The sequence below is a fragment of the Melospiza melodia genome, chromosome 1, assembly GCF_035770615.1.
Source record: "Melospiza melodia melodia isolate bMelMel2 chromosome 1, bMelMel2.pri, whole genome shotgun sequence".
Classification (NCBI taxonomy): Eukaryota; Metazoa; Chordata; class Aves; order Passeriformes; family Passerellidae; genus Melospiza; species Melospiza melodia.
Genome location: NC_086194.1, coordinates 33,137,211 through 33,263,026, shown reverse-complemented (window position 1 = coordinate 33,263,026; position 125,816 = coordinate 33,137,211). Strand labels below are relative to the sequence as shown.

At 40.1% G+C, this 125,816-nt stretch overlaps 2 protein-coding genes and 1 long non-coding RNA gene across 7 annotated transcripts; 2 read left to right on the top strand and 1 right to left on the bottom strand.

Annotated features, from left to right (window-relative positions):
• The first annotated feature begins 4,165 nt into the window (after positions 1 to 4,165).
• On the top strand, positions 4,166 to 30,195 carry GSDME (gasdermin E). 3 transcript variants are annotated; one of them, XM_063153322.1, is made up of 11 exons: positions 4,166 to 4,346; positions 6,166 to 6,277; positions 8,562 to 8,759; positions 9,912 to 10,104; positions 17,650 to 17,821; positions 18,815 to 18,935; positions 23,708 to 23,896; positions 25,506 to 25,633; positions 25,750 to 25,936; positions 27,303 to 27,376; positions 28,582 to 30,195. In XM_063153322.1, the coding sequence occupies exons 2-11, from the start codon at positions 6,187 to 6,189 to the stop codon at positions 28,810 to 28,812; spliced, it is 1,584 nt and encodes a 527-aa protein (XP_063009392.1). In that variant the 5' UTR covers positions 4,166 to 4,346; positions 6,166 to 6,186; the 3' UTR covers positions 28,813 to 30,195. The 3 variants fall into 3 exon arrangements, with proteins under 3 accessions (XP_063009392.1, XP_063009402.1, XP_063009411.1); XM_063153332.1 differs by lacking the exon at positions 4,166 to 4,346 and adding an exon at positions 4,642 to 4,698; XM_063153341.1 differs by lacking the exon at positions 4,166 to 4,346 and adding an exon at positions 4,672 to 4,698 and having other exon boundaries at positions 8,529 to 8,759.
• A 691-nt stretch (positions 30,196 to 30,886) lies between these two features.
• Positions 30,887 to 89,754, bottom strand: PALS2 (protein associated with LIN7 2, MAGUK p55 family member). Of its 3 annotated transcripts, none has more exons than XM_063153293.1 (12): positions 89,662 to 89,754; positions 61,747 to 61,865; positions 56,984 to 57,136; positions 48,688 to 48,840; positions 47,951 to 48,178; positions 46,651 to 46,782; positions 44,593 to 44,692; positions 44,010 to 44,078; positions 43,310 to 43,471; positions 40,597 to 40,799; positions 40,040 to 40,168; positions 30,887 to 37,761 (listed from the first exon to the last, which is right to left on the bottom strand). In XM_063153293.1, exons 2-12 carry the CDS (start codon positions 61,861 to 61,863, stop codon positions 37,585 to 37,587), a joined length of 1,623 nt encoding a protein of 540 aa, XP_063009363.1. In that variant the 5' UTR covers positions 61,864 to 61,865; positions 89,662 to 89,754; the 3' UTR covers positions 30,887 to 37,584. The 3 variants fall into 3 exon arrangements, with proteins under 3 accessions (XP_063009363.1, XP_063009357.1, XP_063009371.1); XM_063153287.1 differs by having other exon boundaries at positions 61,747 to 61,868; positions 89,662 to 89,737; XM_063153301.1 differs by lacking the exon at positions 89,662 to 89,754 and adding an exon at positions 89,442 to 89,460.
• Positions 32,126 to 47,955, top strand: LOC134416567 (uncharacterized). The gene is made up of 3 exons (XR_010027304.1): positions 32,126 to 32,254; positions 44,642 to 44,798; positions 47,297 to 47,955. It is a non-coding gene; the product is annotated as an uncharacterized LOC134416567 (long non-coding RNA).
• Positions 89,755 to 125,816: the final 36,062 nt, after the last annotated feature.

The following is a 125,816-nucleotide window of genomic DNA, read 5'->3' as shown; positions in this document are numbered from 1 at the left end:
GATCTGAAAATTTAACAGTAGAATAATTATGAATGGAAGTGCAATTTATTAAAACAACGTATATTATGTAAGCATTCACAATCAGTTGCCTAGCTGCCCATAGTAGTAGGCACTGTCCAACTCTGTATGGTGCCCTGTGCTGCTGCACAGTTAGATTTCAGAGCAGTGCCAGAAACCCTGACAGAGTGCTTACAGTCTGAAAACTGTACATGTGCAGAGATGAAGGACTTCATTTTTTGGAGGCATGGTGACAGGTATTCTCTGTTTGCAATGTTTTATTGAAAAACAAAATTCTAGTAATTTTTATTTAAATACAGTTTGTCATTTTGACTTTGTCACTCCTGTTCCAACTGGCCAAGAATTAAACATGTAGAAAAGAGAAAAAAATTAAGAAGCTTGAGGAAGAAGCTAAATTTTATATTTTATTACTGATACATTTTCTAGGCTTTTGAAGTTTAGTGTAGTCTAATACTTTTAAAATAACTGTTTATATAGGACATACATGAAAGTTGTTTGGGGCTCCTACACAATAGTTTGAAAGCCATTCTTTTTGGCTAATTTATGAGCAAGTTTTACTACTAAATAGCTTGAACAATACAGCAGCCAGATGGTATTTGATAAAACATTAATGAAACCAGATGGTTTCTAATAAATTATTATGGAAGGCTTTTGAGATGTGTAAGAAATGTTATCTATTCCTAAGTCTTCATTTATCACTGTTGTAAAAGAAATAAAGTTCTGTGTCTGCCATCTAATCTACAATTTAAAGTTAGAAGCAACAAGTTTATACAAATTCATGCAAATTTTTCTCCATAATATTATTGAAGACATCACAGAATCATTGCATGGTTGGACAGAGTGACAGAGGGGAGCCCTGTGCCACAACCTGTGCACTACAGAAAGGTGTGGCACTACTTCCCCCCATGCCAACATGAGTGCTGAAGGCAGAGCTCTGACTGAGCTACAGCAAACAAGTTGTACTGAACACATCTGTCTCCTGCATCTCACCATGGCACTCTCCAGTGGTCCTTCCAAGGGACTGGAAGGTCCAGAAGTGAACTCAGTTTTCCTCATATTGGTCTGTAAAGGTAGCAGAGTTGAACCTGGCAATACAAGATAGTCTCTCAAGAGTGGCCAAAGTGATCTCACAGCAAAATCTTCAGATGGGTAAAGATGTCACCCTCCCATCATCAAGAGCAGAATGCACAGAAGCTCACAGGAACGGGTAGGGGAGCACAGCAGAACGGTTCTCTGGCTGTTCTGAACTCACACAGCCCCTCCTGGCTCACTGCACCCTCCCACTCATCCCCCCTTCTCAGGACACGGGCCCTTGCTAAGCCTGTGACTTGCTGCTGGCACGGTGGCAGGGCTGTGACAGCCGTAACAGCAGGAGAGGGAGAAAGCTGTTGTGTGCAACAGGAAATGTTTCAGAGGACACAATGATAGAGGCAAAAAGTACAGAGCATCCCAGCGAAACAGGACATGAATTTCAATGTAGAAGAAAAATGCGGCTGGTTAGTTGATTTGAAAGAAATGCAGAAACAAACAAAAACTGTTGCTCAGATCTTTTATTCTTACAAAAGGAAGTGGAGAAAAAAAAAGAAATTAATTCTTTTGCTGGTGATTTGGCTTATGTTGCTGGACACCTTTTAAAAGATTTGCTACCCCAAATATCCTTCTCTTGTAAATAGAAGCCCAAAATAGCTTCACATTTTCTTCCTACTTCCTCCACTAAGGTCAGATGAGCCTTCTCCAGCCAACATGAGGGTTTTTATAAAGGCCTAGCATGCAGCGGCAGAGAGCTCTGGATGACCTCTGGACACCTCGATATACAGGCACAATTTTAGTGAGTGCTTTCTAGCCAGGCTGGATGCAGCCTGATGGCTACAAGGTATTATTGGCCATTAGTACTGCTGTTCATGCTGTGAAAGCATTTTTTAAAGTTTTTAAGATAGAGTTAATTCAAAAAAGCCATTTAAGAAGTTCTCCCTTGCAACTAAATTTGGACAGACATCATAATGTCAATGGTTGAAAAAAATAAGGCCAGATTATGCCATCACACAAAAACAATTAAATTAATACCAAATGCATATAGGATGCAAAAACCTTTTCCGTTTCTGGCAGGAATAACCATTCTGCAATGCTGACATCTTGTGGTGGCATGCTCAGTGACTTTTTTAAGTGTCCTACCTGAGGAATTTCACACAGCCATACTCAAAAAGCATACAGCTATTTTGCTGGGGTCTTTTTTCCCTTTCAGATTACTATCTTTTGTGTTATTACTCACTTAGTATGTGCATTACTCATTTTTAAAGTTGTGGCTGTGAAGCCACTTGCCTCACTTCACTTGTTTAAGAGGTAGCCAGAACTTGCCCCATACCAAGAGCAGTTTGTTCCAGAGGGAAAAGTTTCTGGTTTTCTCCCCTCTGCTCCTCTCCAAGATGATGTTCTCAGGCAGGAGCAATGCAGAAGGATCGTCTAGGACAGCAGTGATGCACTTGATGCTTCAGCTCAGGAGATGGAGTCTGTGGCTGACAGACCACGCTGAGATTGTGTATTCCTCTGACTCAACATTCTCCCTGCTGGCATCCCAGCTGGTCATGGAGTAACCACGGGCTGGGAATTTTGACTGTGCAGCGCACCTGAAGAGCATTTCCATGAAGACTGAATGTTCCGTCCTAAATGTCTCTCATTTGCAAGCCCAAAGTTAATTGCTGCATAGCCCCAAAACTGTTTGCTAACAACCTGTGTTTCTGTTTCTTCTAGTCAATGAGACACATCTGAAAATTACCCTATATCAGCTGGTGCCATTCAGATGGATAGAAGATTTCTGTTGAAGACTTTTTCTTAAAAACATTTAAATATTCCTGGTGTGGATACTCTCTATTTGGTGTGCATGCAACTGCTGGTAGTGTCCTTAAAATTACCAGCAAGTTTCACTAGTTTTATTTAAATCCCACCTCCCCAGTGGATATTTCCATAGCAATGTGGTTCAGTGCAACTTCCTCCCTTATTTCTCAAAATATGCTTTAGCAGGCTCTTGCATTTGAAATGATCACACATTGCCACTCCCTGGAAAAACACATGATCGCTTATGAAACGTGTGCTATTACTGGCCAGATTATTACTGGAGCTAGCAATTCTGCAGCTCAGTGCTGATCCTAAAAAAGAGATCTCCCGAGGATGTGTGGGTACTTTTTTCTCAGGCAGGGACTCTAAGAATGGAGCTTTATAATACAATTTCATTAGTTCATAAAATTTAAACTATCACAAGTACAGGTACTTAGTTCCGTTCTGGCTACTTGTTCAAATTTCTGTAAGCAGGTGCAACCCCAGAATGAAGACGTTTTATCATTGAATCAATAAGGATGTCACCTGGGGAAATCAGGAAGGGGTGATGGATTAAAATCAGCTGAAAATCATTGGAAGGTTTGGATGCTGCACGTAGCTAAACAGAAGAAATGGATCTACTTTACCTATGTGCATCTACTGCTCTCTTTCACCCAGGACTGTTCATTTAAAAACATTAAGCTTTCACCTTCCTTTTTTTCCGAAGTCAGGGCGTTAGTCCATTACAGTCTGGTGATGTGACATTTGTGACCTTACCCCCAGCCTCAAATGCTCCCTGTTCAAACCACAAGAGAAGTACCCAGCCTGCAGCATGGTTCACTCGAAAAAGATTTATTTGGTATTTATTATAGTGAAAAAAACTATTCTTTGGGTTTTTGCAGACTCATCTGTTTCTTACTGGATCATTCCTTTGGCATCATGAACAACCAAGTTTTTTCATTGTAGTGTTTTGAGACGGCCGAGATACTGTGACAGCACTCAGGATTTCATACCGTGGTTCACCAACCTGCCCCAGGCTCCACTGACCACACTTCTCATTTTCCACACTGCTGCCGTTCAAGGTCCCCGGACTGGGGACCTTGACTTGGGAGCTCCCGTTCGGTGCACGGTGGCTTCACAAGGCCCGCAGTGCCAACCCAGAGCTGCAAACTCGCAGCCAAAATCGTGGCAGCGCTGGTGCTTCCAGCGGACTTGGCACCGGCCCCGTGCACTGCTGAGCACGGGAGACCCGAGCCGGGCTTGAGAGGCTGTCACAAAGATGTCCTTATCGCTCGTGTCCTAGAACATCGCTGTCACGCAATTAACTGGAGGGAAGGACACCTGCCAGTGCTATCTGCCAGGGTGCAGCCATACAAAACCGTCTGTCCCATCCCAGTGGGAATTTTCCACTTACAGGGCTGCCCCACACGACACGTGCCGCAGGGGGCCTGTGCCGGGCCACCGCCCCACGCAGAGGGACACCTGCAGCGCTCCGTTCCAACCCTCCCGGCAGAACGGTCAGCGCCCGAGGGAGCTCGGGCAGATGGGCGGGATGGCGAGGGAGGCAGAAGCCGCCCCCAAGGCTCGCAGAGGATCGCCCTGCGCCGGGCGGCGGCTCCGCGCCTCAACATGGCGGAGGCGCCCCGGGCGCGGCTCCGACCCGCCCGCACGGCCCGGGCACCCGGGCGGGGCCTGCGCTCCCCCCGCCGCGCCCTCCCGGCACGGAGCCCCCGCTGCTGCGGGACCTGCTCGCTGAGCTTCGGCCGCGGGCCCTCGCCAGGGGCGCGGCGGGCTCGTCACGCCCCGCGGGCGGAGTGCGCCGCATCCCCAGTAGCGGCGGCGGCGGCGGCGGCGAGCGCCGGGAATGCCGTGAGTACGGGAGCGGGCCCGGGGCGGCGGCGCGGCCCAGCCCGGCCCTGCCCCCCTCCCCCGGCCGCTGCCACTCCGCCCTTCCGCGGCGTACGAGCAGCGGCTGCGGCCTCCGTGCCGCGCCCCTTTGTCCGCCCGCCCCGCAGGAAGCCGCATGGCCGTGGTGCCCGTGCGGGGCTCCGAGCGGTGGCACGGCGGGGCCGTGCTCCCCTGCCCGGGCCGCTCCCGGAGAGGCGGGCGGGACCCAGCGCGGGGCCCTCACTCAGCCGTGGCAGCCCGCAGGACGGCGCCCACGGCCAGGGAAAGGCGGGTGCCACATCCCTGCGGGGTGCCCGAGGCTGCGGCACCGGTGTGTGCAGGCACGTGCTGCAGAGCCCTCGAGGAACAAACAGAGGGCTTCAGCCAGGGCTAAAACATTTTGGAGGTGTTTTTGGGGACTACGTACGTTCAAAACCTGTAATGCATTGTGTGGGCAGCCCTGCGAGGCTTTGTGTATTAGCTCTTAAGGGGTGTTTTGTTTTTTTTTTTTTCTTTTTAATTTTAATTTTCTAGAGAGGAGGTGAAAGTAACTCTGATGTTCTTTAATAAAACATGTAACGTGCATGTCGTCACTTCCATGCCCCCGTTCCCTTCCGATACGGACTCATACTCCTGTAGGATTCCAGGGCCATTACCACTCCTACACAGTGGTTAATGCCTAACAGCCCTTCTAAAGCTAAGGCTTTAGTCTTAAAAAAGCTTCCTCTTCGGCTTTCAGACATTGCATTTCCTTACAACTTGGGTCTTAGGTTAAATGCAAAAAAAATAATTGTGTTTTATGTGAAAGATACAGAATGTAAGAAATATCAGGCAACTGTTTGCTTGCTTTTGTACTGACAAAGGCAAATAGCAATTGCTCATTAAATGTCGCTTAGGATTTAATGTCCCACTATACTGAGTTAGGGAGCTGTAAAGCAAAGCAGGGATGAGATTTGTTTAGGTAAATGGTGAAATAGGTTTCATTGTCTTCACTTGTTCTCATTCTTGCCATTAAATAATCCTCCTGTAGTCCAGGTTCAGGCTAATTTTAGATTTTTTGGTAGGCAAGGAAGGTACTACTTCTTTTCTCTTTCATGCCTAGCTATCTGCAAGAGTGAATTCACTCTGACAGGCATTTCCTACCGGCTTGATACTTTCCCTTTTATTTCTGTCAAACCAAGCGCAGCTCTATTAAAATTTGCAGGGGAAGAAACTCCCAAGGCAGAGCTTTCTTTAAGCTGGGTCTGTAACTGCTCCCTGGCCATTGGCTCAGGATGCCACTGAGCCTTGTGGCTGTGTTAAACCCCTGATGTTTGGGGGCATAATTGCTCTGTGTCTTTGGTCTGGGAAGTAGTGAGGCAAGGTATTTGGGGACATTGTCAAATTTGTGTGGAAGGTGCTATATCCAAAGATAAACAGGAATTTGGATAGAATATTCTTGATTTGCAGGTACATCTGCACCAGCAAAATATGCTCCCTGCAAAGACATTACCAGCACAGCAAAGTGTGGGAGACACTGCCATCATTTTAAGCGTGAAAACTGCCCCATCTCTCCTGCCTGGTGAGTCTTGCTAGTCCTCAGAAGCACTCTGTCCTCTTCCCTGGCTGTTCCTTTTGCTAGTCAGGAGTGGTGATGGGGAATGAAGGCAAAACACTGTGAACTGGAAGTTTTACAGACCAGTGCAGTGGTTCGTCTCATGAGATTTAGTGAGTTTGTGAGAATGCCAAATATTAGGACCTGGTTTTGCAATTTGTTTTATTACACCACCAATATACTCAGAAATTGGTGGCCTTTTTAATTTTTTTTCCCCCAGAGACTATGCCCATGTGAGCTGGCTATGTAGCCAGGGGATCAGGGTGAGTGAGCTGTCCTGACAAATACAAAAATGTTTGTAGAAGGTTTTGCTGGGCAAAGGCAGCTAATGCAGGCAGTCAGAATTTTTTTGGTGTTCCCCTACATAACAAATCAGTCACTGTCTGGCTGTTTGCAAAATACAGACTCCTGCAAAAGAAGTCCTGTGGATGAAGAAAGCTAGTTTTCGTTTGAAGCTTTATTTGTTTTTTTTTTTTCCTTTTTTGCTGCAGTGGATCTGCACTGCATTATTCTGTTAAAAGTGTTCTCATTGAGATTAAAACCAGGGAGATTAAGGAGGAGACATAAGAATGTAAAAAATCAGTCTGAGTTCAGTTTAAGAGAGGGTCAGAGAGCAAGAAGTCACTGGAAATACTCCCAGTGCCCACAGCTGAGGTTGTGCTGCAGGGTTTGCTGCAGTTGCAGTGAAAGCTCCAGATGACTCCTCAGTAAAATGCTGTGTGACTTAGACATTGCTCAAATCCTTTTGATGCAGGTGTTGTTGGAAAACACCTTTTATTTGTAACACAGACTAGGCTATAGATGATTCATGAGGAGGTCAGGACCTCATCATGAATTGGTAAATACTGTGTGGAATATCTGAAATGGGACTTGGGAAAAACTAATGAAAAGGTTAAGTTTGCTTCTGCAAAAAGGCATTTTTTGCCAATAATAAAAGAGGGAGCCTGTGGTCCAAGCACTAATAATCTGTATTCAGGTTTTTGTGTTCTGTCAGTAATCCTGAGTGCTCACTGCAATATCAGTTTTTGTTTGAAGTCTGTCCTGCCTTACTCTAGTCTGTGTTTGTAAATGAGAAATCCAAGATGTGTGTGGAGCAAGACAGGTAATTAATAATGGAAGTGTGAATACCCAGCTGAGATGTCTTATGATCTTAGTTGAACTTTCCAGTCAGTGTCAGCTGGGGGACTTAAAGGAAGGCTGCTGGATTTAAAAAAAAAAAACTGATTTAATTCTGGAGATACCATTAACTCAGATAACACAGAGTTGAAAAACTAGAAAGACTCTTTAAAAATATCAAATATTAATTTATTAGAATTGTTTATTTGGCACCTGTGAATGGTTGTTTTTACCATTTATTCTGTGTCTTCAGCCAGTCTCCCTTACTGGAAGACATTCCATGTAAATACAGTAAAATACATTCCCAGGGATAAGGAAAACCTTACCTTATAAGAGATGCTGATAATTTTTAATTAAAATCATTGCAAAGCAACAGTAAGATAATGTATGTAGTTGTGTAGGGGATATGTATAACAGTTGTGAATAACAGTTGCAAATAATGTATGTTCAATTTAGCTGTAGTTATGCAAATGAAAAAATAGAAAATTGGAAGACATTGAAGGTAAAAAAGAGTTCATAAATAAAAAAATTAATTGGAACTTTCCAGGGGTGTAGTTCAGAAACAAAATTTAGTAACAAAGATGCCAGCTCACGTATTTGGTGCTTTTTATAGAACAGTTGTTATTATCCATCCTTGTGTTTACTCCCTATTAAAAAGATCAAGATAATTTGTGTGAGTAATACCTAATTGCCTCGTGTGGAGTAAGTTTTATGTTAGGTAATAAAAGAAGGATCCTGTGGGGAGGCAGAAATCCTCTGCCATTGCCCCAGTGCTCTCCTCATCACAGCTGGTCTCTACAGGGTGCTTATTAGTAGATGCTTTTTCACAGAATTTCAGGTAAGCTGTGTAAGTTTTTCCTCCCTGACAGATTAGTAACCTGTGAATGTTCCTCTTAACTAGAATTCTTTTATTAGTTACTGAGAAAACTTGCACTGGGACAAGTAATTGGAACTCCTTCCCAGCTTGGAGTTGAGAAGATAGAGTGAAAACACCATGGTATTCCTTTGTTAATACCAGTTCTGTGAAGGACTTGTTAAAAGGACAATGTAAATATTTATAATTTCCAACTGTAGTTGTTTGAAAACAGATGCATTCTTTCAGGCTTTAACTGATTTCCCACGATGTTTGCAAAAGCAACGAAGAATTTTGTGAGAGAAACTGACAGTGGAGGTGACCTGATCCCTGTCTCCCACTTGAACGCCTCAGACAAGCTGCAGCTTTTGAGCTTAGTTACGAAGAGGAGGAAGTTCTGGTGCTGGCAGAAGCCCAAGTATCATTTCTTGACAGTCACCCTGAGTGATGTGCTTACTGAAGACAAACCAATAAAACCAGGTAAAGCCATACTTGGGCAGCACTATTACTGCAGATAAAAACAGTACAATCCCTAACCTGTTCTGTTATTATTCTCAATTATGTTATTAGAGGGCTCCTTTCAGAGGAATGTTCTGAAGGAATCCTCCATCCATGGGAATGAGATGAATGGATCTTTTCTCACTTGACCATTTATGTAACTAAAACTGGTAGTAATAAATGTTGGTTAAAAAAGGAAGAAAGTTTTGCCTGGGTAGAGTTATTAAATTAAGTGCTGAATGTTGTCAGGCTGTATAGTCCTACTGTTTAATAACAGTAGCTGTCTTGCAGCTACAAGAATATCCCTAGAATATTATAGGGGCTTGTATGTGATAGTAGTGTGAAACTGTACTGTAGTAGTGTGAAACTGTACTGGTCAAAAGCAGTGAATATACAGTGTCTGGTTGGTGTTAGTAGCCCAGGGAATGCTTCTAGGACAGGCCAGGTGAGTTTTACCACCCATTCTGTTTGTCTTGCACAGACTGTTAAAAAAGGTTGACCTTTGTACTTTTTTCTTCATCCAACTATAGCAATCCCACACATGTTTTAAGATTAATGAGAAGGAATCCCAAATTCTGGACATGTCATAATTCCATACAGTAAAATAGATAAGTGCCTAACCTAAGATCTTAATTGTAGCTGGCTTGGAAATGTAGCTGATTCTGAGTCAACTCTCTGGTTTTTAGGTATATAAAATTCAGAGTTGTTTTAAACCAGTTAGATTTTTCCATTGGTTTTCAGTGAGCTTTGGGAGAGCCCTATGATGAGATGTGTCAAAATAATGCCACAATACTAGCACTGTTGTACAAGCAGGTCTACTTTGTAGTTTTCTTTGTAGCTGAAATAAATTTAAATCATTCTTTATAAATATTTCATAGTGTTTGAGTTCAGCACTTCAGTCACCTTATGTTTTCCTAAAATGGCAAAATACTAAAGATAGTAGGGCAGAGATGATGAAAACATGAAGAGAGCAGATACAAGAGTTGCAGAATTGTAAATTTTTTTATTTACCTCTTCATACTGTTCCTTGCCTTTGCTAACTTGTCATATTTTGTGTAAGTGTCTGTTCCTCCAATCACTTAAGGACAGTTTCAGCACTTCTCTTCACAGAAATTACTGTTATTGCTTTCCTAGTGATTGTGGAGTCTGACTTTGCAAAATATATGGGGAAGTTTGAAGATTTTGTTCAAGGAAGTATTGAAACATCATTTGTGAAGTTCAGCCTGGGAGCTGGAGGGAAAGGTTACGTGGAAAACCAGTCCTCATTTGGAAACCTGAGGAAGCAGGAGGTTGACTTGCAGCAGCTCATGAAAGATGTCAAGGACAGGTATGTTCCTAATGTGGGTGTTGTAGTGGCCAGGAGAGATTACTGAGCTGAAAAGACTTGGACCAGCTGTGGTCACTCACCAATAAATTTTGTGGTGTTGCCAGAGTTTGAAAATTATTTTTATTGTAAGCTTTCATATTCATGACAAATAATATTTACAAAAGTGAAATTCTCCATATTTTGAAATCTTGTTAGTCAGACTTTTCCCTTTCTTGTTTTAAAAACATCTCTCTGTTATTTCATTTTACATTTTTGCATGAATTACCAGCTGGGACAAGAGCCAAATCCTCCCTTCTTTGGGGGACTGTACTGAGGTAACAATCTGGAAAAAAAAAGAATTAGTTCTCTGTGTTACTGGGGCATTGAATATGGAAATTGAATTCAGAACTGCAAATGTTCTTGTAAGCAGGCTTTTTAATTTCGTGTGTGTGAGTGACCATGTTAGAAAATGAGATTATTAGAAGTTAAAGTAATAGCAAAGGTGAGCAAGCATAATCAAGGTACATTCTACTAGCTGAACAAAATATAGATATGTTGCTTCCTGTTATACACTCTATTAACTGAGGGGAACCATGTTCTTTGTTTTCCAAGATATGTAACATTTCCTCACTTCCTGTCCTACTCTGAAATGGAATCTATTTAATGTTGCAATGGAGTGTCATGGACCAAAGCCTGTTTGGCAGCCAGCTGACAAGTCAGGGGTCTGCTCTCTATTGCAGGTCAAGGCTCAGTGGGAGATGAAGGTGCTTTATTTGTGACAGCATTGTACTCTACATCTGTGGCAGGGGCTGTAATGAATTTAAATAGCCTTTGCTGATGCTCTGAAGATAAAGATGATAGGTTTTTGCTATCAGTGCAGAAGTTGTCAGAAGCAATGTAAATTTGCTTTAGATACACTGATGTTCTAGAAATAATCAATTCTCCATTTTCATGGGAACAAATGGCTGGTGTGCCTCTTATTGTGAGCATTCACAAGTCAACAAATTTATTCTAATAAGGCACCTTGCTCTCTTTGTACTAAGTGCCTTATTAAGAGCGGAAAATACCGGGCCAAATGTGTGTACCAAGCCTGTAAAATTAATCTGCATCTAATACCAAGACAATAGTATCAGTCAAGATTTAGAGTCTTGTTTGTAGCACTAGGTAGAGTCCTATGGAGAAACAAACTACAGTAACTTTTATTTAGGATCAGTAAGCTTTTACTTGAAGTTACCTACTCTGTGCACAAAAAGAATCCTCCCACAGCAAATCAGCACATCTTGGAGTTACAATCCTTTATGTAACTAAATACTCAGAAATATATTACCTTCTTTTGAGTGTTGAAAATCAGTAGCTGTACACTGATCTATGTGTGAAGTTGATGTGTGTGCCACTTCATGTGAGGCCGTAGGTCTTAGTTCATAAAAAATATGCTCATAGCTTATTAAAGCTTATGATGCACAGTGTATAATTGAAACTGAGTCAGTCTGCCTTCTGCCAGGTCACTGAAAATGATGAGGATAGCAGAATTTTTATTTTTTTTGCCAGTGTAATGCAGAGGCTCACTGAAAATTGTTGGCAATGCCTTGTAGATGAAATTCTACTTACTTGTTCCTAAATATTCTATGATTTATGATTGATTGTGTCCAAGCTTCAAACTTTCATCTCGTTCATAAGTATTATGTGAAATTCAGGAATGCTGATGCCTACAAGTTAGTGCTTTTTGGATGCAAAACATAACAGTACTTATAAGAGCATGTTTACCTGTCAGGCCTTGTGAAATGTGAGGCAGCAAACTGTTCTTGATGTCATTTAACAGCACATGGTGCTTGTGCTTGTTTGATCAATCATTGTTTCATTTAATATTTCTACATATATAACCTAATTAAGTTGCATTTTGAAAATGTTCTTCTATTAGGCTGATTAAGTCAAAGCTGCCTATTAGTAGCAATAAACTCTAAAAAGTCAAAGCTGATGAACCTTTTAAAATAAGTTACGTGAGTCTTCAGAGTTGAGCAGGCTGAAAGTGCTCAGTAGCAGCAAATCAGTTTCCTGTCACTTCTTAGGTGAACCTTCTGAAGGAGAATCCTACTGATCTTTTAATTAGATTCCAGATGCTGCATTAGCTCCTTTTTCTGAAAAAGGGTGGAAGCTGAAGGATGTGGGCTGGGATGCTTCCTGATTTGCAGAAGCAGTGACATTGTAAATGCAGAACACAATAATTAACATAATATGCAATATCTAAAGTACAGTTAAACAATAGTTTTAGGTACACAAACTTGGCATATTTGCCTTTACATTATTTTTGATTCTCTATTACATAGTGCTTGCTGGTTCACAGAGCACTGTAACATGCTGATACCTGATTTGGGGCAGAGTCCTGTGCCTTTAGCTCAATTGATTTGTTATGGATTTAAGATATTTATATTCCATCTTCTATTTTAAGGCTTTCAGTACTGTCTGCCATCAGGTCCTCTTAGAGAAGTTGATGAAGTATGGGCTGGATGAGCCACTTTTCAGTGGTGCCCAGAGACTCAGCAGAAAGCAGTAGGCACAATCTGAGACACAGGAGGCTCTGTCTGAACACGAGGAGACTCTTTTTCACTGAGGGGGTGGCTGAGCACAGGTTGCCTGAGGAGGCTGTGGAGTTCCCCACCTTGGAGACATGATCCTAGGCAGACTGCTCCAGGTGGCCCTGCTAAGGCAGGAAGTTAGGCCAGATGACTGTCCAACCTCAACCATTCTGTGTTCTTCCCTCCAGTAAAAAGGATTATGAGGATATTATCATCTCTGTACTTCTCATATATTAACAGATTTGCTTGTTTGTTTTATACCATTTCACTAGAAGTCATGGAAGGTGATTGAATGAGAAGTTCTGAGAGGACAGGGCTAGCAGTCAGGCAGTTTACATCCACTGCAGAAAAAAATGCCTGTCACATTTCCATCATTTTGTGTGAGCGATTCCTAACTCTGTGATTAGCGTGTTAGGAAAAGAGTTGTGTTTTTAACAGCATGCTCTGGCATGCCTGAAAGATACTTTCATACTGTTGCATATTGCATTTTAGTTGAATTAGTGAAACTGCATGGTATTGTCCATCCAGAGACAAAAATAAATATCTACTCTTAATCTGAGTACAGTGGAAATTCAGACCATTTTGTGATTTATTGTTTAAAACTCCTTGAGCATTTATGAGTAAGATGAGGAAACCATTCAGTTTCCTACCTAAGCTGCTACATGAGATAATATGAAGTCACAAAGTGTTGTGAGACAGGATTGAATAAAAGCAATTGTGTGTGCCTGTGATTTAAAAAATAAGGAGCATGTTAAATAGAAAATAGAGAAACTACCTTGCAGTCTGAGATGTCGCTGTTATTCTTAGGGAAGATGTTCTGTGAAGTACATGTCAGGTTATTCTGTAGGGAAAATAGTGAAATGCTATCAATAAGCTGACTATTGCAGATGCTGTGTTCTGTAAGAAGTAGGTCAGAGAGGTTATATTTGAAGTGGATTAACAAAAGAAATATGCATCTGTGCTTGGTAGAAAATGGCAGAGTGAGATTTTACTCTCTGACACTCATCTCTATTAGAGCAGGAACAAAGCTGGGTGAAGGCTCTCACTTGCAACAAGCACTGTTTGTATGGAAGAATCAGACTGCTGCACATTATAAATGAAGTGGAAAAGAAGCTGTGAGCAGGAACTGCCTGTGTCTCTGCAGCTGGGAGAGGAGGTGTATTGAGGTGACATTGCCCAGTACAGGACTGAAAAGGTTTTTTTTACTTGTAAGTAGTTTGGACCAGTGAAAATTTGTGCAGAGAGGCAGCAGTGCTGATTTCAATGTGAGGATGGAGAGTACTCACAACAATACCCAATTCCTACAATACTCTTGGTATTTGGAGGAAATTGCCAAGTTCCTTGCTTTGAGGATTTGTGGGTGGGTTACTGAGACGGTTAGACAGGAGTTGATGGAAAATGTTCTATGGCCTCTCCTTTGTGGGAAATCACGTCAAGCTCCATGCCTAAAGGAAAGACCCTCAGTCTCAGCAGTGGGGTTTGGAGCAGGCTCGTGCTCTCTACTTTAACTGTGAGAGCCTGCTATGTTGCCAGGTGTTGTCTGTTTTTTCTTGCCTTTATTTGGTTTCTGCTTTTCTCTTTTCTGACTCCAGTCGGCAACAAATTGCCTTTGTGTCTCTATTGTCTACTACTTTCCTAGTGTGAAAAGAAAAATCCTCAATGAAGGTGAAAGAAGTCTTTGCATTATAGGAGAATAGAAGTGTTTAATCTAGTTAAACATTGAGTGAGACCAAAACGCAAAGAAATTATTTTATTTACATGTTTGACCTGTAAAGCTTCCAGCATAGTAAATCATTGATCACAGGAAGATTGTTTAGGCAGAACAAATAATCAAGCAAATCCCCTAATTTGTATTTTTAAAATAATTTTTATTTATACAGACTTGTACTCTGTGTGTTGATAATGGGACTTGGCAGACCAACATCTCATTATATATTCTGTAGTGTTATTTGTGAGTGCTTCAGCTCAGCTCCTTGGGGTGGGAATGGCAATGGTGATGTAGTACAGATGGCTCAGGGTTGGTGGGGGCTCTTGTATAGTAGAGTGTGAAAGAGATGGTAGGAGCCATGGTTGTAGAATAGAAATAAAAGCTCTGAAACATGACCTGTAAAATAAAAAAAATCAATGCAATTTTTGTGCCTTGCATGCATATATTCTCAGGGATTTAACTTGGCCATCTTGTGTTACTCAGATATTTTCTTATATTCAGTGTTATGCTGGCAAATAAGTTCAGTTCTTGCATATACAGTCATAAACTCAGCAGCCATTGCCCTGCAATACTTGAGGCCCTGCTCTGATTATCAAACTTTAACCCTGTTGTGGATTGCTCTTGATGACTGTTTTCAGTGATAATTTAGATAAGATACTTGCTTACCTCGTGTCATCTCCTGTTTGAGTTGCTGAGGAGAGCAGAATATTTTGCCTTCAACAGGCTGTGCCCCAGTACTAACTCATGATGTGCCCACATGCAACCCCAGAGCTCTGTTTTATGATGCAGAGTTCAGTGCCAGAAGTTTAGAGGAGAGCACTTAACTGTGCTGTCCTCAAAGAGAAGGTTTCTGTTGCTGTGGGCAAGGCTGTGTGTTTGAAAGCTCTGAATTTGGAGCTCACTGAACTTACTGGGCAGAGGAGAACATTTCTGACAGCTTTACAATGGGACACATCCCACTGAAGTCATTTGAGCCTTGGGGCTGTGGCAGTGGCTGGCACACATTCAGCTCTGTGCAGGGGATCCCAGGTCACCTCTGGGCACTGCCTGGGGAGTGCTGCTGCAGCAGGTAGCTCTGTGTGTCCCTGTGTGTCCCTGTCACTCCACAGCCCTCAGTGCTGCAGCAGCTCCTCCAGCGTTGCCTCCAGGATTTGTTCACTGCCCCTCTCTGCAATTTAACATCTTCTGACTCTGCTGCTGCTTCTGCACCAGAGTGTGACAGGGTCTGAGCCAGCCCTGCCTCAGGCAGAATACTGTAGAAGCAGGTGGAAGAAAAAGTCTCTTGAATTTGTTTGGTAATTCATTTGCATAGGTCATATTCTGTAGGTTTCTTCAATTAACACTTACTCAGAAATAGCAAATCTTTATTTAATAGGTGTTTTTCTACCTTTGTTTGAGGGGCTTTTTTTCCTGTAAATTTTGGAGATATCCAGCAAGTTTGTCATCCTCTTAAACAGTCAAAAAATACACGTGAAAGCAAATGACAAATCATTTTTGTGCTTCTTCACTGTTATTTCCCCCCCTGTGGCTCCCTAGGTCAAATGTTAAAACTGCAAGTTCTTAGTGCATTCATTTATATTTTCAGGATGTTTAGCACACCACTTTAGAAACATAAATAATTATTGTGAAGTGTATGATAGGCTTGATAGACTGTAACTAATGGCTCTGGTTTGGCAGACACTTCTGAGAATGGTGAGGTTTGTGGTTGCTTGATGTTTCTTGAATTTTTGCTTAATCCAAAGGTTCATTGCATTCCAAGCATAAAGCATGACTTTGCACCAAATGAAAAAAGGTTATATTAATAATCTCAGGAATGTTTGGGGCTGCTGCATTGCTTCAGAGATATTTTGTTTCCCTTGTCTAAACAATCAACTTTAAGGTTTTCAGACAGTTCATTCCAACTGATTGAACTTTCATATAAGCATGCAACTCTCCAAAGATCAAAAATTGCCTGAGGATATTTTTAATTCAATAAAAACCGCAGCTGACTTCAGACTTATACAGACTGCATAAATTCAGAGCTCCAGAATCTAATAAATCTAAAACTTTTTAATTAAAAGTGGAGATATCTCGATTTAAATGAATTGGTGTCAGACATGTCTTTCTGTCACATTTTTGGGAAATTGCCATTTAGCTCCATGAATAGCCATTTAGAATAAAAGGGAGGAGAAAAGACTGAATAATTTGAGTCGGGGATAGCAGTCCTTTAATCTTCCAATAGTTTTTCTATACCTGTTCATAAAAAATATAACATCTCATCTGAGGACCTCCAGTGAATATTTTGCAAAAGTATAATATAATTGATACATTTTAATCAATTAAATACAATTAAGAAATTGCTTTAACTGTTACCAGAAAGTCTGTTAACACCCCAGAAGAGAAGGTAGTAGATTTTGTAACATTTTCTTAGAAAATAAACCTCCTGTAATGTTTTTGGAGATCACTTTCTGTCTTCTGCTCATTCTAAGAAGAACCTAACGTTAGAATCATTTCCAGCAGCATTTAAACAGATGCTGAATTGTGCTGTGGAGTAGGGATGGTTTATTAAGTTGGTGCCTGGGCTAGGGTTTTGAGCCCCCCCCAAGTTAGTTTTTCTTTCAACTGTGGCAGTCCTGGTCACCAATTTTGAATTTTGTGTCTATACCAATAAATAACACAGGATTTTGAAGCAGGTGAATAATCCCCAGTCTCAAAATCAATGAAATCTTCTGTTTTCTCATTCAGCCCTTTGAAATATTTGGTCAGTGGTGCTGATCCCACTCAGCCTGTTTGGGGTTTAGGTGAGCACTGAAGCAGATCCACAGCAAGCAGTGGGGGTTGGCAGTGAGGGATTGCTGTCCTTGTGTCCCCCAGCCAGCACCCCCTGCCATGGCCATGGCAATGTCAGTGTGAGCTCACAGTAGGAGAGGATTCAGTCCAGTGTCCAAGAGCTTGACTGGTTGGTTTTGTATTACCCAGGAAACTCAAAGTTGCCTTTGCTTCCCTCTTGCTTTTTTCTTTGCTTAGAAAGTATCTGGACAACTTCCATTTTTGCTGAGAGTAGGGAATCAAGAATTCAGTATATATTCAGTATGTATGTGAGGATTTACTGTGGAAAACAGATATTTACTGCTGCCAAATAACAGAAGAGGACATCGTAATTTTGAGGAGGTTGCTCGTACAGAAACCATTGTCATTTTTGCAATAAAACCTTCTTCAAGCAATTAAGAAAATGTGGTTGGTTTTGTTTTTTGGGGCTTTTTTTCACAATTATGGTATTGTTAATGGTGTATTTTTTGTTTTCAGAACAATAGATCTAAACAGTAGTTTGCTGCAACAAGTAATAGAAAGAAAACGTGAAGTGTTGTGCATCTTGAGAGAAAAGATAATCACAACTCAGAGGTGTACAATATCTGAACATATCCAGACGGAAGAGAAAGTCAGTGGTGTGGTGGGATGCACTGCAAAAACAATAAAGGTAAAAGTTCCTAAAAATCTGCAGAGATCAGAACATTTGCACATTATCTGAGAAGAAATTGTTTCTCCAAATGGAATTCAGAGTATTTTTCGTGCTTTCCTAATGTGCTGAACAAACTGCAGTGCTTCATTGTGAAAATTCTGTATGGTAAAATGTTTTTTCCATTGCCTTTCTGGCAAAAGGTGCCATATTTTTGTATGAGCCTGGAATGTAGTTTCCATCAATACTATCAACTGGGATTCTGTTTCTCTGTAGATTCCTGCCTACAGCAGAACATGAAGCAAACCTAAAACTATTCATTGCAATTGAATAGCAAAATGCATTGCTGAATCACATTTATTTGAAAAGCCAAGTAATCATTCATCACAAATGGTTGCAGTGTCTACTGAGTTTTCATATTTATTGGGAAACTATTTGTTTTTGATCATGGGAGTGGAGATTAACTGCATTATGAGGCTATCTGAAAAATTGCCTGTGAATTGAGAAGGAATTACTGAAGTCAAAACATGCTCATTCACTGCAAGTTGTTGTTTTTTTTTTTTTAAGCTGGAAATCACTTGTGTGTACACTGTGTCTCCAGTCGCAGGAATCTGGGAATTGCAGTGTAACAGCCCCCTTTGCAAGTGCCACCTTCCTGGTGCCAGCCTCCAGCTGGGCAAAAGAAATGTCACAGTGGAATTGGGCAAGGCAGGACACTCAAGTGGGTGCCCAGTTCCCATTGACATGGGGCTTCATGTGTGACAAAAGCTACACCTGGAGCTCAACTTTGTGCTAGGACAGGGTAGCTAAGAGTGTGAGAGCTGCTCTTGGCACTGTGTTTCTACCTCATTCTTCATCTAGTTCCTCTCTTAGATGCCTGATGGAGGGTGTAACACTTTGATGAGACATCATGAAGAATAAAGGATATTCTCCCTCTGTATTTTTCACCTTAATTACATGTTTAAGCTATGCAGTAGCTGAATCAGATAAATGGTGAATAAATCTGTCTTGTAGGTTTCAGTAAGTGAGAATGGAAGTCTGATGAAGGATTCTAGCGTGATCCTTGAAATTCCTCCTGCAACCACCATTGCCTATGGTGTAATTGAACTGTTTATAAAGCACAATGGCCAGTTTGGTAAGTGAAAAACTCTTTTTTTTGTGGCACACAGTTCAACTGTGGACAAAGCTGTTTGTCAGACAGTGATTTTTGTGTTTCCCTGTGTGTGAAGGTGATTATGTTGTGTGGTGTCCTTTGCCTTGATAGTTATTTGTGCTAGAGATGCAGATTTAGTAAGTTGAAAACTTTGATATAGTAATGCTTTTTCAGTGGCTTGAATACATTGTAAACTCAGAGTGACTTAGGTTTCAGGGAACCACAGGAGATTGTGTAGCTTGAGCTCTGCTTAAGGCAAGGCCAATTTTTGAACTCTGATCTAAGTTCAGTTAGATCAGATTGCTCATATCCTTATCTATTGTAAAATTTTGATTTATCTTCAGAGATATCATCACTCCTCTGGGCAGCCTGTTCCCATGTTTGACCACTGTGGTAGTGAAGTTGTTTTCCTCAGTATCTGCTGTTTGCTAGTTAGCTCCAGTCTGTGAATGTGGGCCTTGTTCTCAAGAGTCCAAAACTGGACATAGCACTCTGAATGCACTTCCCCAAATTGAAAACTCAGTTCCATCAATCCACCAGCTACAGTCTTGTCAGTACAGCCCAGTATGCAGCTGTTCTGGTTTAGGGCAAATTTGGGAGCAAACTTCAATAACTGCAAGGGCAAGCTACTGATCCTCTCGGATTTATTGTCCATGTCTTTCACTGCAATTTGCTTCCAGCCAGCTGGCCCTTGGCCTGGGCTATTCCCTGTGCTTGTTGCAGAGAGTGACCTGACTGTAAATCAGATATCAACCAGGAGTGTTTAGACAACAGTCATGTTAAGAATAGAATCCTACATTTGGGACTGAAATTTAAACTTCTCTGACTTACACTTTCATTTAAAGATTGCCCTCAGAGTGGTTGCAGAAATGCCCTTGTACTGTTGTCTGGTCATGCTTTACTTATGTCAAGTCGAATATTTTTCAGGTTAAAAAAATGTTGAAATTGGCTTTGGGGGGAGTTGTATCTCTGCTCTGCACAATCACTTGGGTTTTCTTTCTTGTCTATCCTCATTTAAACTCATGGACCTAAAGGAGGTTTCAGAGGATGTTATGCAAGGAGGAATAAAATCAGATAGAGGTGGAAGATGGGAAGGACTGATGTGGAGAGAAACAGGAGATACACTGAAGAAATAATTGGAGTAGAGTTGAGATTTGAATCTGGGATGTGCTTTACTCGGATGAGAAATGCTGAAGATTAACTCTCCATCAAACTCCTTCTGATATAAAGAAAGTCTGTAGGCTCAAGAATAGAAGTAAATATTATGTAACCTGTAAAAAGTTTCTGAAAAGTGGAATTGCTCTGATGTAGCCTGAACACAGAGATAGTAGCAGAGGATGTTGACGTCATGGTTATAATGGAGCTGTAATTCAGAGTAATGAGGTGCAATTAAGGCTGTCTGACTGCATAGGTATATAACTGATAGCCTACTTAGATTTTTTTCTACATGAAATTATGATGTCCTGCTAGCTAAGAATACATAGGTCTTGTTAATGATGTGTATTTCTCTGCTCTTTTTCCTCTTCTGCTGCTTTTTTCACTTTTTTTTTTGTATTTAATATTAACGTCTTTTAAGCTTCAAGACCAGTTTGTTTCATGTTTTATCTTAAACAATCTATGTCCTGCCTCTTTTCTTTTTTAATTTGTGCTATTTTCCCTTGCCTGAATGACATTGAGAAGGTAAAGGAGAGGAACTGACAACAAAATTATGGCTTTGCCAGCGAGAGTAAGCATGGTGGAGCCTAAACTTCAACTTGTTAATGTCTGAGCAGCAGGGATCAGTGTCTGTTTATGGGAATAGAAAAAGCCTTTGAAGTTAAATCCAAGAAGTAATGTAGTCCTTTCTCATGAGACTGAAAGTGACCAATAGCAGGTGTAACCTAATGGGATTCTCTTCACAGATAATTATGGAGTAAGATGCTTGCAAGCTTTTTATTGTTTCTGTTTCTTTTCCACTGCCAGTACCTGAGTTATTCTGTTAAGAAGAATGGTATATATTTCTTCTAAATGTTTTGACTAGTGCAACTAGACATATTTGGATATTTTTATAAATAAAATAAATTAAAAAAAATAAGAAGGATCTTAACTTTTCTGATCCATTTACCATTGTGCTTTCCTGTAATCATTCTCTTTGATTTCTACAGGCTAATTTTTCACTCCATGTAAAAGCTGTTTCTCCTTAAGGCTTTGCAGTTTTGTGTCTCTAAAGTTGTGCTGAAGTACCTCTTGTTCATGCTTTACAAATCGGGGGATATAAAAGCACCCAGCTGATTTGTTTTGTTCTGTTCATGGCTATATGTGTGTGGTTTGCTTTTTCTTAAATGTCTGTAAATTAAGCAGTCCCAATATATCCACTTTTCCACATAAAGGAGTCTCTTTGATTGTTTTTGTTGATCATCTCTGGTTTTCTTGCATTTTTGTTAACATTTCTGAGTAACTAACAAGCTCGAACTGCACTGTTCTATGTTTGTCATTGATGAATGTAATAGAATTCAATACAGAATTTATTAACAATCCTCTTAATACAGAATTTTGAGACCTGTGTTTTCCTGTGAATTGAGTCCTGCTACAAGATTAAACAACATCATCTGAAAAGTTCTATTTCCCTTATTAGCATCATTTTGCTTCAGGAGGGGAGGCAGTGTATTAGCAGAGTTTTCCTCCTCAGGGTTCATGTGAAAGCCTTGTTCTTTTCAATGACAGTAACATGAATGAGTTGGCCTTGTGGTGCCTCAGCTGCTGTCCAGAGTTTTGTTGCTTTGGGAAGTTCTCAGCTTGTGTTAATCACTTTCTGCTCCTCTGTAGCTCCTTCTCCGTGAAGGGTTATGCAAGCATAAAGGTCTGTCATCTTTCTTTCTCTATGGCAGGGATTTCTTTGTCTGCTTTCCCTTTGAAAAAGCTTTTTGCTGATGGAGTGCTCTCCATGCTTTCTCATCTGCTTTGAATGTCCTTAATTTAGTAAGACAGACTCTTACAACTGCAGAAAGGTTATATTTAGGTTTTGTTCCTGGTACATCTGAGCACTGTGCTTGATTAGTTACATTTTTTTCGCTTTGCTGTCAGGTATTACTTTAAAATTCAGTTTCTCTTGCTAGCCTGCCTGTGTTCTCCTCAGACCCACTGCAGAGTGCCATAGGTACACATTCAAATCTTGCATTTGAGCCAATAAAAAATTATCAGAATCTGCACAAGGCTTTGACTGTATTCTGCGTCTTTAGGGCATGGTGTTGGACACATGAGCCCAGAATTTGATACTCCAGATTTCTCAGCATAACTCTTACAAAGGCTCCTTGTACCTTCCAGGAAGCCCTTAACTTCTGGCTGGGGGCACTGGGATGGCAGGATAAGGACAGTCCTGTGTGGGTGAGTTTGCCAGTGCTTGTCACAAAGATGAGGCGGGAAGGGTAATCCAACCAGGGTGTGTTATTTCCTCTGTGATGTTACTGAAGAGAGACAGTTATTGCAGAGTGATTCTGTGAAACATCCCTGGGTGAAGTCCTTTAGAGACTCTCAGAAGTCTCCTGTTGTCCACTCACCTGGAGGACTTGAGAATGGACCCGTGGCTTGGCTGGGAAAGAGGAGTCTGTCGGTGCCATGACCAACAGAAGCTCTGTGAAGGACTCTCAAGAGTTTTTACAAATCTCAGAGAGTACTTTCATGTGTCACCTTCATGAGTGGATCCCCTTGCCTGCATTTCAGCATGTCTTAGAGGTAGAAAAAGTACAGAGTGGGGAATGAGAAGCTGGAGAGCAGTGCCATGGAAGGCAAGGTGAATCTGACTCAGCAGTGCCCTGGCAGCCACGAGGGCCAACCCTGTCCTGGGGTGCATGAGACACAGAATCCCCAGCTGGGCAAGGGAGGGGATTGTCCACTCTGCTCTGAGCTGGGGCAGCCTCACCTCGAGTGCTGGGGGCAGTTTTGGGCCCACAATGTAAGAAAATTCTTAGAGAGTACCCAAGGAGTGCAGCGAGGATGGTGAAAGGCCTTGAGGGGAAGCTGTGTGAGGAGCAGCTGAGGACACTTGGGCTGATCAGCCTGGAGAAGAGGAGACTGAGGGGAGACCTCACTGCAGTTACAACTTCCTTGTGAGGGGAGAGGGGGGCAGATGCTGATCTCTTCTCTGTGGTGACCAGCAACAAGAAATGGTCTGAAGCTGGCTCAGGGAAGGTTTAGGTTGGATATCAGGAAAAGGTTCTTTACCCAGAGAGTGTTTGGCCACTGGAATAGGCTCCCCAGAGAAGTGGTCAGCACAAACCTGACAGAGTTCAAAAAGCATTTGAACAGCACTCTCAGGCACATGGTGTGACTCTTGGGGATGGTGCTGTGTGGGACCAGGAGCTGGATGTGATGATCTTTGAGGGCCCCTTCCAACTCAGCTTATTCTGTGATTGTGTGAAAACATCAAGAATTCCTACCTGCGTCTCCTCTCTGCAGCGTTCTGGTTTCCAGTGTCAGCAGGAAGTGTTCATGTTATTTTCTGTCTACATTAATTTAGTTCACAGGAGCTGGTGTCATGTTCTCTAGGAGGCAGCTGCACCACAGGTCTTGTCTGTACACACTGTACCAAACATCAGGGCTGCAGGAATGCTCAATAATTCACATGCACAGCAACCACGGGCATTCTCTCCATCTGGAAGAGACAAGACACGGAGAAATGACATGCGAGAACACTAGCAAAGACAAGCTATCATCTCATTCAGTAATTGCTCATCTATTTTATTAATTATTGTTTTTGATTGAATTTCTAATTACAGAGTTCTGTCTGCTAGATGAACAGCAAGGAGGTTTTGAAAAAGAAAGCACAGAAGGCTCAGCTTCTCCCCATTCAGTTCAATTCAGAGATGCTTCGTTCCTCTATCAGCCAGATGCTGTTGATAATGAGGTGTACTCTGGAGCTAAAAACCTCGTTCCCAGTGATGCTTCTATAACTATATTGAAACAAGGTATTACCAGAAATGCTTTGCATGCTTATATTACAGTGCATTAAATAACCTGATAGGCAGAAATAATCTGGTACAATAGTAAGTAAGAAATCTTGTTAGTTCATTTTAATAGCTCTTTTCAGGAACTCTTGGGAGAATGCACTGAAAGGATATAAAAAAATCAGTTTGCAGTGAGTGTATGCAGTGGACTCTTTCTGTGAAGATTCTGAATCCATCTGTCATAAATATCATCTTACAAAGTCAGATGGCCCTTTTGCATTCCAGATAACCTCTGCAAGTTTAGTGATGATGCATTCTTTCATTCAGAAGGGGTCACTGAAAATAGTTTCTCATTATTTGAAAAATACGCTCAGTAAAGCATCTCAGTTACAGGTTAAGTCTCAGAAATAGACATCTCCCTTGCCTTCACTTAGCCTCATTATTTTCTGAGAAGCTTTGTAACTGAGAAAATCAAAATGTGGTTTACAGGGAGATTTGCAAATTGGTATAATGGCCCAGGTACAAGTTTTTATTGTAGGAATGTGGAAAGAAGAGGCAGGAATGTTACTGGTGGAATGGAATGGAAGAAGGGAAAACCAGTCAAGGTTTCAGAACACACTGTGCTTTTCCTCAGTTCTTGGTGGAGTTCTTACAGCTGGTTCTCCTGATGAATATCACCCTCTCGTCTCTAAGTTTCCCCCTTGATAAATAAACAATATGTAAAAAACACTTGTGAAAGAATGGTATGCCACTGTTCTATTTTTTGTTTTAGTTTGACAGATCTATTTGCTTTTCTTGCTTAAAAGGCTCGGAGATTTCTTTAAATAATTTAACCTCCCCTGTCTCTTGGAAAATGAAAAAGCTAAAAAAAATTGTTTTTACTAAAGAATTTGGAAGTACATTTCATTTTCTGTTATTTGTATAGACAAATTCATACCATTGCATCAGATAAACAAAATATCTGCCTGTGGCTGGGCTTTTTTTTCCCCAGTGAAGTAATTTTTTAGTTATAAAGGACATCTTTAAACAGAGCGTGTTTCTTGACTGGAGTGACATGAAGGAAAATTTCTTTTAAACAAATTTGAGAACACTTGTATGCCCACATTTTTGGAATGTGGAAAAAAAGAGCCATTCCAGCCTTCCAGTTGGCATTATTGATTTGAAAACTTCTTTTTTTTTAGCAACATGGTAATTTTATGTCATAGAAGATTTAATTTCAGTATCATAGTTGAATTGTGAGAAAATGAATGCAGAGCATTCCCTTGTACTTAATGAGTACTCTTCATTCTGTCTTACAAATGAACATTCTTCAAAGTGGAAGACCTAAGATGTAGTTAGTTTGTTAACATTAAAGTATTGAATTTCAAAATATTAGAAATACTATACACCAAAATGTTGATTCTTGGTAGCTGTTCTTCTTTCTTAATGTTTGCATTGAGGTTTCATCAGGTCCTTAGGAAATAAAATCAGATCTGTTCAAACCTTGCATTTTAACTTGTGCTGGTGGAAATCAGGATGTCAAGGTGTGGTGACAAATGAGCTTGTAAAACACGTAGCAAAATGTTATCTGGTTTTACTGGCATTTGTGTAGAAATACTTAGTTTTATTTTCCACTGCTTTCTTGGGAAAGATCTGTCACGGTTGAAGACCCAGTTCCAGCCCTTTGTGAAGCTTCCTGAAGACAAGCAAAGAGCTTTATATAAAACCCTTTGTGAACTCTTGCTCCATGAGGAAATGGTGACTGCCCTGGGGGACATGGTAAGATGAAGAACCTTTGAATTTCTTCCTAAAAGTAATTTCAGAATAGTACTGGCATTCCCCTTTGCTTGGATTTTTCTCTTTTCAAGAAGTTTTGCTTATTCTTTTGCTTTCAGTTCGATGATATCTGCACAGGAGACAAGCCAGATCTGGAGGAGTTAAAACTTGAAGAACAAAGAGACCTCCTTGACTTCTTGCAGCTCTTAGGGTGCAGTTTAAAGAGTGAGCTGTTGTTGCAGAAATGTCAGCCTCAGGATGAAGAACTTTTCTCAGCTGCTCACCTTCTTATCAGTGCTATATCTGGTATGTTGCAAAAAGCCCTTTTAAAAATTTTATTTTCCTTTTAGAAGCTCCCTCCATGTTAAAGCTTTTATGGCTTTCTTTGAGCAGTTGGTGAGCTGCATGAACATAAATTTTTCTGATCCCTTTTTATGAGTTTGGTATACTATGCTTAGCATTCCTGGCTGTGAATTAAATGCAGCCCTCAGTCACTGACAGATTTTGTGTGTAAATTACACATTCCCCCAAGACTGCTCAACTTTGCTTCTGCTGAGTGTGAGCATTTGCAGTTTGGCAAGCTAATTTTTGTACTTATTGCATTCCAGAGTCCTTCCTGCCTAAAGGCTGAGAATTACAAATTAGGTGTTGTCTCCTGTGTAACAGTGTATATGGTTCAAGTGCAAACTAAATTTAGCAAAAACGAGTTTAACACAGAGACACTGCAATTAGAGGGCTCTGTTGCAGCTGCTGAAACAAGAGATTAAACATAAATGTCAAACAAATGCCATCCTCACAATCTAGTTGGCACCACAGTGTTAATTAAAAGCTACCTGCAAAGTCCAAGACAGACAACCCTGGATTTTTCTCTTCTGTCTTGTATGTAAAGAATTCCCTGACATTAAGATAACGAAGGAAAGTCCAATGTAAATTGTGGCACCATGCAGCAGAATGTCAGTGTGCATCCATAGATGCACAGGAGCCAGGTGGGAGAGCTTAACTCATTTGTGGAGAGAGAAAAGAAATAGAAAACAGAAACCTGCTGATGTGGTATCAATTGTCAGATGCCATTAACAGCAGGGCACAGTTAATTGAGTGTGTTGCATTATTACCTGACTTTGGACATAATGTCTGCTGCTAAAGTCCAGACATAAATGTAGCTGGATCTAGATTCAAAAGCTGTTTTATGCTTGTTGCTTGTGGTAGGAATTACAGCCTCTTTGTTCCAGAGTTGAAGGGCACCACAGGGATCAGCTAGTCCATCAGTCCATCTCCCAAGGCAGTCTCAGCTCTGCCATTCCTCTCAAGTTGGGCATGGCAGAAGTTAGCATCACCTATGGATTTGGGAGCATAGGTTCTTGGTTTATTCAAGGCCTAAGTCATTCATCCAGACTCCAGACTCAGAGTTAAACACTGAGGAGATACTTAGGGAGAGGCATGGTGTTGGGGAGGAAACCTCCTTTCCTACAAATGCCTGTTCTCAAGGACAGAGATAGTCAGACCCTCTGCCCATCCCATTTTGTTCTGCTGGCAGGAAGGGGCTGGATCAGCCCCTTGCAAACATCCAGCTGAGGAGGAGCTGTTAGCTCCCTGATGAAGCTCCAGTTCCAGCAGCCAGCCTGGTGCAGGGCTCACTGGAAATGACCTTTGCCTGTGCATGTGTCCTCCACAGAGCTGCCTGATGACACCCTTGCCCTGCTGCGTGCCTGCTGCGATCTTCAGCTTGTTCCAGCCTTGTGTTGTTTGGTGAGTAATGGACATGAGATGTGCTCGTGGGCACAGCAGCAGGAGTGGCTGTGTCCTCTGCCATATTTCTCCCCAGTAAAGGAAGAGATGGCAAGCTCCAGTGGGAATTTCAGCTGTAGGCAGTGCTTAGCCAAGGTCAGAATCTGACGTGGCAAATGCAGCACGTAATTTACTGCACGTGGATATCTAACTTCTGATCATTGCTGTATTTGGGAGATTTCATGGTTTAGTAGCAAAAGAAAATTGTGACTTAAGCTCTGTTTTTCTTATAGTCCCACTGTTTTAAAGTCTCAGTAGCAGTAAATCATCTCTCCTTGGGAAACAAATTTCGCTTTGATAGCAACAGTGCTTGAGCCTTGGCAAACCCTGAAGTCTCAAAACTCTGAGGCCATTTATTGTAACTGCAGAAGGAATGGTGCAGGGCATTGGAGTAATGGAGCACCTCTCCTGTGAGGAAAGAGTAAGAGAATTGTATTTGTTTAGCCTGGAGAAGAGAAGGCTTCAGGGTGACCTAATTGCAACCTCCCAGTACCTGAAGGAAACTTACAAAAAAAATGGAGAGAGACTTTTTACTAGAGCATGTAGTGACAAGACAAGAAGGACTGAAGGAGGGTATGTTTAGATGGGAAGAAGCTCTTTACTATGAAAGTGGTGAGGCACTGGAACAGATTGCCCAGAGAAGTTGAGGATGCCCCAGCCCTGGAAGTGTTAAAGGCCAGGTTGGATGGGGCTTTGAATAATCTGGTCTAGTGAAAATTGTCCTTGCCTGTGGCAGGGGGATTTGAACTCAATGATCTTTTAAGGTCCCTTCCAACCCAAAACGTTTTCTAGGATTCTGTGATTTTTCTAAGCTTTTTAAAGTCACTTAGAAAAACAGTAGTAAAATCCTTTAAATATGTAGGAGCAGGGGGAGTTCTTTTGTTTGCTCAGAGTGATAGGTAAGTGTGATATGCAGTGAGAGAAGTGGAACTCAGGGAATGACACAGTAGGAGAGATGTTTCCCCTTAAATTGTGCCATGGAGCTTTGGTTGTGGATCAGTACGTCGTACTTGTCAGGGCTAATAGCAAAGGAAATCTTGACCTTTTGCTGCTGCCTTGTCAGCTCTCCTGTGGTTTTATATGAAACTGAGCTGTGCAGTGGCAGGAACAGCAGTGCCTGGAAAATGTTTTAATGTCTCTGTCTTTTGCTGTCTCTCTGAATGCAGCCTAACGTCGCTTCAGCCGATGGCACTGTGGCGCTGAGCAGTCCTTTGGTGGCCACTCTGGCTGACAGAGGAAGATTTGAGGTCGTGCAAAGGCTGTTTGCTTCATCAAACATTAATCTGGAGATGACAGAGTCTTCTGTAAGAGCTGTAACCATGAAAGAACCGAGATTCTTCCCACTTGTTCTTTATGTTGCACTGTATGGATTTCATGCTTTAGGTGGGAATGTATAGGAGCTGTACTGAGTATTCAGTTTTTGCTGTAGCCTGTTGCTTCTTTTGTAGCTCTGTGATTTTGGTGTGTTTGGGATCAGCAGTAGAGCTGTTCTTTTGGTACTTAAGGCAGCACAGCCAGGAATTAGGGTGACCAGGGACTCTGCAGTCTCAGTGGAAAGTACATAAATAAGGGATGAAGGGGAGAAATTAAAAAAGAGAGCCATGGGAGAGAAGCTGAACATAGCTGCTCTGGTAGGTGTCAGATCTGCAGGGCAGTGAAAGCCTGATTGCTTGCATTAATATGCATGGGAGAAAGCAGCTAAGTACAAACTGCTTTTTGTAAGCAAGCAAACAGGCAGACCCTGGAAACCCAGGGTTCTGCAATGCAGCAACTGCTTTTCTCCTTAAGCCTGGGTGTGCAGAATGCCTTCACTCTGGAGCAAGTGCAATGGAGGGCTCTCGAAAGGTACTCGATTAGATTCTCTTAATTATTGTTTGACTTTTATGGATATGAACTGCACACTGCAGGAAATAACAAACCCTCTTTTTCAACCACCAAGACCCACTTCAGGGATTCATACCTCTGTACAGCATTCTGTTTTCTGGTATGTTTTTACTTGTGTTAGCAAGTTTCAGCTGCATTCTGAACTTTGGCATGGCAATGCCTTCTGGTGTGTGCACATGAAGGGTCCCTGCTGCACACCACAGAAATCATCCTTTTACCATATGACATTTTCAATGCAGATATTTTGCTTGTTTCTTTGACTAACAGAAAAGTATTAGTAAAGCACTGTGTGCTTGAACTATTTTGCCTGTTTTTTCATCATAATCTTTTATAATCATGGATGGTACAGAAATGCAGCAGAGATCACTGTAAATGTGGGTTTGAGAAGATGTTCCAAGTAGGTGGAGTATCAGTTGAGATGGCTGAGAGACAAACAAGCAGACACCTGTGTGGGGGTGATCAGTAACCAGGCCCTGCAGCGTAGCTGGTGGGTAGGAGTTCTGCTCACTTTCCTGCTCTATTCCCTCATGGCCTTGAGCAGATTGTCTAAGAAGCCTCTAAAAAGTCTTCAGTTCAGCTTTCCTTGAGGACATGGACCTTGCAGGAAAGCACCACGGTGCCTCTCCACTGCCTGGGAGCTCAGGGTAGCTCTGCACGCTGGGCCGTGGGCGTTTCTGCAGTTCATCTGTTCAGTGAAGCTGTTCATGGTGCTGCCTGAACTTTGTGCTGGCATAGAAGGAAAGATCCTTGAGGAGATGAAGCATGGAACTCTGCTTCTGGGAGCTGTGTGTAAGTGGGACAGTTGTCTTTTACCTGTCACTACTAAAAGTCACCTCTGTAATGAGTTTATGAAAACTTTCTATTAAATGCTATAGAAAAAACAATAGAATAACTTACACATGTCATTTCCATTGTTTTTCTTTTGGGGACTACATCTTTGACAAACAAGCAACTCCAGGCTGGCCTCACATGGAAAATGCTTTTCAAGCTTAGATGTGGTCTTCCCTAGCAAAGGAGGGGGTAAAAGACCCTTAGGGTGCTTCAGAGGAGGCTGAAGCTGGTCTGATGAAGGGTGTGATTTCACACCCTGATTTAACCTCCCCAAAGTCCTGCTTCCCTTTGCCTTGCCCAGGAGGAAGGTTGGAGAATCCCTACCTTTGCAATGCAGGAGGTCAGCAGCCTTTCAAGGAGTATGTGCTGCCTGCAGAGGCCAGCAGGCTCTGCCTTGCTGCCAGTCCCCAGCACCTGCCTCCTTCCAGCTGCCCAAATCCCTCCCTGGGCTTTGTCCACTGGCCCATTCCAGTGTGGGCCCAGGAGATGGACTCCCTCTGAGCTGCACTGCTCAGAAAATCACGTGCCCAGGTTCAGCAATGACGACATTCCCAGGGTCTCCCTGTGCATGGAGTGGGGATTTGGCACATTCATGAACAGGGAGATAAACAAGAGTAACTGAAAAGCTGCTTTTATGTAAGTGGAGCACCAAAATCCAAAGATAAAAGGCAGATTCAAAGACTGGTCCTTGATACCTTACGTGGCTTAAATGCAGACTATGACAAAAAAAAAAAAATCAGAGAAAAACCCAATTACATTTTTTCAATATTAAATCTTTATTATATACAAAAATATTTTGTTGGGAATTAACAGAATTTCATCATTTGTACATTAACATTTTTATGTTTGGCTGTGTTTATTGTGAAAATATTAGCTGTGAAAAAGACAAGGTGGGGGAGGGTCTTAGAAAACAAGTCACAATTTAAAAACATCCCACATAGTAGCTGACTTTATCAGTATGAAGTCACAATGCTAACAAGTCCCATATCCTAGGCCTGCTCTACAGTACTGTATTCAAACAATTAAGTACTAAATAATTTCCAGGTTTATATTAAAAAACTCAGCTAATTCAGGTTAAGGTTTTTCTTGTAGGAAGTTTTCAGCTAAAGAAACTAATTTTTACAGGAGAGCAGTTTTGGAAGTTTTACAAATTCAAATCCAGGTCAATTTAATATACTGTAGAAATAAAAAAAAAAAAAAAAAAAAACCACAAAACAGAAAACCATGAGAGCTTCCAACTGGCAAAACCAGTTGTGAGAAAAGCAAGGTAAGGAAATGCCTGGTGACAGAGCACTAATACACATTTAAACCCAAACACAACCAAGATCCTACAGTTCTTAGCCTGGTGTGAGGGTGGAGAGCAGCAACTTTCTTGTGTTTTAAGCCCCACAGAAGCAGTTCCCCTCCCTACACCACAGTGCACAAATGTTACACATGGGCAACACAGGGGTAGTGGGGAAGGGATGCTCAACATGCATTTTCCTAGGGAGAAACAATATATTTAAAGAGTTATCTCCACACATAATTGTGTACAAGACCTAAACCCACAAAAATCAGTCAAAACCTTTTTTTGCCTGCACAAAGCAGCAATGTTCATTTTGCTTTATGCTATGGATCATGTGAGAAGTCAGGTAACAGAGAGATGGGATTTTTGGAAGAGGCTCTGCTGTACTCAGGTAAATGTTGGCTGCTTGTGGAGTAACCAACAGTTGGCTCAGCCACGGGAACAACCAGAATTGCATGGAAAAGTGTTAGCATGGAGCTACTGACATGAAAAGGAAGAGGCTAAATGGGAGAAAGTGTTTCCAGGACTACTTTAACTCTGTTACCTGACCACTGTCCTAGCAGCAAAAGGAACTCCATACCCAATGAGCAAAAGAAACAGTTCCAAATACCAAGAAAAAAAATTACTTCAAGTGTCACTTATTCTATAAAATATAAATATTGCTGAACCCCTGCTAATAAATTCCATTTGTAGGTGAAGCTACATCACAGCCGTCACCAAGCTGGGGTTTGTTTTTAGGCCTGTACCAGTAAATCCCAGCTACAGTACCAGCAAATGAACTGAGAATTCAGCAGCTGACAATGTAACTGTGGAACAGGATCCCACTGCAGAGAACTCAGGTAATTCAGTAGACACTGCCTGAATTGTTTGCAGCATTTACCTCGAAGTTTTATTTATATATGTATATATATGGGTGTTTGTGTGTGTGGGCACAAGCACGCTTTTAATATGATCAGAACCCAAAGCTGCCTGTAAAAATAACCAAAACTGATTATTTTACAAGTGTTTTCTATTTTTATTTTTAGGATCTGTCTTGGGCCAAAAACCAGTAAGTTATACAAGTCCTAAATACTGATGTTTTTGTTAACTATTTCCTCTGTAAGACACAAGTTGAGAATCCCAGACAATTTCCACTAGCAAGCCTGTTAAACATATGTGAAAACTAAGAAGTACAGGCCAAAAAAGAAGAAACCCAGGGAAAACAAAAGGAAGGGCCAGGACTTCACTTCAGCACTGTCAGTCACAACAGTCCACCAGAGAAAGTAAATTAAAGTAGCCTTAAGGATAGAACCCCTTTCAGTGGCCCAGGAGAAGTTTTTATTGCAGGGAGAGGAGGGTGCTGGGAGCTGAGGGGTTTTTAAGGCAAGAGGCCCAGCAGACTGCGAGTCTTTGATCCAGTACCCACCACACAGACACCAATAAAATCATCTCACCACTTCTGCAAAGTAGCATCATGAATTTTGGCAATAACCATGTGGTACTTGAACTCTTTGGACTTTGGGTGAGGCAGGGAACCCCGCATGAAGCACAGAGCCTGTACAGATGTGCAGGACATGGGACAGAGCCCAGCTGTTGGTTATCCCAGAGCTGCCCCCACAGGCACAACGGGCAGCGGGGCAGCTGCTGCAGGAGGCACTGTCCATGCACTGGGACACGGCCTCAAGGTTCAGTGGAAGCAGAGAAGCAACAACCTCCAGGAAGCCTGGCTGGGAAACCATGGGAGAGGTGAAGGGAGTTTATGTTCACAAGATAGGCTCATGTGTAAGCACAGGTAAGAACCCAGTTCCCAATCTCTGGAGCGCTCTGCTTGATCGCTCTCTGCTGGTCCTTGAGCATTGCAGAGGCCCACTGGGCTCAAGGGGGTACCTAGCCAGGGATTTTCTGTGTTTCAAAGAGAAAGAAGTTTCCTATTTCTTAGCTGAATCACCCTCTTCAAAAAACAAACCCAAACCCAGGTGACTTCCTGAGCGCTGAGCTGCAGGCAATTTGTAAGCAAGTCACTTAGGTAGGATTTTAGAAGATGCAGCGAGTAGAGAGGATGAAAGAAAACGACGTCACAGTTTGAGCTCAGCCAAGATGTGACTGTTTATATAAACAGAAATTCAAAAGCGATGAGCTGATCTGCCATCCTGCTCCACAAAGCTTTTGTACAACTAAGTACACAGAGCTGCCCTGAGCCGAGAACACGGCACAAGTCACAGATACTGCCTTGGCTATGAACTTGATTTTCCTTGCCTACGAAGATCTGTGATTCTGCTCCATGTTTATCTTTGTTGCAAAGGTTTGCAGAACATTTTGAAAGACCTTTATAAATCTATGCAAGATGATGTATTCCATTATAATTATCCCACTAAACTTGGACTGCATCTTGATGCAGAACCTAAAGCAGACCTGCTATAACACTTGGAGACAGCAAGGTCATCACCTGGGTACACAATGCACCACAGTATTTACAGGAGAGTTGAGACTGGTGCACACTTAAGTGAATTTTTGGTGAATTCAGGGAAATAACTTACAGGTCTTGGCATACCGACTGTACTTCTATGTATAACTTTTCATTCACGGGGCAACTACAGTGTTTCTTCTATAAGTCTCTATATGTACAGAATTTTACAGCACCTCATGCACTGTCCAAAACAGATAGAAATTACAGATAAATATAGTTTTTTTTTTAGATTGAAATATCTGTATATTTAGAAAAATATACATTAGTAAACACAATAAACCAGGTAGAGAAGTGTACCAGTTCTAAAGTCTCACATGCAGGTAACATTTCTGGATTAAGTCGTGGTAGCTTAGTAATGTGATAACCAACATGAGCATTTTTTGTTTTACCATCCACATACATATACACAGACAACTATTTGATAATTTACTTTTCCTAAACTACTTAAATATTTATCTTGTGATACATACCACATATCTTAAACATTTAGCAGCATCTTCACCTCGCTCAGACACACCTATTGTACTCTTTAACAGTCAATGTAATGTTTTCCTGTTAGAATCTGGAAAATGAATGTTTAGTACAGAATGAGATAACATGAAATCCCAGTTATTTTAACTCCTCCAAAAAGCTCCAAACAGGTGTTTTATGAAATGTTTTTGCTTGCTCAAAATGAGCCTCTCATAGTGTCTTCTCCCCTAATTGTACAATGTACAACAGCTGATGCAGCACACCCTGGCAGGCAGGGACCATCACAGCTGTGGACGTGACTGAAACAACACCAGCATTTCAAGAATCTCCAAGAACATTCCTTTTAAAAAATAGTAACTGTTTTTCTCATTCCAGTCATTCTACCAGGTGGGGACAAACTAAGCAAAGTATCTGATGAAAATCTGACTATGCCAAAACCCAAAACTACCACAAAGAAACAAAGCAATCTCCCTCCCCCTTTCACCATTAAACAATCCAATGCGAGCACTCAAGCTTTAACACACAGATGCGCAGGGTGTGGTGTTTGGGTTTGGGTTGTTTTCCCCCCCCAACCTGGAACACAGACAACCAAATCAGACCTGCAGATACTTCCACACCACCTTTGTGCCAACCCAAGCAAGTCACCTTCTCTTACTGCTTCAGAACTGCACTGCAGAATTGCTCACTGCCATCTACATCACCACCACCCAAAGCTCAGCCACAATACCCCACCTCCTGACTTAAACCCACAGAGTGAACCTGAAGAAAACATTCAAGCTTTAGGCTTTAGCAAATACGTGACTATTCTGGAGATTGCTAACTAGGGAGACTCTTGACAGTATTCTCCCTGGGATGGAAACAGAATGAGCAGAGAGAAGCTTTCCTGACTACACCTTGGTGGCTGTGTTTCATGTGCTTGGTTCAGTAAATTTACAGAAAAAAGATGAAAATAAGTGATGTCTGCAATATGAAGTACTGAGGTGTGTAAACTGAAGAATCTTCTCATTCATTCATTGGGGAAGAGTGAAGTCAGCCCACTTTTGGCATCAGAAAGAAGGGTATATTTCTAACTCATAATGAGAAGGCATCTTATCTGTCCAGACAGCCTATCTTATTTACAGCATATGGAGGACTCCCATGACACAGTACACAAACACAGTTCAGCCATGTTCAGCACAGTGCCAAAAGCAAACCACTGAAATAGCCAAGCAACAGCCCTGCTGTCATTTGCTGCTACACACCACACTCCATCCACTTCTCAAAGCAGCCTCTGAGCAACAGGATCACAGAACGCGTCTCCTGGGAAAGAAAACTGCAAGTCCCATGCTGGTGCCACAACTGAGAGCTCTGCCAAACTTAAAAAAAAAAAAAAAACAACAGAGAAAACACATCCTGGAAAGCATAACAATAAAAAAGCAGTGGTACAAATTTTCCTTAGAGAATTTCATATTCCCTCTGAAAAACATTTTGAAAACTCAGTATTAAGTGCCAGGAAGATCTCCTGTGCTACACACAAGTTTAACTAACATTTTCCACACACACACTGGGATTTCAAGCCTCCTCTGTCCCTCTTCCCCCCCAACAACCAACTTTACAGGCTGTGTAAAAACCATCTGTTGCATACGGGTGTTTTGAGGTTTTTTCAAACAGTTTTCCTCTACTGCATCCACTCAACTTTTTCTTTTCCTTGTGCACATAAAAGTCTTTTGAGAGCCACAGGAAGCAATGCTGTTTTACAGTGCCTAAGCCTGTCTTCCTCCACAAACAGCTCTGAGGAAGATGCCTTTTGATAGCATTCTGGGTCACACTTTGGTGTTGAAAAGGAATCCAGAGTCAGGTGCCTGTCACAAGATGGAAGAGGAATTAAACAGATGACTTCAGTTTAGACACCTAAGCCAGTAGGTGATGGTGAATGTGACTATATACAACAGCTGACAATGTCATATAAAACATGGTCACAAAAGGAGCTCATCTGAGCAACAGGCTGTATTCTCCTTCTGTTCCCATTAATTTACATCAGCTTAAGTTTTGATCAATGAACCTGAACCTAACCTAATATGAATTATATCAATGAGCATACTGAGGGGAGAATTGTCACTGGAAAGGAAATACACTGTAAACGAAAAAACCTATAAACAACATTGCTTTTTAGCAGTAAGCTTCCAATTCACAAGCTATCTAATGAAAAATGCAATTAAAAACAATGTAAGAAAAAGCACAGAAATGCCATTACACAACACTCAAAATACAGCAGTTGATCACACACAAATATTTAAAAGATAATTTAGAACCCAGCTAGACATCACAGGAAATGAAGCCACAGATCACTACACAAATACAGAACAATGTCCTAAGAAAAGAAAATGTCTTTTTTTTTTCTTTTTTTTAAGCAATGTGTTTTCACAAGTGTGAATAAATAGTCCTAAACATTAAGTGTCACCTACAAGGCTCCACATTATCAGGTTCTCTCTCAAGCTACTTCACCATTATTCAAATTGCACTGAATTACCTTGCCTATGACTTTCTAATGTCAGTACTTCAACTGTAATGGGCTAACAGGTTGGCTCCCAAGAAAGCATAATAAGCAGCTTGCAAGGTATTGCTCTATGTTATTTTAGGAGACAGATAGAAGGGAATCTACACAAAAGTTATCTAAATCAAGAGATATCAAGAACTTTTGGAACATCAGGAATGCACCAACATTAAGCTGAAAGCAGCTGGAGCAATGGACCTGTGTTTTTGCTACTGCTTTGAATATTTAAAATTCTGCTCCCATGAAATTATTATTTTTTGAAGAAGAAAAAACCTCAAAGAAATTAGTGTTCTTTCCTAATAAGAGCTATAGACTTTTGATCAGTTAAACACTGACATTAACAAATTTTACAAAAATTGTTTCAAGTATCCTTTTTTAATCACAGTGAAAATGTAAGACCAAGATGTAAATGTTGAAGTGAATGAAAGTTTCTTAGATGAAAAAGGCAAAGATACTAAATCAAAACATAGAAAAATGCTTAAACGCATTTCCTTCATGTGATATGAATAGAAAGGTTATCTGTAAAAAGTTAGAAAAATTAAAATAAATTACATATTTAAGTACACTTTCTCTTCAACATTTTTATAAAAATTCAGAACAGTGTACTTTTGAATATACACAGAGTAAAAATGCACAGGTGCTGTAGGTTATCATCAGTATCTACACGTCACGTTTGCTGCTGCTGACTTTATTTGTTACTGCAGCTCCCTCTGGAGCACTCAGTAGACCCAGCTGATGGGGACCCACTGGGGCTCCAGCCTCAGTCTCTCGATGGCCGTCTGCAGCTTCTCGAAGGCTTTGTCCAGGTTGTCATTTACAATGGTCAGGTCAAAGTAGTGGTTGTACGCTCGCTGGATCCGCGCGCTCTCATCCACTGTTTTTTTCAGATCAGTGTCCTGTGCAAGAGATTTTTAAGGATTAGTGAATCTAAATCTTACTAAAGATTTAAAGATAAGACTTGGCAAATCCTTAGAGATGCAGGAGAAGATCCCTTCAGTACACACTGCAACTGACTATTTAAAGCTAGATACCACCTACATTTTAAAAATAAGGAAAGTTCATTTATAATACATTCACACAGAAATTGAGCTAAAATACATTGAAAGGGCTGAGAAAGTTCTGAGTGGTGTCAATAATGTTAAATATGGCAAGCAAATGTTTGCCAATCTTACAATTTTGAAGAAAATCAATAGAAGCATGTGAACTTGGGCTGGTGTGCACAGGGAGTAGTTAATCACTTTGTAAGGGCAACTGATGATCCAACCAGAATAAAATTAATGCTTTAGGAATGACTGGGTCAATCAGTTTTGCAAATATATTTGTGTCCCTTTTATTTCCATAGAAGACATCAAAAAACCCCCAAGATTTTAAATTAGGATGAAATGAAAGTCAATTTCTAGCAGAATAAAGCTCTAGAATACCTTATGGCTCTTAGAGACAACATTTTAGCCTAGCTCACCTGACATCAGTCCCTCATTTGTAAACTACTGCAACATTACTGTAGTCCAGACCTGAGCTGCAAAATATGCAAATTTATATTCCTACATGATGAAGCCTTTATAAAGTGCCTACATTCATTAAAAATTCCTCTCAATTTTTGTGCAACAGCAATTTTTTGGAAGTAGTTATGAGATTTGTCTCCCTTTACAGTAATTATTTCAATATTTTCAAGTCCTTATACTGCTGTCAATATAAAAACCAAAATGAAAAACCAATTTTGTCAATAGCCTTTCCTTCACAGTGAATGAAGGAAACAAGTAAAGGTATGAAACCAAGAGCCAGACTTTTTGTAATGGAATGGGTTAGGATGCTAGAAATAATACAGCCAGGTCTAACAAGTAAACTGTAATACTTTAAATGACATTTGTTTTTCATTTGTTCAGGAAGCACAAGAATATGAAATAGCAAATCATACTCCATATACACGTGCAGGGATGCAATGCAAAATCCATAAAAACACATAAATGCATATCTGAAATTTAACGACCCTCTCCATTATTTGTAAGAAGTAATACAGAGCCAAAGATGTCCCTTAGGGAATCAAATATTAGGAAGTGCAGGAAATCATTTTTATACTTGTCTGGATAGTTTAAACCTTGCCTTCCTGTATATGCACCATAAAATTCAGGGTTCATTTGGAGCAGGAAAGAGGGATGACTGAGCATCCACAGAGATACTAGAATGCATAATAACTAGAAGCCATGACTAAAAATTATACAATAATTTAGTGGAAATACTAATGCCCCCCCCCCCCCCCATTTTATAGCTTTGAGTGCCCTGTCAGCATTTATTCAAGATATTCGTATGAAGCTGCAGCACTATCATTATGAGGCATCAGCAAAACACAGCTTTTTTTCTGTTGGGGAGTTGAACTGCTCAATCTGGCTTTTTTTCCTTTGCTCCTGAAGCTGGGAAAGTTCATGCCCACACGGAGTGTTTATGCTTAGCTGCATTGGAGGAATTGTCTTATTTCCCTCTGCTACACATAGTGTCTAAGAAAAGGAGGGAAGATCTAATGAACAAAACATGCCACTTCAATTTATATGACAAATCCAAGGAACAACAGGGAAGTTGTTCAACACTTCTTATTCTGGCAGCTGTCAGCCACTCTCAGTGCAGCACATGATGCTGCAGCAGTGAAAACAAGGACAACCTGCATTCTTGGGGGTTTTTGTGGGTTTTTTGGGGGGGGTTTGTTGGTTAGTGAGATTTGTTTGCCTTTTCCTTTTTTGACACAAGCTGCAATATCTTTCCCAAGCATTATAGATTCCATTTATAAAGCACACACATATTTGACAAACAGGAACAAAAATTTGGGTGGGGAGGGAGATGGGAAAGTCAAGGAAAGACATCTGCATAAAAGAACAATTGCAACCATGAAATATCTACCATTTGCAGCAAATAATCAAAGGTGACAGTTCCCAAAGTACACATTAGAAGTAATTTTTGTAATCAACACTTCTCTGTAAGAGGTCTATTTTTAAGAAAGAAGCAATCTCCTTTATACACAGTATTTGATTAACTTCTACTACATAATCAGCAAAAGTCTTGCCTAACTTTTATTAAAGACATTTGTTTCAGAACAAATTCCACCTAAAATAAATGATAAAAAAATTTTAAAAGATCTAAGAACATCTTGTTCAAAGAAAACTAAATAGGAAATGATCTGCTTACAGTGAGAAGTTTGGTTGTAATTCCAGCATCTACCACAGCCTTGTGCATAGCTCGCAAAGTCTCTAACTCTGGAGCAGCAATAAACACCACATAGGGCATGAATTCTGAAGTCCTCAGTATTTTTAGAGCCTAGATGCAAAGAAAAAGAAAAAAAAATTAAAAAACCACCAAAGTTTGAGAGTGACTCACCACATCTCCCCCCTTACTTAAGGGACACCACAAAACTCATCTGTGACGATGGGCAGCAATACATAAGTGAAGATTCTTATTTCTATTTTGGAAATTCCTACATTCCTTTTGAAATGCTCAGCATCATTCTTTCCTTGGCTAAAAGACTATTTATTACTCTGCAAGACTCCTCCTTCATGCAGAATTTAAGTTGGGTATTTTCCATCTTTCTAATCCATTCCAAGTAAGTGCCACAAACACAGGAATCCAGCTGATAATTGTAACCTTGAAACCAGATAAGAAGCCTTCAAATTTGAAGGCATCTCTCTTCACCTCTTCAACATTATAATCCCACACTTGTTATAATAGTAACTTTATAAATCATATACCTGTGGATTTACATCCAAGATGCAGGTCCTTCCTGTCTGAACAACTTCAAGGATGGAATCAATTTTGGTGCCATAAAGATTTCCTTCATATTCTCCATGCTCTAAGTATCTGCCAGCTTTAATATCCATCTCCATTTCAGCTCGTGACACAAATCTGTACGCTTGCCCATCTTTTTCATCATCCCTTGGCTTCCGTGAAGTAACTAAACAAAAATTAAAAATATAAATTGAATGTTTTCATTTTATATTTGGAATATAAATATGAAACTGGACTGCATATTAAGTAGGGAGACTATAATACACATTGTTATACAGTTGTAATTGCTCCATGTACAGGTTTATTCTTCATTCTAGATAAATTTTAGAACTGAGCACAGCCCCTCCTGTTCCCTTTATTTATATTGTTTCCTATATGGTGCTTACCCACCCCTTTGCCTGTTTCCTTTGCCTACTCCTTTACACTATATAAAATACTCATTCATGCAATCTTTTTAAGTATTCACTTAATAAAATACTTATTTAAGTGACTTGGAAATCAAATGGAAGTTTAACTTTCAAATGTCAAATGTACTTTTGAAAATAGCTGAGCACAACAAGATCTGCCCCATCCCACCCCCAAAACCTTTTCCCTCTGTATTTGTCCTGTTGTTCAGGGTAGAATTACATGGGCTAGCTATAAAGAAAGTTAGTTTAAATATCAGAAGCAGCCCAGCCACCATAGCAGAATCTTAGTGGAAGCCAGCTAATGCTGCTTTCCAGGACAACTTCCCTTTTAAAGCAAGGTAAATTCTCTGCAGAAAGATTAAAGCCAGTATTTGAGTAAATCATTATCAGCTATCTTGGGTATTGGCTACACTGTGCAGTACAGACATTACTTAGGCAAAAAAAAAATAAAAATAAGATTTTAAAAAAGTAAAATAAAATATAAGATCATATTATTATTGACTTTGCTGCCCTATCCCCATATTAAGTACCTGCTACTTATATTTAATTAGATTTGAACTCTAGAACATGTTAAACTTAACAGTCAGTGCATCCCTTTGGTAATACTTCTATCATCATTTGGTGCAACTTGTTGAGACAAGTGGAAAGCAATCTTTCCCTTCCAGTAATTCCTATTCACTTCAATCTTATAGAAAACACAAATGCAAAAAACAATCATCTGAAGCTGTTTAGAATACACATTTTACTAGAACATCTAGTTTTAGTCAAATTCTATTGAAAGATTAAAGCTGTAGTGGTTAATACAAGACATTAAAAAGAATCACATATCAGTTTGCAATTAATTTTGGAGAGTAAGCTTTAACATCTTACAGCTAAGAGATGATTTAACAGTTCAGTTATTCACACTGAAGAAAACCACAGCACCACGGGCTGGATCAGAACTCAACACCAAGAACATGCTTCTCCCCTAGAGCACTGGGTCAGCTTAATCCATTTCCCACCTCCCAAAACACATCCTACACAAATCTCTTTATGAATAACCTGGAGAATTTTCTTCTGATCAAAGACCAACTAAGTTTACTGATTCTCCCACTTAAAATCTGAATGAGAAAAAAAGGTTCTATATAAAATAAACTGGGTATTGCATGTGTATGATTAGACTATCAGATTGGGGAAAGTTTACTTTTATGTCTTTGAAGAATGTTCAACAACTGTGCTGCATTACTTACATAATTTCAAGCATCTATATAGCATTTTAGAGAAATAAGTAATTCTGAAGGCTTTTTTGAAATAGAGTAAGAATTTTAGAAGCAGTAAAAAGCCTCTTACTATTTTGCCAATATAAAATGGAATTCCCAAGAGAAGATTTCTTTTTAAAGGTAACACTGAGAAGTCAACCTTGTTATCAGGCCCATCAACCAATTTTAAGTGCCCTGACCAGTTTTGATGATAGAGATTCACCAAATGAGAGAGAGAGACTGGTTCTCTCATCTCGTACAATTCATCTTTCAGACCTTTCCCTCCTCCTATTATTATCAGATCTATTTCTTGCCCACTGGAAACAGAAGAGAACAGACTGTTTTTGAAATTCTGAAAAGCACATGTCAGGAGAATAATAATGTAGCTAGAGTAGGCTTCTCTGGTCAGCAGCCAAACAGGAGGGAGGAGTTGAAAAAAAAAGGTTAATGAGCAAAACATCTGAAAGAAAGGCAAGAAAACATGCTTCAGGTAAAATAAGTTTTTTTCTGCTATTTATAAGGGGGAAAATAAAAGATTGTGTGTTAAGGCTAGATATATTAAAATACTGTTATGCAAATCTTGGAGATCACAAACACTTCAGTTTTATTGGAAGTTTGCTGCTTTTCCCTACATTTCTAAACTAAAGCAACAATTTATAATGCCTAGTCCACAGGTGGAAAACTAAGAGGTAGACCTGAGAAATTCCACTGGCCGTTCATTACAGAAGGCTACTGGGAACTTAGGGAATGACCTCAGTAATGGATGGTGACTGACACTGAGGAAACCCAGACTGAAATACTGCACAGACAAAAACTGCTATTCTGCAGCATCAGCACCATTTAAGTGCTAGTTACAAATGTTTTCATGGTCATATGTTAGTTCAGTTTTCTGAAAACAGGAAGTGTTTTCCCACTCTCTACAATTTTTATGCTCTGACAAAATGACTCCAACACTGAATCACAAGGATAAACATCACATACTTTCCAGTTAATCAAAGGATGATGTTAAGATAGGAATGCTGAGAACTTACATGGCACTGTAGTTCCAAATCTAGTAGGATTCAGCACAATAAACCTGTTCTTCAAACTCCTTCGCCCCACTCCTTGGGCCCCAATCAAGACCAGGGTTTTCCTCTGAAAAGGAGGCATTTTGGCTACCTCCTCATATATCTGGATTTCATGGCGATCAAATTCTACATTGAGAAACGTACAAAAAACTTTAATACACGCTCAAGGCTGTAACAAATAAAAAAACTAGGTAGTCCCTCCCTTCAGGTATTTGTACACATTGGTGAGAGCTGCCCTGAGCCTCCTCTTCTCCAGATTGAACATTCCCAGCTGTCTCAACTTTTTCTCATGGGTGAGATGCTCCAGTCCCTTCAACATCTTTGTATGTCCACATCTCCCTCGCACTGTGGAGGTGCCCAGTACTCTTAGGAGTGGCCTCATCAATGCTGAACAGAAGCGAAAAATCACATCCCCTCAGCCCACTGGCAACAAACATTTCACTGTTTTTCCTTTAACACCCAGTTTTTCTCTGATTTCCACCCACCAAATGATGTACCCAGCACAGCCATGTCTGCGCTGATCGCTATTGTTTTTAAACCATAAAAACTATCTGATCTATCAAACTTATAATCAAATGTTTTACTGCAAATCTTTAGCTTTGGATACACTACACTCTGCAAGTTTTGACACCTAAAGAACGTTTCATATAGTATTAAGAGATACCTGCATTTCTTGTAGTGAGATACATCATCTTTTTCTTTTTTTTGCTGCTTATTGTTCCACAGAAAGGCCCTAAAAATAAAAAACTAGATGAACTCACAATTTCTGTTTATTTCTAAAGCTTATTTATATGAATACATGAAACTTTAGATTAATACATTTATAAGGACTATTCTAGAATTGTATATATCCTAGGGCAAGAAATTACATCTATTTACAAACCCATCAAATGGTACAGGAAGAACTGAACACAGAAAAAATTATTTTCCTAGAAAATAAAGCAGTTGAAAAATTCATATTTAGCTTATTAACTTTCAGTGCATACCATACAAAATTTTTTTTTAAAGTACACACTGCCTGTCCCACCTCATTCAGCTTTCCATCACCAGGTGGCAAAACTGATTCATGTATCTTTGAACACTAAACAGACTTCACCCTTTGTCCTTCAGCAAAAGCCAAAATATGAAATTCAGCATTTCACAATAATCTGTGTAATCTCACATAGCAGTTTTTCTATTATTTATGAAGGCAGGAAAAGCAAAAGGAATCAGAACAAAATCTACTCCTGAAATTTATGAAGTCTCACCTGAGTTGTCCCAGTCCCTCCTAACAAAAGCCTTCCTCTTCTCTTCCAGGAACTGGCTAGGAATTAGACCTGCACTTCCTCCTTCTTTGACATGACTAGCCTGGGAGGGGAAAAAAACCCAAACAAATAATTATATTTAACTTGCAAGAAGCATTTTTCTCATCAAGATGGTGTTGACTGACTTCCTCGCTGCCAGTTTCTCAGTGGTGAGTGTTGATACATTTACTACTGAGATTTAAAAATTCAGAGTCAGATGTAAATATTAAAATTCTCTTTTAGAGAAATAGTGTCTTGATATTGACTATTAAAATTCAGAAAACTTAAGTAAAATAGATGCGAGTTCCATTACTGGTTCTCATCACGTCAGTACGCTCCTCCAGACATAAAACTTTGGCATAAAATTCCCAAGTGGAATTCTCTGGCTCCAGACACTGTAGTCTCAGGTGACAAAAGTCAAGATTTGCTAGTATCCAGTATACTTATTTTATATTCTTGAGCTGCTCCAAACAGGCTTCAGTGCAGTTTATTAACTGCCATTTCCCAGTGAATGCAGTAACACATCCCTAATCACGCCTTCAAGCTTTTTGCACTAAGCAACTACATATTTAAAATCTTAGTAACTTAAGCATTCCTAGTAATGAATTGGCTAAAATTCTCTATAAAATAATTTCATGGCAAGCTCAATTCTCAGCAAGCTTAACACACACAAACACAGTTATGAAGTGTTTAATTCTCCATAAATCTTCTGCTTGCAATAAATCCTTCTTTTGCTAACAGGAGATGTTTGCTTTTTAACTTGTATGCTTTTATCTATGACTAACTGATTTTTTACAGTATGAAGTTTCATTAACAGTCTAGCATTTCTAGAAAGCATGAGGAAAAACTAAACTTCTTTTTCCTGGGGCATGATCTGCATAGCAATACACTATACTGATTTAACACATTTCAATTTTGCCAGATTGAGTGTTGAAGATTTATTTCTCCAGGACTCCTACAAGTTACAACTGGAGAGATTGAAAGGCAATACAGAAGTCAGCATGAGCTAAACATCAAATTCCTCCAGAGTTTTGTAGTGTCTACTTCTGAAACTAATTAAGTTGGCAGCAATAAATTCTCAGTCTTTCCTCACACTTTTTATTGTCTTTCTTTCTTTTATTACTGTCACTGAGAAGCAACAAAATTCAGCAGCTACTTAGGTATATTGGAATATTTCTGTTGCTTTTAAAGAAGTCATATATCTTGTTCTCAGGTAGTCTGGCTCTCTTCTGCTTGTCACCTTGCAAAGGGTGAGCAATGTAGGGGTCGAAAGAGAAATTAATAATACTCTCTGCCAGCTTTGAGGATCTCAGCTGAGAAAAGGGTCTTAAAAGTTCTCTTGTCCCATTTTCAGAGGCACTGATAATGTTTAATTCTGTGCATAGTGTCTTGTAAAAAATAAACATAGCATAAGCATTGGATTACATTTCTACTGCAGGACTGAATGTAGAAATACCACCTTAAAGCAGGATGAATTGTTAATATTTGAAACAGTGCCAAACACTGTGACTATGAGCATGCATGATACACAGCTCACAGACACTGACCACTGCAGAAATAAAACATACAGCCTCTCCAGACAGCTATTCTCACTCCCTTCAAATCCACAAGATTAATTTCTCTCTCTGCATCTCTGAGCACTCAGGAAGGGGTCCACGTCTTCCACAGCTGCTGTCAGGGAAGGCTTACCATAATTATAGTCAAACTAAGACCTTTTTTCTAGAAATTGTCCACCTTAAATTAATTTGTGGGAATGTCCAGGCTTATGATATAAGAATAAAGAAAAATAAACACAACTAATAGTAAAATGAATGTTACATATACAATTTAAAACATTACTTTTCCTTTAGTATTTCAACTTCCTATCTTTATATTAGCTTGAAATTGGATTGCAGTATAAATATTTTTTTTCATGTATCTACTGTTAAATGGAAGTAGATAATAATTTAAAGAGTTTATTAGTAAGGCACCTACTGGTGCTTTTCAGTTTTTTATTTTACTTATTTTAATCTTTTTACCAACCTGCCACCAATTCGGATCTTCGCGGTTTACAATCTGAAGAATTTCTCCTTTAGAAAATTTCAAACCTGCTTCTTTGCATGGGATGAGGTTGTCATTATATGGATTATAATCAAAATGACACTTGACAAAAACCTGAAATGTGTAAAAGTAACAAAGCTTAAGCATTATAAAATACATTCTGACTAATCTATCTGTCAAACTGAAGTAATGTCTTTACCTAAAGCATAAAAACCTTGACATGATCCAAGCTGCATTTGGCATGTAAAATACAATCTAGGGGGAAAAAGTTATTCACTAACTGGGATGGAATAATCAATGGTGCAAGCCTTGGCTGAATTAGTTTCATGATAAAAATTTAAAAATCTGTTCCATTTGGGCATGGTATTACAAAATGGTCATTTCTGCATTTCAGCGTATACAACTCAGTTAGAATTTTGACTTTCAATTACTTAAAAATACAAACAAATTTTTGGAATGTGAGCACTGTATTTAAGGCTGGTAGAATCTTAAGAATTACTTTTAAAACACTGAGTTCATGGCAAAAATAACAGGAGACTGAGCTGCTTAAGACTCAAATTTGATGCAGGGGAAGAAACAGTAGGTTGCATGACTGAACTGAAAACATCTTTGACTCTCTTTGTACCAGGCTGGGGAGCAAAGGAAGCCCCTGCACCTGCCTCAATAGAGCACATTCCCTCAGCCTCTACTCAGTGGAAGCACAGCCTGTTACAGTCACAGGCATTAAGACCCACTACTTGAAGGAGCATCTTATAGGCTGTTTCAAAGCACTGATTCAACTCAGAAAGTCACTTCTGCCATGGAGAAACTGACAGCCTACAGCAACAAAAGGATAAGGAACAGCCACCATCCAAGTTCCCACTGAAGTCAAGAGAGTTAAAGCTTGTCCGTTGAATTAAACACATACCTGCATCCCGTTAAACTGATTATTTTGACACTAACCACGTTATAAACACACACACACTTTACTGCATGATGTGTGATTGTGGTCAGGACATCAGAGGTCACTTAAGGTCAAAGAAACGTGCTTTATATGTAGCATACAAATGCCTAACAATTTTAGACACTAATCCAAGTTTTCTAAGCACGCATATTAGGTGAATAAACTCATTTCTAAAATGTCATTAAAGGTAAATACAGGTATCTACATTTTACTCTTCCTCCTAGCATTATATTCACAAAATAATCAAAACATGTCTAATCCAGAATATTAGAGAATCTTACACAATAAAGTACTAAGCAGAAGTTCTTTTCACAGAATCATCAGAAATGTGCTCCTGACCTGTTGAGGAATGACACTGTCTCTGTAGCTGGGGAGAATTTTCAAAGTGACACTTCCACTGATGTTTTTCAGCAGTTCTTGCAATTCTTTTGGGTTGTTTCCAACCTCGTGGCCATTCACCTCTTTAATAATGTCCCCCACATGCAGAAGACCTTGCCGATCTATCATTCCTCCATGAAGAATTCGGGCTATCACCAGATCGTTGTTCTCCACTCTGAACGTGACTCCCTGAAAGAGGTACAGGACACCCAGTTTACCACTGTTTGAATTTCAGTTTCATTTCACCATTACCTCAAGCACAAATACACAGCTGTGGGATATTCCACTCACTCCAATGAAAACAGTCACAGCTACTACAGTGTTAGAGCTCCTGATCAGAGAAGTATCAGGTGACACAGAAGTGCTTTCACACAAGATTTTCATAAGACTGAAAAATTACTGTTGTTCTTGATTGCATGCAATCCTGTCATCTTTTATCAAGATGTTGTGTTAGTCACTTATGCCAGCAGTCATTCAGGCCAGTGACTGCCTAATAACTATCATCCCATTACTTCTTGGAGAGAATGGGATGGAGTACATGAAAGTATCTTATTTCAACCTCTCAATACTGAGCTTATCACCCATTAAATTACACAATATAATGAAAATAATTAAAACATAATGCAAGAAATCAGGTATGAGCAAACATTTCCACTAGCACTTTAAAGACACACTCACCCTCACCCTCAATTACTTACCAGTGGCTCTCCTGCTCTTTTGTGAATTCCAAGGATGCGAATAGCATCTACTGGAACAGCCTGGTTGTTCACGGAAGAATTATTGACTTCTGGGCTAGAAGGAGGGGAATCATAACATTTTGAAGCCACAATATCATGTGCTTCCAAGAGTGACTGCAAAGGAACAGAAAAAAATCTTTTTTATAGTCATGAAATAACTTTTTGTGAAAGGATTTAGTGCTGAATAACCACTGAATCTGTCCTTTTGGGATCAGGTCATAATACCATTACTTCACATGAAATAAAGCAAAAACGGACACAATAAGTGCTCACATGAACTGATAAGCCTATTGCTTTGGCAAATATCCTATCTTGTACAGAAAAATGCTGCTTCTTAAGGAAATACAGGAGAAATGTAACTAAACTGGGAGTAATGTGTGAAGGCAAGAAGACAGAAAAAGGAGTACCTAAAATAGTCTTCCACCTAATGAGACAGTATCTGAGCAAATGGTTACAGTAAATGAACAGCCCACTGCAAAAAAATGAAGACAACTCATCATTAGATACTTGTGTTTAATGCAATAAAATTTTCCTCCACAGTAATTTGGATAATGACAAGTATGCAAGGATTTCTAGCTATCTGCAGAATGAGTGCTTCCTATTTGCATAAAGCCAAGACAGAATTCTAGTAACAAATGAATCCAAGCTTACAGATTTTACTTTCTGGAAGACAGGAGCTCAGACCTTAGAGTTAACAGTGTTTTCTCCAGTCCACATACGTAAATGCAAGGTAGAAGGAGGAGGTCCAAATGAATATAATCATGTTTGGAAGACAACGTAATTTAGGCATGATTTTTTCATAAAACATATCTTAGGATAAAGAAAAATGTATAAGACAATACATACAGGTAAACCAAGATCAAACTTGTGCACTAAGACAGAGGAGAGACTTTCAGACTTTCTGTCTTTCTGTCACCTTCTAGTGTAAGGTGTCCCCTGTGGTGGGGGATCTGGAACAAGATGATCTTTAAGGTCCCTTCCAACCCAAACCATTCTGTGATTCTATGAGAGGAACAGGGACACCCAATATCCATCATACACAGTAGTCCAAGGTAAAGCATCCTACAGCACAGGGAGTCACACTGACAGATGCACAGAGAGCAGCAGCAAGCAGAAGAGATGCCTACTGGGCCTCCAACTACACAGCTTTGTTTCCAACAGTGACTGGTCAGATATGGTCTAAAGGCAGGTCACTGACTATGTCACAGAAGTAGCTAAAAAAAGACACCATGGGACTATCAGTGATACTGACATGCACATGCCAGAGGAAGACAGCAAACTACCAGAAAGCAGAGCAGGCGAGCAGGTAAGAGTCATGACTTGCTATGCAGTCTGCTCCATCCTTCTGTAAGCCACCTCTAAGCTAAAGGCTGTGCAACCACATTAGGTTAGTGCTAAGCTCAGCATGCAAGCCCTCAAAATGTCACAAACCTGAACAGTCATTTTAATCTGCCCATTACACGATGAACCTGCTGATATTTCAACTTGAGGTTAGAAGGAAGTATTAATTCACCGATTTTGCCCCTTCCATTAAGACTGTAAAGACAGCTGCTTATTGTGGCTGCTCTGATACTGTGGACACAAACCAAATCAAATTAAATAGGAAAAACAATCATTTATTTAAATCAAGCAGCTGTCAGATGGTAGCAATTTCTAATTCTTCACTATCCAAGATACATCCAAATCCAGAAACCAGGAGAACAGATCTCTCTGCCAATGTTTGCAAGCAACATATTTTTGGATCTTTCTGCATTTCCAAAATGAAACTAATTTGCATCAGCAACATATTTTTTACAGATTAGTACTCATAAAACCAGGTAGATACAGTGGTATGAAACGTACAGTTTTCTTCTGGTCACAAGCTAGAACAAATTGTCCCTGAAGTTTCTGACCACAACTCACTATTATACTTCTCATAAAGCCTCACACACCTGCCTGGACAGGTCTCTGCCCTTTAATGGTAATGAAATTTATAGATTATAATCTGATCCAAAAAGCCTACTAAGATAACAGTCTGTGTCATCCTTTTCAAATTAAAATGCTCCATAAAATTCTTCAGTTCTTAAATCTGATCCCATTTCACATTCTGATCCTTTTTAACCACTCAGTTTTATGGATAAGCATGAATTCCTACAACAGCTACTTAACCATCTCTCAGTCAAAGGATCTTTTTCCTATTTCCTTTTTCCTTTTACACAATGCCTGAGTCACAGAAGGACTATCGAGGACTGCCCTCAGCTCTAAAGTGTTTTCTTTAAAAAAGTAGTTCATTGGTTTCCTGAAGGCACAGTCAACTTATTACTGTCCCATACCCAACTCTCAGTTCTGAAACTCAAGAATCTCTACCAGTTTTATGAGCTTGTTTCCAGGCAGCCAGGTTATGACCTACAGTCCTGAAGAACACTTAAGTACAGGCACCTGGCAACAGGTCCCTGTGTCTGTACCACTGCCGGACTACTGGCCAACATTTGATGTCCTAAGTTACTTTCTTATTTCAGGAACATGGCTGAGAGAACTGAGAAATACAGTTACATTAACTTCTCTTGTTTCTTTCTTGTGGTACTCAAAAAAGTTATATCCTGTGCTCCTGCAACTCCAGAGCTCTCCAGAAATCTGACCTTTCCATACTGGTGCTGGAACACTTATAAAACCACTGCCAAAAGTATGCAAAACAACAGGGACTGATCAACAACCATAAAACAGTTCAAAGTTTCCTCCATACAAAATTTCCTCCTGTAAACAAATCAGCTGATTATTCAAGATTGGATAGGTGTAGAAATGTTCTCATGAAAAAATGCCAATATTGTCAAAAAAGGCACTTAGGAGAACTGCTACAAATCACAAGAAGTAATACACAGTCCTGTGGATACACAGTCCTGTGACAGACAGTATGGTCTCTTTATGCAAGACACTGTCAAAAAACAATCCATAAACTTAGAAGATATTGATCTCTTTACAGTAGTTTACTGTGGCTGCATATATTTGACAGGTAAAAATATTTTAAAACATAAGTGAAAATTCAGTAAACAGAGAACCATTAAACATGCAAGGCTCTCTGCAGAACTGAAGCCAAGTTCAAACTCAACATTTGTTTTTCATTTAAAAAATTCTCAACACAATCAAAACATGTTATGAAGCACTGCCCTAAATAACAGAATGACCATTTCTCCAATTCTGATCCAAAAGAACAGTTAAATTACAAAGTGGGGGCTGTGGTGGGAGGGAATACACAAGAGTAAATGACTCTATAGTCTTGAATTCAGGCCTCCTTTCCTAACATTTTAGGCCTAGAAGTATCTAAAATATTTCCTTTCCTATTTTATGCACTAAATGTATGCTAGTCTTCCCCGATAACCCTGTTAAAATATTAGAACTTAATAAATAGACTAGAGACTCCTAATGTTCATATGAAAAGAACACATTGTAAAGGCTCTCCTGGAAAAGTGAGGGAATCATGACCTTAGAAAAATCAGAAGAGATGGTAAGAACACAAGAATATGTAGGGAAAATAGCCATATACATTAATATCTGTCTAGGATACAATTTAAGGTCACTTTTTCTAAATGAAACATTTAAAAAGTATGATCAGTCCTTACAAACTGGCTGCTTTTCAGATTAAGTATTTTATTGCCAGCATAATCTATTTAGGATGAATGGTTTAGCTAATTCTTGAAGGGTGAAAGTAACAGAACAAGCTCTTCCAAGAGGAAGTAGAAGTGATTCTTCTGCATGTTTAACCACTCCAACAGTGTGAAAATTTTTAAATGCTGTTTCTTTCCTCAAGGCAACCTCTCTTACCACTCCTGTCTTCTGCTCTCCAGCTACTGTCTGGTAAGATTTGCTACAGCCTTTTCCATGTGCAGCATGTGCCAGCTGGCTCTCCCACACATACTGACCTCCTGGCCAGCCATCAATACTGTGAAATTCATTAGAACTTTCACACTTTGACCTCTGAAAAGTTCAGTTAAAACTAAAAAGGGTAAAGAGTGGAAGGGATGAAAAAACAAGGAAACAAGAGGAGAAAAGAAAGGGAATAATAATACAGCCAGGCATGCACCTGTACTCCAGAGTTAGTCCTTCCCAAATGCTCTTCTACAAAAACGTGTAGAAAAAATGAAGTCCTGTAATTTGGTATTTCTAGCACTAAATGATCCAAACAATCTACTGCACTGATGCCTTGTATATCCACATTTTATACTTGCATGCCAAGGCAGGTTACAACTGTAAGGTGAGGCTGTGATAAAGTGGAACCATTCATTTGTAAAATACAGTCAGCCTCTAACCAATTACACAGTACTGTCCATGGAACTTTTAAAGAGTCAGGTTGGGTTGTTAGCACTTTTACTGAACTGGAGAAAGGATGTAAAAGACTTTTTCTATAAATGCAATTGACATTGTATTTTTCCTCTTTCCCTTCTTGCAGAATTTAGAATATGCCTACTTGCACCAAATGAGGCAGAAATGATAGCACTTATTTATTGAGTATTTAGGTAATTTTCTGTTTCCTTTTCACAGGAGACACACAGCTTTCCCAAGCCTTAAAAAAAGATACTATATCTACATTTTGGTCTGCAATTTGTCCTAGAAGTACTTCTAGAATGGTCTTAACTATGATATCAGTTCAATAAAAATAGTACTTTGACCTCAGCTGATTTTGTTGCTTGCACATGGGTAATGGAAGTACAAAATTAAGGGCTGAAAATTCTCCCTAATTTTCAGCTTCAGAAATGAATCACAGCAGATATACTTTGAAGAAGTAAGTAGCTAGGTGCTTTTGCCCATACACAGCAGCCAAAACTGCTCATTGTTTCTGCAAATGAGACTGAATGCCTCGCAACAGGCACACAGAAAATAAATTTTAAAAATACAAATTAAAACTTCTTCAGACTTTTTTTAAATGAATTCCAATTCTGACAGAGTGATGAATAGGCAGCATTTAACTATCTTAACCACCTATTTTCTCTTCCTTTCACACTTTTTTGTCCTTTTTCTACAATCCAGATTTTGCAGCAAACAAAGTTGCACTGCATTTTTCTTACATGCCCATGACTCACCCAACTCTATAGGGAAAAAAGCAGCATGTAAGCAATAACCATGACATGAATATTTAAACTATGTTCCAAGGAAGAGTCAACAAACTGCAAAACTAAGTGTGACGCTGATACTAAACAAATCAGAAGTCTCCATAAAACCCAAAATGACTGGACAAAATGGATCATGGGAAAGCATCAACATGCTTAATAAAGGAAGTTATGCTTCTCAAATCTAGTCAGATTCCTTGGAAGAGTCACCAACAAGCATGGCAACAAGGCAGTTAAGAGTTGTTAATGTAGAACAACTTCCATAGCCCTTTGGCAGAAGTCTTTCAGAAAAACAAAACTATAACAGGAAAGACAGTAAGGCTTTCAAATGGAAGAAAATACTGGTTAAAGACAGAAAAATTGGTGTCAGGAATATGGAATTTTTAGTTTTCAGAATTCATGCCATCAGGTGATTTCCACAGGCATCTGGGCTCAGTTCTACACCTGCCAATATACTGACATGTCAGATAAATGGCCTAGGAAATGGGGATGAGAAATGAAATGACAGTTTGCTGATGCTGATGCACTACTCAAGGACTGAAACAACTGCCTGTAACCTGCAGAGGCACCTCATGAGCAATAGACTGAGAACAAGGCAACTTAAATTCAACACAGACTACAAGGGAAAACACAATCCTAGCTTTATGTATTAACTGAAAGACTCAGAAATGGTATCTCAAAGATGTAAACAATACAAAACCAAACTGAGCCTAACAAGCAATCCACCACTACTCTCCCTGAGCCTAGAGATACCTCTTCCTTACTGACAGGGTGGTCAAACACTGGAACAGGCTCCTTCCTAAAGAGGTGGCTGATGCCCCATGTCTGTCAGTGTTTAACAAGCATTTGGACAACACCCTTAATAACAGCCTTTAATTTTCAGCCATTTCTGAATTGGTAAGGCAGCTGGAGTGGATGATCACTGCAGGTGCCTTCTAACTGGACTTTACTGTTCTATTCATCAGCTGTTAAACAGGCAAACCAAGTACTAGGAACTTTTAGGCCATGAGTAGGAAATGCAATGTAAATTATGACACTACTTTAGAAATCCATGCTGCATACAGCTTTGCTTCCCTTCGTTTTATTTATTTGACACAGAGAGACACAATGAGGTCTCTCAAACCACAAGTAACATGGAAAAGCTGATTAAGAAAAACTGTTCACTTTCTTCCTACACAAGAGGACAGGAATATTAAGTGAAATTGACAGGAGACAGTCTCAAAACCAAAAGAGCACAGTCTCCACTCAGATGGGGGATGCTATGAATGACAGATTTTCATATGGGTTGGAAAAAACAACTGAATAAGCTCATGGAAGAGAACCACAGGTGGATGACACTACTTCTCGCTCAGAAGTCTTAGCAACAAATCACTAAATCTTCACAACACATTTTGGAAGGTATCGTTGTTGGAAAACAGAAGAGATGTTTGCTAAATGGACCTTTAACATACAATTAGGAAGCACTAAACTGAACAAAACTGTAAAATTAAGATAGAATATATGCAGTTTCATGTCTGCTCCTTATATATCAAGCAACAGAAAAGGTACAAGAAAGAGCATAAATACTGACACTCCAGTTCATCAGCTATTTTGGAACTTTCACACTACATGTTTAAGTTATTCAAGCCTGAATTAATGAAGTATCTGACACCAAGATCACATTCTGCCTCTCTGTAGATCTGACCACAGAACAGGAATAAATGCTGGGTTTGCCTTAGTGTTGGCTATTCACCCAGTAATTCTTATTTGATTCTTAATCACCCAAAAATTCTTATTTGATCTGTCTCCTACAGGCCATCTCCAGTTTCCACCCCAAAGATCCTTTTCCCAAGCTTGTCTCTGGCCTTTGCCATCTCTCTCCAGAGATCACGGCTACTGAGCCTTTCAAAGTGCAGCACTTCAATTGTTATGCCCTTTTCATCTTTTGATTCATCATCCTCTTTGACTTTCAGCTTTATTTTCTCTGTCTAACACAATAGATCACTGTCAGGTCTGTCAGTGCACAGCTGGCCCTCAGTTCTAGTCCTTGTGCATTTTAACCATCAATTCCTCCAAACTCATCCAGTCCTTTCCAAGTACCAATTATTTTCTATGGGACCAAAGACTGATTTGCAGGTTTATGCACCAGTAAGTCTCCAATCATAGTTTTTCATCACTCTGCTATGATGCCTGTCTGGACAAGTAAGAGCACAAGGGAGGCCAACACAGGAGAGGCAGAGGAATTGCCAGTACTCAGAAAAGCTACTGCCCCAAAAGCTGAGTTCTTGAAGCGATTCCTTTCCCAATAGGACACAATACAACCAAAAGCATTTTCAGTGTTTATCCATGTTAAACGGTAATATATCTCACTGCTATGTTTGTAAAACATGTAATGAAAAACCTGGGGGGAAAGTGTGTTTAAACTCATCTATTCCAAAAATGCCTATGACTTCATAGCTGTCTGCCAAAAGAAACCCACTTATATGGCAAAAAGTTGTTTCTGTTCTTCTACAGAATACCTTTAGCTTAGTAGCAGTCTCCACTGAAGTAGCAAAGTCCACTGAACCCTACCTAGAAAGGCCAGAATCCACAAAGCATTTTCAAACCTTGATCTTTGAGGCTCAGTACAGAAGCTAGTCATAGAAACAGGAAAATGGAAAAACATCTGCTTTTGACAAGCACATGTCAGCACTTCACTTAAGCAGAGCAACAGTGAGAGGGCTGCAGAGTGTCAGCTTCAGCTGCAGTGCAGATCAGCTCACAGAAGAATCACGTTCACTCACTCTGCAAACCATACATCTTACACACGAGTATGAGTGCAAACAGCTGAACTGAAATGCACAATGCTCATGATCAGGAACTGAGATCACCTGAAAATGTTATGGATGAAGCAAGCCTTTGGGGAATTTTTATGGAAACTCCAGTCATACAGGAAGTAAAAGCTTGTCCAAGCTTTATAATAGAAACTCCAGTAGAATTTAATACAGTGAGTAAAGGTAGTTTTGAAATTATATCAAAGAATAAAATCATGTTTATTTTTAACATGGCTTCTGATTTACCTTTTATTTGGAGTAAAATCCTTTACATTACAATCCATTACATTTTGTTATAGTTCAGGTTTTGTTTCATTGTCATTCCTAAATCTGTATGTGGACACTGATACAGTAAGTTGGTAACATACAGTAAAAAGGTGGCACCTGAAAATGAGGCTCCTTGAGTATTCCAACCAATTCTGCAACATTTTCATCCTTATTTACTAAGGGACTGATGTCTTCAAGAATTTCATTCACCAGCTCCAGGTTGTTGTCACTGACAGCCTCAAGCTTCGAATCTTCCAGTCGCTCGTGAGCCTGTAAGATTAAATACACAAGACTATAATGTAAATAAGTTTTGAGTGGTTCAAATCTATAAACTTTTCAAGTAATTTCTCAGTGCAACATTCAGCAGAAAAGCCAGAAAAATTACATATAGGATAACCTGACTGAACTGCTGAAGGATTTTGCATGCTCAACTACAGGACCCAATACACTTTATAAGCAGCACATACCAGACAGGCTTTGAAGTGCATATCTCCTCTATGCTACACACACCAGGCACTGCTCTAGCAACAGCACAGCACCTCGGGACCTTTCCTGCTTTGGAACCCTGGACAAGTACACCTTTTAGAAGAAGGGCAAAAAAGGAGCTATGGGATCTTTTCAGAGTTGGCAACAAAAACATTTAGCTCAGACTCCTCCCATTCAAACACCTTCTGAACAGCACATTCTACCTGCTAACATCGGCCTAATGGAAGGAAATGCTAAAGAGAAGTTGGAGTCAAAGGCAGCCAGCAGTAACCTGGGCTGCATTGAAAGTGTTGCTAGAACAGCTAGTGTTACTCAGCACTAGCGAGGCCACACCTGCAACACTCTGAACATTCTGGAAAGAGCTCAGTGAAGGGCCACAAATATGATGAAGGGTCTGAAGCACCTCACATTTGAGGAGAGGCTCATCAAGCTGGACTGTTCTGCCTGGAGAAGAGAAGGCTCAGGGAAATCTCATCAATTGCATATGTATATGTGTATAAAAGGTATACTACACAAAGAGGACAGGGACAGCCTGTTTCCAGTGGTGACTGGTGACAGGACAGCAGGCAGGGGCATAAAATGAAACTCAGGAAGCTCTGTCTGAACATCAGGATACACTTTTTCCAGCATGAGGGTGACTGAGCACTAGCACAGGTTACCCAAAGAAGATGGGAGTTTCCAACTCCTTGGAGATACTCAAAAGCTGTCTGGATGTGGTCCTGGGCAACCATCTCCAGGTGGCCCTGCCTGAGCAGGGAGAGTTGGACCAAATGCCCTCCAGAGGTCCCTTGCAGCCTCAACCATTCTATGATTCTTTCATAACATTTCATCTATTTCTAGAGCTATTCCTGCAGACATAACCATTTCCTGAACTCTGCAGATACTGAAATTCATTGAAAGGTAGGTGCTTTGAGCAGGAAGAGAAGCATCTCTGAATGCTTAATTTATTTATTACAGACAGTGCTCTATCACAGAACTAGGGTACAAGGAGGCCAAAAATAACACAGATTCTCAATTAAAAGTTATTTTCAACACTGTAGCAACAAGAAATTTACAAAGGAGCAATTACTTTGGCATATAAAAACCAAATACATAATAGATATAATTCAGAGTCATCTATATATACTTCCCACAGATATAATTTGAAGGTATGTGAGCACTTCTGCTCTCTTATTACTGCTTTAAAACTGACAATAAAATAAAATTTTGCTAAAAGCAGAGAACTTTGCTTCCTGAAATCATCTAAGTATTAAATTGTTCTTCATATCTATAAAATGCTGTTTCTGCAGGCCTGATGGCTAAACTCTGGAAAGGTTAACTTAACAGAAAGGCATTTCAAACATTCTCCAACACCAACACACACAAACCAAATGACTGTAATTACAAAGTTATAGGAAGCTCAGCACCTACACACATTCTCCTTTATAAGGAATGCTATTTTGTACAGAACACATACAGTAAACAATATCCTTGTTTTATTCTTTTACAGCAAGTAAAAACACAAATCTAGTGATTTTTAGACATAACCCAACTGCAAAACCTTTTTAAGATTAGAGAATATGGGTTACCTTTTTTCTCACTCATTGTTTTCAAAAAACCACCACTAACACTGAGGGATATAATCTAAATACAAATATTCTCACCCTTCACTCCAAAATCAAGGCCATGTATATACTGGGGAACATAAAGTTTTACCAGTAAACAATCTCTGATCCTGTAATATGTTGAGGAGTAACAGGATATGGAATGGTATGAGTAAGTTAAAAAACAAACAAATAGGAATACCTAACTTGGATATTGCAATTTTTTTTTTATTTCAATAGAACATTTCAGAAATATTGATACTGAATTGAGCCTTTCTGTGCATTCAGTATATATCATACCTGCCAAATGTTCAAATAGTAAGGCTTTTACCTCCGACAATCTGACATCTTAAATACTGGACTAAATGCTTATAGATTACTCCCAAGATGTCTCCTTGGCCTGGGCTGGGCATTCACCTGTAGGCTGTGATATAATGCTAAAAGCAGTAGTGTAACAGCAGAAGGAAGATAAAAGTTTTGAGGTTTGAGAGAACAGTTAACAATCCAGGAGAAGAAAGTTTTGATACCACAGTTCAGTAGCAAAACTGAGGAGAATTCAGGCTTGTTCCAAGTTCAACAGTTATTTTCCAACAGTTATTTAGGACAGGGCATCATGATTTTAAACTAAAAGAAGGTAGATTGAGACTAGATATAAGGAAGAAAAGTTTTAGGATGGTTGTGGTAAAACACTGCAATAGGTTGCCCAGAAAGGTTGTAAACACTCCATCCTTGGAAACAATCAAGGTCAGGCTGGATGGGGCACTGAGCAACCTGATCTAGTTGAAGATGTCCCTGCTCATTGCAAGGGGGTTAGACAAGGTGACCTTTAAAGGCCACTTCCAACCAAAACTACTCTATGATCCTATAAACATCAGTGACAGGAAAAAACATTTTACAATGATAACAGTTCTCCTTTCCTCTACCACCTACTGAAAAGTGGAAAGGTTCAGTGAAAGAACCCTATCCAACAAAAACCTCTGCAATTTCTACCTTATTACCTTTATTCTATACAGGAAAAGTGTGAAATGAATGTAACCCAGTTTTAAAAGAACAGCCAAAATGCACTGCAAAATACTGCAAACTAACTACTATACTTATCGTTCACCTTCATTTATTTAAGGACCAAAAGGAGAAAACAAGTTTGGATAGCTTTTGGCACATTTTCCCAAGTTTCTTATTGTCCTTTTTGGTGTACTTTACATAATGATTAGTCTTAATAACTGGCTAATAAAGGAAAATGAAAAAGCTTTTGCATTTCTGGCTTGCTTTGAAATGATTCTGCTGTAACAATGTAACCATCTCAGAGAACTGAGATGACTGAGAACTGAGAACCAGCTCTTCTAATAGAAAAGCAAGTTTATGTATTTTTAGGGACAAATATGTGAATTACATATGCTTCACCAAATGTGCTTTGATCTTATCCTTATTTAGCACTGCTTGTTAAGACTGAGGATTTTTCCAAAATAATTACTAAGAAAATATGAGTGCAGTCACACCATGCGAACACAATTAAAACATTTAAGCATTCTAGATAAAGCATGTGTATAGTTAAGAATCTGTTTCTGTTACAAGCACTTTTTTTATATCTGCTAGTCATTAAATTCCACCTAATTGTTACTGGCCATTAAAGCACAAATTCTTTATAAGAAAAAAAGGCTTTGTAGTGAACATTTTCTTCATGATAAATATTAAAGATGACTTATGCAGCAGACACTTAGAGTTGTTCCCATTGTCAGTAAAAAAATGCTTTTACTTACTCTAGTAAATTTAGTATACAAATCTTTCTCTCTGCAGTCATCTCACCAGCAGATAAGACACTTCTATTACTTTTAAGTTTATTACTGTGCCATGTCTTCAACTTAAAAACAATTTTTTAAACAGCCAAACAGAAGTAGATTCTTATATGAATTCTCATGAGAAGTTTTCCTTTCCAGATTTTTATACTGAACAAAATCCATGGGCAACAATCCTTTAGCTTTACAGAGGATTTCATACCTGCCCAGAGGGCACTGCTTTCATATGCCTATTCCTATTAAAGAGACAGCTGTATTTAAGTTAGCTGGGTTTTCCTCTTGAAAGGAGCTTATTTTTATGAAGTAAGATTAAGAACATATATAAGTGATGTGCAGTATTTGACTGCATTTCCTACTGGTAAGACCAGCTACATTTTAATTAAAGAATCCAAAGATTTTTTTGCAAATATCACCTTACATATTTATAATTGATTGCTACCACCCATACATAAAAGATTTTTGTAATCCAAGAACAAAAACTTAGGATAATCCATGTTTTAGAGAGCTGATAATCAAAGATAAAATTATTAGTCTGAGATCCAGGAAAGGGCATGGAAAGAATATTTTCCTGGCATATCAGAAAGTAGTTTTGAGCTGAAGATGAAAAGAAAACATTTTTTTGCCACAGGATAATGAAGGTGACTGCTCTCACTTTTCATCTCTGGCAAAACCACTAGAAGTCACAAGGCATATGAGTTATGCACACAACAGTGGTTACAAGACTACATTAAAATCAGCTGCTTCTAATTCCAAATATTATGATTTTTCTTCCTAAATAATGTAACCACATTATTTCTGTAATCTCTGAATTTTTTATCTTCCTCTAGATTTTTCCACAGAACTATTAACCAGCATGCACAGAAATCATGAACTCTTCACCTTCAAGCCGGTCTTCAAGTCTTTTAATAAGATGAACCAACAACGTGTTGTGGATACCTCAATCCACACTCAATGTTCACAAAATAATGTAAGAGTTAAAACATTTCCAGATTCTACTCAAAGTAGCAAATTTAAATACCTTAGCAAGCGATCTTACGATGGGGTTTTCCATAATTCCTTTAAGAAAAATCAGGTCTATTTCTTCAGCGCCTGTCGATGTCGGCAGATCAGTAAGGTTGTCTAAGACCTGCTGCATGGCTGCTGACAAAACAAAAACAAAAGGTAAATACTGACCAAAACAGGCTTCCATAAGGAGCAAAAGCTCTGGGAAACACCACAATATTAACTTTAAAGATGTTAAGCAGTCAAATATATCTACTGAGAACAAGGGGACAGAACAGAAAAATAACTTTTTTTGTGTGTACGTCTGAAATGAAATACAGGTTGCATCAAACTGAACCCAGGCCGACCACATTCCTTCCAAGATTTGCTACTAAGGACTGAAAAAACAAACAAGTATAAACTATGTATAAAGTATGCATAATCTTCCAAATACAAAAAAAATCAACTCCTTCAGTACTCTTTTTATTTCATATTTTTCAGAAGTTTTCAGCCCTCATACATATAGCAACCCACAAGTTTTACAATGCCTGTAGAGTCAGATTCACTGTTGTAAAAATGACCACGTAGTTTCAAACCAATTTTTTTAAACCAAAAATGTGCTTCCAAGGCAGCTCTTACTGTGGGAGCACTTGTGCCCAGCCCAGCAGCCCTTTACAGCCAGCCCTGACCCACTGCACTGTGGCACTAAGTGCACGAACACCAGCCTGGTCCCACAGCACGCTGCAGTACTGGCAAGCACACCCTACCATGAGAAATGCATCGTGCCTGCCTCGTACCCTCAGACTTGCTGAGAGAACCACTCTTGGCTGAGAGTCAACAATGCTGCCCAAGGAAATGTCAGGAAATGCCACCATCCCAGCTGTCTGATCCTCTGAAGTCATCGAGGTGAATTAAGAGAATTTGTTCTTGTTCTTAACTTCACTCTTTTAAACCCCTGCCATATATAGATATGCATGCTCAAATAGACACGCACACAGGTGTACTAACAAAATCTCCTGTTGAGATGCCCAACAAGCCCAGAAGCCTTGGAATAACCACTGTGTTCTGCAATGCTCTGCATGTTGCAGAGTAGTATATATCAAGAGAATTAGAAAAGCCTATATGCCCCTTCTCCCACACAGGAATTTACCCTTAAATTTCCTCACTGCTTTATAATGAAAGCTATTATGAAACTGCAGAGTAACAGAACAAACTGCATTTCTCAACACCTACTTTTTGACTCTAATTCTTCCTAGAAAATTCCATCGGAAGAAAAAAAATTCTGCCCATTCTTTCTGTTAAGTGGAACTGACTTTTCAACAAGTAAATCAACTCACGTGCAACATTTTAACTACAGCAGTACATGTCGAAAGACCTGTATTATGTTAAATGTTTTAACCACACTTTTCGTTTCAAAAAAAGTGAATTTTCTGTGAAGCCATGAGTAGGAGGGAAAATAACACTTTATGTTTTCAGATTTTGAAGCAGCATTATTTCTACTTTGTAACAGACAAAGTGCTGTCAGCAACCACACATTATATAAAGTCACAAAATTACCATGCAAACAGTTCACAACTTCCCCAGACTAGGTAGGTCCTACATCCTGACTAGTTCAGCTGCAGATGAAACTGCCTTCTTCACATTTTCTCAATTCCCAGTTTCATACTCGTGACTTTTAATGTAGTCACGCAAGCTGTACTATCTGCAGAAGTGGGCAGATGTTTCTGGCCAATTTACGTCATAGGTGCTGCATAATAATGCAAGTGTTAGAATAATAACCTTTCTTTACATTTTTAACAGTTATGCAAATTCTTTTTTAAGGGATTTCAGGTTAGCACTTTTTCTCCTACAAATAATCGGAGGAAATGCAAAGCTTCCTTGAAGTCAAAGTATGCATCACAACCAGCAGCTGCAATTCCAGCATCTGATGGTGACAAAGATATTTATAATAAACACATTGGTCATATTATCTCTATGACATTATCCTGTTTCTTACTTAAGCCTTTCAGAATTCTGCCTTAGATCAAATTTAAAAAATAGTCCCTAATAGTCCCTTTATCATCAAAAAGAAAATGTTAAGAGCAATGTTAAGCTTCAGAAAAATGTCTTCATGCAAGTAGTTAGTCAGGGTATTTTCAAATGAATATTTTATTCAATAAAGGTTTCACAAACATCTAGCATCAGAACTACTTAAGTATATTTCAGCATTTTTAGAAAACAGCAACCAGCTTTATCAACATGCAGAATTCAAAATATTCACAAAGGCAGACTTGCATTCCAGGTCATCAAAACCAAAACCAGCTGTTCTCAGAAACAGCTTCCTACAGTTGAGTGTTGGCTGTCTCATGGCACAGCCATCACAGCAAGAGTTTCTTAGTTATAAATAGTGTTGTCTCAATATTAGAAAGCAAACCAAAAAGGCAGGATAAGGCACCTTTACCCATGCTGTATTGTTTATGTTTAAACACAATATGAGGCTCAATATTGCCTCAGTGTAGATAGTTCCCCATCTTAAAGGGAAAATCTTTCAAAGTAGTTGAATAAAAAATAATACCTTCAAGTATGCCTGTATTTTAATCAGTTACAATGTTAAGCAAAAAAAATTTAGACTGAGAGAAAGGTTAAGCTTCAACAGTTTTTGCACCTGTTACCCAGCACAGGGTAGGCAGAGGAACATTTATATGCCTCACCATGTTTCACTACTTTACACTCACCTGGCAAAATATGCAGAACATGATCGAATGTTATTTGCCAAAAAAAAATATCAAGAGCATATTCCAACAGGAATTATGTCTGCTGGTTTATTCAAAAAGAATAGACCACAAATATATGGATACTTTTTTTGATGGACTAGACAAACATTTTAATCTCAATGTTTTATGTGTATTATACAAGTCATGGGCCACTTTCAAATATGGTTCCTGTTTAATGTGAAAAGCTGGTGTTTCTTCACATGTGAAAATAGCTTTGAAAGTCTAAGCAATATACTGACTACATATGCCTTAGATATTCATACATGTACTTCCAAAAAATTTGATTTATCTAAAGACTAAGGGCAGAGGTGGGAGGAGGGGAAGACACTTTGGGAAATGTATTATGGAACCGTTTCTTCTGTTATCTATTCAAGAGGCTTTCCTTTACTCATTTCTAGGGTCTATTAGACAACAAACAACAGGAGATACTTTGTCTCCAGGCTTAATTATAACAATCTTTCAGAATAATGTAGATTCACATAGAATTTTAAGCAGCACTCATTTAAACAACTTCACTTTTTTCTTTCCAGGGATAAAGCCACCTTAGCACTTTTGAAAAAGCATCTTATCTTATTCCTGAGCAGCAGGAATGAAAGCAGAAGATGAAAGTACTTAGGTAGGAAAGTTTTACTTAAAAGATTAGCTCCTACCAAGCAAGAAACAGATGGAACTGAGGAGTTTTGAGACTACCAAATCTAAATATCCCATCAAGAATTGCCTTTTGGGGTTCACATCTCTTTTGCAGTGAATCTGCCCCTGAAATGTTGATAAAAGTTACTCACTGGGGGACAGAAAGCCCTGTAGAACTTACATTCAAGTCAGGCACACTGAAGAACTAAGGACTACACTAACAAACTGCATAAACCAGGTTGTCAGAAGTGCTTATTATTATTGTGTACTTTGGTGTACAATAAAGAGAAAATGTGTGCTTTTCCAGTGGAAAACTAATTGGGTCTCCCTTCCCTCTCTTGTCCCATTTTTACAGGAAAATACTAAGACTACAGTGACTTTGAGAGCTCTACCATTCACCTCCCTCTCTCTGAAGACAAGGCTGTTTCTATATTCAATGATGCATCTGGGAAAAATGTTAAACTCTCATCACAACACATAAGGATTTGTTTTAGTGAGGACACCATGAGACAGGCATGGCTGACTACAATGGTTTACACAACCACCTAGGAACACACACATATTACAAGAAACCCACTGACAACAGCCTCCACACACGCCAGGAGGAACTGGGTGGCAGAAACAAACTCTCAGTTGAGGCGAGAATCCCTGCTGAAATACAGGGATTCTTAGGAAAGGGTGACAACAGAACTGAGTCTGAGCTGGGACTCCTAAGAAAAATGAGATTACAACTCCAGCCCCCGGCTTTCGTGACAGGGAATACACACAGAATTAATTTCCACAGTCAATTTTCAAAGAACATCTTCATGACCGCAGCAAGTTTAAAGCCTCAAGCAAGACTCAGCAGGAACATACTGGTCTGCTGTGTACATGCACTGAACAATTTATTCCTACTATTCATATGACCCCACATTCAGGCAAACTGGTTTGTCATTTGAACCCCATTTCAAAAAGGGAAAGGGGGCAGAGATGTTAATTGATCTCTGTGGCAAACAGCATGCATCCTGAGGTGTGGGAATACAGAAATCCCACTTCCTAATGCAAAATTTACTAACCAGAATTATATCCTCCTAATTCCCACAGAGTTCTTCAGACAACCAAAGGATGTTTCAAAGGTTTAATCTACACATTGTACCTTACAATAGTAAGTTCCGATCAAACAGACATAAAAGATACCCTGATAACTTCTTTCTTCTTGTAATTGTAACAAAAAAGCAAGTTTTCACCAAGCTCTCAGCTGTTATTCTTCTACCAAATTTGATTTTTATTCTTTCTTTCAGCACCTAATTCTTGTCTACATTAATTCTATGTAGAGGAAAGAGGAAGCATACATTTAAATAAATTTTCCAGATTTGCAGACAGAAGACAAATGTGTCACTCACTGGGGAAAATTAAAGCTTTTCAGAATGAATATTTTGCACAATTTTTTTAGCTCAGCTTCATTTTATTAGTCTCCAAGCTTACAAAATAACAGAAATGAAAAGAAAATTATGTATAATATATTTAAATAAACATGCATATTTATTTCCACATGGCCTACTCATCTGGATAGAAAGTTATAATAAATACCTCAAGGACTACTAGAGAGGCAGGTACTCCACACAAAGTCTAGAAAGTTAGATTAAAATCTTGTCACATACATAAACTTCAGAAATAATTTCTTGTGTAATTTGAAACCTTTTCAAGAGGGATATATTGAAGTTTCACAAGACACACAATAAGCTCAGACAAAAGAAGATTAATTTTTAACTTTACCAGCCCTTAACCAATGACAACTCTGTAGCTTTTTTCCCATTTGTGTCTAAGGTTTTTAAATAATGATCATTATGCTTAAATAAAAGGCAAAGGGGGGAAAAAAGTTATTTTGTCTTGGCCACTTCTCTCCCCAGTCACAAATTACAGCATTTTTGGCAGTCTAGAACATAGAAAAGGAGTACCTATGAACAAGTTAACATTCTGAGAATATTTCACAAGTTCATTCACAAACAGGCTATTGACCAAGACTATAAGAAAGGCTGACAAAGCTGTCTTACTACTGCTAGAGGACACTTCAGAAGCCATATTTTCAGACAGAAGTCTGGGGAAGCACTATGCAGTGAGCACATACAATATTATGTTTGTGTTTTCCCAGCCAGCAGCTGCACGCACTGAGCAGGATCGCTCTCAGCAGCAGCTCCAGAGCAGCGAGTGCTACAGGAGGGCTGGAGCTCTGCAGTTCCACCCCAGGCTCCTCTGCAAATCAGGCACCTGCCCCACAGCCACTGCTGACTGCAGCAGGGTGCAAGGAGAGTCCTTCAAACACCCAGGCACACAGCTTGCACCTCTATCTGACACACACTGCCAGGCAGGGAGCGCTGGGCCAGCCCGGGACAGCCGCCTTGACTCAGACATTGCTGGGCAGCGTTCCATTCTAACACCACTCAGACACCTCTTCTGAACAGGACCCCTTCCCAGGCAGCAAACACAGCACATCTCCTCCAAAAAGACACTAAGACTGATTAATGAAGAAAGCTGTTGTCTGCAGCATGAACACTTTACTGACTGCAGAATCACATATGGCAATGAATTTTTAAAGGAAGCAGGAAAAGCCTAATTGATAAGAATGAATGTTCCTCTGGATATTCAAATTCTGCCCACTATATTTCTGCACATTGAAAAGAAATAACATAAGTGCTAAGAAAAGTTTATTAATTTTTTTACTTCATTTTCTCCAAGTCTACTGCCAAGTCAAGATGGAGCTATTTTAACACACCTATAAATAGAAGCTCAAGCAGTCCCTACCCTTATCAAACCTGGCTCAACTATATCTTTCATGCCCATGTTTCATGACTGTGAAGGTCACAAAAGCTATAGGGAAGAGCCAACAACCCTTTCCCAGCTTGAACACTGCAGACATACTTCTTTCAGGCTGAGAAGATTGTCTAAAAAAAGACGAAGCACAAATTTTCTGACGAACAGATGGACCTCACAGCTGCATCTTTGGAAAAAATAAAAGCACTATTTAAAAGTAATCTCAGCAAAGATAAAAAGGGAACAAAACATCAAAACTAGCAGATTAAAAAGCTTAAGTCTTATTTAAATACATGTATCATGACCAACAACAAGACATTGAGGACAGATACACTAAAATCTAGTTTTAAGGAAATTATGTCAGACTTCTTTTTCTTAAACGATTGCCAAGAAAAATATTTCCTAAAGTACAAAGGCAATTAACTTCATACTAACTAAGCTTGATGCTTTGAAGATAAGCCTATGTAAGTGTTAGGTATTACCAAGTTTTCTGACCTTTTTTAATTAGAGGAAGAATGATGCAAGCTTCAAGCACAGAAATTATTAACTGAGGAAGGACACACATGCACACAACAGACAAGAATACAGAAAAAAAAAAGATCTTTAAGCACCATACAACACAAAGCAGAGCATGTACAAGCAAGTCAACTAAAAGTTTTTTAAAAGGCTGAATTTAATTTTTTTTTCTGTGTTTTTACTTTTTCTCTACAGATATTAGGAAAGTATACACTGATGTCACGCAAAGAGTACTGTCTGTTAAATGAGTACTAGGACATGCCCCAGGAGAATTTTCAATTCTGGTGAAGAAAGACTGTACTACCCATAGTTCTTCAACTACCTTAGTAGTTCAGCTACGGGAGAATATATTTGAACAGATTTTTAAATGAAGGCAAAACATTCAGTGGATAGACAGTCTAAGATTCTACTTTGTAATCAAAAGTTATAGGAGAAACTCAACAAAGTTTCAGAATGCATCCTGCACTCCACTCAAGTTATACAACAGGCTGAGATTATTGCACACATCCATCATTCTCCCTGGTATTTTGCAAACAGTAGCTGGATGAAGAAACATGCATTCTCTGCAGACCTCTGGTAATTAATGCCAGTTTTTATGAAGACTAAAATGCCAGCAAAAGAGATACAACAACCTAAGTACAGCTTTTGAAGTATTGCTTTCTCTAATGCGCACTCTTCCAAATGAATCAAAAGCTTTGTATCTGCATTTCTGCCACAGTACCCTGTATTATTTATTTGTTGCAGTACTACAGAGCCTGAAGAAAGCAGGACTGAAAAAATGCTAATATAAGTAAAGAGGACAGTTATATAGCAAGGAAGAAGTCATGTGTAACAAACAAACAAACAAACCCAAACAAATGTAAGAATCAGTTTACTGTACCACTTTTCTTGGTGAAACACTTGATGGAAAGCCATGCAGAACCATCTATTGCTTTATCCCATTCACAAATTCAGCCTAAGGACAGCTGGAAATCAATTAAGGTTTCTTCCTCAATTAAATCTCTTCTTCACACAAGTAAAAAAATCAGACCTGAAGAGAAAATAATGAACACCTTTCCAAAGGGATAGCAGACTTCCAGTCTAAGAACATGCTTTCATCTTGTTGTTGGTCTCCAATCAACACTGTCATAGTGGATAAGGCAAGCTGCATGTTGTGTCCCACTTCTGAGACCAGGAGCCCCAGGAGCAACTGGCCCAGTTGCTTGGCCATCAGCATCTTTTTCCAACCATTTGCACTTTCATCTAGGAACACTGGATAGGCATTTTTTCAAAGAAAGGTAAAATTCACAAGGCTTGTAACGTGCTCTATTGTCAGTGTAAATGAAACGGTTCAGAACATTAGTCACAGAGCTATTCTGTAGCGTGCTTTGTGCATGTCTGCAAAAAAGACAAGGTACTTCAAATAAACAAAATTAGATACTCCACTGTGTAGCAAAGTAACAACACTGCACCTCCAGAGATCTGTGGTGAATCTTATTACCAGGGACGATGTTGGTTTCACTGCAGTTTGCATCCCAGGGGCGTCTGCATCCTTGTGTCTGAAGGCACCTGATCACTCAACAGAGTATCAGGAGGATATCATTAAAAACAATCCACACTTCAGATATCTGGGCATTTCCTTAATCTTGGTTAATAGAAAATCTAGATTAAACAATTGTCTCTGCTCTCTGTCCTTAATCCAATTTTTTTTTACATCTAGAAAGCACAATGTCTCAGTTTCCATTATTGGACAAGAGTCTCGTGAGTGCCTTGCACGACACCATTAATACTTCCCTCTCTAGTGATAGGGAGAGAGAATGAGATCTGTTTTGACCTTCTTACAGTTACATCATACTGTCAGCTCAACCTACTGGTCTGTCACTAAACAGTACAAAGGTACACTTTAAACATCACTCTCCTCCAAAATTAAAAACCATAACTGAACAAAAAGTCCTCTTTCTTCAGTGAAAATACTTCACATATATTTTGTCCCACTGCTATTACTCTAGGTTTCAAATTAGTTTTTGGCAATTTGTTTTTGTATTTTGGCACTTTTGCTTTAGTGAAAATGCTTAGACAAGGAAATGCACCAGAAACCACATATCATCCAGATACTACTGTTGCTTTTAACACTACTTCCTTTTACAGCTTCAAGCGTAGGAGATACTCAGGAATTCTAACAAATAAGAATTTTATAATGAAGAGTTTTGATATCAAGCGAAATAACACTGTCATAATACATTCTCAGAGTTATTTTATAACAATAGAATGTTTTTTTAAATTAAAGCATCCAAACTCAGCACTTTCAAAATCTGATTGCTCCATTATGATGTCGCTGTAAAAAACTACACCTCTGCCCTTTTACCAGTCACACCCATATGTTAACATTTCATGCATTCACTGTTTCAAGCCTCTGCTACTGGGAAGTATTTATTGAATTATCCCTTCCAAGCTAATACACTGGAGTATTTAAATTAGAGCTGTACCAGTGCAGACATAAAATTGTTTTTGAGGTTCTACTATGGATGCTACACAAGCATTTTAAAGCTGCTCAATAAAATTATATGGAGAAAACAGAAATGCAAGACAGCTTTTTGGAGCACAAAATAAGTTAAAGCACTTTAAAAAATATTTAGACTATGTCAACATATTCTTTAATAAAAAAGGAAAAATATATTTAATTACACTATTATTATACCTAGCCCATTTTTCTATCAAAAGGAAAAGAACTACCATGAAATGCTTCCATAGGGAAGTGTTCACTTAATCTCACTCAATTTTCTACTGCATCCCAGTCTGAAGACAAAAAATTTAGCACAGGAGTGAATCAGCAAACAGGAGTGAATCTGCAAAATTTATAACATTTAAATGAAATTATCTCTGTCCCAGGACCTCAGTTTTCAATTTTACATGATCACCTAATACATTTTCCAAAAATTTCACTTGAAGTTCATCCCTAAACTCTAGTGCTCCCACTTCCACTAAACTAATCTCTCTCATGCACACACTCCCACTTCTGCCCAACAAACTTATTTGGAAGCAGTAAATGCAATTCACTAAATGAATAATGCTCTAGTTCAGGGTGACTTGCAACAGAAAAACAATAAAAAAAAACATTTACTTCACTACCTTTGTCATATGACACAGTTCTTGCTTATCTTAAGAACACAGCTAAAGCTTTACCTACAAAGAAAATTTCCAAAACACAGTTGGAATGTTAGTAGCAATGTAGTGGATAGAAAATGGTTTTTCAAACTTGTTTGCCAAAAAACACAGCTTATCTTTTTAAATAGTGAAAAATGCCACATAAAAACTTAGTGTTTTAATAAAGAAATGGCAAAATATGGCATGTTAAAGGCTTACTTGACCTTCAGGAATGCTCAAAATACATCTCTGTCACTCCTAGTGAAGAGACTCCACCCTAAACCTTTCTTTCAATTCGATGCAGTCAAGATTTACACAATTGCCTATTCATTACCCTCAACAGTTCTGTTCCTTTAGTCCTTTGAAGACTGTGTTCAAGAACCCTGGAAAAGGAATAAAAAGATCAGCTTGACACTTGTATTTTGAAGGGAACTGAAAAACTTCATGGAGTAAGTCACACTGCCCTTAGTCACGTGTTTTACCTCCTGGACTACTTCCCCACGTTATGTTATCAGGATTTATTCACAATTGCCAATATTAAATGAAAAGTGGGAAATCTAACTTCAATTTAAGAATGTCTAGGCATAACAACATCAGGAAAAAATTATTTCTAGTGGTCTTGGGGTAGCTTGGATTAAGAACTACATGCTTTTAAGGAAACTGCCACTTTGAATACTCTCTTTGAATGTTTGCCACCTTCGCTTTAAAGCTACTGCTGTAAACCCTGAAGACAGTGTTCTGTCTTGTATAAGGTGGGCACAGGCAGTGAAACAGCAAAGGGTCTCTTCAAAACTGTATGTGATCCATACTGACATGTCTGAAATTTTCTACTTCATTTCCTCAGAATACCAAGTTGGGTTTCATTAAGTTTTGCTAAGAACTGAATTTTCAGTCACGTACCCCACCCCTCCAACTCAGCAAAACCAGAGATCTTTCAAGTAAATTTTGCACATTTTTCAGTTAAAATGTCTTGGTTTAGTTTTTTTTTTGGTTGGGGGGAAGGGTTGTTTGTTTGTTTTCAAAAGAAACACTGGCAAATGCAAAGAACCCCGAACTTTTCTTCTTAAACAGTTCACACCACTGCAAAACTCAGTGAAGAATAATATCTGTCAGGATTTTCATCCTTTTCTGAGACAGGCAAATTGCTGTAAATCTGAAAGGTTTGAAACAACAACTTCTACTGATATGACATCATCTTTTATAATGGCTTCTCTTGTAAAAAGTTCCATGATGGAACTTGCTTTTTGACTGCATCTGAGCCATGACAAAGCCTACAGAGGGGGGAAAAATTGTAAGATAATGTCTTTCTCAACTTCAAACTGCAATTGCTGTTTCTCAAAAGCAGTTCATACACATCCTCATATGCTAACTCTCTTCAAACCTCTTTATGCTGAAACAATAAAAGCCACATTATCTTAATTTTCACTCAAGCCCTTTGTTCTGTTGTTTCCCACACTTCTTAGGTGTCTCAGAGAAAGGAGCTGGGAGAAGAGAGGAGGGCACTAGTACAAACAAGTACTAGTACAACCCTTGTTGGGTTTTGACTATAAAACCTCTCAGATCTGCACAAGTTTTAAGACCCAGTCACCTGGGTAGCAGCAGTCAGAACCACTTCTAATGCCATCCACAGAAAAGGAGAGGATTCCCAAAATAGCCAATTGAAGTCCTCCCATGTACAATCAGAAATGGTAGGTTAGGGATCATGGGTCTCTGTCCCCAACCTTGGAATTTCACTGCAATAGATAAATAATAATTCCATGTTAGAGCTTTTCCCCAAGAAGGTTTTATGAAGTCCAGGTCCTGACCTGGAAAAGATTAATTGCTTTACCAGCCACCTTCAGTGTGGCACTTGAGAGGACTGTCTCATCACACCAAATGAGTTCTCAGAGCAGTCAGTCCCATCCATGGTTGTTTCTGCTTATCTTACTTCCCCACTGAATTCCTCTTTCCTTGAAGAGTACTGGGCTTGAAAACAATATAAAAAAGAGAGCAATGTAACCTCCTATAGATAAATTGGTTCTTTGCATACAACTAGTTTTAAAATTGTGGAATAATATAACATGAAATTACCTTCAAGTTCCCAAGAAAACCTGAAAGGGCTAAAATGTCTTTTTACGTAACTTTCTGGGTGTTACAAGGTCAAAATCACATTGTTGCCAGTACTTATGAATGTTGTTTAAAAAAATCAAGTCCTATCTCAGCAGACAGGTTATACAGCACACAAGGTAGCAAAAAACAGATGGAGTAGTCATTGTCTCCACAAACCTGACACATAAGTGAAATGGGCCCCATTCCTCCTCAAGATTTTGAAAGGTCTGAAACAACATAGTCTAGGGATGCATTTTCAGAAGTATAAATTCCTCTTTGCAGAAAGAATATCAACCTGTTAACTTATTTTTTCAAATAATCATCTCTCTTTCTTTCACTTTTCACTATACTTTTCTTCAAGTTGTGCCCAACACCAAATGAAACTTTGATCCTGTTTCAGTTTCTCAGAAACCCTATCAATCAACATAGCCCCCAGAAGACCTGCACACATTCCACTTGTCAAGTGGAAGAAGAAATGTCCTAGACTCAGGACAGAACCTGGCTGATGGTCTCTACTCAAAGAGCAGCTGATAATTTTAAACAGTTCAGGCTTGCACTTCCCTAAGTCAACAGATCCCGATTCCTCAGCTACATGTATCCTAAGAGTCAGCTACACGTGTGTGCAAAGTTGTAAAGACTGCTGGACTCCAAGGACACATGCTGGACTTTAGCTTGCTTTTTGGTCCAGTGAGCAAGGAAAAACAGCTTGAAGAACCAGATCTAATAAAGTAAACCACATGCAGGTAGAGTCCCAAACACCCATCCCTGGACAGACCCAGGGGCACACTAAAAAAGGCACCAGCCCAGCAGCCTGGTAAGCACTTACTGGATTGCTGATCCAGCCTACTGGCATTAGTTTGTACATTGAGAGATCCTTTAGAAACATCAGATCACTGGGCCTAAACTTCCTTTGGAATACTGTTTGTAACAAACCTCAGCAGTACTAACACCATATTGCTTGGAAAGGTACCTTTTTATCTTCATTAATATCCTTTCCATAAATCAAGCTTACTGATGGCACCCAGTATTCCTCTACACTAACTTGCCATAGTTACAGAAATCCCATTTGATCCTGTAAGAAGGAATTTGTGTTCAGTGACTGAAGCATTTGAAACATGAAAGAAGCTTTCTCAGCTGCAGAAAATCTGGCAGATATTCTGTTTTTCCAAAGACAGTGTCAGGATTTAAATACCACATCACTTCTCAGCGTAAGTTTTCAGACCCAGACAAGCCAACTTTCACACAGAAGGAATCAACACTTGTTTTTTAATACCAGAGAGACTGCTTTGAATCAGCTCCTGCCAGTAGTTCAAAAAAGAAGCCAAGTCTCTGTATTGAAAAAATCTTTTCACAAATTAATTACCATGCCTCTGTCCAGAACAATGGACATCAAGAGCTATGAAGGATAAAGATTCAATCAGGCATGCATTATGTTGGCTCAACATAGGATTAAATTATGGCTGAAAGGGTAGAGAATTAAATAGTCTCATGGTAATTTTTTGATATACACTCTAAGTACTCGAAATTCACTCTACAGTTACATAAATTTCACATGTGCTCAAAACTGTGATCTTCCTGTGCTTAACAAACAAATTGCTAGCATGTCAAACAAGTTAGAACAGAGCACTCCAAGAAGACCTGCAATTTCCTGGTTTTGTGTGCCAATCAGAAATTTAAACACGAACAGAAAAACATTCTCATCCATGCTAAATACCAGCAGGATACTGCAGAACCCTTCCCCTACAGGATTTTTACCAGACTTACACTGTTGATCAGTTTTCCTAATTCTTTAAATAAAGTCCACTCTTTATTTAAAGTCCACTGCCTGCCTCACTCTGCAGGCAGTTCTTGTTCCAGAGATAGCTGTTCAGGTTCAGGGTATCTTTTTGTGAGAAAGGAACACTTACACAGTGCTTTATCTGCACACATCAGATCACTCATTTTAAATTATCAGAAAGACTATCTTAAGTTCAAGACTTAATAAAATGAATAAATCACTATAGTAATTCTATCAGTCTCGCTCTTCAGTTCTGAGGCTTTCCAAGAACAGGTGGGTACAGATTTTTCTGTATGACAGATACAGAGAAACAATGCAAAGACTGATGACATGAGAAGTTTATAGCACAGCACAAATCTGCTCCATACAACAGAGCTGCAAGACTCCACCATAAATTTGAAGCATGGAAATATCACTGCAACTGCATCCCAGTCATTCTTGCTTCACCAAACATTTTTACTTGAATCTCCTGTGCTAACAGCACAGCAAAGCCACACAATACACAATGTCCTATGACTTTCAAGATTCCATAAAAGACACATATAACAGGACCCCAAACATATTCACAGACACAGCACTTCCAACACCATGTACAAATAATCCTCTATAAAAACTCGCTGACTTTAATCTTCTGAAGACTTTTGTTGGATTATATTTCAGGAGGGGTAGAAAATATATAAATATATTTCAGTGAGTTTAATCACCACCAAGACGCACAAATTCCAAGATCATCTTAGTGTCAGATTATCTCTCATGGGTTTTTTGCAGTCATCATACCAGCCATCAGAACACAGGCCTGTGCACATACACTGACATCAGAATTCAAATCATTTAGCCAAAGACCCTACCATACACAGAGAAGTTGGTCATCTCTCCAACAGACATAAAAGTAAAATTTTGTTTGAAAGCTAAAAGACCTGAACACTTATTTAATAGTAAATTATTTGAAAATGTATCTAATAAAAGGGGAAAAATGGCGGAAAGTAGGCAACACATTATAATGAACTTAGAAAAACCAGATACAGCAAAAGGAGTAGCTCAGTAGGAAAAACAAAAAATGTGAAATGTCTTATATATTCCAGCTAATGGCCCAGGAAACCACACCTCATCTGTCATTTCTGTACACAGTCTAGCACTACCACATGGTGCTTACACCATGCTGGAAGGGGTAGTGTTTAAATGGAACTATCACCTGCTCCACCTGTCTTCATGTACACAGACTGGCACTTGTGCCTGGAGGATGACACTGTGCTCATTCACTGATGTCAAAGAGAGGCAGGTTCCCAATGCTGAGTCCCTCACTGCGCCCCTCTTTCAGCCAGCTGCCTTTAAAAAAGTTTGTTAGACAATATTCCAGAGAAGTAGAATTTGCAAAAATATTACTGAAAAGGATTTAAGTGTAAGTTTAGCTGAAAGCAGGTAACCAGCCCCAGTGACTTCCAAGTTAAGGCATCAGTTAAAGTTGGTTTGGGAATTATGTCAAAAAAAAAAAAAAAAAAGGAAGTGACCTACTTGAATGAAAGACTCAAAGACTCATTCAGAGGTTTATATGTTCAGATCCCCTCAAAACAGGCTGACAAGAGGTATTTGCATATATTTCCTTAAGTACAAACTGTGAAATGTCACACAGTATAATTCTTGATTAATCCATTAGGTTCATACAGACTCAACATTTTTCCACTATCTTTTTATTCACTGCCTATTTCTGTTTACACAAGAAAGTACCCCTTCTGTTTCCTAAGTATACTCAAATGCTTAAGAATCACAGTAGATACTAAAACCAAAATGGCAGCTTAGCTGCAAAAAAAGAATGAGTAGCTTGAATAAAAGCAACCTGTGCTATAGACATTCAGAGGTCTTTCTAACATTTTTGAATTCCAATTTAAAGTAGGATGGTCAAGATCTCAAGAGTCTCCTTATGAGTATTCACTTCTTTAGCCTTTCTTCATCCTTTTAATTCACTCAGAAGCTGCCAATGAACTCTAAAAACTACGTAACAGAAGCTTCAGCAGGATTCTAATTTTGGTCACAGATAACTAAGTAGAGCAATTCTAGATAATATTAGCTGAGATTTATGATGCATTCAACATCTTCAGATGCACAAGAGTATTTTTGGGCATCACTTGGAAAGACAATATTCAATGTACAGCTGGTAAATTTTACTCCTTTTTTTCTCCTATTTCGCTACAAGAAGCATATTCATGCTGCACTTTCTCTATTTTTTTTTTTTTTTTTCCCAAAGGATCTATTTCTTCAGCAAGAGAAAACACAAGTCTGGTCAAGCCTCACTTGCAATGTATCAAGATGATCAATCTATTAGGTTCTATTATAGCTGGTTTTGAGAGTAGAAGTTAGATAAACCTTTGTCACTTCTCTGAGCAAGATGTACCAATAATTAGAGGAAAACCTGCCCTCTTGGTGCAACTCAGGACAAAAAAGGTCAGTCAATTTTTTCTCAACTCCACATATGTTGTGTTATAGCTTTTCCATTTCTGTTGCATTATTACTAAACTTAAAAAAAAAAAAAAAAACTTTACATAATTATTTGTTTTATCTACCACTATCAAAATCTCTTCTCCAAAGAAGAAAGAACACCTATAGAAGCCTAGATCAAGTTCTTGGTAATGGAACTGTTCTTATTTTTATACGCTTCTCAATTTCTGTCAAGCCTGAGAGCTTCCACATTCCACTCAGGCCAAATAGGGGTTTGTCAGTGATTACACTTCCTATTAAAATATAAGAAGAAAGTCACCTTGAAAAAGTACTTTCTAAAACCTTTCTAGAGAACTGTCTTGGGACATTGCTTCATTATTGCCTCTTTAAATGATGAAAGGATCAAACACAAGAGGTGTGACCTTTACCAATGAGTGAGAAGATGACAGACTGGAAAGTTAAGGGGAAAGAGCTCTTTACATCTCTCTGAATCCTTGGCACCACATTTCCAGCAGGTAATACAAACTATTTCTATAACACTAAGCCTTTAGTCTGTATGGAAATCACTGCTTGGATTCTAAGATCTCCTATCAAGCTGATTTAGCTCGAAAACACATCTCCAGGTCACTGCTAACACAGGATGATCTAGAACACCTGACTCCATTCCTCTTCCGTATATCACAAGACTGAACCTAGAAGCTTTAAAGGCACTGCTTATTGCTGTAAAACTGGAAGTGTTTTCCAAGTGGCACCAAACCTAAAAAACTGCTAGCTACCTGTAGAATGACTGAAGTGAGGGAAAGATGAGTCAGTTGCTTCAGCTCGTTCCCAATTCTGCAGACAGATATAGGACAATGTGAAGGGGGATGTTAGGAAGGATGTTTTTTAATCACAGCAATTGAGACAGTGATATTTCCTTATAATCTATGCATTTCCACGATCAGTTGAACATGCTTCCAGGCACAGGATACCATACTGTCAGACTAGCTTGAAAGAGCATTTCTATTGCTAATTGAGAACTCTCCCCTTTAGCTTCAGACAACCACCTTTTATCAGCTCACACATCTAAGTATAAAGGACTCTGTGACCAAACAGCCCAAAATTCAAGCTATTAGAATGTTCTTCCTTTAGCCCCACACACTTTATCTTTCTGTGTTTATTAAAACCCCACACTAAAAGCAGAAAACCCTTAAAGCCACACCAAGATATTTGGCAAGGCTAGGTTTACCTTATTCAAGGGGCCTGTGTGGAAGCCAGTATGAGAAGGAACATGTCACACGGCAGCAGTCAGATTTCTAGAGAGCAGGTAAATATGTAGACAGGCTTGCAAGCTCCAGTGTTTGGAGGCTAAACATCTATTTCTGTTGTTTCACCTGGACACATCATTAGGCAGAATGGAGCAATGACCCACCAAAGACCAACCTATGGGTATCCTGGTCAGTCTGACATGCTTCCTCAACTCAAAGATGCGTAATCATTAATCTGCTGCAAACTTGCCACCAGCTCTGTTACCAAAACAAGAACTAGTACTGGTTCAATCTTCACAGAAGGCTACAACGCTGCACGTATCATATCTCAGTTATCAAGCACTTCAGTGAAAATCCATGGTCAATTATTTAAAGAAACTAAACAGTAATCCAATCCAAGGATAAGAGTTTCTCATGTTTAATCAAACAGATCTCCAGTGCACACTAGCAATTTATGTATGAATACAGTCCATTAAAGAGTTGAAACCGGTTTTGAAATTGAAGCGTCTTGAATGGTAAAAGCACTCAACCCAAATTACAAAAATAATCCACAATCTAATTTAATTTAAAAAATCTTCAGGTTAAATGTTAGCCAGATTCTGGGAGATTACCTAGAGAAAATGTCATGTATGCATACTTGGTATTTATGCTTTCCTAGACAGTTTATGGATGTTGGGCTTTCTGTTTACAGACAAGTGTTCTTTATTTTTAAAATACATATGTATGCGTATATATACACCCACATACATCTTAACACACACATATATAAAATACTGCATTTTATTAAGAATTCCTTCTTTTTCTGTATGTTTCCATATATGTATGGAGTTGCATGCACACATAAAAACAAAATAAAATACGTGTATTTTTAAAAGACAGACTGCCACTTCCAATCCATTACTGGTATCAATCCTGTCCAGTTCAAATGGGTAATATCCTAACATAGAGGAAGATATACCAAAAAAGAGAAACACCCTGATGCAGGGTCTTTCTTCAGCGCAACATTAGAGAGTAGGAATCTTCCTCTTACAGGTAGCCACACCCACAGCTAACGTGTGCCTGGTATTTCAGGTCATCCTCTTGCATTTATACTGGCTCCCTAATGACTTGCGGAAGAGCAAGAGAAAAAAAAATGAATGGCAAATGCGTAATCTGTTCTCTACTCAGAGATGGACTTCCTGGCGCCCTGCAAGTCTTACGCCTTTAGCATTATCAATCATTCTGCTGTCTTAGTTTTCAATCCCCTCTGCAAAGCTATAAGATCGTTTTGGAAGCTGCTAATTTGCAGGCCCAGGGCAATTACATAAGATGTTATTTTAGTCATGAACAATGCACTAATTTTTGGAATCTGCTGCTGTTGCGCATTAGCACAATGAATTCTTCATCGGTTTTTGGGTGATGATGTCCAGGCACTTGGGGACCATGCTATGCTTCTTTATGCCTATCTGTAAGCTGAATTTAAGGTTATCCGGACATTAATTCTTCTGGCCCCAGCATCTTCTCATTAAGACACTTCCATATCTTCTGTCTTATTGAAAATCTGCTCAGGGATAACACTAATAGGAGCTCCTGACAGATTCTGCATGGTTTCAGATGCTGCACTGCATGTCAGAAAAACGAGCTTGATGGAACTTCAGTCTGACCCCATGACAGAACTTATTATTTAAAACCTACCGTATTCAATGGGACCCAAGTACTTTCAGGTTTGCAATGGACTTACATGTTACTTAGCTAGGCTGTAGGACTTCACTGACAACACAAGTAACAAGTTTCACCCTTTAACATTGCACTACTTTTGCATTAGTACACAATACTCCTGCGCTTGGATACCAGATGCCAACTACAGAACTAAAATTACTGCCTCTACAGATATCCTGGCTGGTCCTGTATTCAACACAAACAGGAAGTCATACTCTGAGACCTCAAAACACCAAAGATTTCCTTCTATTTCAAAACAGCACTGTATTATTAGAAGGTTAATTTGCAAATTAATCTCTGTAGTCTTCTCTCATCTACTGCTTAAGTGCATTGCTGCTTCTTAAAGTAAGTAAAATCCAAATACAAATAAGTCATTTATATAAATGCATTTGCATCCAATCGTGGTTCACTATCATCTATCCAGAGATTTGCCCTTCCTGCTGAAGTTCATGAAAAAAATAGGAAAAACATTTTCCTGACTATCTCCCCTGACTAACTCTGCTCCCCTGTTTATTTCACACTAACTGGCTTTCTGTCCCAAGATTTTGTAACAGAGGTAAAAGTAGTAACTTGCTTTATTCATGAAGCTTACTGCCAAACTACTGGAAAGATTTCAAACCCAGAACTCTGGAAATACAGATTTAACAAAAACATTGCTCTAGCTAGACTTGGTTAAATGTCACAGTTGAAAGATTTAGTGTGCTCACTCTCTGCTTATTAAGTAAATATTTCCAGTATTTCCAAATTAAGAAACTCTACAACTGAGACTAACTAAACACAGCATGAGCTGTATGAAGTTGAGGAGCGGAACAGACACCTACCTGAAGGAAATTAAGTTATAGATGAAAAAAAGTTAATGTCATCCCCTCAAATGCAAGTATTCTTAGCTTTCCCAGTCTAGTTATAAGGAAGAATAGTAAGCCTTAAAAGTGATCTAAATTTTGAAGTAATTACAGAAAAATAAAGCTCAATGTATTAACTCACCCTGGAGGAAAAAACAGAGTAATCTAATTCAAACTAGTCTATGGCTGTCCAGAGAGATTACCTCCTGGAAGTACAGTAATTATATTTGTAAAGTAAAATCATTTATGCCTGGGGTAGGGAAGCCCAAGGGATTTTATTTTTTTATTATTATTTGAAATGTGTAAAAGCTTTATAGTGACACCCATAGAGAGAAAAGTGCTTTGTGCACAAAAGTACACTTTCTGTGTAATGGGCTCATCAGAAGTGGTAAACAGATAACTGGTATGACTGTATCACACCAGATGTCACATATGAACAGATACACAGTTGCACTTTTCCATATTGGGCCCATACATTCTAAGCTAAGTAGCAGACTGTTCTGAAACTTATTACACATGCATTTTTTGCCAAATTTGTAATTAGACTAATTCTTACAATTCTTAAAAAAGGATTCTAATGGTTTCAATGAATATTCCTCTATGTAGTTTTTTTCCTAGAACCTTACAAATAAAATTACTTAGAAAAATCCAACCAAACACTACATTCTTACGAGCTCAAACTTACTTCAAGTGTCTTAGTTTAACAACTCCAGTTAACAGCAAGATCTAACAGTACCATTCTGGCAGTCACACTGTCATATAAAAGACTTGTGGTTTTTGGAGAAACAAGGCGTGTGGTCAAACAAGGGCTAACTTAGGTCTTGTCTACAAAAGAGAACGCTACCAGGAGCCAAAAGTTCATGGTTTGAACAGTCAAAGAGAGCCAAAGTAAAACAATACTAGAAACTTGAAATCATCTATGAAGCAGTTATCTCAGAAATTTCAAATTACAACAATGTGCCTTGAGACCCTCCACCTTATGATGAGTCCACCTGCTGAACAGTCCACCCTTCTCTTTTCCATTTCCTATTCATTAGTTCCAAGGAAGTTCTTCCTTCTGAAGGCCCCGGCTGCTTTCCCGAACAGCATGGAATGTGATGTAAGACCAAGAACTGTGTGCTAAACTTCTTAAAAACTACACATTTCTTTCTGCTGCTGTTTAGTTAGTCTGTGCTGTTTGCAGAGCTATTTATTAAGATTTGACACAGTTAAATGTGCACGCTTCAATTCATAGCTAATAAATTCCATTCAGCAGTAAACCTGCTTGCTTCCAGGCGTCAGCACAAAAAAATCCCAGCAGAGACTGCAGCAATCTCCCCATTTAATAGATTGCTGGATGGGACAGTCCTTTTTTTACTCAACTACAAGAGCAAGATTCCTAACTGAATCAATTTTTGGCAACAGCAGATTTTTATTTTTTTTTTACGAATGTAGCCACTGATTTGTTAAGAAGCGCCAGCTTATTTATCAGCGTGCTCAGCTAAGCAAGCAGCCATGGGCACGGCAGGAGCTGGCTGCTGTCGCTCACCGGCGCGGCGGCCCCGACGGCCCCGAGCCCAGGCCGGCGCCGCTGTCCCGGTGTGGCCGCTGGAGGGCGCGCGTGAGCCGCCTTTCCCAGCCGGCCCGGCGCGCTCCAACTCGCAAATCCTTACATACAAAACCCTCTTCTGCCCCTTTTCAACAGCAGCCGAAGCCTCTTACCTTCTCACCGGAGTACACACCCAGTTAACCTCTCATTCCAATGGCACGATTTCTAACAACGTCCGGATTCCTAAGACTTACCCGTTGGGTGTGTGTGTGGCAGACACAAAGATGGATGGATGGATTTTTTTTCCTATCAAATTATGTGTCAAACTCAAGACACAATTCAACTCTTCGGTGCTCCCATACCCCCTTCTGTTTGTGTATTTATAGCCTGTCCTCAAAACTGCCCAAACGTTTCCCCCCTGCAGCAACAGGAACATGAAACAGATGTGAGGGCTCTCAACCATCAGTGAGAGCAACTCAAGCACAGTCATTACTGCCCTGTGACCAGGTAATGTTACAGAAGTGCCGATTAAAACCCAGCAACACAAGTTACCAGTTTATCTTGCTTCCCAAAGCACAATGACTTAAAGGTAGTGTGTCCATTTGATCCCTCTTGAGACAAGACACCTGTGAGATTATTGCAGCGCTAATGATGGACAACTCCTCTCAACAACAGGCTTACACCAAGGTTGAATTTTATCCATGCAGCAAGTGGGCCACCCCACGTAAAGCTATGAAAGAATAAAACAAAATTCACAGAACTGAAACCAAGTGTTTCACTTGATAAATAAGGTGCAGTTGAACACTGCCTTAAATACCACACATAGCAGTGTACACCCAGAGTTTGTCCTCAGGGAAGATCATGTAAAACAAATGCCAACTGCAACAAGTTCCTGGAAGTTGTTAAAATACTACAAAGATTAAATATGTATAAAGGAGCTTCACTGGTCAGAAGTGACTGAATCAGGCACTGCTCATCCCATTTTGCTGTTCTGTACCAAATGTAGTGTAAGCAGCAGAGCCGTGCCAGTAGATCTGAGAAGAGAGACTGTCTGTCCGATTCGAGTTCAGATGACTGAATGCCCTACACACTCCATGAACATGAAGTTTCACTTACCAACTTCTCCCTGCCTGCATGCTCTTTACCAAAGAATGCGTAAACTGAACTTTCAGTTGTTAATTACAGCTCCTTCTAATGATCTGAGGAATGTGTGAGAAGCTGTAAGCAGCACTATGACTACAGCAAAATTAATAATGTTCAAGCAATTTCTGTGCAGCAGCCCTGTCCTTTTCCACAGCACAACAACTCACAATACAGTAAGCCAGAATAGCTTGGAAAGGAGAAATTAACTTTTCTCTCACTTCATTTACTAGAACATAGTCTGTCTTCCCAGTCTGAGAACTTCTGCTGCATAAGCAGTTTCATCTTGCCAAAAAGACCTCTGTAAACTTCAACAGAGGATCAGGAAAGGAATGGGATGGAATTTTAATAAGATATGTAAAGGCTGACTTACCAACTGGCCCACTGACTTGTTAAAAAATAAATCAACATCACATAAAAAGTTGTTGACATGTTTTACATGCGAAACCTCTGACATGATCCCTACAGTCAGATCTCTGAACAATTAATGAATGAACATTGAACAAAATATTTTTTAAAAATTTATCCATTGGAATGGAATAACACAGCCAGAATGACTGACACATCTTTATTTTATTCTCCTGCTGATTTACTTGAGGGCTCCCCTACCTTGTGTTACTAGTCTTAAAAGAAAAACTTTATCCAATCTTTTTACCCTCAGTCTATTTACCCTCAATCTACTTTCTTCCATCCTGTGTTTGGATATTTTAAAAGGTATCACTTAAACTTTTCTTCAATGCATATTTGACCAGTGGGTGGAAATAATTAGAAAATTAAACCCAAACTATTTGAGTAGCCACTCTCAATACAGAAGCAGTATTTGAATGCCACAGCTCTTTCAGTAAGAGCATTAAGAGTAAACTATCTTAAAATAAAAATGTAAACATTTTCTTACTTCCTAATTTTCATTGTTTTAATAGTATCTTGATAAAATGTTTGCAATCAAAATGTAAAGGCTTAAGCTTATTTCAAATCAACAATTGTCTCCACCTACTGGAAAAGAGAATTTAACTGACACAGTAATTTGATCCTTTGGGATTTCGGTAAGCAACCTGCAAGAGGAGCAATGTTTTTGTGTTAGATACAAAGAATTTGTGTGTGTCATATGTCATCATGTTTTGTGTCCCTCTTCCCCAAAAACAAGTTTATAGAAACCACAGTCATTCTCTGCAGTAAGCGTGGATTTCACTGAGTCCCTGCTCTCAAACAGTTCCTTGTCAGAATGTAAAACTAATCAATACTCTTAAAAATCATGTATAAGTAATTTATTAAATAACATTTGTTCCTAGTAAATCTGAAATGTCATCTGATTTCAGTATCTTTCTAATTCCCACCATGGTTTCATGAGACCTGGGCACTAGAATGAGTTATTTAAAGAACTGATGTGTAAACCCCATGGAATAGTTGCTAATATGAAACACTGTTACATTACGAAACACTGTATGAAACACCTTTTTCTTTTAAGACACAGACATTGAAAATAATTAGAACATGATGATAAAAGCAGCCAACATCCCATTTTTCAATTCTTATTGTTATTATTTAACAAAGGTTGTGAAATTACTATAACTTCAAAGACTCTAATTAACCCAAAATGAGAATGTAAATGTTTACATATGGAAGAACCCCTGTCCTAATCTCTCTTTCTATCGTCTTTTTGGTCTCTGTTATTCTTGTAGGAGTGACATCAGCCATAACTACATAATTCAGGCATGCTTTATTCTGAAAAAAAAAAAGCAATTTTAAGCCCCAGGACAGCCCATTACCATCACCATGCTTTGTTGCACTACAGTATTGCTGTAGTATGAGCTGAGACCCAACTGCAGATGCTTACAATGACCACAGAACCATACAAGCCCTGTAACAGAATTTACAGGGTAAATGTAAGAATGCAGAATGTACAGATGTGAGCAGCACATCTGTATTTCAGCCTCTCTCACATATCACACCCAACTAAACTCACCCCTCTACGAGCTCCTTCTCTTGTGGGGGACAGCCAAACCACTTTTCCCTCTCACAGCCTCGCTCTTAACCCTGCCAGCATATTCTGTGTCATACTGCCACACAGTAAGTCCAATAGTGTTTGTACCACTCCAGTTGCTGGGTGCTTCTAAAAATTCAGGTTTGTACCACAAGTGCAAGGCCAAGCCTTTCAGGTTTTATCCATTTCTAGTTTAAGCACACAACATGATGGAGCATTTTATTTTCACATATGTGCGCTTTTCATCCTTTCAGATCTTGAGAGTATTATTCCTTCCACATCTGTCACAATCCCAAGTGCATACCTGCCTCTTGAGCAAAAAGAAATTCCTCCCACTCCCTCAGCATGAGAAAAGATTCACTGATCAGTGTCCTGCACAGAGGATCAAAGGGCACTCACAAGCCTGGGACAGTCACACTCAGTGAGAACTTAAAATCACTCAGCAGAAAGTATGGGTTTAAAGCAGGACACTGAACTTCTAGAAAATGGCATTCAACCTACAATTTCTACAAACAAATACCTTTAGAACAACACAAGAATTCAGAGACTGAGTCACTCTACAAAGAGACTCATACTCAAGAGTCTTTTGCTTGTCATTTTGGTATTATAAAGTTTTCTGCAGATCACTGACCTCTGTTTCTGCACACAAAAATACCAAACACATGGACTTAACAGCAAGCTGGATCTTGATGCTGACCAAAGATATCCAGTGTTTGAGGATAATGCTCTGATCACATCCTTAACAACTTAAAGCCAAATTATTTGATCAATTACTTGGTTTTCCTGCTTTTACTATGGTTAAATATCAACTAAAAATGCCAAAACTACTAAGTCATATTGCCAAGATTTCTGTTCCTTTCTGCCTCCCTGAGGTTTACAAAGCCTTTACTTTTCCTTTTTTTACAAAAAAAAAAAAAAGGAAAATAAAGATCAGATTAAAATTCTATGCTCTAAGTAAGAAATGCCCTAAAAGTCAGGGTTCTTGCAGATATTATTCCCATTAGTGTTTGTTAAGACTCTTTTGTATTATTGAGGTGCATTTTCATTACTTCCTTTTTTTTTTAATAAAAGAAAAATAAGAAAGTAAAAAGAAACCATCATGATTTAATAGCTTCTACTATTTTTTAAAGGGAAAAAGGGCACAAGAAAGAGGCAGCTCAAAAAAGGTCCAATTGCACATATGTTGCAACAGCTTTTCAATCATTCTAGAGACTTAGAGTACACAGTTGGCCCACTAATAGAGCAGCAGAACAGACACCATTCCACAGAGCTGGTACAGTATATTTGTCAATAATTTCCATATTAATTAGTTCTCAACAAGACAAGCTGAAAGAGCAGTGATCCATAAGATCTAAAATAAATGCAAGCACCCTGAATTCAAGAAATATAGATCCTTTTGGTTAGGTGTCAAATATTCCATTAAAAAAAAAAAAAGAATAAAAAACTCCAAAACCTAAACAACTAAATAAAAATCTAGTAGTGCTACCAGCATTGTGATGCCATACCTCAGTACTGCAGATTTTTCCCAGCAACAGAGATCTCAGGTAATCTATCTAGTGCAATACTTTGAGAACAAATTAAGGACATAAGAGCATCAATTCCAAGCATTTCAAGGGAGGGAAGAGGAAACTAAAGATTTCTCTGAAGGGTCATTTAAAAATCCCATTTAAATGAACTCAAACTAGACTCCAATTTTCAGCATTTCATTTAAATGAGAATTTTCTCTATGTCCTTTTCAGGAAGAATTTTTTGGCAGATGTTGTATGGTCCAGTCAAAGTGCTAAAAGCCAACCACCTCGGCAGAAATAAAAGGAAACATTATGATGCTAGCGTCAACCCAGCCAGTTTAACAGACACTATCTGTTCAGAAGCAGCATGCTAAGATTTCAAAGCCTCCTCTAGTCCGACATCTATTTATAGGTGCCCAGTCTCCGTACAATTCCTCACAGCCTCTTCTCTTCTCAAAGCCAAGTGGGAGAACTTTAATGGATATAATCCTGGGCCTTGTGCTGCACGATGGCCAGAAGATCTGTAAGTCTCCTCCAGCAAACCCATGTGCAGGGAGACCAGGTGTTAGGAGAGGGACTGGTCGAACCTACGCAGGAGTCAAATACATGGGATAAACCTTCCCCCTCTGTCTGAGGAACACACGCGTTTTTCCTCAGCCAGCAAGTTGACAGTCATGAACCACATCAGCATCAGAGCTTCAGCAAAAGATACCAGCCTGCTGCCTCCTCAACACCAAGCAACAGCCTAAGCCAGCTGCCTTTCAAGCCAAGACAGAAGGTACCCTACCCAAGCCAGCTCTGACCCCCAAACAGCAGCAATGTCATCCAAGCACCTTCCCACCTACAATGCTACTACCGTACATTGCACCTTCCTCAAAGAAACTCAGAGGCTGCTGGCTTTTTTTCCGTGCAGCCTCTACCACCCAGCACCCATGCACGTTTTCATAAAGCACTGATCCAGGTCGGCTCTCCTTCATCTCCACCAGATGTAACATCGCAGGAAGGGTGCAGATATTTCCCTGCATGCGGAGCTCAACGCCACAGGCTGAACTCTGGTCCAAGCTCCGCACACCCATCCCTGCTGCCTCCTCTCCTACACCTACATCCACTTGCCTGTAGTACTCGTACGACGACCGAGGAGATGACAGCACTGCTGGAAACTCCTGCCCACCTGATCACAACCACATTTTCGCCCCTTTCCCCAGTCAGAGGCAGACGGAAGGGGAGGGTTGACTTCCTCAGGTAGAAAATAGGCAGGGAAAGGCCGGGGCAGAGATCAGGAGAGGAAGAATCACCCCAAAGGGAGAGCAGATAATCCCCGAGAGGCGAGGCTGCGGAGGAGCATGAACGCGGAGGGAGGGACAGCGAACTGGGGGGATAATCCGGCAGGGAAGGGGGCAGATAATCCCCTCGGAGGGGGGAGCTGGAGGATCCCGGAGAGGGAGGGGCGGGAAACCTGATAATCTCCAGGAGGAGAGAAAATACCGGGAAAGAGGGTGGGGGGAAGGGGGGTGGGCGGGTGGATAATCCGGAGCGGCAGATGAAGCGCGAGTCTCCCGGGGACGCATCCGGAGGCGGGAGGAGGAGGGTTAATCCCCGCTCTAGGGGCAAAAATCCCTCTTCCCGGACTCCGGCGCTGCCATGTTCGCTCCCCTGCAGGCCCGCCCGGCCCCGCTACCTGCGGACGGCTCTTCCCGCCTCACGCCACACGCACACGCGGCGCCCCCGCTCCCGCCGCCGGGTCGAGGGGCTCGGCCGGGATGGCACCGGGACCCCGCCTCCCACCACCATTTCCCCGCCGGCTGGGAGGGACGGGAGAAGCGAGCAGCCGGGCGGGCGAACCCTCCCTCCTCCCCCCCCCGCGCGCACGCGACCTCCCCGCCGGTACGGGAACTCACCGGCCGGCACCGACTCCCGCTGCTCCCCGTCCCCTCCTCCCTCAGCGGGCGCCGCTCGGCCCCATGGACGAGCGCGGGGCTGCCGGAGGGACGGCGCGAGCCGGAGGTGCCGCCGCTCTGCGCCCGCCTCGGCGCGCGCCGCCGGCGTGGCTGTAGCACGCGCTCCCGCCGCCGCTCCTCTGCCCCGCCCACCCCCGGCCAGCGCGAGCGAGCGCGCGCGCGGCCTCCGCGGCAGTGGCGCGCGAGCGCCTCCCCCGCACCCGCCCGGAGGGAGCGCGCGCGCCTTTGCCTCAGCCCCCCCCCCCCCCCCACCCCTTCCCTCTGTGAGTGTGAGCGAGAGTGAGTGTGTGAGTGAGTGTGAGAGAGACTGAGTGTGTGGGTGAGGGGGCGAGAGCGGTCGGCGAGTGTGAGAGAGCGAGCGCGAGTGTGTGGAAGTGCGCGTGACTGCGCGTGTCACCGCGTGTGTGCGAGGCGGCCGTGGGGGGTGGCGCGGGGCCGTGCGGGGACACGCGCGTTCTGTGAGGGCCGCCGCGGGTGGGTGCCGAGCGAGCGAGGGTGCCCGTGTGCGAGCGTGCCCCCGTCCTGTCGCCGTGTCCCCGCCGCTGCCCCCGGACGGGATTCGCGTCCCCCCGGTTCCTGTCCGGGACCCGGTCCCGAGTCCCGCGAGGGGACACGTGGCGCTGCCTGCTCAGTCGCCGAGTGCGAGAAACGCTAGCCGAGAAATCTCACATTTCACTGGGGAGAGTGGGGAGTTTCCCCTGATGCCAGTAACCTGCAAGACCACTCAACCACTCAAATGGAAATAACACTGGAAAAGCGATTCACTTCTGGTCACTGTTCAAACATTTCGTTTGTTTTGATCAATGATTACAGAGCAGCTCTCGTGCTCATGTCCAAAACAATCTGTCATTCCTCAACTTGTTTTCATTGACTTATTCCTCCTCATACCGACTTTCCTGGAAAATTTTTAAATCCAAGCATACACTTCAATTGCAATCTGTATAATTATGCTGTTTTAAGAATACCCAGTAGCCCAGGGTGACATAAGGTAAACCTTCATAACAAGCTGTCTGCAATTCATGCTGGCTTTTTCTTAGGGACCCATTGAAGAAAAAGGAAAGTCAGAGCTATGAGGGAGCAGAGTTCTAACAGAAAATCCTCTAGTTACCCATTTTTATCTTAATGGGTTCAGATTCTGCTCTCCTACCAGATAACGACTAAACTGATTTCTATGCCACCAACAACACCAAAAAAGCAGCTGATATTTATGACGGGCATAATTGCAGAAACTGTGGAACAGCAGCCAGCAGGTGAAAAACCTCTCTCAGATTGTCCAATAAAGTTGCATCGAGTAAATGAGGTCTTGTGCACCTCATCTTAGGAAAAACGTGTGTAAAATTCCTTTAGGAATTATTTTTACTTACTCTTCAAATTACAGTAGCTACCCTGTGCTGAGAGCTTCATAGGCATGTGGAATTTTACATCCCCAGGTCGAAAGAGCTTACAGCCCTCCTGCAATTTCTCAGTAAAAAGTCCAAATTGAACATATTTTTGGTAAATTGCTTCACAAACAGTTATCTTTTCCTTGTTAAACTGAAAGGAAACTTAAAATGGCTTGAGGGATTCTAAGCAACATAATGACCTGTACCACCCTTTCGGTGTTTGAACCCCTGCAGCTACGATGGAAAAACTGACAGGCAGAAAAAATCCTCACTCCCCAAAAAATAACTTCAGGTCGTTTTCTCTCCTTTGCCTGTAATTTAGGTTTTTGGTGATGTTCTAATTGAGCCAGAGCCACAAAACCCATAAGTGCCATCTCATCCTGTATTTCACAACTCAACGTCTTGTTGACTTCTTCTCTCACAGTCTCTGCATTTGTGAAAACTGAACATTATTCTATTAAGGAGAAAGGGTTGTAGCAATTTATGCTGACATCTTTTATGTTATCCTGACTTTACCTTCGTGGCCAATGAAAGAAAATTGCTTTGCTGCAAAACTTAGAGGTTCCTTATTACAGTTCAGCTCAGAGCTTGAATCCAAACCTGTGAAATACAAGAGCCCATTTTTGGCTGCAACAGAAATATCTAAACACGAAGTACTCTGACTGCTCCACAGTTTTTCGAGCGTCTTCCATTCTGGCCTCTGCAGCTGCTATTTGGCTATTAAAGCCCTCTAGGGACTGTGTCCCAAATGCTCACACACCATTTTTTGCCCACTATTTAATCCATTTGATCCATTAGGGTCAAGGAAGAAATAGAGATGTATTGTTTTAGAGAAGAACTTAGAAATTGTTGTTTACCCTCTGTCAGGAATTGTCATATCCTTTGGGATTTTTGCTACTTACATTTGCGTGCTGCTCATCGCAGAATTACCCCGTACAAGGATGGTCCTTAGGACCCTGCTGGTGCTGCTCAATCGGAGAGCTTTGAACCATTCCCGCAGTGCAAAAACGACAGTAAATCTCTTTTGTCCATTTAATGGGCAATTACTGCACCTCAGCCAAGCCTCACCCTGTTCCCAGTTTGTGGCAGAGAAGGCAGGACCTGGCCAGGGCTGACTTATGTCCCAGCAATTTCTGGCTGGTGGTCATGGTCAGCCAGGCACGGGTTAGAAGAGTGCCAAACCCGAGTTTCTTTATGCCAGGGATTATCTCAGTCTCTGTCTAACCACAGGATTCAGGCAGCGTAAGGACTGTATGGCAGGGCAGCCCCAGCCCTGACACTTTTGGGCTGATTGATTTGCATTCACTAGAACTGGAGTTTATGACTCCTCAGAGCTTTGAACTCAGCCTTTGATGATACAGATCTCACTTGAGCACTTTTGCTGTTAAATCTTCTGCTCCTTTTTGTAAAACTGCAGGGACCAGCGTGGCTAACATTCTGTCTGTTCTCTGCTGATGCTACAAGCAACAAGGTAGAGGCCTTTCTCCAGGGTCTTTTGGTTTTGCTAGAGCTCTTACTCTGAATTTAGAGGAGTTAGGGGAGCAGACATTCCAGTTTACAGAGTGTGGAAAGGAGGATGTGGTTTTCAGTCCCGTTATAGCTCTGGATGTACACAAAACCAAAACCCTGTAATTACCACAGCACTGCCACAATAGTGGAGAGGTTATCTGCTGGCTGGTGTCAACTGTGCCGAAATTTTCTTTGTCTTATTCTCTGCAGAACTCTGGGTTTGAATTCCAAATTCTCTATCACTGTTCTGATGACTATTTTAATGACAAAATGAACAGTTGTACCCACAGATGAGGTACTTCTTAGAGTTCATTCCCCTGTCCATATTTATTGTGGCAAACTGGTGTTGAGTGAAAGACTTTGGGGTGGTGTATTTTTGTTAAAGGAGATTTTAAGCTGATTGCTGGCATGTTCAGCAAGCCCAGTGTTCTCCACACTTTGGTTAAGCAGTGTCTAATTTGTATAATCATTTATTATGATTGGTCTTAAGACAGACCTAACTTTAGACTACTTCTTTATTTGATAAGCACCAAAATATGCTGTCTTCAAAATCTGAAAAAGTTAGGATAATGTTTCTTTGCTCTATTTATCACTGTTTGGAGATCTTATGATGATAACTTATGTATAACTTGTTTATGGATGGTATTTACCTACCATCCAAATTATTTTTTACTAAGTTTTTTTGTGCCAAAGAAACAATCTAGGGAATTTTTAATTATCATTATTCTTATTTATTTTTTGTATGTAGTTTGTTTTCATTTCTCCATGCAAGATATCATAGAACATTTTAAAAAATCCAGCAAATACAGCAAAATTTCTAAGAAATTATACCATTTTCCAAGCTATTAGTTGCTCCAGAGTAACTCATTAAAAGATCACATAGGTAATTACAAATATTGATGGTAAAATAACACCAGGTTTCTTTCAGGAGCAGGTGATCAAACCCACAGTATTTAGAAGAATGTTGATTTACATGGAAGGGTGGTATGAAGGAAGAAAAGAAAACAGTACCTACAGAGTTAAAAGGCTACATGTGTAATTCCTGTGCTATTTTGATCACTGAGGTCTGTATGCATGTGGAATTCAACTCCATAGAAGGAGATAATGAAGACAAATAGTATGGCTTTATTTTTAAAAGGGGTGGATAATTTCATGGCAGCTTACAACATTGGTAACTGGGCAGGCTAAGATAATAAGGCTAATCAAATCTCATGCTTCACAGCACTCGCTCCCTGCGGGGTCAGGAAAAATCTTTCCACTGTATACAACACTATACAATTAGCAAGGTTATTATTGGGGAGCAGAGGTACAGCCTTCTAAAGCAACAAGCTTTTGCCATTATCAGAGAACAGGGGCTGTATTTGACCCAACAGAAAAAAGCATTATTTTCTTGTGCCACTTCTGCTTCTCTGCACTGACAGAGTTTTGTAATTATAATTCTTGGGGTTTAAAAAAAAAAAATCCCTGGAACCTGATTACCTAAGTGCATTACTGTCTGAAATCTGTCAAAAAACTCTTCCACCTGTGACTGCTTGCCCAATTCAAAAATAGTTGTCACTGACTGGACACAGGAATCACATTGATTATGCTGTTGCAGGTTGCAAATGCACATTTCCTTCTCATTAGGTCAGTAACGTTACAGAATTTGCATATTTGCAGCAGTGTAGGCAGAAAGACATAGTCCCAAATGATGATGGGTTTTTAGCTAGGAGCTGAAATGACATATTTTTTGAATATTTAGTTTGGGAAGTACCCTTCATTTTCTTTAATTGCCTGAACATATTGTTGTAGGTGTTCTGTGTGTATACTTGTAGTTTATTTCCCATCAGTGTGTGCATCGGAGAAATTATATTAGATGCAATTGAAAATATTTAGCTAATTTTTTCTGCAAAATTTATTTCTTTATGTGATACTCCTTGTGAGTTGGTGGGGTTTTTTCCTCACAAGGTGGAGGAAGTATGACAGCAGAACAACATTATTTAAAAACCCATGTTATGAAAACAAGTCTCTTTTTATGAGCTATACCTCAAAGACAAAGACAGTTATTTCAGAAGTGCTAATTATTTTCAGGTGACCTATACTTTTTCCCTGTGCACAACCTATATGCATTCTCAGCTCTCAGCCCACACACTGTTCAGAGCAGGGAAAAAAATCCACCAAAACACAACCTCATCCCCATCTTGAAATCTGGACTAAATTAAAAAAGTCTAAAAACTTAAGAGCTTACATAAAAACTATTTCAAGACTTCTTCACAGGTGCAAAAGTGCTTATCTTTCTTATACAAGGAATATCCAACCCCTTTTTTCACTAGAATGTGTGGCCAAGAGCTGTAGAAGGCTCAGCTAAATGAAATTGAATCAAAAAAAATTTTTTTTGTTTCCTCCTTGAGTCTCAGTAACAAGTTCACTAAAGGATCTACTGTCTACAGTATCCTCCTGAATACAGTTAGGCGCAAATAATCCATAGAGCTGAACCATGACAATGTTCTGTTACTGAATAACTGGGGTGATTTAGTGATGGCAGACACAGCTGTTTTAGGTGCTCAATTCCTTTTTTCCTTCATTCTTCACTAGTAAGGTCTTCCAGCCTTCTGTGCAAGGAAAAAGAGAAGTACCAGCAGTAGATGAAAATCATTACAGGGATTACTTGCAAGAACTCAGCTCATGCAACCCAGATGGTTTGAACCTGAAGGAGCTGAGTGGGCTGGCTGGTGTCTTTACAAGGCTGCTTTCTGCAAAGTTTGAAAAGTAATAGAGATCAAAGAAGGACCTTGACAATCAAAAAAAAAAGACAAATTTGCACCCATCTTCAGAAAACTCCAACAGGAAGATTTGGGAAACTACTGGAGAGCCGGACCCATTTAGGTAACTGGTAAAGTCCTGGAGCAAGTCCTCTTGGAACACATTTCTAAACACGTGGAGAAGGTGACCAAAAACAGTCAGCAGGGATTTACAAAGAGTAAATTATGTCTAACCAGCCTGAAACATTTCTATGGTAAAATGGCTGGATTTTTGGATGTCAAAACCTAATCAAGGCAGAAAAAACCTTAATAGACTACAGCAAGATTTCTGACACTGACTGACAATGTCCTTTTACCGAAGTTCACAGGTTTCAGTCTGGATGAGTGGACAGCTGGATGGATTGGATGGTCAAGCTGAGAGGGCAGTGGTTAGTGGACCATGAGGACAGTAGCCAGAGCAACAAGTGGAGCATCACAAGGGTCTGTTCTGGAACATGTCCTGTTTCACATCATTAACAATGACCTGGAGGAAATGTCACAGTGATGGTTGCTTAGTGGATTTACTCAAGAGAGCAGATTGGGGTACAATTAAAATGCTGAGTGGGAGGGCTGCTCTCCAGGAAGACCTTTGCATGCTGAAGGAATGGGCCAACACAAACCTCATGAAATTCAGCAAGGACAAAAGCCGAGCCCTGCATCAGAGGTAGAGCAACCCTTTGCACTGATTCAGGCTGGGGGGAAATGTGTCTGCGTGGTTGGACAGCAGCTGTTCTGAAAAGGCCCAGGGGTGTTGGTACACAGCAAGCTGAACATGAGCCAGCGGTGTCCTCTGGCAGCAAAAAAGATCAACAGAAACCAAGGCTTTATTAATGTAGGAGGAAAGTCAGTATATTATTGCCCTGTTATCTTTGCTAGACCACATTTAAATACTGTGCCCACTGGGGGCCTTTGGGACCCCCACTACGGGAAAGACATTGAATGAAGTGAATGCAGTTCAGCAGAGGGCTACCGAGATGGTTGGAGGCTGGAGCACTTGGCCAGTGAGGAGAAGCTGGGGGAACTGGGCTTGTGCAGTCTGGAGAAGGGATGGCTTTGAGGGGGACATGACACCAGTCTGGCAGTGCCTGCAAGGAGATTACTGGGGAGATGGAGCCAGGCTTCTCAGTGCTGCATGACTGAAGGATAAGAAAAAATAGATAAAATGAGACCAAGAGAAATTCAGTCTGTAGACAAATCCTGTTTCACAACAGGAAGCAGTAGAAGTGTTTGCCAAATAAGTCATACATTCTCCATCCTTGGAGGTTTTAAAGACTCAGCTGGATAAAAGTCTGGAGTGACATGGTGTGCTCTGACAGTGCTTTCTTGGACCATCAGGTTGAACTAGAGACCCCCTGGGTTCCCTTCCTATCTGAATTACTCAATGATACAATGACGAGTTCACAGAAACTATTTCTACAGTGAATAAAGTTCTGGTATGTATGGTTTATTCAATAGAATAATAAATCTTAAATTATACGGGGAGCGTGGACCAGAATCCAAGCCACAGCTGCCCAGTTGTGCAGGAACAAGCTGGCTGGAGTTCCATGCTCCCCAGTGTTTGCTCTCCTCTTGGCCTCACCAACTGTGCACTTCTGGTTGCTCTGCTTTAGGAAGAAAGCTTGCATACTTGGAGTGTATTTTGGCCATGAGAAAATGTCTTAGTTTTTTTTTCCATTTCCATAGCCTCATTCCCAGAAAAGGGGGCCCCCAAAGTGAAAGAGAAAAATGAGAACATTATGAAAATAATGTTAATGAGATGTCTTGACAAGATACTCATATCTGAAAATAATTTCCTGAAATAAAATGTAGAAGTTCTCCTATTTCACCATCTTGTCTTCGGTCCAGACACGAGAAGATGAAATTCCAGAAAAACAGAATGCAGACATTCTCATTTTCCCAAAGGTTTCCTTTACATTGCTAAAATGATGTCATTTTACACACTCTTAAAAGTTATTTTACACTCTGTGATAGCTCTAAAGGGACTGTAGTTTAAAGAAAAATCAAGTCCCAAGAAATTTTTGTCACATTCAATAAAATCAGAGTACCAATGGAGAGGATTTTAATTAAAAACTTCAAATAAACTCCAGGGAATCAAATCATTTGTGAACCTAACCATATCAGAAAAGCCACAGCTCAGCAGCCTACATGAGTAGACTCAGCTCATTTCCTAACAGTGTTCTCCTTACACAAAGTGTTGCCAGAGAGGCTCTGTATCCTCATGCTTCAAGGCCAAATTTATGGTCAGCTGAGTGCAGAAAGAACCATACCTTACAATAGAGAAATTAATTTTACGTGAGCAGCTTCTACTGAAAAATGCTCTTCCCTAAATTGCTGTTGCTCTGTAGCTACAAAAGCACCTGTAGCCCTGGCTACAAAAGACAGCTCTTTCCCCAAACTCTTTGGCTGCAAATCTTCTCAAGACAAAATACACTGCTATTCATGCCTCCAGCCCAGTGGGATGCCAGCAAAAAATTGTGTCTCCAGTGAAAATCTAATAGAAGATAAACAGTGTCAGTAGGAAGCACTGCTGCCCGTTCCCTTCTCTCTGCCACAGCAAATTCGTTTCACAGAACCCACAGGTCAGTCTGGCAACGGTGACAGCAGCATCAGAAGACACTTTGCTGTCTGAATGGGAGAGTAAAGATCAAGTACTGAAGAACAAAATATGAGGTGCTTTTAAAAGATACATGGATTGGGAAGGAGAACGAAGAGGAAAATAACTGCTGATTGGGTATTTTTCTTTTTAGAAAGGACTCATTTGACTTAGAACCATATTTGTAGATCAAATTCTTATGACAAATATGATACCATGGGAAGAGCAATTCAGGAATTCTTCTGCCAGTATTGATCTTACATAACTTCCATTTCCTCTTTAATTTTCAAATGCTTGTAAGACTATAATATGTAATTTTAAGAAATTGAGCCAATCCTAAAAGTCCTAAAAGTATTTGAAAGAAATCTAATTATGGGCACTACAGCAAACCAGGCTTTTTAAAAAACAATTTACTCTAGGCATATGTAACACAATATCTCAATTTAAAGACTAATTACTTGTACTGCATGGTCTAAACAGACCCCAAATTTGTATTTTTTGTTCTTGCAGTTAATTTCTTTCACAAAATTGCTTATCATTTGAGAAAAGTTGGCTTGTAGGACTAATGGCATCCTTTTGTTCCGAGTTTTATGTCCAGCCAAAACACCATTTTTGCTGTGGAGTGGATTTTGGAAAGCCAGGGGAAAATATGGCCTCCTGAACCTCTTTGTGCAATTTACTTTGGTAAATGTGGATGGTTAGAATGCAGATGTATGGAGTTGTAAAATACAAATCTGTCTGTGGGAGCTACAGAAAAAAAAATCTCATTTCTTTTGCGTCAGACAAATTTCTGGCAAAGGAGGCAAATAAAAGCAAGCTGACTAATATGGGGCTGCACCTGCCAAAGGGGAAGTACAGGCTGGTTACTTTTGCTTCTCACAGGACAAAGGCTGTTGGCAGGATTGATTTTCTGTTCATTGTCTACAGGGTTGTCATTTTTGTTTTGACTTTCAATTTTAGGAGATCCCTTCCTAGGTGTTCTTGAGCATTTTTATGCCTTTCAAAAGCTGTGTACATATTACAGGTCTTCTTCTCTATTTCTTTAATATTTTACCGAGAATCTAATAGTGGAAGTTCAGGATTCTTTTTTAAAGCAAAATTCAGAAGCATCAATGTCTGGAATACTCAGCTGAGTTAGTCCTGTCAGATAAGGGTAAAAATCCCTTATTTTTTCTATTCACAGACTGCCATGGATTTTTAATAGCACTTTTTTTCTGTCTGGTTAAGATTTTTAGCAGCGCTTTTTCCTATCTGGTTACTCATTAAAGAAAAAACTCCAAAGCAAACAAAAATTAAATAAGTCTTCTATCAAAATTGGAAGTTGGCAGCAGTACTTTCCCAGGCATAAGATTACTCAAAACAAAGGTAAATAACAGTGGTAGCTGCCTGTAACCTCATGGTGCATTGGACTTCCACCTTCTATGGTCCTAATTACTTTATGAACTCTCATATATGTTTTTCAGCTATACTATTTGTCTATTAGTCAAACACTGGAATCTGGAGGGGGAAAGGGAGAAGGAAAGAGGACATGCCATTGATATTCAACAATGCACAGCTGTTTCAGAAAAAAAAATTAAGAGAAGAAGTAAAGTATTCAGCTCTAGGCTGAATTTTTGAAGATGCTGTGCACAGAATTTGGCCAAGTCACAAGGCCATGTGATTTCTTCTAATCACAACCTGATTGTTGTTTCAGGTTTCTGAATTTTTATCTCATCTAGATTCCTATCTGTGTCTGAAGCATGGAAGACAAGGCTGAAAGGCAGGACAAAAGTGACTTGTAGCAAGGCCAGGTACAACCATTCTACACATGCATCCATTCTCAAATCACCAGTACCATTGCTTACAGGAGTTTGTGTTTACACATACTACTACTGGTAAAGCCAGTGGTTGAGGTTGTGTGACAGCTAAAATGCTTGGTCCTCAAGGTGGAAATTAATTGCATTTAATTAAATGCAAAGCAGTCAGTGTCAAAATCAGGCTTACAATGCCAAACTCCAGATGCAGGTATCAGCTCTTAAAAATATTGAAGTAAGTTCTTAGAAGTTTGAGTCCATCCAAGGTTCACATTCTTCCCCCAATGGTGAAGACTGACTTCTGCCACTTAGAGCAAGCACAGCCCTTTTCTGTGCCCTTCAACAGCCTCAGGAGAAAGACCAACTTTAGGAAGAAAGGAGTGTCAAATCATCATAGGGAGTATGACATAAATTAGTCCTTTCAGGGTGAGAGAAGTGTTTCTATCTGGAGCCAAAAGCCAGCACAGAGCTGTCAGTCCCTACTGGGGATCCACCCTGTTGCCACAATATGCAGCTGTCTTCTCTCTTCCACTCAGAGAAGCAGAAGGGAGCATATGGTTTTGTACATTTATCTTCTGTGGCATGACCTTTTTACCTCTGCATAAGGGAAAAGGAATGTTGAGAAAATCCTACCTTTTTAGTGCTGTATTAATCACCAAGTGCAAATTTGCAATCATCTAAGCTAAACACTTGAGTTTGATTTCTATTTAACAGAAATCTTAGCCCAGCAAATATGATTTCTGATTATCACTTACATTTCCAGGATACTATTTTAAAATGACAGCTTTAAAATATCATTATAGAGTGCACTAGAAGCCCTCTCCTTTTATAGAAATCTATTTTTTCCATAAATAGGAGTATAAACTCATTGAAATAGATTTCATTAAAATGTATGTTTATTGATAAATATTACAGAATCAAATTACTATAGGGATAGCACACAATAAGGCATGTATTACTTGACCATTAGTACAGTTTTGAGTAGCTGATGTGTCCCAATCTGGAGCTTTTTGAAGCACAGTATGTGCATTTTAATAGGCCATTGAAACATGGCATCTTGTGTCTTTCTGCAGTATATTATGGAGTGAAACAAGCTGCATTTCACTGAGAACATATTGACTGCTTTTGGCCTAAAAAATGGATGAGAACACTGTGTTCCATACATGTTGGGAGAACTGGCAAATTGTGGCATTTCTCCCTGATGACACAGAACTTCATGGGAAGTTGTGAGTCATATGAGGTAGGAATCTTGCCTAAACTAAGACATTTTTGACACTGCAGGCAGCCTGCATGGTGTCCAGCTGTCTCTCCAGAAGGTGCCAGCCTCTTCTAGATCTTCCTTCATCTTCCCTGTCATTTCTACACAGATGTCTTCCATACTTGGTGTCATCTGGTGGACTTCATATGCCTACGTGTTGGCATCTGAATGGCTGCCATTGCAACCTCTATCTCCCATAATAACCCAGCTAGACTAGCACATAAATACTCCAGCCATGAGCTAAGGATAGAGAGACATATGGATAGACAGCTGCATAGGTAAGCTTTCTCCAGACTTTCCATGGATCTTCGCTGTTGAGGTATTCTCGTTCTTCCCAGATGATGGGAGATAAGGAACAGAGCAGCTGAGTCAGCTGAGCCAGCTGATGCATTTCTCACCAAGAGCTTCTGTGGCCTCAAAGATTAGTTCCTGCAAGGCTTCTCCCTGAGCTCTTTGGCTTTTCTTCAGAAAAGGCAGAACTAAGAAGAACTGCCTACTAACACCTCACAAAGCTTCTCAAGTGTCCTCTCTGTGGATATCTAACAATGACAGCAGTTTCAACCCAATGCATTGAGGTTTCCTCATCCAGTCATGATTCAGTCAGTCTTACAGAATTCAGAATGACATTGTCACAACTTCTACAGCTACTGGAAAGAGAAAAACTAAATATTAAGCCAGAACAGATTAATTTAGAACTGTTCTAAATTTACCCGCTACTCTATTGGTCTCAATACTTTTTTTTTTTGTTTAGTGTATGAACTTTTAGATGTTTACATTTGTGTCTAGTACTTTATCAGATCTTAATGAGCATATAACAATAAATTATCCCAAACTTGTGTGCTGTGATAACTTAAAAGTATGACAAAGCTTTTGAGTTTTCTAGTGCATTAAAAAAAGATTACATTAGTGCTTCAAAAATAGAGTGAAGTAAATAAGTTCTGACAGTATAAAGAAATGTTGGAGAGAATAGAATCAAGTTAGGAAAAGAGCATCTCTGTTTATTCAGAGCAGAGTTTGATGTGCTAACTGTTAAACATTAATGTATTATCTTGATGGATTTTGTACCTACACACTATAACATCACAGATGAAAAAGCTTTAAAAATAGCTCACTGTAATATGTGCTTCATTTATTAAAAATGTATGGGAAAAATAGATTGCATTTTTCATCGTCTTCACATTCTTGTCGTTGTTCTCACAGTGAAAATCACAAATTCTGTTTTGAAGCTGAAAATGAATTGCAGTTGTCATTAAATGTGGGTGTTTACAGATGTTATTAATTGACAAAATAGTACAGTGTTCTCAGCAAGAGAATGCTTCATTTATACTCTAGAGAGCTGCAAGCTGCCCTAAGAAGGAGAGAAGAGCACTTAGAAGCTTTTGAGACATGAAGAACATGGCACAAGGACATTATCTGTTTCTTGCCTTTTTTATTGATAACCTGCAATAGTTTTTACAATAGTGTTTCAAATGTCTTTTATCAAGTTTCACCAATAACTTCAACAGCCAAAACATGGTTCTAATCCTTCTGGTTTTATCATACCTCTTATGAAATCTTGAAAACTGGCAATATTCAAGGAACAGCATCCTCTGTTCCCCTTCTAATGCTGCTAGAGGCCTAATCCACGGAGTCACAGACTCACAAAGGCACAAAATTTCCATCAGCTTTCATTAAATTCAGTAGGAGATTCAAACTCCATCCGTTTTTCAGGATCAGGAAATTAATTTCCATGAGAAATATTTTATGTAAAATATATCTGCTCTAAAATAATCTTTCCTATTTAAGAAGTATTTTCTCCAAAATTTTTTTAACTGCTTTGCATCAGTGGAAATCAGAATTAAATGAGTTTTAAATTATGAAAGGCAAGATTGACCTGTAATTATCTTGCTCCTTCCAAAATAATCTGAATCTTAATAACACACAATTGACTGCTGTGTTTCAGGAATCAAAATACTGGTGATTGAGACAGACATTCCAATTAAACAACTATGTATGTAGATTCTGGTAGGTAATAAAAAATTGGCAAAGTACAGAATGAACAATGCCTATGTTTAATTTTCAAATTAACCTGTTAAAATTTTTCAAAATGTTTCTGTAGTTTTAATAGGAAAATGTAGAATGAATTTTGTGGTCAAAACATTAACTTTTAATTCCCTTGTATGGTGTCCTAAGCCAGCATACTTTCTCTATAGATTTCAGTAGTACCAAATAGCATTACTGTGACAAAAACACACACCAAGATGTCCCTCACAATTTTTTCTAATATGTATTTTTGTTATGTCTTACTACTTTTTGAAAGACAAATATAAAGGCAAAAGTGGTCTATGTAAAAAAAACCAAATGAGTAAAAACAAAAATATGATACTGCAGCTGAGATGTATAGCTCATATCTGCACTGCTTCATACTGCAGAACCACTTTCCAGCATCATGGTGTTTTATAAATATGTGTTTGACAGCTCAGTAGCAAAGTATATTCCCACTTTGGGTGGAACATTGCAATTCTGCAGGATGTTGATTCATTGTGAGTTAGTCCAGTTGGCAAGTTAATTAATGTCAGTCAAAAAGAAGAGTTATAAATATCTCCATACACACTGCTCTTCCTTTTGCTTCTTCAGCCCTACTACATATGATGGTTTTGACCGAGGCATGATCAGTAGGTTAGCTTGAATTGTGTCTTGCTTAAGTTGATCTTTTGAATAGTTAACCCTTGCTTTAACACAGGAGCTCCTTGCTGAAGGACAACTCAAAGCACAGACCTTTGAGACTCAGCAGGAGCTTACAGGCAGATGGTGAGTGCTTTTGTGCTGAAAAATGCTTGAAAACAATCACACAACAGACTGCTTAAACTAAGATTCCACCTTAGTCACAACATATTTCTTACAGGATTCTTCAAAAATATTTTCCAAATTGGGGGTCTGCTGAGCATTGTGAGGAAATTGGGTTTGCAAAACGCTGGAAAAGAAATGTGATTGCACCAGAGCAGAGTATTCTTCTCAGATAAGATGCCAGCAGCGCAGCGCTTGTAGGGCTGGAGAGGGAGGAGCACTGCAATCATGTTTTGCAGCAGCACTGCAAACACCTTCTATTTGCATTTGACGTTTTGCAGGTCCTTGATCCATACCAACATCTGCAGATGACATGTGCATCATTCTGCACCGCCGAGGGAGGAGGTACCAGCTGAGAGTCTACGACTGCACCCCTGAGCTCAGCCAGCTTGGGCTTTGCTTCAGCTGAAAGTGACCATTGAAGTCTTCCTACATCCTGTCTGAGAACCCACAGTGAGCTTTTTAAGCTGGTTTCTTTCAACTGAGACTTTCCTCTCCAAAATTGTTTTCTTCCTGGTGCCTCTGTCTTGTTGTAATGGAAAATACCAGGTGCTGCTCATGTCCCTGTAAACCAGCCAGAGACACCTGGGCAAGGGATGTGAGCATGTGTGAGAAAGACTGGTGCATGGCCCGAGCATTTCCCATCAGGTGCCTTCCAGCTCTCTGTTTACTGCTGCAAATCCTCTCCTAGCAAGCCGTGTCTGCCCCCACACTGGCTTTAGGAGCTCAGGTGTTTATCACAGAGCACAGTGCTTATCACAGAGCACAGCCTCCCACTCTCTGGGCCAAGTTCAGCAAAGACAGACATTTCAATGCCTCAGCTTAATTACACACATTATTTATTGGCTCCCACATCTTTCCATTGATTGTTATGTCAGAACCTAATTTAACAGTAGTGGAGTGGCAAGGAACAGAGGGCACCCAGGGGCTTAAGGCACTTGCATTTTTTTCCTAAAATATCCTGAATCATGCTGATATTTTCTCTTCTCTCTAAGAAGCAGGAGAATATACACTAAAATCATAACTAAACATTTTGACACATGAAGTCAAGGAGAGTTTTGCCATCAGCTTTACACAGCATGATTGAACCATAGCTGGACAGCTGCTAACAGGGTAAATAGCTGTCCATGTGTTAATACATTTTCATGGCATCCAGATGTATACATTTACAAGCCCAGGAAAGGGCAGCCTTGCTAATTTGAGTTGTAATACGTATTTTCTAAATTGACAGAAATGTTTCTCTGTCTGCTACTCTTTAATACATGGCAGATCCAGTCACCTGCCAGAAGGATTTCTAGTCCTATACTCCACTGCTTATTTGAAATATTTATGTCTCATAATAAGTTGGGAAGAGCTTTGTCAGTAGAGAAACATAAGAAGCGGGAACATACAAGTCTAAAGATGCAAATTCCAAGGAAAAGCCTAGATTTCTTCTGAAGGGATCAGCACAGAGCAGCTGAAGTCAAATTGTTAGACATTTGAATGAATGAAGAGTTTCTCTTGCTCTGGTCCTGTAACCCAGCAAACATCTTATGGGGCATTAGGTGCATGACCTTCCCACTTGAAAAAATTCAGATTCTTCCATGTCCTGAGGTTAAGATTCTTTCATTTGTAGATAGAATATTGTGTCATTTTTTTGGTTCCTTACAGGAAGATGAGTCATTAGGAGAAATGAACATGGAGAATGCTTGACACTGAGAAGAGGAGGACAGGAATAACAAATATGGGTGAGGACATGGGAGGAGAAGGCAGAAGAGATGACTAGAGTGTTGATATTGCCTGCAACTGACAGCCTCAGAAAAACTAATTAGGGCTGAGGAAGCTGAAGAATTCCATATGAGAAAATGGAGTTTGAATATTAATAGGCTCTTCTCTATTATTTTCCAATTTTAAATCCATTAAAATTGAAGGGGCTTAAAGTTTGGGAAAACACGTTTCATTTATTCTTGTGACATGATGAACAATGCTAGGATTAGAAGATAATGGTTTTTGCAAGGGTCCAAACCCATGTGTATACTGGGGTTAGCATACAGCTAATGCAAAACTGAAGTTGCACTTACATAATTCCCTCTTTAAGGGTTTCCATGAAATTTAATGGTAAAGCAGGCTCTGTTTCTGAATAAGCTTGGCAATGTCATTCAGTATTTGCCGTCAGACAAGGAAAAAGCGTTGTACACTATATTTTTCATTTGTTTGGCTATTATGCTGTTTTAAGAATGATTTACCATTGCTTGGCTCTGTGATTCATTTGATTGCTTTCTCTCATTTCAAGATGAATCGTGGTTTTTCATCTGTTTGCTGTCATGTCTCATTTCACTGAAACACACATATTGTGCCTATTGCCATGCAAATAGGTGCTATATAAATAAAATGTATTATTATGATTACCAGAGTAAAAGAACCCATAGTCATCTGTTACAGAGTGTGCTCTTTGCCAGACTCAGTGCTCGTGCTCACAGTCCCTTTCTCTGTTTCTGTTGGCATTTCTGAGCCCTACCAGCTGGGAAGCGTCAGGAGGAAATGGGAGTAAGGGGCAGATTTATCACTGATACTTCCACAGAATTACAACTTGCTTTCCTGAGGCACAAAACAGTGATGAGAATCCAGCTGTGAGCTCATCAGACCTCAGGGAATGGAGTTGAAATGCAGTTGAGCATTTGGGTGAGAAGCCTCCCAGGAGAACCTGTAGCCACAGTCTGACAACCGAATTCCCTCGTCTCTCTCCTGCACTTACCTGCTGCTTGCTCTCCTGCCTCAGCTGCCTCCCTGAGGAGTAAAAGCAGCAAGTGCAGAAACATGAGAGCATCCCCCCATCTGCCTTTGCCCAGCTTTTCTTCAGTGAGGCAGTGCATGGAAGAGCTCACATGGAGATATGAGAAGCAGTTTTGGGGTGGGTATAGCTTGACAGGGTCCTCCCAGTCTTACTAACAGCACTGCTGTAATGCAGTGAGGGTGTTTGTTTGAGTGCTTGAATCGTAAACTGATCTCCTGGAGATATGAATGTGACAGCCAGCCATCTCTTGCTTTGCTCAGAAGGATGAGGATGCCTGACATGTTCACTTCAGAATGACATCTGCTTGCAGATAAGAAACCTCAAGGAATGTATTTTGGAGTGCTGTCTGCATGGGTGTGCTGGGGGGGAGGAGGAAGAGATCTTACTTACATTCTATTAATCAAGTCATTCTGCTATAAACCAGAATATATTTTTGTGCTAAATTAGGCCAAAAAAAATTAAATGTGTTTCCTGGATGCCTGGGTGGAAAGGGCTGATCTGTATCTGTTCCAGGGGCTGATCTATATCAGCTCCAAACATACAGTGATTCATTATATTCTCTGGACTCCTGAGAGAGCCTAGTTAGCCTGCCTTGGTTACATCTTGCTGCTGCTGCCACTTTCTCTGCTGGCATGTAATGTACCTACAGGCACTAGATTTCCTAATTACTTGTGTTCCTACTGCAAGCCAAGACTGGCCATATTTTATAATGCTCCTAAGGGAATGAATATATTCGGCCTGTTGAAGCTCAGTGCTCTCTGGATTCTTAAAGGTTTTCTTATCATTTATCCCAGCCACCAGCTGGGTGTCTTACAATCTGCTTCTATTGGATTTTTGATGACTGCATGCAGGGACCATACCAGGGAGCTTGCACATACATTACAGGGGTACCTCAGAGTGGAAAGAAAAGGCTGGCCAGGTGTAGGGCACAGGGAGAAGGAAACTGCCAGACTGCAGTAGCTCTCCATGACATGGAAATGTTATTGTAAGGTTTAGGACAGGACACATAGAGGATTTTAAAGGATTTTTATTGTTCTGGGCAAGGGAGCATGGAAGGCAGGACAGCTGCATAAGGAGGCAAATTTCATGTAGTACAGTCTCAGGGGAATTGTTGACTCTGAAAGGGGAATTAGGAGCAGGCAGGGCAAGAGGTGGCTGAGGTATCTGGAAAAAAGCACAGCTTGAGAACAGAGACTACAATGTGTGCATGCAGTGCCCTTTAACCTTGACCTATAGAGATGTACTCCACACCACAGTCTCCCCTTTCCTTGCAGGAGTCTAACAGCTGCTGGTGGCACTGTCAGGCAGAGAGAAAACTATCCTGAGTCCTGGCTGTGGTATCACATGTCGTGTCAGCAGCAGTGGCAACCAGTAACATGCAACATGTTTGCAGAGTGAATGCAATGCAGAGAACTCTCTTGAGCGTACTGAAGGCTGAAAATAAGTGTATGGTGCAGATAAATCAGGAGACAAATGACCTCAAATACCTTTGTGGTGGTGCAAAGGGGCATGGGGAGCTGCACATCTGATGTGGGCCTGAGGAAAGCTGAGCCCACGAGGCACGGCAGCGTGGACACAACTGTGTGAAGCCAACTGGCACGGTGAACACGAGCGCCTGTGCTCACTGCTCCAAGCACCATGGCTGAGTCACTCCCCACTGAGCTGCTCTCCCTGCTGAGCCTGGCAGGCAGCAGAGCTGGGAATTGGGTAAGAAACAACCCAGCTTCTTCGGAATTTGGTTATGATGTGGGTACCGCCTCGGTTCTCCACCCCAACACCTCTGCAGCTCAGGGGTGGCAAATTACCAGCACTGAGATCCTCTGCTCTTTTGGTGCATTTCTGTTCTGACATCTGCTGAATCCTTGAAGAAACATCTTATGATAAGCTGCAGCAGAAATATTAGTGTATTTTTAATAGTGACAGTTTTTATTACGTAGCTGGCAAGTCATCCAAATCCACCCCTGTATTTGTGCGGGAGGGTCAGAGAAGAAAGCTGCCAGCTGACTTCCTTGACATCTCTGTTCTTAGTTAACATGTTCCCCCATGTCAGCCTTGTCCCAGTTTTCACAAGTGATCCTCTTTTAAATCCAGCTTTTCATAGCCACTCTCAAAGGTTGTTCTAACTCCAGTGGTTGACTTGTATCAGCTCCGCAGCACATGCTGCACTTTCCACCTTCCCCATTTCTGTGCTGTGCCTCCCAGCAATCAGGGGACAGTGACTTTTTGCTGGCAATTTCTGCTCAGCAAGGAAGGGGCATCCCCAGGGATGCCTGTCTTGCTGGAGTGGTGCTTGATTCATGCCAGGAGCATTCTGCAAATGTACTGAATTTCATTGATTTGCCAAAGGAGAACGGTACGAATAATTGTGAACTCAGTCTACTAAAAAACTCTTCCCTCATAAGTAAAACCCAGGGTTTTTTTCTGAGAAGTATCACTACTTGCTTTGATGGGACCTTTAAATACAACAATACAACATTTGATATGTGGTAAGAACTATCAGAGAACAAAATCCAATGGTTCTGGATTTATTGCTGATCTCGACAAACTGACGCTGACTCACGGCCAGCTCATGTGGAACACAATCATAAAAAGTTACAATTGCATTTGTTTTCTGGTTAAGTGAAAAGCCTGGAAGAGTTGTTAATGTTCACTGAGGTGTACAATGTCAAGGGACAGATCAGCAGGCTGCCAGCTGCTGAGCACATGTGAGACATTTATGCTGGTCTGAAGTAACACTTCCTGTCTCAGAAAAAACCCTTACATGCCACAGGAATTGTCTGGGGACCCAGTTTCTCTGATTTTACTGTTTCTAATAAAAATTTGTGTTTTTCATTTTTGCTATCAAAGAATTGAAAGAAACATCAACAAGAAATGTTGAGACAGTCCCAGAAACACCCCCTAAAGTAGAAAAGCTGAGCAAGGAGGATTTGTAGAAGTTTCCTGATACAGACAATGCAAACACCCCTGCAAATGGCTGTGCCACTTCAGAGCTGAGCCTCCAGAGCCAGGTGCCTTGGGCTTGATGGAAGTGGATGAACTGTGAGAGCAAAGCTTGGGCTTGCTTATGTGCTTGGGTTTCACTGCCAGGAAACCAGGATGCTTCCTCCTAGCTGGAGGCAGAGGATGAGACAAAATTGCAGACAGCTGTAGGTAAGCAGGGAATGTCAGGGAGCAAAGATGCAGCAATGATAAATGAAAATGACTGTGTGCACCTTCCAACTAGCTCAACTGCTGTGAACCATGGGATCTGTGGGGAAGATAAGGGGGTTAGGCAAGGGAAACAGCTAGTTAGTCTTGGCCTGGAAAAAGGGGGGAGAAGTGCCTTCCTCTGTCACTTCACAGAAAATCCTGCCTCTTGACAAAAGTGGTTATTTGACAGTGTGAAGTGCCTTCCAACATTTCCATTTTATTATCTGTATGACTGAAGAGTCTTTCTTACCTGCAAGTGTGGAAGAAGAAGGAGAAAATTTATCTGGAGTTGTTGAACTTTTATTTACCACTGAATCTTAGAGACAACTTGAAAACTGCCGTGTTCCGACTTCCATGACAACTTGCTCAAGAGCTAGGATATCCATCACGAAATACATGTTCTAAAAAAAGTCTTCTGCAGAATTTCAGCTACTTCAGCTGAGTAATTCAGACTATCTATATCTCAGTAACATCTGGTATATGTGTTTGTTGCTCAGCTTTGGTTTGTAAATATGTTTGCTCTTAGCAGCATTTGTTAATATAATTTTCCTTGTATGGGTGGATTATTTTTCACTGTGTGGCACTGTTAGGAATTTCCTATTTGTAACAACATAACTTGGCAGTTCTGTCAAAATACAAACAGTCATTAAAAGCTAATAGGTAACCAGTATTAAATTGCACTGAATGTTGGTATGTTCTAGATTTAAGTAATCCTGAGTAGAGGCTATTGATTTTACTGATCTGTGAGTGTTCAGCACTTCTGAGACCTGGGTCTGTAAAGTGGTGTTGTTTTTATTACTGTCCAAACTAATAACCTTAATGCCTAAAAATTGTTCTTTCCTCTCTTGAAAATAACAATCATGTTCTTACTGTGACTCTTACACTCCCTGCCAGAAGACCAGAGCAAATGACTGCAATTTCTAGCATACCAAAATTTAAAAATAGCATGATAAGACTGGTCTGTACATCATCTGTCTTTATCACATCAGAGATTGAAAATTCCTGGCAATTTGAGAAAAAGCCATTAATACTCATAGCCTTTTATTAGCCAAGCCAGATTTGTTTTAATTTTCCTTTGGCAATAGCGGTAGCTCCTTGAGGCAGCACAAGCAGCTACACCTGAGCAGAATCCAAAAAGGACACCTTGCTCCCACCACAGCAATGTTAACTCTTGCATCGTGGCTGTGAGAGAGCTGCCAGTGCTTTGGTGGCAGGGCAGTTCTCTGGACAGACACACAGACAAAACTGACTGTCACTTGCAGTACACCCTTATTTTACTCAGTATAACTCATGAGGAGATGCACATTACCTGCACCACAAGCCATTCCTGAAGAGCTTCTTGTGCTTTTCAGAGGCAGACACTCCTGGTTTGTTTTGCTGGGAAAGGAGACACAATGCAATGTCCAAATATGGAATTTATTTGTGCTATAAAATCAGGTACTTGTAGAGACATCTGTAATATCATGAGGTAAAAATTGGACTTCATATGACTCTGATGAAGCCCATTTCTAGCTGGTTTGTTTTTGAGGACTGAAGGCTGTCCCCCATAACATGATTTTCATTCTGCTTGCCAAAGCTGTATGCTTGCAAAATCATTCAGGCCCTCCTTTCTGGCGCCAGTTCACCTGAACTGTTGGGTAATGGTGACTTCCCTGACATTTTCCTCTTGAAGGTGATAGCAGAGCTACCTTTCCAGTCTTTTTCCCCACCAACACCAACTATTTTTGTATTCTGTTCTCATCACAATTCTAGTGAGAATCGTGCTTTGCAATCTAAATAGGGGGGGAAATGCAGTATGTTTTTATTTTGTTCATAGTCCAACCACACATCTTAAAAACTTTGAGCATTTCATTTTGTTTGAAGCCAGCACATTAAGGTTCATTTATACTTACAAAAATATATATGTTGAAGTTGTGGTTGTTGAGAGCATCTGATTGTTATTCTTTGACAGAGCTGTCACTAGAGGGTCCATTTTGAGCTCATTCATTGAAAGCTGTGGCAGCAACAGCAGCCAGCCTTAGCTCAGCTCTGCCTCCAGAGATTTGCAGAGAAGCTATTTGGAGTTTATCACACAGTTTTGCAAAACACTACAGCCTCAGCAAGCTGTCATAAAGAGCCTCTCTTTCCAACTGGGCTCGTTTACAAGTAGTATTTTATTACTCTCTGCTCTGTTTTACCCTACACCTTGCAAAATCTTTCTTCACCTCTTCTACTCTGCTGATAGATTAAAAAATTCTGAAATATGATTCTGAAACATGCTTGGTATTTTTAATGCAGTTATAATTCAAGAGCTATCCAGCTCTACTTCAAGCAGAACTCTTTGATGCTAAGCTGTTCCATGTCCTGAGCCACCTATACAGGACCTGCAGCTGAGAGCCTTGTGTTGAGCACAGCCACCTCCCAAAGCCACTCTGCAGCCTGTGACTAGTCCCCACCCATGACTGTATCATTTGATGACAATCAGACATTTCCACCTGCTGTTTTCATATGAGAATTTTTAACTGGAGCACCAAAAGCCACTGGTGTCTGAAAAGTAGTGCTCTTTCATCCTGTCAGGAGGATAACCAAGCAAATAAAAAAAATCCATGAGGCTGATTTCACTCCTGTACATTGCTCTGTGTACATTGGCTCTGCCACAAATCTGTTTCCCAGGAGAGCTCCTCTTAGAGCCAGCCCAGCAGCCCTATACTCCCCCATCCTCAGCATAGCTTCACAAGGGGCTTGAGGGAGTTCCACGTTAGAAGTTTAAATTCGGTGTTGTATCAGACTTGTCATCTTAATTACACTGATCTGCGTCAATAGAAACCTTCTTGTGCCCAGCCCATCAGCTCCTGGCACTGCAAGCAGCATTGCTGCTGAATCTCACTGTTTTATCTCAGGGCACATAAACATTTGGTGCTTTTCCCAAAGTCTCAGCTCCTCGAGTCAAGTGATTATGTGCACACACCAGCCTGTAAAGGTGAAGAGCCAAGTTCTTGCCACCACTCTGCCCTTTGCAGCAGAGCTAAAATGTCACGGGAAGAGAAGCAATACGCCCTGTTTGAAAGGTAAAATGCAGTGGATGATGTGGTCTTGCAAGCCAGGTGCACACTGCAAGCACATTTCTGGGGCTCTGAGGCACATACACCAGCAACAAGGACACAAATGAAGGGGCTGGGTTTGTGCAGCTGCCTGACCCCCTGGGGATGCTACAATTTTAATTCCATGTCTGATGCAAGCACATCCCTCAACACCGTGTTTTCCAACTGGGAGAGGGAAGCATCTGCCACCTGAAAGTTGCTATTTTGCATGACTGCCTGCTATTTTGCATGACTCCCTTCCAGCTCTTACAGTTAAGTCCTGCTCTCTTTTTCTGTGTCTCGTAATCCTCAGAGGCAGTGTGTCCTCACATACTTTTCTAGTAGAGAAGGAACTGTCTTCTTCCCATACATCAGTTTCATCAGTCGTATAAATTCCATGTGAGACTAAAAAACCATTGGCCCGCATGGAATTCTTGTACCTATTTAGTGGCAGTAATTCAGGTGATCTTTCTCTTCCATTTCTTGTTCATCTGCATTAGTGGGTGACAGTCTGTAACAAATGCATTCGTACCTAGTAGAGTTCATTAGCATAAATTACATCTCCTTCATGTGGTAATTGATACCAAACATTTCTGTCATTTCATAAGATCATAATTCTGACAACCATTTTTTAACCCATGTAAACAATGATTATTTACAGCTTTGAAGATAAATTACTAAAACCTTCACCTCTTCTTTTTGGAGTGGGCTCTGTTCATTGTAAAATTAAGTTTTCTCAAAACCTAACCAATAATAGTCTATAATACAAAGCAGAGTCAATCAGATTAATTTGTTTTTTCCAAGACTTTGTGGTACTTAAAATACTAACTCCTTTTAAAAGCATGTATTTGTGTCTTTGATGTCTGTGGATATGGCAGCAATTTCACGGTTGCCAGCAATAAGTTTTATGGGTGATCACACCAAGAGTTTCACCCTTTTTTTGATCAGAGTAACTCAGTTTCCTTGTCCAGCCCAGCCTGGTCCTTCAAATTTTTGCTTTGCCTTCCCAAGCTACCTTTTGTTTCCACACAGCCTGAAGAACCTAGCAGGCAGGTTTGCTCTTCCAAATCTCTTTCCTGACACCAGGAAAAAAAAAAAAAAAAAAAGCTGAGAATATTGTATCTGATTTAGAAAATGTTGCATAGCTTCTGAAACCTACAGTCTCATCCAAGAACCCCATTACTGAGGGCTGCCAGGAGTTCAGCCATAATTGCAGTTAGTGCTAGCATTAACCAGAATGGCTTGTGTTCCCTCTCCTTCCTCTTCCCTCTTTAATTTCTGCCTAATGAGAAGCAAAACTGATGCTGTTGCTTGCACTTGTGAGAGGAAGGACAGCCTTGTGCAGCAGCTCCAGGCTGCTGCCTGAAGCCCCATCCATCTGGACGTGTGTTTCTGGATGTCTTTCCCCGTGCCCTTTCCAGTCTGGGCAATGTGGGGTCGCGGTGCGCGCCCTGCTCCATCCAGTGCCCTGTGCCATGAGCCCCGGGGCGCAGCTCTCCTTGGCAGGGGGCACAGATCCTTAGTGGGGAGGTGGTGGGGACAGGAACCCCCGGTCCCTGGGCACCCCAAGCCTGTGTGACGAGAAAGGGCAGTTGGGGATCTCAGCTGGGGACTGTGGGTGCAGGTCGGCAGGCACGACACCCTCTGCCTGTTTCATGCCGAGTATTGAAGGGCTCGTCGCACAGCGGCTTTTGATCACTACCCCCTTTGGATGAAAGCCAGAGCAATGACGTAGAGATGAAAGCTTCTGTATCCCAAAAGCAATCCCCTAAGCCATCCAAGTCCTTCTAAAGCTCTGACTATTTGCTAGCTGAAGAGTTTTAGGTTGGGTATGTAGCACAGATAAGAGTAAAAACACTCCTGTACAGAACAATAGCATTCCTTTTATTTTGGATGCTCAGTCTGTTTTCTTTCCAAGTGTTTGTTTGCTTGTTTGTGCTTGCTCTACCACTGATCTTTGAGAGATTCGTGTCCACCCTGTAGTAAGGGGAATGGGGCTGGCTTAGCTTCTGTAAATGTGCTACCACCTGTACCTCTTCTTTTAGTTCAAATAAACAAGTCCTATTAGTATTGACTCTTCTATTCAAATTACATTGTTATGCTGCTGGAGTTTATGGACTTACATTAGTTTTAATTCTTACACCAAAATAAGCAGTAATATAAAGCTGACAAACTTGCAGTGCAGCCAGGGTCACATTTTTCAGCTGATATGCTATGTGGCTATTAAGGATGCTGATATTTTTTTCTATGAATTGTCATTTCTCCTTCTCCCAAAGTCAACAGAGGAGTAATATTATTCTTCTGCCTCTTCATAAAACTCATTGTGTTCAATCATCTTTGGTATAGGGGCTGAAGTCCGCAAAGCACTTACACATGTACAAAAAAATTCCTCAGAACAACTCCCAAAAGCAGCTGATTAAAATCAGACTGATTTAAGAGGCAGGGAATATACCAGTCTGCCTGATTTTAATCAGCCTGTTGCAGAAAATTGCTCTGAAATTCCATGTTATTTTCAAATGCTTGATCTCTGTGCTACATGTATTTGCTATTACAGCAGGGTCACTAATATGCTGTCTCTGGTGAGAGCAATGGGAGTTTTGCTACTGACTTCAGTGGAATCAGGATTCACCAGAGATGTAGCTGGAGGTTATCTCCTTTTGATTTGACTGCTGCAGCATTCCCCCATTTCTCATACCAAACATGGATATTTGCATGTATTTGCCATCTGTGGATATCACTGACTTTCACCAGATAACCCAATGCAAACACTAAGTTTAACCATTTAATCATTTAATCATTACAAACAGTACATTTAAAATTATTCTACTAGTGAGGGTATAACATGCAAATATCTGTAACTTGTCTCATTTTTGAGCAGTTAATCTTTGTGAAGGGGTTTGATGATCTGTATAAAGGCTGCTAAAATCACTATGCAGGATTTGAGTGAAACAGAGGAGCTCAGAGATCTGGACTCTTATGCAACAATTTAAGTTTGCAGAATGAAAGGTACCCAGGAGACCTCTATCAAAATTTCACTTTTTTTCTAATCACAGATAGATTTAAGCAGTATCACACTCCTTAGCACTCTCAACTCCAGATCACAATGTTTAAAAAATGCCTTTTTAAATGCATGCCCAGAAACATGCCAATTCACTGCACGATTCACTAGAGAAAGGAACAACACAGCTTGCTGCTAAATGTCTTTCTCTGATCTGCCTCTCAGTTGAATCAGACTGGTGTTGCTCGCTGTGTAGCTGGTAGAACTAGTCTGATTTCCTGGAGTGATAGTTCAGGGGCCTTAAAAAAACAATTCTATACTGAAAAGTGTATGAAGATGTAAATAATTTAATTTAGAGTTTAGATATACAAGAATCATAAATAGAATTAAATTCATTAAGAGCGTCATTTGGCTACATTCACAGCAATGTGCAAACCCATTAAGAGCCCCAAGTCAAATTCTAAATAGAAAGTTGAGGGTGGCTCTACATTTAATTTAAAAGCATTTTTTTTAACTAAAAGTCTAACTGCATTGTGGGCGGTGTGCTTCTAACTGCTGAATAATTTCTGAACGTCAGAGCCCGCAGCACTTCAAAAAAGGTGAACAGCACCTCAAAGAACATGGACCTACCTCTAACAAGCAAGAGTGTTTTTATCATTCATTGTTAATGAACCCAAAATTTCCAGTAAATACTAAACATGCAAATGAAATTTATTATGGTGGCAGTAGATTAATGCGCTACTTATTATTTTTATTCAAGCACTAGTCATTATCTAAAGAGAAATGGAGATTCATAAACAAGTTATTCATTTAAGCTGTTAAATAAAACCTTAGAACTCTATAAATCTCTTTGAAATTTCCTTTAAGTTTACATTCCTATCAAGGCAAGTATTCTAATGAGGAAATGAAAGTGTAAGTATGCCCAATCTGAAGTTTTAATTGAGTTTGTTGACAATAGCAGTAGCACAGTGCAAGCAAGGATTTTGAAACAAAGACAATGAGTCAGCCAGCTGATGGATGGCAGCTTATATGCAATTGAATATATAATCATATAGAATATTTCTTCCTAGCTTCCATTAATAAGAAAGCGTGTGAGCGTGTGTTTATGAGTAATGTCAGCTTGAGGCTGAGACTCTGGAATCTCTATCTGCAGCTGAACAAGTCTGGATGGTGGTGGGGTCCTGAGTGGACTCTCACTAATATATTTTCTTCAACAGTCTTAGTACACAGAGGGATTAATTCAATCTGCACCTGTGGAGATAGCAACAAGTTGGTGGAGAGATTCCAACTGCCTGTGCTCCAGCACCTGAAGAGCAGTCTCCCCAGAGAGATACTCATGTTCCCAATCCTGCATTCACCTGCACTGCACCCCACAAGGTCAGAGGCTGCTTTTGGCAATATTTGCTTAAACTGTTTGTTCACAATTTTTTTTTTTTACATTTGCCAAATCAAATAAGCACATTAGCAAGTGACCTGATGATCAGCTAGTAGGGCATGATGCCAGCGGAGTAAGCTACACAACTGAAAGTGCTACTCCAAAGGGCACATCCAGCCATGCTCCTCTCATCACCCAGAAGGCAGAAATCTGAAAACCTCCATACATTATCTCTGAATTCTGTCATTGATACTTCTCATGTACTCACTGGCAGGATCAAAATAAATTACTGGAAATACCAAACCATTTACAAATATAAACACTGTTAACCAGCTGACTTACAGTTCAGTCAAAGAGGAATCACAGTTTTCTTGGAATTCCAAGTCTTATGTAAAATATGAGCTGCTTCTGGCTTCAGAGTAAATATGTGCTTTTGTTATCAAGCAGCTGACATTTGCAGGATGAATCCTGTGTGAATTTTAAAATGAGAATGAAAGTGAAAATCCTTCTCATTTGATGAAAGGTAAACTGAGTAGTTCCTGGGAAGAATACAATCTTCTGCTCCTGAAAAGAAGCACCTGGGTATTGTCAGGGCAACTTAATTGTCCGTGTCTAGCTGATAGCAAGAAATGAACACTACAGAGCTCTGTTTGTGTCACCAATGTAGATCACAAACCTTTCCCATAGAATTGATCACTGCTGAGATAACTCAGGAACAGATTTTGCTATAGGAGGAAATAAAATTCAATATCACATTGAAAACTTCCATGTCTATACAACAAGATAACTGTGAGGAAATGAAAAATAGCAATTTCCCAATCAATTTGATATTAAAATCAAAACTGCAATGTTTACTTCAATCTTTTTGTATTCCTGTCCTCAGAGATAGAAGTATTTATTGTTAAACAGATAGAATGAGAACTTCAGAGCTTTAAAGACTGTTCTGAGTATCTCATAAATTTTACTTCATGATCACTGCGGTTCAAAACCATTGCCCATTCTTGGCACAATAGAAGGAATGAGTGTCTGAAATTGCATTTCTGTGGTCTGGAGGGATAATGACCTTAAAGAAAAAAATGTTACTAGTTTCCTCACTATATGACTCTAACAGAGTTATTCCAACAGAGAATGTGTCCATTTTTTTCTGAGAAAAAAATTATTTATTTCTGTATTTTTAGGACATCGGAGTGCCTCACTTTGCATTAATAAAACTAGTGTTACAAATGGTATTTTTGTACTGTATAAGTTCCATATTCAACCAGAAGAATAATAAATACAATGAAACAGAACCAGATTATTTTCTGCTGCCATTTATCAGTAAAATTAACAGTGCATTAATGGAAGACTTGTGCACTACAAAAACTTAAGCCCTAGTGACCTGAGGTTAATATTCATGTATTTAGATTGCTGTCAATTCCCAGGATTTAAGAAAAGCCTGGGATTAAACAGAGTGGTTAGAATAATCATAAGAGGCTGCTGTTAAAAATGTTGGATTGAGCTTGAACTGTCAATCACTTTCAAAAGCAATGTACATATAAAAACAAGGTTATCAGGTGACCATGAAATGTCTTTTGTCATCAGTGAGTGAGAGCTTCAAGAGCTACAGGGCTCTCCAAGTGGTAAAACTCACGGAGGCTGGGTCAGAGAAAGGGCTTGGAAAGCCCTGCAGCTTCCCCAGTGTGGACTGAAGAGAAATGTCTGTATTCCTGTCTGCTTCTGTGGCAAACATTGCTCAGTTTTTGTCAGCTGGAATAGTTCTTTAGGAGTGCCTGTTTTAACAGAAGAGAGCTAAAAAACCAGGAGAAACAACTTTAATGCAGGCATGCATCTTCATGGGCAAGGAGGGAGCTTACAACTCATGCAGCACCAGATAGAAAGCTTCATGCAGGGGAATGGTTCTGTTCCAATTGTCTCACATACCAATATATTTAATAATGCTGAAAAAACCCAAGGAAATATTAGTGTTCTGGTTTTGGCTGGGATAGAGTTAATTTTCTCCCTAGTAGCTGGTATAGTGTCTGGAATTTAGTATGAAAATATTGTGTTGATGACACACTGATGGTTTCAGTTGTTGCTAAGTGGTGTTTATACTCAGTCAAGGACTTTTCAGCTTCTCCTACTCTGTCACTCAGAGGTGACAAGAGGTTGGAAGGGGTCACAGCTGGGACACCCAACCCAAGCTGGCCAAAGGAATATTCCCATACCATGTGACAACTTGCTCAGCATACAAACTGTGGGGAAAAGCTGCTCAGGGACCTCTCTCAGGAACTAAATGGGCATCAGTCTGTGGGTGGTGAGCAATAGCCCTGTGCATCACTTGTTTTGTATAGCCCAATTATTCTGATGTTGTTATTGTTGCTGTCATCATCATCACCATCATTATTATTATTACAGTCATGATAATCATCATTATCATCATTATTATTATTATTCTCCTTCACTCCCATTAAACTGTCTGTATCTCAACCCAAGGTTTCCTCACATTTACTCTTTTGAGTTTTTGCCCCATCCCACTGGGAAGGGGGAGTGAGTGAGTGAGTGAGTGAGTGAGTGAGTGAGTGAGTGAGTGAGTGAGTGAGTGAGTGAGTGAGTGAGTGGTTATGTGATGTTTAGTTGCCAGCTTGGGTTAAACCAAGGCAGCTAGAAAAAGTATGTGGAAGAAAAAAAGTGATTTATTTTCTAGAAGTACATTACTACAAGCCTCAGTATTAAACTGTTCCCTCTAACTTGGAGTGGGAGGGGTGGAAGCCTGACATAACCTGGGGCAGTGGCAGGGACCATCATTCCTCGATTCCACTGTCCCTCCTCCATGTGGATAAAACAGAAGATGCCCCAAGGTATTTCAGTGGGCCTGGGGTGATCAGTGAGGTGGGAGGGAGATCAGGAGACCAACTCTTGTCTGTAGCACTGTCCTCAGCCAACCCCAGGGATTTCTGACTGCAAATCAGAGCTCCAGCTAATGCTGCTTGACACAGAATTAACTCTCCCAGGGCCTCCTCTTTGCTTCTGCAGAGCTGCCACAGAAAAAAATCTGAGTTGGACTGTGTGCTCCCCACAGGGTTGCACTGCAAGGAAGACTAGAAAGACAGAGGAGAAGTGTGAAAGGAAAATCCCTTAAAAGATCCATCCTGCAGCCCCACAGGATACAGGTTGAGGCAGAGTCCATAGTTTAAAAATATATAAATGTCATATATCTCCCATATCTTGCCCATAGGAATAACAATGGTCTGCAGCAAAAGCAGCATGAGTACTGTGTCATCTTTCATGCTGGTGTATTTGGATTGAAACTAGAAAATAAACTTAGTGTTTCATCACTTTTTCAGACTTCAAACATGTATGTAGCCCTGCTTTCTGTCTCTCTTACAATTGCAAGATGAAGCAAGTATTTTTTTTCTGTTATAAGCAGTTTATGAGAACATTACAATGATTTTCTCCTCAGTCATTTTATCATCTTACTTTTTAGGTGTGAACCAGTATTTTGTAGATTGGCTAATTTAACATGTACAAATCTGTCCAGTGGAGAATGGTAACAGGATTTTTTACATCTTGAATAATGTAAAATCATTCCAAACTCTGCACCAAGGCATGAAAGAAGCAGTTGTGGTGTGGAGACCCTGGGATTTCCTCAGATCAGCTGCACGGTGTCACAGCAGCCCAGATGCCCACAGGGGTGACAGGATGACAACACAGACCATCCCAGCCTCACTGGCTTCCTGGGCATGAGTGCCTCCTCAAGCAAGGACAGCTGGTCCATGTGTCTGTCATCAAACACAGTGCCAGCAGGCAGGCATTTCTCGAGGTTGGATATGGAATATAGCATTTCAGACTGCAAGAAGGAGCCCTTCTCAGAGCCTGGGCTAGCCAAGAGGCGTCGAGGAACCAGGGGCAGCTGAGCCCTTGGCTGGGTGTTTTGTGCCCTTTGCAGTGAGAGTGATGATTTCTGCCCTGTGAACTGGCTGAGAGCTGTTCGCAAGAGCTCAGCACAGCCCTGGACCTGCAGCTAACTGGAGCGTGTGAGCCCCGGATCAGCCCGGAGCTGCCTCAGCACTTACGGGGGCTTAACCTTGGCCCATGGAGCCCTGGCTCCAACTTGTTAAAATGTGCAGTCTCTAATGCAACGGCACAGACTCTTCTGCTGATGCAGAATGAACAACTTCTGAGGGGTTTTGAGCATGTCATGGGTTAAACATTGCCCTGGGAACACTCCAGGAGCTCCCTTCATACATTGCTTTTTTTCCCCCTCCTGAAAAAGAGGTTTTTGCAAGCCATGCAAATGAGTGAATTCAGCATATAATTCCAGAATGGCATGCAGCTCCTCTCTTGCCACATACACAGACACTGTTTTTAGTGCACATCATCACATGGTGATTAATGGCAACATGGCATTTACTCCAGGGAATGCAGCCAGCTTAAACATGAAAACCCACATAGACTCCGATGGACAGACAGGCATATAAATTCTATTTATTTTGTCAGCCAAGCAAGAAAACTGAAAAAATAAGAATACAAAAATCTGCTCTGATGTTTGCTTTACTCAGGGATAAAGTGATTTAACAGAATTACCAAGCATGATTTTTTCTGAATAGGGTTACACACACTGGCCTGTCACCACCCCTGCAGCTAAGCTGCGCTCGGCACAGTACCAGATGCATGAGAGAATAGACAGAGGGACTTTCCACCATCTCCTGGTTCCTTTCTTTTGGTGTTCCCAGGGGATACCATGAAGATCCTGGCCCCTGGAACAGCCTCAGCTGTGGTCACAGCTAAGGGGGCTGCTGGGCAGCAAGGGGTCACTGGCCTGGAGTAACATTTACACCCTGCTGCCTCCTCCTCACCCAGCTGCTCCGTGGAGGGAGCTGGGAGGGAAAGGCTCCTCAGGAGATCATTTAAATTGCTTCATGGCCCTTTCTATTACTCTGGAGTTGCAGAAGTGCTTTCTGTTTTGTAAGACTGAAGTTCTGGTCTGATATTTGTGTTTTATCTATATTTCATCTTTTGTAGCCATCAGAGACTATCAATGACAAACTGGCTCTCCAGATACTAAAGGTTTAGTGTGACTGGTACAAATAAATGAAAAGGACAAAGGTTTGGGCCATAAATATGAAATACAGGGTACAATTGAATTAGTTTATTTTTACATCTCAGATTAAAATTGCCCTTTCTCCTTAATTTTTCTGATTGTAACTTAACTCTTTTAAGGTCAGTGGTTCCCAGGTAGTTTTGTGTTATCTGATTTGGTCTTTCCTGATTTTCTCACTGGTGTTCCTCAATAGGACTTTCTCCTACCTTTTTGTCTTTAATACAGGATTTTTTTTTTCTAAAGTTGTTTCAAGAAAAGCAAATAAATCTCTTTTTAAAAAAAGGTTCTCTTTTTAGAGAAATATTTTTTTCTGTGAGAATCATTCCTTCTAGCATGATATTGTAATTCAGTTTGCTAGCCATCTACAAAAAGAAGCATTTGTGAATAGGGTTGAAAGGACATGAGAATAGAAATCAGAAGACTAATGCCACTCAAACGTGCTCCTCTATGTAACATTTTTGTGATCACTTTCCCCCACTCTGTTTGACTAGATGGGAGTTTCAGAGGCTAAAAAATATAGATAGAGCATACAAATATTATTGACTATCTAAATCTTAGTTAATGTCCTTTTGAAGGAAAATAAAATCCTCCATTTATTTAGTTTATATGAGTCTAGATGAGCATTTCAAAGGCAACAACATACACAATTTACTCATTTCATGCTGGGAGGGAGGAGCCTTTGTTTTCATCACCAGATATATTTTTAATAGCTGTCCATTCAAGGCTGAATTTCAAAATATCAGATATCCAAGGGAGTCAAAAGCAAACATAAAACCTCTCACACAATTCAGGCACACCCTTGCCATATTCCATGCAATTATTTGTCTGTCTTGGACACATTTTCTGGTTTGATGTTTTAAATCAAGCCCATGTAGAGAAATAATACTAAACAAATTATCACACTGTGTTACATGTCTTTACACAAACATTTCCACAATTTTTACTAAAGAACCCCAGATAAAGGGAAACAATAATGAACCCCTTTATAATATAAATCTCATATTCTGTGCAAATTGCAATATTGTCAGGAAGCCAAATTTCTCGTTAATATATTACAAACTTCTCAGCTATTTGCATGCAGCAAGGATATTAGAATGATAGTATTTTAAAAATAGACTCACATAACATTTTTTAGTGTAATCAACCATGGATGAGGCCCATCTGTCATATCTAGTCTGTATGACTAATTGTTTGTGGTCTGTAATTGAAATTTAAATTTATTAAATGAACAGAGATGCCATTATAAATGCACTAATTTGATATGTGGAAGGGGGATGGCAGGATATGAAGCTGGGCAGTAGCTTCTGAGCACTGTTTATGTTTATACATATTCAGATGAATGTGATCCTTTCTACAACTGGGCCAGTCCTTCTGCAAGGCACCTCCGAGCTGGCCGGCAGAGGCCTGAATCATCACAGACATTCTCCTCCTCTTTTTCCATACTTCAAAGGACGTTGTGAATGGAAGATGAGCTTAGGCTTGTTGGATATTTGTATTTTATAGGAGGTCCTAGAAAAAAGAAGAGTTCTTTGTTATCATTGTAAAATATGGTAATGTCCAAGAGATGAGCTGTGGTTTCATACAGACCATAACAGTGGCCAAGGCCAGCAGAGTGTCAAAGAATACACATGCAGACAGCAGAGAGATCTGTTTTACAGACCATGGAAGGAATCTTAGCCAGATTGATGGCAAAACTCCCATCAAATTCAGAAGAGTCGGAATTTCTCTTCTTGGAAGTGAAGTGCATTTCTGTGATGTGCTAAGCATCCTCAGCTGCCATCAGGTAACTCATGGAGAAAGGAGGTCACTCAGCCCCTGCAAAATTGAGTTCTTCATCCCTGGAAAGCAAGGCAACGTCTTCATGCTCAGTAAGAAAGTATTTTCAGAATGACTACGCTGCTAATTTTTCTTCAGTGGAATAAATAACTACTGAACGTAGACAGATGTCATTACCAGATGCAATTTCTTGGTTGGAGTCACTGTAGAAGCAGAAAAACCACCAGTGAGCTCTGCATTGCTTTATTGTTGCTTTTTTACATTGTCACTTATTTTAGAAACCCCATATTTGCTCCACTAATCTGTTTTATTATGGTTGTGTTTTATCTTTCTGTTAGAAAAACAAGGCTAAGCACCAGATTTAATCCCAAGGATATAAGAGCATGCCTTCTGTGAGAGCCTGTAGTTCTTTAATGACTGCAGCACTGGCATGTTGCGTATGTGCATGGGCAAGAAGTGGGGCATATTTTTCAGCACTGGTAGCTTCATCCTGCAGCCTCCTGAGCAGCTTTAAATTGCAAGTACTATCCTGAGAACTGAGGGCACTTGGTGCCCTGCAGGGGCTGCCAAGGATTTCACAGAACTAGCCCTTTCAAAAGAGTGCAGCTCTGTGTGTTTTCAGAGATGAATTTTGGGACTCCTGCCACACAGAGGTTTTTTTTTTTTTCCCTGAGTTTTTTCCTGGTTGTTTTGAAAAGAGCTACTTTTTAAATATAAGAACGAAACCAAACCCACTCCAAGTGAAAAATGCTCATTTAAATAGATAACCACTTACAGCAGATGTAACAGAGACAAGTGTCAGAAAAAGGCTGGAAATGCTAAGGCTATTAACATAAGAGGTCAAATCTGACACTGCTCTTGGATTTGGCAGAGGCTCCACAAACAGCTTATGACCAGAGAGGTCTCCCTTTTGATTAGGTATGTCGCTTTTGCTTTTCAGCTCTGCCTTGACCCCTTTCACATTTGCTGTGCAGTTCTTCTTTCCAGAGCACATTTGCAATTAGGGTAGGAAATTTTGGGGCCCTGTTAGGAGACTGCAAGCAGTTTTCACACAGAAATAAGCAAGACCAAGGGCAATGTTTTGGAGAAGAAAAGTAGTTTATGAATATGAACGTTAGGGTGGCTCAGTAGAGAGGAATGAGGAGCCACTCTGGGAAGAGAAATCAGATCCTATCTTTGTCTAAAAACATTAATTCCCTGATTCTGACTACTAAACATAGAGCAGGATCCACAGCCATTCCATTACCCATAATTACAATGATCAAGCCTGTGTGGCTGCAGCTTAAAAGGATATTTTTATATTCTACAAAACATTCCCACAGTTGATGGGATACATTCTTCTTCATGTGTGAGCAACATTGTCCTTGCAGGTCAGTTGTGGTGTCAGGTGAAACCATGGATAAGCCCTGTGTGTGTTCCCACCTAAGCACCTCACTAGAGAAGGGCAGAGGGCCATGGGCCCTTGCTGAAGAGCAAGCTCATCAAACAGCTTCATTTTCCTGCTCATACCATTCAACTCTGCAACTACTGTTTGTTTTATGGTCTAGCAGGCATTTTGCCCACTTTGTGGCACACAGCCTTCCCTCTGACACGGAGCTCGTACGAGGCACTGCTCTTTCCCAGGGTGTTCAGGACTGCTGAAAATTGACACATTTGTTATTCTGGCAGCTGGAAGAGAGAAACTCTACCATTTTGACTAATCTT

Excerpts from the sequence above, each read along its gene's own strand:
- PALS2 (XM_063153293.1), bottom strand. The coding sequence starts at position 61,863 with ATGCAGCAGGTCTTAGACAACCTTACTGATCTGCCGACATCGACAGGC. Across the intron at positions 46,783-47,950 it reads ACAGTGTCATTCCTCAACAG|GTTTTTGTCAAGTGTCATTT; the intron begins GTCAGGAGCACA and ends TACACATTTCAG. Across the intron at positions 37,762-40,039 it reads TTACAACCAAACTTCTCACT|GACACTGATCTGAAAAAAAC; the intron begins GTAAGCAGATCA and ends TCTCTTGCACAG.
- GSDME (XM_063153322.1), top strand. The coding sequence starts at position 6,187 with ATGCTCCCTGCAAAGACATTACCAGCACAGCAAAGTGTGGGAGACACT. Across the intron at positions 8,760-9,911 it reads AGACAAACCAATAAAACCAG|TGATTGTGGAGTCTGACTTT; the intron begins GTAAAGCCATAC and ends TTGCTTTCCTAG. Across the intron at positions 23,897-25,505 it reads TATAACTATATTGAAACAAG|ATCTGTCACGGTTGAAGACC; the intron begins GTATTACCAGAA and ends TTCTTGGGAAAG.